At 46.7% G+C, this 144,179-nt stretch overlaps 1 long non-coding RNA gene across 1 annotated transcript; it reads right to left on the reverse strand.

Annotated features, from left to right (window-relative positions):
- Window positions 1–39,429: 39,429 nt before the first annotated feature.
- Window positions 39,430–117,345, reverse strand: LOC140910046 (uncharacterized). The gene is made up of 3 exons (XR_012158406.1): window positions 117,225–117,345; window positions 64,823–64,981; window positions 39,430–39,571 (listed from the first exon to the last, which is right to left on the reverse strand). It is a non-coding gene; the product is annotated as an uncharacterized lncRNA (long non-coding RNA).
- Between the last annotated feature and the right edge of the window lie 26,834 nt (window positions 117,346–144,179).

Below are 144,179 nucleotides of genomic sequence, written 5' to 3' on the forward strand. Positions count from 1 at the left end.
TGTTACCTGTAATTTTCCACAAACTAGAACAATGGGTTTCCCTTCACTTGGCAGAAGCTATAAAAGTCCCTGGAAACATCTTCATTTGGCCTCTTTCCTGCTCAAACCTCTGCACTATGAACTTGTACTAATGGGAGCATTCTAACCAAGGGACTGAAGACCTTGCAATGATTTGGAAGCAACCAGAGACTTAACAAGCCCAGAGTTTATTCCATCACTGCTACAACTCTGATCCAAGAACCTGGCATTTATTGTTTGTATTTGATTCCTTTAACCAATTTTAAATCTCACCTTTCTTTCTTTTTATAAATAAACCTTTAGATATTAGATACTAAAGGATTGGCAACAGCATAATTATTGGGTAAGATCTAAGTCACCTAAATTATATATTGACCTGGGTACGCGGCTGCTCCTTTGGGATCAGAAGAGTCCTTTGTTTGATGACATTGGTTTTAAATAACCACTTATCATTAAGTCTACTGCTTTTAGTGGTGATACAAGGACTGGAATCCCTAAGGAGACTGCTTTTCTGTCTTCTTGTTAGCCAGTGTGGTGAAACAGAAGTTTACTTTTGTTGCTAGTCTGGTATATCTGATGGAAGAATAACCACCAGTTTTGGGGTGTGTCTGCCCTATTTCTCAGCAGTTTGTCCTGAATTTGGTATTCTCAGTTGTGACCCATGGAGACTGCTTGTCTAATCAACCTCATCATCAGGCATAGCCAATGAAGGTATGTTTACATAAAAGGGAAGCAAAGCCATCAAGCTAACTCTGGGAGGAGGTAATGACTCAACTATCAATGTTAGAGGGAGGCTGTGCTCCCAGGAAGCTTTCCTGCTTCTTGAAACAGAGTCAAACTTTGAGAGATGCTTTTCAAAAGTGTATTGGACTATCCAGAGAGGGGCAATGAACCCCTAAATTATCTTTCACCTCAGAAGACAAGGGAAACAGGCCTCTGATAATTCTGTGGGAGGTTCTGATTGACAGACAGTCAGCCATGCTGGACTAAGAGTAATTGGTGAGGAAAAACATCTTAAAGACTGTGCCCTAATAGATTAAGTTTTAGACTTTTAGATGGGTGTTTTCCCTTTTATTTGCTTGTGTAAGGGGGTCGGCACTTGTCTCTTATGAGCACCCCCTTTCTTTGGCCAATATACCTGCAACCACAGTCTTTTTCATGGGGTGGCTCCCACTTCTTGCAGGCAGCCCCCCTGGTTGGTTGGGTGTGAGCCTGCTTTTGGTTTTAGTTCTTTCAATAGGGTGGCACTTGCCTCTCGTGAGTGCCCCGCGGATGATGGTTCTCTCGGCAGGTCTTCAGTGACTTAGCCATCCAGCCAAGCCGCATACCCTGTCCCTGCTTCTGAGGTATACAGTCTTGAGTTCATATCACGGTTCTGGTATGGGGCCGTAGCTCTTAGGCTTCTTCCCAGAGGCACTGTCTTCTTCAACCATGCAGCCAGGGCCCATCTCGATACCCACAGGTGATATCCTTTTCAACAGCCCTCCCTGGGCTCAGTCTGCAACCAGACCAGCAGGGCCCATCTTGATACCCTCATCTGGTCTGGCCAGATTCTGTGCTCAGTCCCCTGGGCTCAGCCTACATGCCCTGACCTTTTCATGGTCCTGCTGCTATTCTACCCAGCCAGCCAGGCACCTGATCTTTGGCAGCCTTCTCTGGGTTCAGTTCTGTCTGATGAGCTCTCTACAGTGAGCTGTCCGCGGTCCTGCTGCTCATCAGCCACCCAGGCACCTGATCCTCTCTGGTCGAGCTCCACACAGCAGCTGAACGGTTTCAGAGTAGCAGCCCTGTTAGTCTGTATCCGCAAAAAGAAAAGGAGGACTTGTGGCACCTTAGAGACTAACCAATTTATTTGAGCACAAGCTTTCGTGAGCTACAGCTCACTTCATCGGATGAGTCTGATGAAGTGAGCTGTAGCTCACGAAAGCTTGTGCTCAAATAAATTGGTTAGTCTCTAAGGTGCCACAAGTCCTCCTGTTCTTTTTACAGCAACTGAAGACTCTGCTCTGCTGCTTGCTTTTTATCTGGCCCTTCTGGCCCCTTATTGGTTGCTCCAGCAGCCCCTTTTGATTGGCCGCTCCTCTGCAGCCACTCTAGCCTGCCTAGAGGACATCTCGCTGCTCTCTTCTGGGGAAGGGTGACGCACTTAAAATGCTCTGCTGCTGTAGCTCCCTACCTGGATGCTCCCAGCCAGCAGACAAGTGGGCACTGAGTGACTGTGTGATACGCTGCAATGACTCCCCCTGGAAGGGGTCAGGAGATTCCCTTCCCTGCTCATGAGTCATCTGCAGTGGCGTGCGGCTCCGAGTTGGGGCCTGCTTCAAGGCGGAGTGGGACTCCCACTGGATTCTTGCAGTTCTTGAGTTCAATCTAGTCTACTCTCTTGCACTGACTGATCTGTGCCATGCATAGGTACCGACTCCGTGGGTGCTCTGGGGCTGGAGCACCTGTGGGGAAAAATTAGTGGGTGCTCTGCACCCAATGGCAGCCAAGCTCCCCTCACCCCCCACCCCACTTCTTCCTCCTCCTCCTCCCACCCCGAGCACGCCGCATCCCCAATCCTTCACCTACCTCCCAGCACTCCTCCCCGGCCACCGCCAAACATCTGTTTGGTGGCGCGCTGGGAGGGAGAGGGACGAGCAGGAACGCGGCACGATCAGGGGAAGAGGTGGGGCCAGGGTGGGGATTTGTGGAAGGAGTTGGAATAGGGGCAGGGAGGGGGCGGAGTTGGGGAAGGGACTTTGGGGAAGGGGTTGGAATGGGGGCGGGGCATGGCAGGAAGAAGCAGGGCAGGGGTGGAGTCGGGGTGGGGCTGGAGGCTGACCGGGGTTGGGGGTCGAGCACCTAGGGGAAAGCAAGGAAGTCAACGCCTATGGTGCCATGCCTTTTGAATCTCTACCTCTGGGTGGCCCCCTGTGACCACAGCTGCTCCTTAACCCCCTGCTACCCTGTGTGGGTTCACACACCCCATCCCCCAGTGCAAGACCAATGGTGGGAGAATTACTTTGAAAAGGTGGATTGTAGTTGCAGCCAAAATCTATTTTAATAAAGGGAGATAGGGCTAATCAGACAGCACGATGAAGACACAGGAAGAAGTCTGGTCCAGTGGACAGGCCATTGAACTGGAACGCAGGACACCTGGATTCTCTTCCCCTGCCCCTGCAATATGAACCTGGGCAAGACGCTCCATCTCTCTATCCCTCTCTGTTTCCCCTCCTAGCCTTTGTCTGTCTTGACTATTTAGACTAAAACTTTTTTTGGGGGGCGGGGAAGAGATGGTCTATTACTATGTATTTGTGTAGCCTCTGAAATGTGCCATGGAATTTATTTTCCCCGACCAGTTATCCCCAGTCCTACTGGAGGTTAGACTCAGGCATGACATGGTATAGTGGAGGGCAGGTCATTGGAGCCATGCTAATAAAAAGGATTGATAATACCTAGCTCTTACACAGTGCTTTTCCTCAGCAGATGTCAAAGCACTTTACAAAGGAAATTAGTATCATTATCCCCATTTTACAGAGGGGGAAACTGAGGCACAGAGCAGCATCACCACTTACTCAGGGTCACCCAGAAGGCTAGTGGCAGAGCTGGAACCAGAACCCCATATAGCCTGAGTCCCAGTCCAGAGCGCTATTCACTAGGCCACACCACCTCTCTACCACTCACTCTTGCAAAAGGCTGAGCAATCTCAACACCCAAGTGGGGGAAGCTCAGCACCTCTCCGAAGTGCTCAGCACTTTCCAGGATTGGGCCCTAAAGTGAAACCACAATTGCAACGCTATTCTCTGCCTTCCTAGGTGTGGATATTCTGTGATCTTCCCATAGCTGCCGCCTGTATCAACGACAGCAACTCGGACTATCACTGCACAACCAGAGTGGATCACTAGAGCTACGAAGGCCCCACTTTTATGCAATCGCTTTACAGAGTCACACTTGATTTTTACTGCTGTGATTCTGATAGCAGAAAAGTAGCTTTACAAGTTGGGGCAGTAGAAAGACAAAAATTGGGGATTGGTCCTGCTTCGAGCAGGGGGTTGGACTAGATGACCTCCTGAGGTCCCTTCCAACCCTGATATTCTATGAATTCCCAAGCTTTGAATCTGCTGCCATCTTATGGCCATTTCCAGTATTAAAGTTGCAATATACTTAGGATTAATTATTATTATATTTTTTGCAGTAGTACCTATAAACTCCAATTACGATCAGGGGCCCGCAAATGTGCTAGATGCTGTACAAACATCACACATACAAACACGGAGCTTATGGTTGTAATAGACAAGACAGAGTGAAGGAAAGAAAGGGTTATTACCCCATTTTACAGATGGGAAACAGAGATGCTTTGCAAAATCCCACTAGGTGCCTGTCTGCATTTTTAGGCACCTACATACCTTTAAAAATCCAGCCTGAGGGGTCCAGGGGCAACAACATCTAGTGGACTGATTGTAGGACTGGGAGATTTCTTCTTATGTGGCATCTCCATTCCTGGAGATTTGCAACCATGGTAGCCCATTCTACAGCTGTCTGCTAATCTCGCTGGGGATAAATAGTTTTTGATCCACCCAGGATACCACATCCAAGATCTTTTTCTGCCTCTTGTTCTTCTGCCTGCCAGTTTTCCCTTCCAGCATCTGTAAACATTCATCACCTGTGAACGTCTTAAAAAGTGCCCTGCAAATTGAATCTAGTGGACTGTGTGCTTCAGTTTCTCCATTTTACAGAAGGGATAACAACACCTGCCTAATTAGGATGCTGTGGGAATTAGTTTGTGGCTTCTCAAGCCTAATCCTCCTTTCAGCTACACACAAATTGCATTAACCCAGGGCTGGGTCCCAGGACCCCATGGGAGGGGAGGGTCTGAGAGTGAACCCTGTCGCTTTGCAGTGTAGACCCAGCACCACTAGATTCGTGCTCTAGGAGTCTGCCAAAAGTATTCCACAATCCCACAGGCTGGCTTTCTTTGTCCTCTGGACAGTCAGGTTCGGTGGACAGCCAAGTTTTCCCACATGGCACCACAAATAAAGAGCTAGAGCAGCCTCATTTTGGAAGGGCATTGGGAAGACTGGGATATCGGTGGTTGGACTCAGGCCTGCATTAACACAGTGTAGACACTGAAGCCCCAAGTTGGGATCTAAAGTTCAACAATTCTTAACCTGGGGTTACAAATTAGTGTAGACACTCAAGCCTAGGTTAACAAGCGCAGGATCTGCTTACTTGTGTACGATTAACCCTGGGCTTAAATTGCAATGTAGACATACCTCAGATGTCAATTTCAGGGAACAGTGACCATGCCAGCCGCTCTGAAAATGGGCTTTTAAAATGGATCCTCCCACACCCAGCCCACTACAAATGAGGTAGATACAGTCAGGTGGTACTGTGCACTTTCGGAATTGTTTAATCATGAGAAGACAGAGCACCTTACAGCAGAGGTGCCTTCAGTTAGGAAGAAGAGAGAGGTTCAACAGAGCCGATACTCATTAGTCCCCTTTGCTTGCTGGTAATCTCAGTAGAGATTCCAAGGGCTGAGGGAGCCCGGGGGACTGAACTTCCCTCAGTGGCTTATCCATCCAGGTCAGGATAAGGCAGGCTGGGACGTGGCCAGAGTTTGCCCCGTTGTTGCCTGAGATGCACTTGTCCTGTCTGGCACCTTACACCAGCGATATATTGACTTGAAGGTTTCAATTTCGGCTCACCAAAAAACAGAATTTCCATCCTGTGGGGAGGGATAGCTCAGCGGTTTGAGCATTAGCCTGCTAAACCCAGGGTTGTGAGCTCAGTCCTTGAGGGGGCCATTTAGGGATCTGGGGCAAAAATTGGGGATTGGTCCTGCTTTGAGCAGGGGGTTGAACGAGATGTTCTCCTGAGGTCCCTTCCAACCCTGATATTCTATGATCCTGAGATTTCTGAAATTTGGTTTTTGTCCCAAATCAGGACGAGAAGCCAAAATCTCAGAATTTTAGAAAGTAATCAAAATGTTTCATAACGTCAAATGGCCAACACAAAAGACAGGGTCACACTGTAGAGCACAGAAAAGATTAAGGGCAGATCATTTCACTGCAACATCTCCATCCTTGGCCATTGAGCCAAGTAAGTAAGTAAAGTCCATTTATTCATGTCTGAATTTTGGTGACATCATAGCATAGTTTTCAGAACCCTTCTCCATCCATTGCTAGCTTCAAGCATTCCTCAGCTGACCTCCCAGTGATCTGCTGCACACCATCTATCCGTCTCCTTGCTGCTTGTCTCCTGCTACAATGACCCACCACCATTTCTGCCATGTTCACTTTCTCAAGGTTATTTCCATCTCCACGCCTGATGTGACCAAAGTACATAAGTTTATGCCTGTTGATTTCCAACAGCAGGGTCTGCTTCTCCAAAAATATTTCTAACGTAGTGTCGTGGGGTGCTCCACTCACCACTGTGCTGGGGCCTCCTCCTGGTCACTTTGGGATAAAAGTTTTCAAGACTAATGCCCCCTTCCACTGTTTGCATGCTATCGCTCTGACTGTGGTCTGCAGCTCCTCTTTCTCCAGGACCCACAGCATCCTCTTTGTGACTTAGACCTCTGGCTAGGTCACTCAGTGTTTCCCCTTCCAGGGTTCAGTCCATCAACTGTCCTAGGCAGTCTGCCCATTTGCTGCCCTGGTGCTACTCCCTCAGTGTCTGGTAGGGGAACCCGGACCTGCGCTCTACTCTGGATTCTAGTCCATGGACCCTCAGCTCAGCAACTCTGGGCTTCCTCTCTCTGCCCTCACTGCTCCTTTCCTGGACTGCTTTGTACTCTCTGGTTCGTACCAGCTCCAAGAACCCTCTTCCCAAGGAGTAACTGCTGCCTGCCTTCCTGCAGCCTTTCCAAGCAGCCCCAAAACACTCCTCCCAGGGAATGACTGCCCTTTCTCAGCAACATTCCAGTCTGTAGCCCACTACCTGGCTTTATAGGCCCTGTCTGTTCCTGCAGAGGTAAGTCTCTCTCCAACCAGTTGCCTCCAGCCTAAAGCTCCTCAGTTTGCAGCCTAATTAGCTGATTGGGCCCACTTGGCCCAACTCAACTCTTGCAGGGCTAGTGTGGGGAGCTCACCCCATCACACGTAGGTATTCATCTTATTTTCCGTCAGGAGATATGCAAGAGTCCTCACCAGCACCACATCTCAAAAGCTTCCATTTTCTTATCAGCAGCATGGATTTCCCAAAGGTCGCATCCATACGTCACTGTGGAAAAATAATGAGCCTTGTACCAGTTGAACGTTTGTACATTTTGAGATGCCACAGTTTTCCCAGTCTTTCCTAAGGGAGTCTATGGCTGATCGAGCCATCCCTAGTCTTCTTCCAATTTCTGTGGAAGAGCCTCCTTGGGTGGATATGTATGATCTCAGATAATTGAATTCATCTACAACTTGCCTATTAATCATGGAGTCTGCTTGCATCCTTTCTTTGTTTTCTGTGTCAACATGCATGTGGTTCATTTTTGCCACGGTCACAGATAGTCCATTTCCTCAGTCACTATTTTTTAGTTGCATTTCATTTGCATTGCATTCGTTGCATTTCATTTGCATTGCATTTCATTGGCGGTTGTAGCAAAGGAGCATCATTGTCATCAGCGTATCTGAGGTCAGGTAAGAGGTGTCCACCAATGGAAATCCCAGCTCCTTCCCTTTTGTCAAAACCTTCCAGGTCTCTTAATCAATTCTACATACTGGTTCCCCGCTGGTAACACCATACTTACATATGGATCAGTGCTCTGAAGTGGGTCAGAGAATGCTTTGCCTTACCTACCAGGCTCATGACTCTAGCGCACATGTTTAGGGTCAAACTGATCATCAAGCATTTGCGCTGCAACCAACAGAAAAAAAAGAGTCTCACACACAGAATGCCAGCAATGCCCCTCTGCCATGTACATTCTCCGGTTTGATCAGTCTCTACGCAAAAGAATAAATGGACATAAATCTGACATCAGGAATCATAACACACAAAAACCGGTAGGAGAGCACTTCAACCTCCCTGGCCACCCAGTAACAGATTTAAAGGTGGCAATTTTGCAACGGAAAAGCTTCAAAAACAGACACCAACGAGAAACTGTTGAGCTTGAATTAATATGCAAACTAGATACCTTTAACTTGGGTGTGAATAGAGACTGGGAGTGGCTGGGTCATTACACGTATTGAATCTATTTCCCCGTGTTAAGTATCCTCACACCTTCTTGGTCAACTGTCTAAATGGGTCATCTTGGTTATCACTACAAAGGTTTTTTTTCTCCTGCTGATTATTGCTCATTTTAATTAATTAGCCTCTTACTCCACCTTTTCATGTTCTCTGTTTGTATATATATATATATATATATATATATATATATATATATATATATATATATATATATATATATCTTCTTACTATATGTTCCATTCTATGCATCCGATGAAGTGGGCTGTAGCCCAGGAAAGCTTATGCTCTAATAAATTTGTTAGTCTCTAAGATGCCACAAGTCCTCCTGTTCTTTTCACACACAGAGCAAGGCTTGGAACCTAAATCCTTCAGCTCTAAGGGTCAGCTCCTCAATCTGCGTGCGTAGATACAGCTCCATCGAGGCCAATGGCTGATTGCTATTGCACAAAAGGAAAACTATAAATGCCCCAGCCTCTCTGTAGGCTGGCCACTAGATGGCAACATCACTTACAAAAAGCCAGTACGTTAGAGCCTTACCTGAGAGGTGCAAAGAAGTCTGGAATTTGCCCATGACAAAAGCAAGCACATCTCTGGATGGGCCTTCTGCAGGGATTGAATGCGACCGTATGCTTTTCTGTGCTGCTTGTTTCTGGCTGGGATTGCAAGCAGAAATGCTGCACGAAATGTTATTTAAGAGAGATCTGCAGACACCAGAGGCTCAGATGGGTCGAGTCAGCATGCAAACTTTTGGGTGTTAGCCCGGACCAAATCGCTGATTTGCTCATTGCTCGTTTCAACCTGGGATACAATTTAACAATCCTTTGTCTCTGCAAAATCATTGCATGCAACTCAGCCTGCCAGATTAATGAGGCTCCAAACTTTCAACCTAATTGGAGCTGCCTGGCCCAAACCTAAATTACACGAGCCTTTAAAAGGCCTTCTCACCTCCTGAGCACCCTCCTTGCAGCTGAGTGTGGCTCTGCTGTGGCCTGCCTCAGTTTCCCATTCCATGAGGTCACTTTAACAGCCCAGTCAAGGAGAAGCTGAGCATTATTTTATAGCAGTATATCTGAGTGGTGCCCTCATCTTGATTAGAGCATCTCCAGTTTGCTCTCAGTCAAACTAATCTCCCCCTCTGAATAAAACAAGTTGTCATTTTCCAACCTGTCTCTGGCCCCTATTCAGAACACAAGCCAACCCAGCTCACACTCTGGGGCTGGGTGTGTGATAGAGAACGCGGTCTGACCTGAATCCAAATCATTCCACACTTCAATAAGACAGAATTCATCTGCCTTCTTTGATTTCTCTCCTAAGAGCTTTTCTGATCAGAAGATCGCCCATGGAAGAAGGAAGATCAGGGAATGCTTCACGGATGGCCAGTCGCGATGGCATCCTGATGAGAAGCTGCTGCTGAAGTGAAGTGACTTGAACAGCCACGGCTCTAAAAGCAAGTGGAGAACAGGGTGACCTATATAGGCCTGTTACTTGCACAGAGCAGGGAGATTTGCCCTTGTAAAATGCAAATTCTAAGTCAGAAGCTTGGCAGAGGTCTGGCTCCCCTGGAGAGGTGGATACAGTTGTAGCGTCCTTTGATTTTTGAGACTGAAGCTTGTTGGGGGAGCGGGTGTCGTAATTATTATTTGTACCCCAGTAGCACCTATAGGCCCCAACTGAGATCAGGGGCCTGTGCCAGGCATTGTAGGTATCCGTAGTAAGAGACAATCCCTTGTCTAGAAGCTCTGCAACCTACATAGACTAGTCTGACAGTCTCTGAAATGGGGTTAAAGGTCCCTGTGTGGGGGCAAAAGTCAATTTCAGGTGGTAGGTCATAGATTTTGCTGCCAACGTTCGATCCTGTTTTTTCTCAAGACAAATGCACATGTAACTCACTGGTGAGTGTGTGCTACAGGGACCCTCTGTGCTGCTCCACGACAGTATGAGGTTTTTACAATCCCAGGCTAAAGAGAGTTGGCTCTTCAGCTCAATCTATAGCAGTTCCTGCTTCAAGGTCCCTGGTTCAGTCCCCAGTATGTCAGCCGAGAGGGTGGCTGTCACGCCACCCAGAGAGAAGAGAAAATGCAGCTTCTGTCTGTTAGCCATCCTGGATTTAACTCACCCACTCTCTGGGAAACACCAGGCTTAAATATTCTGACTTCTTTCGGGCCCGTCTGGGAGGGATAAGTTCTTGTTTTGCAACTGAGAGCTAGCTTGTTGGAACTTGTTTTTAATTTGCCAGGCTGGACCGAGCAAAGTGCTCCAAGGTTAGATCTGCGCTGGCTGGCTAAGCTGGACTTTTAAGGCTTGTTGTCTTCGGCTACAGCGCTGTCCCGCTGTAATGCTTACAGCGAAGGTAACGACGTCTCCCAGGGGTGTGGATTTTTCGCACCCCTGAGCCAAAGTAGTTATACTGATATAGGTCTGTAGACCTGGCCTTAGAGGAAAGGGGGAGGAGGCCATTGAGACTGGAGGAAGGCAATAGCAGGTACCACAGGTTTGGGTTTCAGGGGTTACCCCAGAGGGGAGAGACAGGTGGCAATTTGGACTGGCTCTCTCTCTATCTGATCTAAGTCAGAACATCTTTCAGAATGAGGGAAAAGGTGGCCCAACAGTGTGGAGGTAAAGCCCTGGCACGAGGCTGGGGGTGACCATAGTGTATCTCCCAGACCTCCTGCCATGCCCAAAGCTTGGCCACTGCTCCTGGGAAGCGTCCAAAAGAGGTGGAAAACCTGCCTCACCATCAAAACCTCCCCTCCCGTTTATTACCCTCACTCATCACATCTCAGGGGAGATTGGCAGCTCTGGGAAGCAGGGGCCAGGTATTTCTATTTGTTTCAGTAAAATGCCTACGTAACTGACGCTTTTGGGCCAACAACAGGGCTGGAACCTGAGCACCAGCCTTTATCCTTTGAGCTAAAGGACTAAGCTTGTTGAGGGGAAGCAGTTAACAGACTCAGCCCTCTTATGCAGGCTAGCCACTAAAGTGGGAGGCAGACCCCAGCGTGGGCTATACGTTGTCCACTTTTGGGTGCTGTAAAAACAACACCCGCTGCTACTGTTTGAACAAAAAGAGAGTTTGCCTAGTGCCCTGTGCTCCTGGGTGAAGGATGCTCGAATAAACACTGTCAGTGTCAGTCAATGGCCGAGTACCCACACACACAAACGTGTCCTGTAAAGGAAACCATGACGTGAGCAGCGTTAGTTTCAGCTCAGAGCAAAGTTCTGGGTCTCAGTTCCTTAAAATCAGGGAGCCTAACACGGATCTGATGAAACAACCTTCGCTGTTGTGTAGTGATGCATTAGCAGCCATCATTAAATTGTCTAGTCCGCCCACAGGTTGACAGATTAGAGCTCATTGACTGGTGCTAGAACTTTTGCTCAGTTGTTTGCCATTATCTCTAGCTTAAGGCACATTAAAAACAAACTTTTACTGGCAGCAAAGTCAGGGCAGCAGAAATCTCAGAGATACAGGAGCAGCCCTGGCCTGACTTTGTACAGAGGAACTGCAATATTCTTGCAGATGCACAAATTGAGTCAATCAACGTGCAAACCACACAGTGAGTTAATGGCCAGGCCGGGAACAGACCCCACACCTCACAGCTCCTTTAACCATGGGGCTGTCCTGGCTCCAAAGAGAACAATATTTAATTGTAACTGTGGACCAGTTCTAATTCTTACATTTGGCTTTGCAAGCTTCTTATCCCTGTCACCTTCACCCACTCATTCTGGATACCAACCCTAGAATGTTAAACAAAGGTAACCAATATTATATTGATCATAATGAAAATCTCCTGATAGGAGATAACTGGATGCATTTGTACATTAAACACATCTCATGATCTTACACCCTTGTAATCATGGAATATCAGGGTTGGAAGGGACCTCAGGAGGTCATCTAGTCTAACCCCCTGCTCAAAGCAGGACCAATCCCCAACTAAATTATCCCAGCCAGGGCTTTGTCAAGCCTGACCTTAAAAACCTCAAAGGAAGGAGATCCCACCACCTCCCTAGGTAACGCATTCCAGTGCTTCACCACCCTCCAAGTGAAAAAGTTTTTCCTAATATCCAACCTAAACCTCCCACACTGCAATTTGAGACCATTACTTCTCGTTCTGTCATCTGCTACCACTGAGAACAGTCTAGATCCATCCTCTTTGGAACCCCCTTTCAGGTAGTTGAAAGCAGCTATCAAATCCCCCCTCAGTCTTCTCTTCCACAGACTAAACAATCCCAGTTCCCTCAGCCTCTCCTTATAAGTCACATGCTCCAGCCCCCCCATCGTTTGTGTTGCCCTCCACTGGATGCTTCTCCTCCCACAGCCCCCTTTCCTTATTTGCCCTCACTTGTCTGATTTAGCATAGATCAGACACATATTTTTTTAGCCTATAGACACCACACACACTTACCACACTGTGTAAATAGCAACAATCTCAGAGCACTTCACATATGTAATTATAGCAGCTGCCATCTTGGGCAATCCAAGGGATATTAATCCAGTGGCCTCCCGAGCTGAAAGGCTAGCTCTCTACAGACCTTTTGTAGGTCATAGAGGGTGCATGGCACACACTAAGCAGTGGGTTACATAATTACACTCCTGGATGGATCAGCTGCTGGGACTGAATGTGGGACCTAAGAGCATGAATTTTGCTTGAGCTAAAGGACCAGGCTCAGGAGTTTGGAAATCTCTCTGTGTGGTCTAGTCACTAGAGGGAAACAAATGGTTAGCCTGGGTTACCCTGCAGCTGCAGTCAGCGCTCAGCAGAGGTGCTGGAGTTAACAGAGAGGGGTGTGCTGCAAGCCTAGGCGCCGACTCTGTGGGTGCTCCGGGGCTGAAGCACCCACAGAAATAAATAGTGGGTGCTCAGCACCCATCAGCAGGCACCTGCCAATCAGCTGATTGGTGGACCCCTCCAATCAGCTCCTCCCGCTCTTCCCACCAGCTACTGATCAGCTGTTTGGTGGTGGGCAGGAGGCACTGGGGGGACAGGGAGGAGTGGGGAGCAGGAAGGCGGAGTGAGGGCAAGGCGTGCTCGGGGGCAAGGGCAGAGTGGGGGCAGGAAGAGATGGGGCGGAGCTTTGGGGGAGAGGGTGGAGTGGGGGGGGGGGAAGAGGTGGGGGTGAAGCACCCCCGGGGAAAGCTGAAAGTCGGCACCTGGGCTGCGGAGCCTTCTGTGTGAGGTGGCCCTCAGCTGTAGAACAAGCTTCTGCGCTTGGCTCAGAATGGTTCAGGACTGCTGACTTTCCCCACCTGCTGCAGGGCCATTTTCTGCCCAGGTGACTGAAGAGGGTGGGGCTCGACAGGGCAGTTATTGATGGGGAATGGGTGGTGGAAGTCCCCCCGAGCGAGTTCTGCTGGGGATTGGTTTTGCTGTGTGGCCGTTTTAAAATGATGCCCAAAGTACAAAAAGCAGCACACAGGCTCCTGTCTGTGTCGGGAACTAACATGGCCCGCAGTGCCCCTCTTGACTGCACAATACCCTGTGAGCCTGGGGCGTGCCGGCAGCCCCCAGCGAAGCACAGAGAAGCTAAGTCCCAGATCCTGAAACCCCTGGGAGTTGGGCACCTAGATACCTTTGAGGATCTGGGCTTAAGTGACTTACCCAAGGTCACCCAGGGGCAGAGAAATGAACCCACATAGTCGAAGTCCCAGGATACCATGCTAATCCAGTGTTTTGCAAACTGGGGGTCCCCAAAAGGGGATTGCAAGGGGGGGGCGTGGTATTGCCACCCTCACTTCTGCGCTGCCTTCAGAGCGGGCTGGCTGGAGAGTGATGGCTGCTGGCTGGGTGCCCAGCGCTGAAGACAGCATCACCACCAGCAGCAGCAGAGAAATAAGGGTGCCATAGAAGGGGCGGGGGAGCATCACTTTTGGGGGGGGGGTCAACACAGCCTGAAATATTTTCAAAGGGGAGGCCAGCAAAAAAGAGTTTGAGAACCCCTGCGCTAATCACCAGAGCTCTCCTTGAATGGCGCCTTCAGTGCACTCATTATCAATCCGACGCAATAATAAAGCTCGTTACTCGTGCTACCTCCGCCTTGCACCACCACTGTGGGGTGGATAAATACAACACCAATTTTACAACGGGTAAATTAAGGTTCGAGGCCAGATTCTGTTGCCTTTACTCCTGGAGAGTAACACTTTAGTCCACAAATGGCTCCCCCGAGTCGGATGGCTTTATTCACAGAGCAAGGTACTACTCAATGGCGAGTCTCCAAACCTGGCAGCACTGGGAATAGCCCGGGCAGTGCTCATGCCCAGACCCCCGCTCTGACCCCCAGAACTCCCCGCACATACAATACAGTGAGAAACGAAAAGTACAATGAATAGCAAGGTCAATATTAAGTATTAACATTTCTAACTGTATGTAACCTTAATGGCACATTCTCGAAGGCTGACTGAACAAAGTAATTCCTTTCCAGAGGGCAGCAAACCAACCAACCATCATCTCCCCCCGCCCACCCAGCCCCCTCACACACTTCAAAGACAAAGCTGCACTTTATCTCCTGCTAGGCTGGCTGATAACATATTAAAGTGAGGAGACTGGAGGGGGCTGGAACAGCAAAGCCTTTCTTACCAAAGACACAAATGGCCTCCAGACATGTTCAGACACTGAGCCTCTTGTTTTGTCTTTATGGTCCATTTAAATGTTATTGTAGCCCATAAAATAAATTGCCCACCAAACTGGCAGCAATTTCGATTGACCTTTAGGGACCAAAATAATAAAACAATAAAAAAGTTAGAGAGTTTGACTCAGACTGTAATGAGAAGATTAACATCCTTGGGAGACATTGTGGGCTGCAGGCTACTATGCCCTTTGCTACCAGAACTCATTTAAGGAGCAGTTTTCATGAGCACTTATATCTGTACGGTTCCCCTTTGTCTGGGTTTCACATGGTGGCTAGCAAAGAACAGCATCTTACTCTTATCATCGACTAAGAGCTGGGACTATTTGCGAGGGCAGTCTCCTCTCATTACTATGCACGTGGGCTCTGCTATTTAAACATGACAGGGTTTTTGAAGTAATAACCGTACTGAGCCCTTGAGATGAAGCTTTTCATCCACAGAGCTCAAAATGCTTCACAAAAGAGGGCGAGTGTCATTATCTCCATTCCACAGATGGGGAAATTGAGGTCAGTGGGAGAGCTGGGGTTAAAACCCAGGTCTGTTGGCTTCTAGAGAGGCAAATCCAACACCCAGTTCTGTGGCTGCCGACCTTTTTATAACGGGAGTGGTATGCAAGAGTCCTGCATCCCTGCATGGCACAGAACCCAGCTCCACGCGCAGAAAGCATGCAATGAACAGACGGGCATGGACGGGGAAGCCTCTGGGGAGGGTAGAAGTGGTACCAGAGGATCTACCATTGCATGGATTCCTTGTCCTGTCACCAAGACAGTTCGGATGAATAGCATGCACAGGGCTACTTCAGACTAGAGCTGGTCAAAAAATATTAATTGTTTTTCTTGGAAAATTTTGAGTGATTTTATTTAAATTCCCACTTTTTTTTTTCTCCCTAGGACAAACTGATACAAAACTGTTGGTTTTTGAAAATCAAGAAGCAAAATGTTTTGGGTTAAAAACGTCACATTCTGATTGAAAAAACAAACAAACAAAATCTTTAAGCCCCAAAGGAATGACTTTGCACCAAAGGATTAGGTTAGAAAATATGCTGTTTTCAACCAAAGTGTGTTTTCAGTGTAAAGCTTCTGTCCAGCTCAACTTCAGACCCTGAGCTGAAGTCCGAATCAAACCCCAGCTACCTCTCTTTCCTTTCACATCTCACCCAGCACCTCTACTTGGGAAGCTGCCGTGGGGTGTTTAACTGGTGGACATGATGCCGGTCCAGATTCACCTGCAAAGCCCTTCCCCCCACCATCACAGAGACGTGCTCTCTAGTTACATATAAATTGAGCTACCCTGCACCATCTAGGTTGTCCTGGAAGGTCCCTCATTCAAGCACTGGACCAAGCTATGCCCTGCTTATGCTTCTGAGTTTCTGAAAAACTTCTAACCAAGCCAAATTAGAAACAGCCACACTTACAGCAAGCACACGGATCCATTCGCTTGCATGATAGATCCCTTTCGTACGCACTTTGTGTCTGGCTTTATCTTTTTTAGGTTCTCTCTTCACTGCTTATAAAGGTGATTTTATACAGCAAGATAACAAACGCAAGGTAGTTATCTCACTATAAAATCCTGCTGGAGACACGGCCCCGGTAGTTTTTACCACAAAGTAGCTAGGCAAGGTCCATGGTATTTCTCTCCTCCTGTGGTTAACCTTGCCTAGCCTGCTTGCAGTAAAGTACCTTGTCATCACTGTTTTTTGCAGCAGGAGAGCTCACAGGCGTTTGTTAGCCCGTGGTACAAACACACAGGGCAGACAAGCCCTTAACCCTGGGCCAGGTGGGCACTGTGCTTTCCTTTGTGTTTGGAAAGTGCCTAGCACTCGGGCAGCTCCAGTAAGTTAAATAATGCCAGTAAGACCATTGATGGAGGTGGCTGCAGGCTCGGCTATGAGGATTGCACCCGTGAAATTCTTTAATTTTTTTAAATCATTTTTTGTTTTGTTTTTCAGGGATTTCTTGTTATTATCCATTAAATGTTTGTTTTATATCTTTTTAGTACATTTGCATTCATTCAATACCTCAAATATCAATAAAAACCAATGTCGAACTCCCAGTTTATCTATACTGCATCATTTTATTAGGCATTATTCCATGGTATTGAAACACTTGTTAAGTATTTCCCCTCTCCCATTGAGCCCCAGCATCCCATATCCCCAGTGTAGTGCCAGGAATCCCCCCTTTATCCATTCTTACATACCCCCCCTCCCAGTCTTGACAACTTTCATGACTTTGTCATGAGTCTCATGATAATTCTTGTTTTCCTTAAAGCCCCAGCTCCTGGAGGCAAGTGGAGATGGGATGCTTTCACCCTTCATTCTTGAAAAGAAAAAAAAAAGTTTCTAGCCCTTGTGGCTGTACAGAAAGCTTCAAAAATGTGACCCCAGTGCACCCTGAAGGCTCAAAAAGCAGAAGGCAAATAAAAAGAACCCCAAAACTATCATTTTTACATAATCTCATGAGTTTTGAACATTTGCACTTGCAATACTGCTGATCCCCAACTCCTTCCACTAACCCCCCCTCCCCTGGGGGGTGGGGGGCCCTGCGTAAGAGGATCAGGTCCTGACCCCAGGGGTGGGAGGCCCTATGGACATGGGGAAATCAGGTCCTGCTCCCAGAGGAGAGGGGAGGCTCTGAGAGGGGAGGATTGGGTCCTGCCCCTGGTAGAGGCCCGGGGAGAGATGTTGCAGAGCGAGCCTGCCCCACACTCACCCCACAGTGGCAGCTCCTGTCCCACAGGACTGGGCCTGGCTCCCTGCTCCGGGCATTGCGACCTAGCACACAGGGTCACAGTGCCTCTTGGGTCTGACCCAGCTGCCCCGCCATCTTGATGGCGGAGAGGTGTGGCTGGGGCAAATTTGAGTGAGTGGTGCTGTGACCACAACACCTGGAGTAGGGAGCCAGGCCCACCTCCGTGGGACAGGAGCTGCTGCTGTGGGGTGAGTTTTTCGTTGTATGTCGTTTTTTATCTTCTTTTGGGTTTTATTTCTAGTTACTTCACATGTGTGAGACACGCAGGGCTCTGTCTACGATATATAGGTATGAGATTTGTGTGTAGGTGTGAGATTTAGGTACAGTGAAATATAGTTGTCTTTGAAGCTATGATTGTGCAAACACTTAGGCACATGCTTCACTTTACACACACAAGAGAGCCATTGACTTCAAGAGAACTAGTCACATAAGTGAAACTTAGTGTAACCTCTGGGTGGGCTAGAGTTCACTTCACTGCCCTCCTCCAGTGCCTAAAAACCCCCAACCTCCCCTTGCTCGTAGGGCTCTTCAGCTGGAATCCAGGCAGACTCTTCCTGTGCCGAAATCACTGCCAGCCAGCTAGCGAACTGGTTAACCCACCACTCCGTTCCGTGTACCGATTTAAAGAAAACCCTGTTACAAGAAAATACAAAACCGAGACTAGCAAACTAGAAATGACTCGTTCCCCATTACTGCAGTTAAAGAAGAGTCGGTGACTCAGACTAGCTGAGACAATGTAACCAGAACAGTTTGGGTAAAATCAAAACCTCATTCAAAGCATACAATTAAATCAGAAGAAGTTATTTTCCCCTCCCGATTTCCCCTGGCTATAATTAGCATCGCCCAGGCTTCCTGGCTACAGGGTTAACAGTATCACTGCAAAATGCTTCAGCGTTAGGGACACCAGCCTGCTTCCCGCTCCTGGGCTCAGCGTCTCCCAGCCCACACAGGGCACATGGCCTTCTGCAAAGCAGCTGCCCTGACTGCTGACCCTCATGGGGTCTGACCCCAGCCACAGGGAACCTAGTGGAGCAGACCCAAAACTACCACACCCAATTCCCGAAGCTTCGGGATGTGGAGTGCTAAATCTGCCTAGCAACAGTGACCCAGACACAACTCACTCCTACCTCTCTCCACTAGGTCTCTTAAAGAGAGATCTCCCTAGTAGGCACAATGGTTACACTAGCGTCTGTCTAGGTTTTTGCAGGATCAGGACCCTAGTTTCCCAAATGTGTGTCTCTCACCTACACTGTGCTCTTTGGCTATAAATACCTCTCTCAAAGGCCCTTAAACGAGCAGTCATCTCATTCCCACCTTCCATTGTGTCAGGAGATTGAAACTAAATCCAAATCAGATTGATTTTTTTCCGGTTGGAGAAAACCATAACCTGCACTGAAAACTCTCAGGAAAGCGAGAGGGTCCATGACAGCTGCATCCAATCAAGCCTGCTTACTGGGGGCGGGGAAAGCGGGTTAGCGCCTAAAAGGTGGAGGACTCAGCGAGGCTCTCAAGGTCACGGGCAGGAATTTCAGTTTCAGAAGCACCCAGCCACGTTTCACATCTGTGGTCAAAGCAGGAAGTAGATCAAAGCCAACCAGATCATTTGTCTTTGATCTTAAAGCACGTTTCATGCCAGGGCTTTGCAGGTATTAATTAAGCCATGCAACACCTGCGAACTAGTTAAGCCTTAGCCCTTTTGAGGAAACTGAGGCACAGAGAGGCTGAGCAATTGTCTCAATGTCACACGCAAGTCAGTGTGAGGTGTGGGACAAAGGAGAGTCACGTACCTCCCAACATTTCGCTTGGCTGATGCAGGATGCAGCGCAACGTAGGTTTGGAGACGGGGGAGCAGGGCCGGACAAATCCGAGTGGCACTAAGACCCTATGCGCCAGATCACACCACCACTCAGTTTGGGGTCTCCATCGAACAGGGGACCCTGGACAAACTGCTTCCAGCTGGGTAGCCCCGAAGGAGGGAGATGGTCACTTCAGCTGGTACAGAGGGTTCTGGGGGACAGTCCAAAGCCAGACAGTCCTGGGACAGTGGGAAGGTCTGGAATCAGGCCCCAGGAGACCCGATTCCAAGTCACATGCTCTGACTCATTAGCCATGAGTAGCAGAAGCTCTGGACTAAATTCATAGGCCAGAAAGCCCCTTTGATCTTCTAGTTTGACTTCCAGTATAACCCAGGCCGTGTTTTCCATGTATCCTGCTCCAAATCCAATAGGCTCTAGTCCAACTGCAGCTGCCTTTTAGACAAACTTCAAAAGGTTCAGCTGGAGGAAAGCTAACGACATGTTTCCCCTTGGGCTCCCACAATGGTTGGAGGGAGCCAGAATCAAGACCAAAAAAAAAAAAAAATCCCTTTCCCTCCTATGATCTCACAGACACAAGTGAAAGTTGCCAAAATGATAGGTTCCTTCCCATCCTTGAATCATTGACAAAGTGGGAACAACTCTGCAGCACTGGGAAGCTGGTTGGCTCAAGCTAATGGCATTCGGTGCCTTTGGCCTCTAGGTCTCAGTCTTGAATTAAGTCCAGAGCGATCAAGGATCAGCAGCTCTCCGCGTCAGAAGCCTATTCTGTGGCTGATGTGCAGAGATGACCCGTGCCGGCCGACAGTGGGGGGAGGAGGGACTGAGTGAGGGCTGAGTGAGGGCAGAGTGTGCTCAGCCCAAACTAAGCACCAAAACTGGGGTGGGGGGGAGGGACATGTGACCCCGTATACCCCCCTGATGCATTGCCTCTGCTTATATGAAATGGGTCTTGGCCCATTTTACATCAGACTAGTGTCCATGTTGCAAAAACCACCACCCTGATTTGTATCTTTGATGGCAGTATCAGCAAAGAGGCCAAGTGGATGGGACTTCTTGAGAGGCATCGCTGCTAAGCTGAAGGCACAGTGACAAGGTGGCATGTAGCAATCTGACACCACCTCGCAACACCCGCCCCACCCCCTGTCCCATTTATCTGGTTCATCCCACGCTGGCTTCCTGCCTGACGCTAGACTGTGAGCATTCGGAGGCTTTTGTGTTTCTCATCTTATCCTTGATGAGGGTTCCTACGTTCTACCATACCGATAGGCAGAGCTGGTATCAATCCCCATAGTTAAGGGTGCCCAGTGCTTTCCCTTAGAAGACCCTGGTTTTAGTTGCTTATCAACTTTGCCAGATTTTACCTGTTTGGTCTAAAATTTTCTATGCAATCTGCCCCAGTGATTTTTTTTTTCTTTTTTTTAACTTTTAGCTAAAATGATTCAGCTTTTTCTGAGATCAAGATTAGGGGAAAATATACTGTTTTGCCCAAGGAGAAACATTTCCAACAATATTTCACGGAGAAGCTCTTACATCTCCATGATTTCATTGAGAAGCTTATGCCCCCAGTGTCAGGGAGGTGCCTTTTGGTTTTTCTGTGAAAATTCTCCCCAGTTTTGCCAAGGTGTGAGCCTCTGGGGAGGAAAAAAAAATCACAGTTCACACATGCTCAGGAGAGACTTGTCAGAGTTTAGAAGCTTAAGTCACTGAAGATTCTATCTGCACTGAGCATGCTCCATCTCAAGGCTGCAAGGAGTGGACGAGGATTTTTAATGCAATTGCTTCTCCTGGTTGCTGGGGGGCCGGTGTGGAACTGGGCATCACAACTTAGAGCAGTTCCATGTCTCTCCTGTATGCTAAGTGCTCCAGCTGCTGGTGCCCAGGCAGCATGGAGGAGGGAGGAAGTGGGGAGATGAGGACAGCCAGAGAATAGGAGCAAGGTGGGGAGAGGGGAAGTGATGCAGGCTCCAGAGGTTGGACAGGAATAGAGAACACAGGGGGCAGTGACTGGAAAGGAGGAGAATGGGATTGTCACAAGCTGGGGGGAAAGGGCCTACCACCCACGACAGCACAGTCCCTCCAGAATCTGGAAGGGACCCAAGAGAACGCCCGAGTCTCAGCATTCCCCTGCTGCCAGCAAATATCTGAGACCCCCACTGGTAAAGTGTTGTCATAAATATAAAGGGAAGGGTAAACCCCTTTGAAATCCCTCCTGGCCAGGGGAAAGCTCCTCTCACCTGTAAAGGGTTAAGAAGCTAAAGGTAACCTCGCTGGCACCTGACCAAAATGACCAGTGAGGAGACAAGATACTTTCAAAAGCTGGGAGGAGGGAGAGAAACAAAGGGTCTGTGTCTGTCTGTATGCTGGTTTCTGCCAGGGATAGACCAGGAATGGAGCCTTAGAACTTTTAGTAAGTAATCTAGCTAGGTATGTGTTAGATTATGATTTCTTTAAATGGCTGAGAAAAGAATTGTGCTGAATAGAATAACTATTTCTGTCTGTGTATCTTTTTTGTAACTTAAGGTTTTGCCTAGAGGGGTTCTCTATGTTTTGAATCTAATTACCCTGTAAGGTATCTACCATCCTGATTTTACAGGGGGGATTTCTTTATTTCTATTTACTTCTATTTTTTATTAAAAGTCTTCTTGTAAAAAACTGAATGCTTTTTCATTGTTCTCAGATCCAAGGGTTTGGGTCTGTGGTCACCTATGCAAATTGGTGAGGCTTTTTATCCAACATTTCCCAGGAAAGGGGGGGTGCAAGTGTTGGGAGGATTGTTCATTGTTCTTAAGATCCAAGGGTCTGGGTCTGTAGTCACCTAGGCAAATTGGTGAGGCTTTTTACCAAACCTTGTCCAGGAAGTGGGGTGCAGGGTTTTGGGAAGTATTTTGGGGGGAAAGACGCGTCCAAACAGCTCTTCCCCAGTAACCAGTATTAGTTTGGTGGTGGTAGCGGCCAGTCCAAGGACAATGGGGGGGAATATTTTGTACCTTGGGGAAGTTTTGACCTAAGCTGGTAAAGATAAGCTTAGGAGGTTTTTTCATGCAGGTCCCCACATCTGTACCCTAGAGTTCAGAGTGGGGGAGGAACCTTGACAAGTGTGTATCTGTTTCCCTGCTCCACGCAGATGTTAACAGCTTGCTGTTGCTACCAGTTATCCTGTTAGCTTAAGCGGCAGAGGTCTGTGCTGTGGAGCTATAGGTCTGAATCCTGGTAATGATCCATGAGGGGGGAGGAGGGGCCAATATGGTTCTACTTATTGGAATTTCAGTTTCCTGTTTTTTTAATTAGAAAATTACATTCAAAACCTGCCAAACCCTTTAAGGTTACAGAGTCAAGCATTCAAAATGCCAGAATTAAGATTGCCCTTGCAACCTGCCTTTGCCCCCCTGGCGCATATGCATTATGAGGTGTCTTTTGTTACACGATCACAGACTATGCCCCCCCCCCGACCACTCCCTCATTCCCTTTCTACCTCCAACACTCAGCCATGCGACCTTAAGCTTTCTGCTTCCGTTTCCCCCCCCCCCCCCATCTCTAAAGAAGGCGGTGGTGATATTTCCGATCTGGTAATGGGTTTTTGGAAGCCAGCTTTACTAATACATGCAAGGTGCTCAGGGGAGCTTGAATGAAAGGTATTTTATAAGTGCAAGTGGAATGCCAACAGACCCTGGTTGTCGGTGGGTGGGATCGAATCTGGGATCTGTGGATCTTAGTGCAGAAGCCTCTACCACGTGAGTTAAAAGCCAACTGGCTCTTAGCTAAGGCTAAGAGGGATTTTACCTCCCTCTCCCTCAGTGGTCTTGCTGCCACTAGATGGGCCTGAACACCACACCCAGAAGGTGTGTGGGTTACATAAAGCATTCCCATCCTCACAGTATTCTGGATAAAAGTTGCGGCATATAAATACATGATTCTATTACCGCCAAAGTATTACCCCCTGTTTGGGGGTCGTTTCATGCACCACATTGTTTTTCCTTGAAAACTCGAGATAACATAGGCAGAAGAGTACGGATTTGGGGTTGAACACCTATCAAAGTGTGGGAATGTTGCGAGTGAGGGCTGCTGGTTTGGGCCATTGCCAATATAGAGAGGAGTCTAAAGTGCAGAAGTTTGGATCAGGGCTTGGGTCCTGAGCACACAGAAGGTTATTGGCAGCACTGGGAAAGGAACGCAAGTCTCCTGAGTCCCAGTCCAAGTGTCCTGTCCACAGAGGGGCAAATCTGGCCCCCAGCTCTGTGGCTATAGGGGTCCCTCTGGCAGTAGAGGGAGGGATCTGCAGGAATCCTGCCCCCTCCTCCACAAGCCTTCCTTGGGAGGAAGCGTCATCTCAGGTGGCCCCTACGGCAAGAGTTTCTGACCTTTGAGCCCTGCAGTAAATTGAGCCCAAGTCTGACAGTCCTTGACGCTGCAGGAACCAGAGCTGACAGGCTGGACAGAGGAAAGCCTGCCACTGGGCCGAGTCCAGTCACTTCCATCAGGATTAGCAGCAGTGATGCGGGTGAGGGCTGGCAGCAGGCTGGGATGGTGGAGAGAAGAAAAAACACTTTAAGCAAAAAGCCAGCGGGTCTGACTGTCCTTGCCTGATAACTCCATCTGCAATAATCCGGTTATCGCTCGAGCCCTGTGCTACACCGACACCACTCAGCCGCACAGCTTTGGTCTCGGCACGGGACATGCGTTGTCGCGCCGGGGCCAAATTCATCTCCGCTGACGTCCATTGCGTTGCAAGAGGGGTGCCGTTGGCTCACACAGTTATAAACTAAAAATAGGCACCTGCTTGTATTGTGTGGGTGAGTTGCTGGGGGACAGGAAAGGAGGCAAGATTGGAGGCAAACTGTCTTCTTAAATGGCTTTCGCTTTCAGCAGTCAGATCTAGCCTGATGAAAGAGAAGCTCCCGCTTGTTTTATGAAAGGCCTCTGCCGGCTGCGAAAGAACTGGTCTGTTCCCTCTCGGAGCTGCAGATGAGATTAAGAAAGGCTCAGCTACATCTCACCAATCAGCGTCTCTGAACGGGGGATTCAGCCAAGAAATTGGGCTTTGCTTCCATTTCTCTTTGATAATAAATGTGAGCGAGATTTCAAAAGGAAGCCAGTGGCTGCTCGGATCTCCTTCAACAGGAAGGTTACAGGCCCAGCTCCATCGGCATCACTCCTTTGAAGTTAGTGATGCTACAGCGACTTACCTTATGTGAAAAGCCCTATCAGCCACTGCCTGGCTAGTGGTAACCCCTCAAACTGTGCTCCTGCAGCATTAACATTGTAGCGAAGGACAACAATTTTGTGCTCTTCTATATCATCTTCTGCCTATCTGCCTGCCAAAGAGATTTCCATACGTTATTTAAACCTCACAAAACCATGTGAAGTAGGTAATTATCAGTTTCCAAAATGTATATGCAACATCGACAGACCCCAGTCATCGGTGGGCCGCCTCGAACCTGGGACTTCTGAAGCTTAGTGTATGAGTCTCTACTGCATGAGCTAAAAGCCATGTGGCTCTTAGTTAAGGATGTAGCAGACTCATTAATCTCTAGCTGGTCTAGGTGCCACTAGAGGGGGACAGAGCACCACATCCAGCAGGCATGGGTTACATAGAGATGGGGAAATTGAGGCACAGAGAGATTAAAGACTCTTTAAAAAAATTGCGTGCTCCTTTCTACAAGAGATGAAGGTGCTAATCACAGAGTCCTGGCCAAATCCCCACTCTAATATTTAGATTAGACAATTACATTCACAATACATCCTAGAATACTCAAGGAGCTGACTAAGGAAATATCTGAGCCATGATTGATTATCTTTGAAAAGTCATGGAAGATGGGAGAGATCCCAGAGCACTGGAAAAGGGCAAATACAGTGCCCATCTATAAAAAGGGGAATAAGGACATCCCAGGAAATTACAGACTAGTGATCTTAATTTCAGTACCCAGAAAGATAATGGAGCAAATAATTAAGCAATCAATTTTCAAAAACCTAGAAGATAATACGGTGATAAGTAACAGTCAGCATGGATTTGTCAAGAACAAATTGTGTCAAACCAACCTAATAGCTTTCTTTGACAGGCTAACAAGCCTTGTGGATGAGGGGAGGAAGAGGTAGATGTGGTATATCTTGACTTTAGTAAGGCTTTTGATACTGTCTCACATGACCGTCTCATAAACAAACTAGGGAAATACAACCTAGATGGAGCTACTATAAGGTGGGTGCATAATTGGTTTGAAAACCATTCCCAGAGAGTAGTTATCAGTGGTTCAGTCAAGCTGAAGAACATATCAAGTGGGGTCCTGCGGGGATCAGGTCTGGATCCAGTTCCATTCAATATCTTCATCAATGATTTAGATAATGGCACAGAGAGTACACTTATAAAGTTTGTGGAGGATATCAAGCTATGAGGGGTTGCAAGTGCTCTGGAGGATAGGATTATAATTCAAAATGTTTTGGACAAATTGGAGAAATGGTCTGAAGTAAATAGAATGAAATTCAAGAAGAATAAATGCACAGTACTTCATTTAGGAAGCAACAATCAGTTGCACACATACACAATGGGAAATGACTGCCTAGGAAGGAGTACTGCGGAAAGGGATCTGGGGGTCATAGTGGATCACAAGCTAAATATGACCCAACAGTGTAACACTGTTGCAAAAAAAAAAAAAAGTGAACATCATTCTGGGATGTATTAGCAGCAGTGTTGTAAGCAAGACATGAGAAGTAATTCTTCCTCTCTACTCCCCACTGATTAGGCCTTAACTGGAGTATTGTGTCCGTTCTGGGCATCACATTTCAGGAAAGATGTGGATGAACGGGAGAGTCCAGAGAAGAGCAACAAAAATGATTAAAGGTCTAGAAAACATGACCTATGGGGGAAGTTTGAAAAAATTGGGTTTGTTTAGTCTGAAGAAGAGAAGACAGAGGGGACATAAGTTTTCAAGTACATAAAAGGTTGCTACAAGGAAGAGGGGAAAAATTGTTCTTTTTAACCTCTGAGGATAGGACAAGAACAAGGGTGGCTTAGGCTGGACATTAGGAAAAAACTTCCTAACTGTCATGGTAGTTAAGAACTGAAATAAATTACCTAGAGAGGTTGTGGAATCTCCATCATTGGAGATTTTTTAAGAGCAGGTTAGACAAATACCTGTCAGGGATGGTCTCGATAATATTTAGTCCTGCCATGAGTGCAGGGGACTAGACTAGAAGACCTCTCAAGGTCCCTTCCAATCTTATAATATTATGATTAATGTATAACTGAGGTCTTGTCTCCAACTAAAACTTACGTCAACCTAGTTATGTCACTCAGGGCTCTAAAAAATTTCATCCCCATGTGACACAGGTTGACCTAACCTAGGGTTACCATATATCACATTGCCAAGTGGAGGACACTGCCGGCGGGAGGGAGAGTTGGAGAGGGGACAGATTCTTTCTACTTTGAATATCTAATATTTATGAACAACAACTGTAATGGCCTCAAAAATAAATGTATATCAAATTTAAATGGACCTTTTAACTTGCAATCAGTCCTTTCCTACTGCGCTTCTTCCTGTTGTGCTCATGCATATTTCTCTGTAGAACGTATCTTTCTCAGCAGTGGTTGATTACAACTTCAGGCACATATTTTGCATTGTACCAGCAGGATCCGTTTCTGCAACTCAATAGTCAACACCAGGCCACCCTTACTTCTGCGCTGCTGCTGGCAGCGGCGCTGCCTTCAGAGCTGGGTGGCCAACCAGCAGCCGCCACTCTCCAGCCGCCCAGCTCTGAAGGTGACACAGACGTAGGGGTGGCAAACCAGTAAACATGCACGTCGCTATTAGGGCACGTCGGGAATTGCCGTTCTACAAAAATCAACATTGGAAAAAGGACGAGCAAGGAAAAATCAGGGACGTTTGTTCGTATTTCAAAAATCTGCCTGGATGGAGATTGAAGGACCAATGGAAACTCTATCCTAACCTGCACTGTGGAATCAGCAAGGTTGATGGAAAAACTCTTTCACCGACCTAGCTACTGCCTCTTGGAGAGGTGGGTTACCTACATCGAGAGAAAAAACCCTTCTGTCAAGGGGGGGTGGGGGTGGGGGGGAAACTTATATTATAGCACTACAGCAGCAATGCCATAATGGTGACGCTGTAACCGCTGTAGTGTAGACATGGCCTGAGTCCACACAGATTGGGCCTCATTACGTTCCTCCTGCAGTTTCAGTCATTCCTTCACTTCCTATCCTAAACAGTTGTGCAGTGTTGCTGAGAGTGGTTGAAAAGCTGCACTTTCTACCTCAGAAGTGGATTCACTATCGGTGCAGGTTAAGTAATCCGAATGTTTATCTATATTCTTTACCTATCTCAAAGAGGTATTTGTGAGGCTTAAATTGGCTGAGGGTTGTAAAAAGCTTCACAGTCCTAGTGGGAAGAATGCTAGCGAAAAACAAAAGCACTGTTATTTTTAAATTCAATAATGGGAAAATTGAATCTAGTTGAATGTCTCCGAGATAGGCCAAAAGTTTTGATTTTCGCTTCACAGACTGTCTTTTAGAGCTGAACCCAAACCTAGAGAACTGCTAATTGAAAACTAATTGTCAAAAGCAATTCAGCATGGAGCAAGTTCCAATTAAAGGCAGTTTCCTCCTCCACCCTAAGTAACATTTTTGCTCCTGGCTAATTTTTAAGTGAAGCACAAAGTGGCTGCTTGTCAATGCTTTAATGTGATCTGAGATACTGTGGGGGGAAACTTCCTTGCACTCCGAGGCCAAGGAGCTTTTAATTTATCAGTCTCTGAAAGCAGAGAAATGGCTTTTCAATATGATCTGGACGATTTGCTTTTATCTTTGGGGCGGTGTGGGCGAAGAGTGACACGTGCTGAAGGCTACGCACAGAAGAGGTTTTAAAAGTCAGAGCAGCAGAGGGGAAGAGAGCTGTTTATTTCCCAGTCAGGCCCCCTCAACTCCCTGCCCTGCTGCACCAATTCCCCCACCCCCACACTCACAGTCCCTAGCTGCGCTACCCTGCCTGCGATCTTACACAGCTAAACAGGAGCAGTCCTCGTCAACACTGGAGTAGGAGACTCCCAAGGGAAGTCAGCTGCTGCGGGCAGGCAATGCTGATGACTTAGGAGGTGGTGTGCTTCCCTCTGAATTAACCCCACCAACGGATGCTGTCTGACTGCTGGCCCACACAAATACAGGGGCAAAACCCCAAGAGGCTCCAAAGTGGGGAAGAAGAAGAGATGCTGAAAGAACAGTCAGAGAGGTAAGAGGAGAACCATGGAAGCCAAGGCAAGGCAGGATGTCAATGAGGCTCATGGAAGCCAAGGCAAGGCAGGATGTCTCACCATGACCACCCTGCCAAGGGCCTCAGTGTGTGGTGGAGAATTCAAGGCTCTTGCAACGGATACGGGTCCCAGCGAGCGTCAAAAGTGAAACTGACACGCCGAGATCTCCTGAGGTGCTTTTCAGGAAACAACATGTACCGAGGTGCCGCCGGAGACACTTGCTGGTCACACAGGAGTCCTGGACCCATGGGATGAGTCGTCTGTCCACTCCGTCCAATGATCCAGAGGAGGCATCACGTGGGGAATCACTGTACCCACACCCAAGGGAACAAGCCAAATCTGAAGAACCGTGAGGAAGAATCAGCCATCCTCTTGCAAGATACAGGGGTGAAATCCTGACCATAATGAAATTAGAGGGAACTACTGATTTCATTGGCAACAGGATTTCACCCTCTTTGTACAGCACCAAGAGGCCTCAGCCAAACTGGAGATCCAAAGTGCTACTGTATTAGATTGTAAACTCTGAGACATGGACTGTGTTTTTGTTCTGTGTCTATACAGGGGCCCTGCTCTTGCACCAGGCCCATAGGTGCTACAGACATACAAATAGTAATATTATAATGTCAAATGATGAGCAAGTCCTTTTGCTGGGATAGCTTATTTCGCTTGGGGAACTGGAATAAGCTGGTATAGCTGTACCAACAAAGCATTTCAGTTTAGAAAGGCTGAACAGACTGCTAAGGTTGTTTGTATTTTTTAAATCACATGTGTGTTTTATTTCCTTTTCCTCAGAAAGAAGGTAGCACCACTTGGTACAAAGGGACTCAGTAAGTAGGAGAACAAAGCCCCTCAGAAGATGTGCATTTGTGCTGCTGTTTGATTTGATTTGTTAATATCCAGGCTTCTTAAAGGAACCAAATTTCAGAGAGTTGTAGGACTGGAAGGGATCTCAGTAGATCTAGTCCAGTCTCCTGGTTTTACGTTTCTGGAAGGTTGCAGTGGAACACTTCTTCATTTCTTAAAATCCACACAGTTACCAAAACCAGAGTGAGACAAAGCAGGCTGCTCCCTAAGGCAAAGGGGCACAGCCCACCTCACCTTACTCAAGACTGGCTCTTCTGCTGCTAGACCCAGATTGCACACTTCCCTACAAAGCCCCTTAGCCTGTAAACAGGACCAGGAAAAATCCCAGAGAATTTAAAGTGTAGCTTACAATTTTAACATGGTTTTCTGTACATTATGCTATATAAATTCAAGGTTGGTTAATAATATAGGTGGGCAACATTCATGTTGGATTTGAGCATATATTACATGGAATACAATTCCCTTTCAGCCACCAAAAGAGAGCTAGAGCCGAGCCAATAGCACAGGGATGATTACTTCCCCTTGGTGCCCTCTGTTTGGCAGTTCTCAAGCACCTGGGACTGCATACGCTAATGCTGCTTGGAATGCTCTTGGATAGCCCTGGTGGGATTTTATACAAGTCAGTCTGGGTGGAGTTCTCTAGCCTACGTTAGGTCAGACTCAATGATCCTAATGATCCCTTTTGGCCTTAACATCTAAAAATCTTGCGGCAGAGAGCAAGCTCCATGCTAGAGAGGTGAGGTCTGAGCTCAGGATGGGAAGCCAGTAATGCCAGAGTTAATCCTGGCTGACACAGACGGTCTGTTGGGCAAGTCACCTAATCTCTCAGTGCTAATTTTCCCATCCACAAAATGGGGAGAATGATAGTAGCCTACCCTACTCGGGTGGCAAGAACATTAGTGTCCTTTTGTGCTAAGTGATGTTGTGCTGAACAACGATGCCTAGAGCTCCTAAAGCTCCTGAATGGGATACTGGTTTAGAATTTCATTCCCCGCCCCCATTGTGAATCACGTCTACACTGCAGTCAGAGGTGCAATTGCAGCAGTGTAGACATGTAGCTTTGATTATCTAGCTTGAATTACAATAGGGGTGCAGGCTGCGGCTGGGGGTGCAGGCTCTGGAGTGGGGCCAGGGATGAGAGGTTTGGGGCGTGGGAGGGGGCTCAGGGCTGGGGCTCCAGCTGGGCAGTGATTACCTCAGGCAGCTCCCGGTTGGCAGCACAGCCAGGCTAAGGCAGGCTCCCTGCCTGCCCTTGCTCTGTGCGGCTCCCGGAAGCAGACGGCCTGTCCAGCTCCTAGGCGGAGGGACCGGGGGCGCTCTTTGCGCTGCCTGCACTTGCAGGCACCACCCCTGCATCTCCCAATGTCCGTGGTTCCCGGCAAATGGGAACCGCAGAGCCGGCGCTTGGGGTGGAGTCAGCGCTTTGAGCCTCCGAGGCTGCCCCTATGCCAAGGGGCCGGACATGCCAGCTGTTTCCGGGAGCCGTGCGAAGCCAGGGCAGGCAGGGAGGCTGCCTTACCCCGCTGCGCTGCCAACTGGACTTTTAGTGGCCCAGTCAGCAGTGCCTGGCAACCCTACTTATGACTGAAGAGGTGTTAATTGCCCATTTCATTTTAAGTGGTTTCTTGCAACATGTGTTAACCCCTTATGCATAACAACCAGTCCCTCCTTGTATTGTGACCCTCTGGTTCCATTTCCCAGACCTCAAGAAGAGCTCTGTGGAGCTTGAAAGCTTGTCCCGTCCAATCAGAAGTTGGTCCAATAAAAGATATCCCTCGCCCACCTTATCTCTCATGTCCTGGGACCAACACGGCTACAGTGACGCTGCAAACAAAATTCCACAAAAGTTATTTCAGTATAACACCCCCGCCATTCCACTAAGAATTTACATGGGAAATTATTCCAGCATAGCTAATTTGGTAAATTTCGAGGTGTAGATAAGCCCTTGTCTTCACTTTATTTTTTGGATTTTTTTTTTAAAACCAAAAAAAACCCCTTGAGGTTAAACTTTAGTGATGACAAGGCAGTTTGTTGGTTTTGCACCAGTTAGCACACCAAGGTAAAACCACAGTTAGCTAACGCAAATGAAGAACACCCTTTTTTCTGTTTAGTGAAGACAAAACTTCAGTTGATCTGTGCCTCAGTTTCCCCACCTGTGAAATGGGGATAATAGCATTTCCCTCCCTCCCAGAGGTGCTGCAAGGAGAAATACATTAAAGATTGTGAGGTGATCAGATACGATGGTCTGATACAGATCATCTTCTGCTACCACAACTGTCCACCTGGCAGCTTTTACATCACACAGCATTGGTGAAAGGAGTGACTTCCCAAGCTACCATTCCAGGCTCTTATGAAGGTAGGCAGGGCTCATGACAACGCTGCACATCACCTTGTTTAAAACAGAACCTTCAAGGAGAAAGCAGACAGGAATGGGGAGTCCTCTCCTTTTAAACAGTACCTCAAAATGTCAGGGGAGATCTTTCACCCCCCCTGTATTTTGAATGCTCACAAGCCCCTTTCAATTACAATGGTGTGCCACCAAACTTTGATTGCGAATGAGTGAACAGTGATCCCTGTACTTGCCTTTCGTAGCAGTGGAGGCTTTCAGCAACACTATACTGGGTTGTTTTGACACCTGGCATGTCACCGAGTACATTATCTACCACAATATGTTTTCCTTGGAGTAGAGATTCAGAGTAAATTCGCAAAGCAGCATCTAGCAAGCCTGCCGGTGAAACACCTACAGTCTCTGAATAGGAGATACCCAGCGTCAAACTTGGAAGTTCGACTTTATTGCAGGGCCAGCTTGAATGTGAAATTTTGCACCAAGTTTGACCAGAGCTTGGCGTGAGGACCCAATTCAGTGTCCCATAACTAGAATAGAATGAGTCAGGTCTTTAGATGGCCATCATTATTGTAGTATCTGTGTGTGTGTCTTGAGTTAACATGGGTTTTACCCCAAACCCCCTTCCCATCCACACACAGTATCCTCTCACCTGTGTATGGAGGTGTTTTCAACCCAGGCTAGGTAGGGTATAGGCTGAAGCCCAGGTGGTACTGGTAACCTATACACTTTGCAGTGGGGACCCAGGGTAAACTACTCAAGTGCCGATTGTCCTTCTTGGCGCCCTGGAGAACTGACACCTTCTCCCACAATTCAGTGGGAAAGAATCACAGAGCAGCTCAGCTTACTGTCCCACAAAGACCCATGAGATGTGCCCCAGAAGCCCTAGTAACAGAGATGGGGGAGCACAGGACCAGTGAAGACCCAGTAGCCTGTGTTGTTCTTTCCAACATGGCTGCTCCCACCCGGGTGGAGCTAAGTGAAGACATACGAAGGCCTACTCATGGTAGTGCTATAGTCCCTGGTTTACAGCGGCACGGAGAGACTAAGCCAAAGTCACACAGGCAGTCTGTGGCAGAGCAGGGACTCCCAAATCCTAAGTTCATGGAGAATATGTCTGCCAATGGCTACTAGGCAAGATGGTCAGGGATGCAACCCCTTGGTCTGGGTGTCCCTGAACCTCTGACTGCCAGAAGCTGGGACTGGATGACAGGGGATGGATCATTTGAAATTGCTGTTTTCTGGTCGTTCCCCCTGAAGCACCTGGCACTGGCTGCTGTGGGAAGTCAGAAAGCTGGGCTAGATGGACCATTGGTCTGATCCAGTATGGCCATTCTTATGTTCTTCAGCTGACACCCTCAGCATAGGCCTATCCTTCCTCTCCATTATGTCCCATGTAGTCCAGGAGGGGCTCAACCACAGGGGCAGAACCGGCAGCAAAATACTGAGACAACTAAAGCTTTTATTGGGTAAGATCCTGGTCTGGTGCCCACGCTGAGCCAGCAGGAATCATGCTGAGGATGCTCACATGGGTCAGGGCTCCTCATCCCCACACTGCAAGGTAGCCGAGGTGCCCTCCAGGCTGCCGTAGCCTCTCCGACTCTAGTGCCTGTTCGAGAGTGCAGGGAGGGGAGTGCTCAGGGGGGGGATGATGTCCCAGCTTCTCCCCTGACCTATTCCCCAAGTCCCACCCTCAAGACAGGGATGCAACACAGCACAGCTCAGTGGCTGTGGACCTTCCGCCCTGGGATCCAGTACTTGGGTCACACTGATCCAATTCTGCACTCTCCCGCTGCCTCGCCCCAGTGAAATGCACTCAGGGTCTGTTGCTGTACGGAATAGCTGCCCTGAGGGGGGGGGGGGGGAGGATTTGCCCTATTGTCCAAAAGGAGATAAGAAATCAACAAAACTTCTAATACGACCTAGTGTGCTGCTCAGCCTTCGACCCCAAGATTCTCAACCCCAGACCAGGTCTCTTCTTTCCACACCCCCAGGGTAGAAGTCAAACCTTCCCCACAAACGGGAACTTCTCAGTGTCCCCAGGCATTTTGTGCTCAGACCTTTCAAGCCTTTTCATTCCTTGAGCTTGAGAGCTAGGACCCGGGCCAGCCACCACTGCCCCCAAAGCTCCTGGGATAGTTGCACATGACCAGTCGCTCACAGGCACCCCAGCACCTGGCCCTTCTACCAAAGAGCAACATGGGGCCAGCTTCGTTCATCGTTCTGTGCTCAGTAATATCCCTTTATATCACAGCACACTGCTGCGACAGCCAGGATAGCTGGACAGCTGGCGACGGAGGCCTCCAGACCTGCCACCACGACTCTGGCTCACTTGGATGGGAGACGCATTCAGATTAATTTTTAAAGCAGTTTTTAAAAACCTCTCTCCCTGTGAAGGATTTTTTGCAGCATGTTTCAATGCGGTACTTAAACCCTCACGTCACATTTCGCCAACATTTCAGCCAGGCGAGCTGTCAGGCCTGCCCCAAGCCAGGGCTGTGAGAAATGTGATGTTCACCAGCAGAGAAGAGCAATGATCTCATGTAAATATCACACACCTTGCTCCCCAAAGCGATCTGCCAAGCTATACAGACAACACTTCTCTCCCAGCCCTGCAGTGCAGCCATTTCTGGTGTGGAACAGCAACACACAGTAACAGCTGAGGACAGGCAGTGGAGCATACAGGAGGTGGTTAAACATGCAAGGGAAGATTAGGTGGACAGATTGCAAAAGTTACCTAAACTGAAATTTGCTCAGGACACCTGGAAAAACGCACCTGCTTGTGGACATAAGCCATGCCTACTTGTGTGATGCTCTGTCCCTGCCACCTAGAGACTGACAAGCCTACTACAGCCTTGGCTGAGAGACTGGGTCTTTCAGCTCAGCTAGTAGGGCTTGTGACAGGGTCCTTGGGGTGCAACCTAGAACTGGGGCACCCCTGAGCCCTCTGTCCCACCAGCCTGGGCTCCCTCTCACACTGTAACAAGCTGCAAACCTCTGGTAGGTCCTGCACTTACACAGTCATCCACAATCAGGGACACACTCAGCTGAGTTACGCGAATGCTTCTCCCAGCCACTCAGGAACTATCAATAGAGAGGCTTCAGCCAATTTCCCCCAGCTCCCCAGGCTTGCACTCCTGAACTGTACCTTCCTGCCCTGGTCAAATGCCCAACCAGCTTAAGTTTGACCCAATCCACCCCGTCCCTCACTGAGATGAAAGGGGCAGCTCACACCTCTCCAAGCAATTGTTCCAGGCTCTCTGCAAACTCAGATCAACCTTCTGCTATTGGGTACACGCTGTTCCCATTTTCAGGGTTCTTCTTGGCACCATAACAGCTACGGCCTTTTTATTTTGCTTTATAGGAAAGCTGATATTCTGAAGAACCAGTCTGCAACTTGAGAGAAGTGCCGATGCACCATCCCACTGTGCACCAGTACAATCCGAACCCTGCTCAGCTGCCTGCTTCCCTGCCATGGGGGTGCATGGCTTGACTAGTTAACCAACGTGGAGAGGGCAGGCAGCAGCTTTTGTACCTGAGGAGGGGTTTCCCCAATCACACCACACTGTTTTAGGTAAAGTATAAAACTAGATTTATTAACTACAGAAAGCTAGATTTTAAGTGATAATAAGTGGCAAGCATAAAAGATTAGAGGAAGTTACCAAAGGAAAAAAAACAAACAAACAATCTAAATCTCAAACCTTATTACATTGGGCAGTATTTAGAGCAGCACTTTCCTCACCCCAGTGGATGTTACAGTTCTTAACCCACAGGCTTCCCCTTAAACCTGGGCCAGTCACCTCAGGTGCCCTTCGTCTTCTCAGCATTCCAGTTGCTTCCAGTGTAGGTGGGGGAGGAGAAAGGCAAAGGCATGCTGCAACTGTCCCTTATTTTATACTTTCTATCCATGGGCCTGGGAGACACTTGTCCAGACGTGTCCCGCTGAACTTTGCTGAGCCACAGTGATGGAGTAAACTCCCATTGTGTGGACTTGGGCAACTGTCACTGAATTGTAAATGGCTTGATTACAACTCCGCTGCTGATTAATGGTCGTGGAGCGCCCTCCTGGGCAGGGGTCCTTTGTATGTCACTAGCAAACTTACATATTTCAGTAACAACTATACAGCAAAAATCTCATAACTTTATACACACTAATGATATCCACTGAAACCTGTTCTGTCCAAATAGGTATAAAATGACCTTTCATATGATACCTCATATGGTATGCTTTGAATGACATATCACAACCCTATATGGATGTATACGTGCGTTACATTGTACCTCAGAATGGCAACCTATGTCACAGGGCTCATGCACTAAGATCCAGAGGTCCCAGGTTCGATTCCAGTGGCTATAGACCCACTCAGGGGCATCAGCGTTACATGCATAAAGCGCATCATCTGAAGTGATCACAGGTGTGGTCTGGCAATCAGATGAATGGTTCATTCAAAAGATAGCATCACCAGTAGCCTGGTATCCCTTGACAGCAGGGTGGGAGGTTGGCTCCATTCTGACTTGGATGAAAGGTCATGAGCTCCTAAATCACCAGCATCACTTCCTGCAGAGCCTGGCTTTTGTGAAGACTCATCATCCAAATAGTAACCAGTCCTGGCCCTGTTTAGCTCATCAGTGCTGATGAGACTACATGCTGAGGGAGCTGGCTGCAGTTATTAATAATGTATAGTAATGCCTGACAAATATGAATTAATCAAGTCACACACCCCCATGGCAGGGAAGCAGGCAGCTGAGCAGGGTTCGGCTTGTACTGGTACACAGTGGGATGGTGCATCGGCACTTCTCTCAAGTTGCAGACTGGTTCTTCAGAATATCAGCTTTCATATAAAGCAAAAAAAAGTCGTAGCTGTTATGGTGCCAAGGAGAACCCTGAAAATGGGAATAGAGTGTACCCAATAGCAGAAGGCTGAGTTTGCAGAGAGCCTGGAACAATTGCTTGGAGATTACACACACACACACACACACACACACACACAGAAAGTGGAAGTTACCATACAAACTGTAAGAGGCTAATTAATTAAGATGAGCTATTATCAGCAGGAGAAAAAAAACTTTTGTAGTGATCATCAGGATGGCCCATTTAGACAGTTGACAAGAAGGTGTGAGAATACTGAACATGGGGAAATAGATTCAATACGTATAATGACCCAACCACTCCCAGTCTCTATTCAAATCCAAGTTAATGGTATCTAGTTTGCATATTAATTCAAGCTCAGCAGTTTCTCGTTGGAGTCTGTTTTTGAAGCTTTTCTGTTGCAGAATTGCCACCCTTAAGTCTTTTACTGAGTGGCCAGAGTGGTTGAAGTGTTCTCCTATCTGTTTTTGAATGTTATGATTTGTGTCCATTTATTCTTTTATGTAGAGACTGTCCGGTTTGACCAATGTACATGGCAGAGGGGCATTGCTGGCACATGATGGCATATATCACATTGGTAGATGTGCAGGTAAGTGTAGGTCCTGGTTCGTGTTTTATATTGCAACCATTTGTTTCCATCACCCTCTTTTGTTTCTAGTGGAACCTCAATCCCTTCTAAAATAAAACTTCCTTTTGTTTTATCGTAAGTGCTCACAAGTGGCATGTGAGAGACAGGAGCAGGGATTTAAGGTCAAACCAGTAAACTGGGGTACACTGCACCTATGGGTTCAGAGGATCTGGTATTTCTCTGAGTAGCCAGGGCTGGATATTGCAGGGGAACGATTCAAAGGGGCTCAGGGACTGGGGTTCACCAATTGTTAACTTGCAAGTCAAAGTCAGGGCTGGCATAGCCCAGAGGAGAGTGCCTGAAAGGCTGCTGGTAGCAAGGTACTGACACTCAGTTACCACAGATACCACTCCCTCCAGTGTGAGGGAGTCCTAACAAAGTGACTCTCAGTCCTGGCTACCCGGAGAACTATCTGGCACAAGTTAAACTGGCAGAAACACTTTTTTGCTGGTATAAGATGTGTCTCTATTAGGAGGGTTTGCTGGTATAAAGTGTGGTGTATTAAAAATTACAAGCTATCACTTTAAGTCAAGGGGGTTTCCTAGTTCTGCTTGCAGGCTAGGCAAGTATGCATGCTGTGTCTTCAACAGTCAGTCTGCAAAGAGCCAGCCCAGAGCAAGGTAGGGGGAGTTATAACTTGCTGCCTTAGGGAGCAGCCTGCTTTGTCTCTCTCTGTTTTTAGTTCTTCTGTGTTAAGATTCTGGATTCTAAGAAGTAGAGTATTTTTTACTTAACTGGTCTGAATGTACACTGTGAACAAAAAGGACCAGCAAACCTTTTCTAGCATAGACTAAGGCTATGAAAGTCTCCAGTTTAGCCTGGCATAATTCCATTCCTGTGAAGCAGACACTAAAGGTCCCAGCTCAGCTGCCAGTGAGGGGGTTGCTTGTGTGAGGAGAGAGCCCTGAAGTTCCCTTCTGAGCACTGCATCATATTTAAAGACACACACACACAGATTACAAACCAAAGAAGCCAGTGAACCATTTCTCTCTTCACCTCCAGTGGGTTGATTTAATCAACCTTCAATCTGACATTTAAATCGGTTAAGAGCTGAGAACAGCCTCAGTCTCTCTCCCCGTCACACTCACATGACAATGTTGTAGGTGGACAGCTGGGTAATGAACTCAGCAGGGGTGCCTTTATCAGCCCTGCCAGCCTCCTAGGTGGCCCCTCCTGGACAGATTGCATTTGATAAGGCAGAGGAACAGAATTAGAAACATGTTATTAAAGCTGTCTCCACTCAGACAGAGCATGGTGGCTCAAATCCATTAACCACTCAGATGAGCATTGTGATTCATCACAGTGGTGCTACCGGGCCATTAACATCATGCTTGGGAGTGGAAAGCTTCTGAGAGCATCAGATCACAGGGCACCTGCCTAGTGACAAGGAAACTGGAACACCCAACCACTAATGCACAAAAACACCTTTGCAGTGAGGCCTTAAGGGTTGCTATACACACAACATACCTGACACAAAGGCAAGGAAATGAAAAGATAATGCACCCAGCAGTACATATCCTCTGCTCCTCCATCTGCCTTCACATGACCACATACGTAACCCCACAGACCGCCCATCGCAACCTGAACCCTGCCCCCACCCCTTTACTGAAGTTGTGGGCGCTTGGCAGAGTAGTTTGTGCTGGGAGAGGGTAGTCTGGGAAAGGGTTGTGTGTGCAAGAGTGGAGAAAGAGGATGCTGGGATCTTTAGTGGGGCAAAGGATTGCCGCATATGATCTGGGGTGCATGGTAGTGGAGGGCAATGGATTGCAAAGTCTCATACAGAGAGGTGCGCGTACTGTGTGTGAAATACACTGGCGTAGTATGTGTAATCATGTTGCCCTCTAGTGGCTGGCCCCGTGATGCAACAGCCTGCTGCTTACCCATGGTTCAAGGAATTCTCCTTTAGCTCAAGGAGTGGAGGCCTGTGTTTTTGCCCCTGAAGATCCCAGGTTCTGTCCTCATTGCTAACCATGGTATCCGCACATATGGGGTCATGGTTTAGGACAGCTGGGTGTTGCGCTATCAAGAAGGAGCCATGCTCAAAGACAGGAGATCGTACTAGACTGACAGTTAATCAGTGCTGATGCCGCAATTCTTAACTTACCAGAAAACAACTGGCCAACCAAGATACTTTGTCTGTGCGCATTTCCCTGGCTTTCAGCATACCATCGTTATCCATATTGTGGCAAAGCCCGCAATGTGCTAGGTGCTGTACAGACATATCAAGGAAGACAGTCCCTGCTCCAAAGACTCTGAAAGACAAAGAACAGATGATGCAGCACAGGGAGCAGGCACGAGCAGAGAGCTTGTGAGACCATCTCCGTGGGGCTGATTTGACTAGTCATAGCCCCACAGAAACCTGTGCTCCTGCTCTCTGCCTGTTCCCTCCACTGCCTGCAGCCCCCTGCTGGCAGCCACGCAGCTGCAGCCTCTAGTGGCTGGAGCAGCTCCCCTGCACAAGGAGACCTTCAGTGGTAGTTGACAAGAACGGCTGGAAATGGCCCACCTTGATCATCACTACAAAAGGTCCACCTCCCCTCTCCCCACCCCGCTCTCCTGCTGGTAATAGCTCACCTTCCCTGATCACGCTCCTTACAGTGTGTATGGTAACACCCATTGTTTCATGATCTCTGTGTATATAAATCTCCCCACTGTATTTTCCACTGCATGCATCCAATGAAGTGAGCTGTAGCTCACGAAAGCTTATGCTCAAATAAATTGGTTAGTCTCTAAGGTGCCACAAGTCCTCCTGTTCTTTTTGCGGATACAGACGAACACGGTTGCTACTCTGAAACCTTCCTTGTGAAGAATTCCCTTTAACACGACAATTAGGCAGCCTGACAAGTCCTCTCCTTGGCACATGAGGGGATGAGCTCAGGTCCTCTGAAGGGGTCATGGCTATTTTTGCTGCAAGAGGACCGCTCTTGTAATGACATAAGCATTTCTATAATTCAGGGGTACACACTTTCATTTGTGCAAGACACAATATATCCAACATCAACAGGCTTCTGGGGTTTGTTTGTTTGCTTAACCTGTGGCCAATAAGTATTTTGGTTTCAGGTCAGCCGCTCCAGTTGTCATTCCCAGTCTGCAGGATATGATCTGCTTCATTACCTTACTGCACTCTGAAGGAGTTCAGACTAAGGGAAATGCAAACCCAGGAGGATACAAGAAAGCATTCCCTCCTATAAGCCGTAACACAAGTGTTTCAGATCTCAGGGTACCACAGTTAAAAACACACACAGAAAGCAGAATAAGGAGCTATGAAGTGACAGGTGATCTTTGTAACAACAATGTGTCCATGGGCCAGCTGCCTCCCAAACGTGGCTTCATGTCCCAAGGCTACACTGCAGCCACCCTGCCTCAGTTTTCCCCCTTTTCAGGGTTCTCTCAAAAGGGACTCCCAAAACAAACTCTTCTCTGCTTCAGCCTCCTAGGGGCTGGATTTATTAACATAACAAAAATCAACCCCCCCCCCCCCCCATTTCTCACCTCTTCAGAGAGTCCATACACCCAGTCTTTCCTTTTGAGGCCTCCCAGGCCTTTCCTGCTTGCAATCTTTTCTCTGAAGACTCAGGTTCCCTTGCTGAACTCCTAGCAGTCTCTGTGGTCATTCTAAATTCCTACCTGGTTCCTCATGGTTCCCTGCTGAAGCCTACTCACTCCCAGCACCCATTCTCTACCTTAATGCATCTCTGCTGAAGTCTCTCACTCCAACTTCCCACCACTTGTTTCTCCCTGCTGCTCTTTATAGCATAATCAGCTTCTCCACACTCAGCTGGTTCTCCTAATTAAACCCCACACCCCATCCCAGGTGTGGCAGGCAGGGTTAATCGTAGGGGGCTGGCCAGCTCCAGGCCACCAGCCCTTACACAATGACTTATACTTCCAAAGTACCTGGATCTCAAAAGCATCCAAAGCACTTTACCAATGATAGGCGTACAGAACTAACTTCACCCCTGCTGGAATGCGCCCACCTCTGGGGTGAGACACGACAATGCACAGCAAACTAGAGAACAACTGACTGTAAGAAATACAGAATGCTTTATGAAATGAAAGCGAAGGGAGAATTTTAAGTAAGCAGACTGAGATGACCTCTGACAAAGTGTGGGGAGCAGAAAGGGCTAATACGCTTGCAAAAAAATAAAAAAAGGATCTTTGATCACGAAGCGCTCGGGATCTCTGCTTTTACATCTCATACAAAAGGCAAAGCCTCCGACAGCATGGGGCTTTGCAGCACCATGCCAGGGCATTGCTTCATTATGAAATCAGAGGGAAGAGCAACCCCTACGGAGCCACCAGCACTGTTGCCTGCAGCCCCCTCTGTCTCCTTGGCAGTCTCCCATCCTGGCACCTTCCTAACCCGGCTTTGCTTGCAGCAGTTAACAGGAGGAGCTGGAGTGGCTGCAGACACTGCTCAGGGGCTCAAAAGTTTTCTTTAACTTCGGCATCAAGCTGATCCGGCAGCACCCTTGGGCAGCAACGAGCAGCGACAGGACAGCCGGCATGTTTGGGAGGGAGGCCTATCTGGGGCTAATGCGTGCGCCGTAACTGTCGGCTTTGTGATATCTGCTGATCATGTCACAAGCTTGGCTCAGCGCCGCAGGGGCTCAGGATGGCAAGGTGCCTTCTCTAACTAGAAAGCTCAGTCCCCATATCATCACCCCACATTGTGCATTTAGCATGCAAGTGTTATTGTGCAGAATGGCTCCTAGCGCTGTTAAAGCTACAGCCTCCATGCTAGGTACAAGGGGAACACGCAGCAGGATGAAATGGAGAGGTATATTATTAGGGTCAGGCTGGGGGAACAAAAGGGCTGGTACTCAGGCTCCGCCCATTATCCTAAATACCACCCGCAGTGTCATCGCAGCTGGATGCTGCTGCAAACATGCTTGGTAGTGAAGCAGTTGAAGTTGACATTGAAAAAAAAATCCATTATTAGGATCCAGAGTTAACATGATTAAGCTGAATGGAGGTAATACACAGGGCCGTCCTTACCCACATGCAAACTACGCAGCCGCGTAGGGCACCAGGAAATTTGGGGCAATAAATTTCCTGGTGCCCTACACAGCTGCATGCTGCTCCAGCGGCCAGCCCAATCCCCGCCTCTGCTCCGCCTCTTCCCCAAAGCCCCTGCCCCTGCTCCACCTCTTTCCACCCCCACTCCACGCCTTCCCCAAAGCCCCTGCCCCGGCCCCAGCCCCATCTCTTCCCACCCCTGCTCCGCTCCAGCCCTGCCCCCACATCACCCCTTCCCCTGAGCTACATCCCGGGGGACTGCAGCAGGGGTCAGGCCTGACCCTGCACTCACGGGGTGGCGGGAAGTGGAGCGACCAGGCCCCAGTCTGCTCTGCTCCGCCAGCTCCCAGCCGTGCCGCCGGTGAGTGCTGGGGGGCAGTTCCCCCTTGCCCCCCGAGTCCCAAGGCTGGGAGCCAGGGGAGCAGAGCGGAGCGGGCTGGGGCCAGGTCGCTCCACTTCCCGCCACCCCGTGAGTGCGGGGTCGGGCCCGCCCTACAATCACCGGGCAGCAGGAAGTGGAGTGACCCGGCCCCAACCTGCTCCACTCCGCTGGCTCGTGCTGGGGGGCGGTTTCCCCCCTGCCCCCCAAGCCTGCTCCTGGCCCCCTGCGGAGCCGAGGGGGGGGGCGCTGCGTAGGGCACCAAAATGTCTAGGGACAGCCCTGGTAATAATCCCTCTTTTAGGACCAAATGCTGTCCCTAGCACAATCTCTGAGTGTAGAGGCTTTCCACAAAGGCTCTAAGAGACAGTGTAGAGGGGAAAAAGAATCTTTTTCTTCCTCCAACCCAGCAACTTGCTGCAGAGCAGTTATGTACCAGCTTCACTATCATTACTATGGTCTATGGGCTGCAGTAGCAGCTGGGAACCCTGTTTGTCCCTCCATAGGGGTATGAAGCCTCAAATCTGCCCTGCCACTTCAACAAACCCCTCCTCCATGCCCAGTCCCCCGGCAAAACCGTAACAGCTCTGCTACCTGCGGGGGCTTGGTGCCTGGGCCGGGGAGGGGAAGCAGCATTTGCCCCTTAAACCAGGTGTCGGTCTGTGTAATCAGTACTGCATTGCGTCACGGCCTGACTCACCTCTTCACCAGCCTAAGGGCTAGGGATGGATTTTTAAAAGGTATTCAGGTGGTGAGGAGCTTTACGTTTCTTAATACCTTGACGTTTAGATTCTGGAGACGCTGTTGGGGCCCTGAGAGGGGTGCTGGTCTGGTGCACCTCCCCGGATTGCCTCCCTCCAACCCCTCGAATGTTATGGAGCATGTTCATCCACAAGGCACCCGGTTTTCTTTCCATACCCTCATGCATGCTTCTCTCATCATAAAGAAACTCAGAGGCCCAAGGCCTAACAAATGTGAGATCTGGACGAAGGTCTTGTAACTCTCACGAACAGTTGCGGCCAGTTCACCTATGGCGTGAACTGAAACCGATGTAGTTAAACAGGTGCAAACCCCTGCATGGATGCTCCGATTTCCGTTTCAGAGGAGGGGCTTTTTCCGGTTCAGTGTAAGTCCTTTGGGAGCAAGTTTCAGCTACATCAAAATCAGACCTTGTCTACACTCAGAAGTTGCACAGGTTTAATTTAATCAGTTCACAGAATATCAGGGTTGGAAGGGACCTCAGGAGGTCATCTAGTCCAACCCCCTGCTCAAAGCAGGGCCAATCCCCAACTAAATCAAGTTCAGTTGTAATGACTACTGTGGATGGACTGTCTGAGGGCTTGGCTACACTTGCAAGTTACAGCGCATTAAAGCAGCCCCGGGCGCCCTAACTCCTGATGTGTCCACACTGGCAAGGCACGTAGAGTGCCTGGACTCTGCAGCTGGAGTGCTCCTGGTAATCCACCTCCACGAGAAGCATAACGCTTGATGTGCCCTGGCAGAAATGCCTGGGTGTTAGTGTGAACGAGGTGTTGCATTACTGCACTGTGATTGGCCTCCGGAAACGTCCCATAGTCCCCTGAAGTCAAATGGCCACTCTTGTCATTGTTTTGAACTCGGCTGCAGGAATGCGGATATGCCCTTTCAAAGCTCCGTGTCTGACAGCTGGCATGCTTATCTGCTCTGGGACAAAGCAGCCATTAGTGCGGAATGCTGTTGTTGTGAGTGTGTGTGACAAAGGGGGGCTGGGGAGGGGGGGTCTGCTCCTGTCTGAATTTACAAGACATCATGCTGACACAGTCTCTCCCCCCACATACACACAACACATTCCCTGTCACACTCCCCCCCCCCATTTGAAAAGCACGTTGCAGCCACTTGCACACTGGCATAGCTACCACAATGCACTGCTCTTTGTGGCGTTGCAAGAGTGGCTAATGTGGCCACACCAGTGCGCTTGCAGCTGTCAGTGTAAACACACAGCAGCGTTTTCCCTGCTGCGGTCTCTGAAGGCCGGTCTATCTCCCAGCGCTCTACATTTGCAAGTGTAGCCATGCCCTTAGACTGGTTTAAAATTGGTTGTAGGAGTTTAGCTTGCACATTACACTGACGCAACCAACTTTATACTGATACCAGAGTCCACATAAAAGTTGTACCAGGTTAACTAAATTGGTATAAAATCCCAGCATTAGTTGTAGCGGTACAGGTGTGGGTCTAGACCAGACCTGAGTCACTTTGATAGCAAAACGCAGCCTGATGTTTACACAAAAGTTATGCTTCTTTAACTGAACTGATAGAATTAAAGCGGAACAAGCCTCTAGTATGGACACAATTATCCTGGAATAAAAGTTCTTACACAAGCATAGCTATTCCCATATGGGAAGGGGAATAGGCTATATTGGTATTAGACACCTTTCTAACGGTATAACCGAGTCCACACTAGAGGTTGTACCAGTATAACTGGATCGCTACAGAGGCACCGATATGGGCCTGCAGCAATGCTGCTGTAGCAGTATAGTGTAGACCAGAGGTCCCCAAACTGTGGACCGCCCCCCTCTAGGGCATCACAGAGGAATGTTTGGGGGCGGGGCCGAACACCAACAAGCATAGCAATCAATTGCTTAATTATCTTCTCTATCACTCAGGCTGATGGTGCACAGCAATTTGAAAAAAAGTCATTCACTGACTGTTATTTGTAAACTTCCTCACAGCCGTTGACACCCTCCCCCCCCCGCCCCCCGCAACCCTCTCTTTTAATTGACTTCCTGGAGTATTCAGACCTCCAACGGCCAAGACAAAGGATGAGTTTTAATTATCTACCAAATTTTTGGAGACCTAGAATGTCTTTCCTGCGTCGTGCCAAGCACATAAAGATAATTAGCTTCTAAAATCACTTTAACACATGGGGATGGGGGGGACCTTCTTTCACCTTTCTATTGTCATTCTTGAACTGATTTCACACACCTGCTCCCTGTACACTGCCATCCTTTTCTTTGTTTAGTTAACTCCTGCAGCAGTTTGACCAGTTATCTTTCATGCGATTGTTTTTATTATTATCCCTCTAATGGTTTTCTCTACACCAAGATGATACACTCTTTGGGGAAGGCGTTGTCTTTGCTATGCATCAACACAGTCTGTTCTGCAAAGCAAATAATAATTCTCTTCCAACTGCTACTTATCGTTGCTCAAGATGCACAGATGGAACGGTGCCTCTGTGCATGGGGTTCCTCTGCCCTTATCTATGGATTCACAAATCTTCTTAAACAGCAGACATTTATTATAGACACAAATAAAATAGGCTTCCACACAGAGTGGGTCCCAGCTTTGTCTCCCTTGTTTACCAGGGACCACACCCAGCGTGGAACTGTACGCAGCACCGAGAGACATCTACTGGCTGAATAATGTACCGTGGGGGTCCTAGTGGATCACACACTAAATATGAGCCAACAGTGTAACACTGTTGCAAAAAAAGCAGACATCAATCTGGGATGGGTATTAGCAGGAGTGTTGTAAGCAAGACACAAGACGTAATTCTTCCTCTGCGGAAAAGGACCTAGGGGTGACAGTGGACGAGAAGCTGGATATGAGTCAGCAGTGTGCCCTTGTTGCCAAGAAGGCCAAAGGCATTTTGGGATGTATAAGTAGGGGCATAGCGAGCAGATCGAGGGATGTGATCGTTCCCCTCTATTCGACATTGGTGAGGCCTCATCTGGAGTACTGTGTCCAGTTCTGGGCCCCACACTACAAGAAGGATGTGGATAAATTGGAGAGAGTCCAGCGAAGGGCAACAAAAATGATTAGGGGTCTAGAACACATAACTTATGAGGAGAGGCTGAGGGAACTGGGATTGTTTAGCCTGCAGAAGAGAAGAATGAGGGGGGATTTGATAGCTGCTTTCAACTACCTGAAAGGGGGTTCCAAAGAGGATGGCTCTAGACTGTTCTCAATGGTAGCAGATGACAGAACGAGGAGTAATGGTCTCAAGTTGCAGTGGGGGAGGTTTAGATTGGATATTAGGAAAAACTTTTTCACTAAGAGGGTGGTGAAACACTGGAATGCGTTACCTAGGGAGGTGGTAGAATCTCCTTCCTTAGAGGTTTTTAAGGTCAGGCTTGACAAAGCCCTGGCTGGGATGATTTAACTGGGAATTGGTCCTGCTTCGAGCAGGGGGTTGGACTAGATGACCTTCTGGGGTCCCTTCCAACCCTGATATTCTATGATTCGAGGATTCTCTCTACTCAGCACTGATAAAACCTCAGCTGGAGTGTTTTGTCCTGTTCTGGGCACCACACCTCAGGAAAGATGTGGACAAATTGGAGAAAGTCCAGAGAAGAGCAACAAAAATGATTAAAGGTCTAGAAAACATGACCTATGAGGGAAGATTGAAAAAAAATTAGGTTAGTTTACTGCAAAGAAGAGAAGTCTGAGGGGGGACACAATAACAAGTTCAAGTGCACAAAAGATTTTTATAAAAGGGAGGGTGATCAATTGGTCACCTTAACGACAAGTACAGGACAAGAAGCAATGGGTTTAAATTGCAACAAGGGAGATTTAGGTTAGACATGAGGAAGAACTTCCTAACCATGAGGGTGGTTAAACACTGGAATAAATTACTTAGGGAGATAGTGGAATCTCCGTCACTGGAGATTTTTAAAGAGCAGGATAGACAAACACCTGTCAGGGATGGTCTAAATAATACTTAGTCCTGTCTCAGTGCAGGGAACTAGTAGATGACCTATTGAGGTCCCTTCCAGTCCTAGTTTTCTATGATTCTATGTCAGAGAGACAGGCAGAGGTTTTAGTTTGGACAGGAGACAGGTCTGGAGTAGAGAGGTAGAACTGGGAGTCCCCACTGCCCTACCAGGAGAAAGAAAGTGTTCTTAGTGTTCTGAAAAGCAAGTTGCTCTCTCCCCTGATGGCATTCCAGCCCCCGCACTCAAGTGTGAAAAGCCAGAACCTCTTGCCTTTATTTTTAGTCTTTACCCATGGCAGTTTTGCCACCTAGAAGCAAACACACTGGGTTTGCTGCCGCTCACCAGACAGATGATGAACCTTCCGCTGCAAGCAAGAGGCCGTAATCTGCCTTTCCAGCCAAGCGTTTCCACAGTAAGGGAACGACCACTGGGCAAACACATTTCATGGCAAGATACGTCCTCTCCCCTATGGTTAGCTTGGTTTCCTACTCATTAACTCCAGGACAGCTGATCCTTCATCCTCAGGCCTCCCTTGCCGGCATACGAGTTCAGGATCCTATTGCAGCTTCTCTGTTATTCAGAAGAGCCCTTCAGTATCTGAATTAAACTCTGAATACCATGTCGCCCACACGCCAGTTGATAAAGTTCGCAAATAAAATGAATTTGTCCTCCTTTCTCCTTGGCTAAAAAGAAATGGGAAGCATCATTCCTTATTCTTGCGAAGTGATAGAAATTAGAAATGCAGACGATCTGTGAGTTCATCTAGGCACTCTTCCAACCAACACAGGATTGTTCCCTGTGGAAATATATCCTAGTGGTTTTTCCCAGTGTAGTTTTAAATACCCTAAGAGGCAGGGATTCCACCATTTCTTTTGGGAGGCTATTTCACATGTTTATACTCTGCTGAGCTAGGGATTAATCTGCAGCCACTTTATTAATGTGTACACTGAGTTACAGGGCAGTTAAGTGACTAGCCCAAGGTGTCACACACTTCCCAGTGGCAAAGCAAGGAAGAAAACTCAGGAATCTTAATAGATTCATACTTTCAAAGGCCAGAGGGGACCATCATAACCATCTAGTCTGACCTCCTGCTTAACTCAGGCCAGAGAATTTCATCCAGTAATTCCTGTTTTGAGTCCAATATCTTGTGGTTGAACTTGAACATCTCATTTAGAAAGGCATCTGATTTTGATTTGAAAGCTTCAAGTGGAGAATACACCATATCCCTTGATGTGTTGGTTCACTGGCCAATTACCCTCACTGTTAAAAGACCCGCATTGTATTTCAGCTTGAATGTTTCTAACTTCAATATACATTCACCGGAGCTTATTATACCTTTGTCTCCTGGATTAAAGGGCAGAACTAGGAACAGACACCAAGTTTCCAGATTCCCAGTCCAATTTTCTAGCCATTGGATTAAGCTGGCTACTATTCCAGAAACTTTACTAAGGCCTTGTCTACACTACCAAGTTTTGTCACCAAAACTGTCATTTGTCGACCCAAACAGTGAGTGCGTATACACTGCAAGGCGACTTTTGTTGGGGAAAATGCTTGGTTTTGGCGACAAAATACATCCACCCTCACGAGAGATTTACATCTTTTTCCTCTACATTTTTCTTGAGAAAGTGCAAGTGTAGACACCACGCTTCATTTCATCGCTTTAATGGCCTCCAGGAGGTATCCCACAGTGCTGTTCCTGACCGCTCTGGTCAGCAGTTTGAACTCCACTGCCCTGCAGCCAGGTAAACAACCATCTGACCCTCCCCATTAGAAGCCCCAGGAATGTTTGAAATTCCATTTCCTGCTGACTCGGCATGGAGAGGTCTCATCGCATCTTCCCAGGTGACCATGGCGGGTTATCGCAGCAAACGCTCTTCCGCTTGGACCACTGCAGAGCTGTTGGATCTTCTCAGTATATGGGGAGAGGAGGCTCTGCAGTCCCAGCTGCGCTTGAGCCGTAGGAATTGGGATACCAACGGGCAGATTTCTCGAGGCTTGTGTGAAAAGGGCTATGATCGGGACACACTGCAGTGCAGAGCAAAGATAAAGGAGCTGAGGCCGGCGTACCATAAGGCGAGGGAGGCAAACCGTCGCTCTGGCGCTTCACTTAAGACTTGCCGGTTCTACAAGGAGCTGGATGCTATCCTCGGTGGCGACCCCAGCTCCATCACGAACAGCCCTGTGGATACTTCGGAGGGCACAGAGGTGGCGGAAAGAGGACCTAGCCCAGAGGAAGAAGTTTTGGATGAAGAGGTGGAGTTAGACGACGATGTGCAGCTCCCAGCGGAGTCACCCGGTGGGTCGGGCAGGCAGCCAGGAACTGTTCCGCACTTAAGAGGTGGCTCGCCAGCCTCAGCAGTCGCTCTCCGGGGAGCAAGAAGCAGGAGATGAGAAGCCTGGTAAGTGTCTGTGACTTGCGTAGTGCTGAGATAGGTTTAGGGCATAGAAATGTGGGAGGCTGTCTGTGTTTCTGTGAGCCGGACATTTCCCTGTTTAGCTAATCAGTACGGTGGAACAGGGTGTTGATGCATGCCGAGATCTCATGGGAATCCTCCCGAGAGATCTCCAGGAAAGGTTCCTGGAGGTACTTGGTAATCCGCTGCTGAAGGTTCTGTGGCAGAGCAGCTTTGTTCCTTCCCCCATTGTAGGAAACTTTCCACGCCATTCGGCAATCACTTCTGCAGAGATCAAAGCGGCACACAGGCGAGCAGCATAGGGATCAGGGCAGAAGCCACAAGCATGGAGTCGATGTAGCCTCATTTCCCCACTTACCCTTAGTAGTGAGATGTCTGCTAGAATGACCCCCACCTGTGGAAAAGTGTGGGAGAATTTTAGAATTTGTTCCCTAGAATGCTGCACCACAACCCTTGCAAAGAGCGTGTGTTCTTTTACCCATGTGAAGCACCACCACCATCCCCTGCCAACACTCACCATGCTTTGGGTGTTCACAGAGATGCGTGCCTGGCTAGGCTCAGCAAGAAAGTGATGGCAATGTTGCAAAAGAAATGGTTCAGTGCTGTGTGTCAGTTTAACAATCCTGCTTCTGTGCATTGTCCCCTGTGCTTCACCAGATCTGGCCTTCAGGAACACCACACGTACCCTGGCCGAGCATCTCCTCCAGATAAGAAAGCGCCCAAGACGCAGCAAAGACGACAAGTTCCAGGAGGTCCTGCAGTGCTCCAATGCAGAAAAAAAAGAGAAGGAAAGGAGTGCTGAGAAGCCGAAAGGCAGGACAGAAAAGAGAATCACATGTTTGTTAAAAGGAGGACTTGGGGCACCTTAGAGGCTAACCAATTTATTTGAGCATAAGCTTTCGTGAGCTACAGCTCACTTCATCGGATGCATCCAATTAGTTTCTAAGGTGCCACAAGTACTCCTTTTCTTTTTGCGAATACAGACTAACACGGCTGTTACTCTGAAACATGTTTGTTAGGGATGCTACTGAGCGGATGCTTAAAGTAATGGAGGAGCAAACACAGATGCTAAAGTCCTTAATAATGATGCAGAATCAGCTGATCAGTGATCAACCTCCACTGCAGCACATTCAGAACCCTTTTCCCTGCTCTCCTCCCAAACTCCGTCCGCACGTTCCTTCCCACCTTCCAGGACTTCTCGGTTTCCCCTTCACTCCACCCCCTCGGACAACTTTCACAATGATAGCTGGACCTACATACAGCTGTGAGAATCTGCCCTTCCCTGGTTCCTCCTTGCTCACCAAGCAACTGTATGTTTGTTTGTGCTGTTTCTTGTGCAATAAAAGCAAACTTTCATAACGGTAAATCATCTTGATTTTTTTTCTACATGGCGAGATTACAGGCACTATCAATACGGGCAAAGGCATTTTAATCACTTTATTACAGGAATATAAGGTCCCAAATGTCACCATTGCCCCCTAGGAAAACTACATGCATGTAACATTGAAGCAATTCAGACACAGATATATGTTACTGAAGGTCACTGTCAAACTGCTGCCTCAAAGCCTCCCTGGTTCGAATAGCTCCCCTCTGGGCTCCTCTGACAATCCTGGTATCTGGCTGCTCAAAATCAGCGGCCAAGTGGTCTGCCTCAGCACTCCACCCCTGAGCAAACCTTTCACCCTTAGCTTCACAGAGATTATGCAACGTACAGCATGCAGCTATGACCATAGGAATATTATCCTCAGTGAGGTCCAACCTGCCATAAAGGCATCACCAGCGCACCTTTAATCTGCCAAACATTAAACTGTCATCCGGCACCTACTGAGCCTGTTGTTGAACCACTCCTTACTGCTGCCCAGGTGTCCCGTGTAAGGTCTCATGAGCCACGGCTAACGGGGTATACAGGGTTCCCAAGGATCACTATGGGCATTTCAACACCCCGACTGTAATCTTGTGGTTAGGAAAGAAAGTCCCTGCTTGCAACTTTCTATAGAGGCCGGTGGTCCTGAAGATGAATGCGTCATGCACCTTCCGAGACCACCCCACGTTGATGTCAGTGAAACATCCAGGATGATCCACAAGCACCTGCAACACCATGGAGAAATCCCCTTCCTACTAATGTATTCTGTTGCAAGGTGGTCTGGTGCCAAAATTGGAATGTGTGTGCCATCTATCGCCCCCTCCAGAGTTAGGGAAATCCATTTCTGCAAAGCTGTCCACTATTTCAAGCACATTTCCCAGATTCGTGGTCCTTCATAGCAGGATACGATTTATGGCCCTGCACACTTGCATTAACTCAGCCCCTATGGTTGAGTTCCCCACTCCAAATTGATTCGCGACCAACTGGTAGCAGTCTGGAGTTGCAAGCTTCCACATAGCAATTGCCACATGCTTCTCTAACCAAGGGGGCAGCTTTCATTCTGATGTCCTTGCGCTGCAAGTCTGGGGTGAGCTCCTCCCACAGTTCCAGGAAGGTGGCTTTCCGCATCCGAAAGTTCTGTAGCCACTGCTCATCATCCCACACCTGCATGACGATATGATCCCACCATTCAGTTCTTGTTTCACGAGCCCAAAACTGATGGTTTACCTTATGCAGCTGCTCCATGAAATCCAAAAACAATCTAAAGTTCCTCCTATCCATGTCATGCAGAACGTTGGGTGCCTGCATGTTGTCTTCATTTAGGAACTTCATGATTAACTGCACTGCCATCCATGATGTCTTCATGACAGTTAACAGAGCATAGGAGATCAGTGAGGGATCCATCCCTTCCCACAAAGATTCCGGGGTGCACAGCAAAGGAGAACCATTGAAAAGATGCCACAAAAGAAAGCTGGAAGCCCAGGGAGTGCTGGGACAGAAAGCAATGTATCATGGGACATTTAGCACTGTCCCAAGATGCGCCGTGATCTGCTCCGTCATCCCGCAACACCTAGCAACAGAAGGACTGTGATATAGGTACCCACAGTGCATTGCTCACACTGTTGATGATGGTGCCCCCACTGTGCATCAGATCTGCTGACAAAGGGAGCAAGCACGAACAGGAAATTGCAATTTTTATTATGTCACTTTTGTCGACACAAATTGGTATTGTGGACATGGCCTTAGTCATATTCCCCTTCTCTCCTGTCTCATGCACACACAGCCCCACAACTGCTTCATCACAGAAATGTAGGGCTGGAAGGAAGTTTGAGAGGTCATCAAGTCCAGCCTCTTGTGCTGAGGCAGGACCAAGTAAACCTAGACCATCCCTGACCGGTGTTTGTCCAACCTGTTCTTAAAAACCTCCAATGACAGGGATTCCACAACCTGCCTTGGAAGCCTGTTCCAGAGTTTAACTACGCATATAGCTAGAAAGTTTTTCCTAATATCCAAACTAAAACACCCTTGCTGCAGATGAAGCTGTTTACTTCTCCTACCTTCCATGGACACAGAGAACAATCTAAACAATCTATCCCCATCCTCTTCATAACAGTCCCTAACATACTTGAAGACTATTATCAGGTCTCCCCACATTCGTCTTGTCTCAAGACTAAATATGCCATTTTTTTAACCTTTCCTCATAGATCAGGTTTTCTCAACTTTCATTTTTGTTGTTTTTTTGCTCCCCTCTGGACTCTAGTCATTTCCCAAATGATTACAGTCCCTCATCTGATCACTACACTCTGCTCCCACGAGTGTGTTAAAGTGGTTTTCTGAGGTGGGCTTCCCTCCCCAGTAACGTAATGTACCACAGGTTCTGGGATCCTGTGAAGCTCTACAACAGAACTGAGACCGGAATTATTCTTTCTAACCATCCCCCTGACTGTAGCCTTGAGGGAATCAATCATAGAATATCAGGGTTGGAAGGGACCTCAGGGGGTCATCTAGTCCAATCCCCTGCTCAAAGCAGGACCAATCCCCAACTAAATCATCCCAGCCAGGGCTTCGTCAAGCCAGACCTTAAAAATCTCAAAGGAAGGAGATTCCACCACCTCCCTAGGTAACGCATTCCAGTGCTTCACCACCCTCCTAGTGAAAAAGTGTTTCCTAATATCCACCCTAAACCTCCCCCGCCGCAACTTGAGACCGTTACTCCTTGTGCTGTCATCTATTACCACTGAGGACGGTCTAGATCCATCCTCTTTGGAACCCCCTTTCAGGTAGTTGAAAGCAACTGTCAAATCCCCCCTCATTCTTCTCTTCCGCAGACTAAATAATCCCAATTCCCTCAGCCTCTCCTCATAAGTCATGTGCTCCAGCCCCCTAATCATTTTTGTTGCCCTCCGCTGGACTCTTTCCTATTTTTCCACATCCTTCTTGTAATGTGGGGCCCAGAACTGGACACAGTACTCCAGATGAGGCCTCACCAATGCCAAATAGAGGGGAACGATCATGTCCCTTGATCTGCTGGCAATGCTCCTACTTATACAGCCCGAAATGTCGTTAGCTTTCTTGGCAATAAAGGCACACTGTTGACTCATATCCAGCTTCTCATCCACTGTAACCCCTACGTCCTTTTCTGCAGAACTGCTGCCTAGCCATTCAGTCCCTAGTCTGTAGCAGTGCATGGGATTCTTCCGTCCTAAGTGCAGGACTCTGCACTTGTCCTTGTTGAACCTCATCAGATTTCTTTTGGCCCAATCCTCTAATTTGTCTAGGTCCCTCTGTATCCTATCCCTACCCTCCAGCGTATCTATCACTCCTCCCAGTTTAGTGTCATCTGCAAACTTGCTGAGGGTGCAATCCACACCATCTTCCAGATCATTAGTGAAAATATTGAACAAAACCAGCCCCAGGACCGACCCTTGGGGCACTCCGCTTGATACTGGCTGCCAACTAGACATGGAGCCATTTATCATAGAATCATAGAATATCAGGGTTGGAAGGGACCCCAGAAGGTCATCTAGTCCAACCCCCTGCTCGAAGCAGGACCAATTCCCAGTTAAATCATCCCAGCCAGGGCTTTGTCAAGCCTGACCTTAAAAACCTCTAAGGAAAGAGATTCTACCACCTCCCTAGGTAACGCATTCCAGTGTTTCACCACCCTCCTAGTGAAAAAGTTTTTCCTAATATCCAATCTAAATCTCCCCCACTGCAACTTGAGACCATTACTCCTCGTTCTGTCATCTGCTATCATTGAGAACAGTCTAGAGCCATCCTCTTTGGAACCCCCTTTCAGGTAGTTGAAAGCAGCTATCAAATCCCCCCTCATTCTTCTCTTCTGCAGACTAAACAATCCCAGCTCCCTCAGCCTCTCCTCATAACTCATGTGTTCCAGTCCCCTAATCATTTTTGTTGCCCTTCGCTGGACTCTCTCCAATTTATCCACATCCTTCTTGTAGTGTGGGGCCCAAAACTGGACACAGTACTCCAGATGAGGCCTCACCAATGTCGAATAGAGGGGAACGATCACGTCCCTCGATCTGCTCGCTATGCCCCTACTTATACATCCCAAAATGCCATTGGCCTTCTTGGCAACAAGGGCACACTGCTGACTCATATCCAGCTTCTCGTCCACTGTCACCCCTAGGTCCTTTTCCGCAGAACTGCTGCCTAGCCATTCGGCCCCTAGTATGTAGCGGTGCACTGGATTCTTCCGTCTTAAGTGCAGGACCCTGCACTTATCCTTCTTGAACCTCATCAGATTTCTTTTGGCCCAATCCTCCAATTTGTCTAGGTCCTTCTGTATCCTATCCCTCCCCTCCAGCGTATCTACCACTCCTCCCAGTTTAGTATCATCCGCAAATTTGCTGAGAGTGCAATCTACACCATCCTCCAGATCATTTATGAAGATATTGAACAAAACCGGCCCCAGGACCGACCCTTGGAGTACTCCACTTGACACCGGCTGCCAACTAGAGATGGAGCCATTGATCGCTACCTGTTTACAACGGAACATTGACTTAATATAGCTTTGAAACTTTAGTATGCAGAAGAAAAATGCTACTTTCCCTTTTTTTTTTGAGTAGTTTACGTTTAACACAGCACTGTACTGTATTTGCTTTTTTTTTTTTTTTTTGGTCTCTGCTGCTGCCTGATTGTGGAAGTCCACTTCCAAATGAGGTGTGTGGTTGACTGGTCAGTTCATGACTCTGGTGTTCGTAACTCTGAGGTTCCTCTGTAATCATGATTTATGTGTGAGCCCCACACCCTTTCTTTGCCAGCCACACAAGTGGCTCAGCGCACACTCTCTTCTTTGCCTTCCTCCTTGTGCTTTCCTATTTATTTATTTAGATGGCTATTGAGCTCAGGAATGATGCTTCCAAGTCTAGTTTGACTCCTTGATCAATTTGGATCAGCCTTCATCCCTATCATTAATCTACGCTTGCTTCCAGCCATTGTGTATGGCTCATCGATCATTGTTCCTTTATAATCAAATGTGTCAGTCCCCTCAAATCCCAGCCTGTGAAATAGCCAGCTGCTCATGTGACTGCTTCAGATAATCTCTGGTCTTTTTGGAAAACCAGAATGGAGATACATCATCCTTCTGCGTGGCCAACGACTGTGGCAGGTGTAAGGTAGATTGCTGCAATAGATGAACAGACATAAAGGACACAAACCCAGAGAAGTCAGTCTGCTTCGTGCTCAAGGGAAACAAACAGAATACCAAATATATTCTCCCCACAGAACTATGAATGACCAGGCTATTGCCCTGCTGTTCAGTGGGAGTAAGATTGGGCCCTAAAGTGGATCGAGCACTTGGCTGGGATTCGGGTGATCTGGGTTTTAGTCCCAGTTCTGCCACTGGCCTGTTGGGTGGCCTTGGGCAAGTCACTTCCCCTCTCCGTGCTACAGCTGGGGATAACAATACTGACCTCCTTTGCATAGTGCTTTGAGATCTGTGGCTGAACAGTGCTATGTAAGAGGTAGGTATTATCATAACTCACATTGAATAGTACCTTACTACACCCACACCTGCCACATTGATGTACATCACAACTCACCGCGAGTGAGGGCGGCACAACTGGGGGCTAGGGTTGAGATGCACTCCCATACGGGGGGAGGGGGGCTACCCAAAGACCAACACAACACCTCATTTCCATTCAGTCGCAACGTCATCTCACCTTTGCCCCATCCGTCTTCTGACTCTTTCCCTGGCCCTCTCTCCATATATGGAACCCAAGACCCTCTGAAGGGGGCTGTGCAGTTCAGGGCAAAAGGGGATGGGTGGGTCAATACTGCGAAGAATGCAGATTTCTTGTGCCTACAGGGGAGTGAGAGCTACGTGCAGGTCTAGAATGAGTCTACCCCCCGCCTGCAATTAACAGGGCTTGTACCTTTAGAGCACCTGTCCTGGGAGTAAAAAACTGGTTAAGAAACTGGAGACAAAGAGGAGAAATAAGCGACTCTACGTGGAATGGGGTTAATATTGGGGCATGCTGGGGCTTGAACTACACATCATGGTGGTTAGGGTTTCTGGCCTGGCTCCCCAGCCCAGGAAAGACTGACACTGGGCTCACACTCTGTTCAGCCCTTTCCTTCGGGGCACAGCTTATTCTTCAGACACAGTAAAACAGTTCAGTGTAAACTCCACATATAAACTTAGTCTCCCCCACCCCATTGACCTGAGGTCTTCTGCAGGAGCCCAGAGACCTGTCCCCTTGCATGTCTCTGTCCCTGCTCCAAGGCCAGGCACAGGAGCAATCTTCCTCCTGCAATTCTCCCTCACCTGAGCCACTTTCTGGCTTTTACAATCCCTTGATCCGTCTCAGCTGAGATGCAGCTGATCAGCCACCAGTGAGGCTAGGCTCCATTCTCCATAAAGGGCCAGCCACCTTGGCACACAGTGTTCAGTACCTACACTAATGAGGTAAAAGAGGATTGACTAACAAGGAAGCGACGCGGAATTGCGAGGAAGCCCAGGAGCTCCTTCAGAACACAGAAATGGTTCGCCTTGTGTTAGCCATGCCTGCTCGGTTTGGCACTCTGTCCCCCTCTAGTGGTGACTAGGCCAACCAGAGATTAATGAGCTTGCTCAGTTTGGCACTCTGTCCCCCTCTAGTGGTGACTAGACCAACCAGAGATTAATGAGCCTGCTACAGCTTTGGCTAACAGAGCAGGGTCTTTTAGCTCAGGCAGTAGAGGCTTGTGCATTCAGATCCAGAGGGTCCAGGTTTGAGCCCCGTTGCCGACAATCCACCCAGGGGCATCAGCATTATAGTTGATGATTAGTTGTCGCTTGTATTACGATAGTGCCTGGAGATCCCAAGCAAGATGGGAGACCCATTGGGGCTAAGCATGGCGACAGATTCAGCTGAACATAGGGTAACATGAACTGAAAGGAACAATTTAGGCTATTTGTACACGCTGATGATTTCTGAATTAGTCCCAACCTGTCTGGGAAAATGATCTAGCTGTCATCACAGAGAGCTCAGTGAAGACATCAGCTAAATGTGCGGGAGTTTTCAGGGAAGCGACTAACCAGCTGAGAAAGTACAGCATCCCTGGGCAAATGGATAGGGTAGCATTACCTTGAGCAATGCGTTCAGTTTGGGTCACTGCATGTCAGAAAGACCAGCCATAGCAGGCCCGGAAAGGGCTCACCCAGGACGATGATTGTTAGAGGAGCAGGGGATGGGCAGAAGGGCTCTACCAGACAATAAGATTACCAGCTTTGGCCTATCAAATTGGACATTAGGAGGAGGAGATCAGATGCAACCCTGATGTAAGTGGCTGATGCCGACGGAAGTTGCATTTGCTCAAGCCCTGTTCCAGCAAAACACTTAAGCACATGCTTAACTTTAAGCACATGGTGCAATCCTATTGACTTCATATGCTTAAGTGCTTGCTGGATTAGAATATTACGGCAGGGCTCAATTTGGCATCAGATGAGCACAGGACTGGGAGCCAGGATCCCTGGGTACTGTTGAGAGCTCTGACACAGACTCACTGTTTGTCCTTTGTCATGTCACTTTCCCTCTCTGTCCCCCAACCTCTGGAATGGGGGTAATGACACTGCACAGCTTTAATCACACAGCAGTTCCTGCAAGAGCAGGGGTCTTGGCTCTGGGGTTACAGGGTAGTTATGTTCTGCCTGTTTGCGCTGAAGCTCCAGTTAGGAATTGCATTCTTCTCATGTCCTGTCTTAAGTGTTATGTGGTAACAAGAGAGGCAGATTATTTCAGTAGTGGGTGCAATGATACCCCTTGGATGAAAGGTGCCATGCCAATACCAGCTACTATGCCAGCTATCCCCGCATTGTGTGTGTACTTATCTGTTTGTTCTTACTGTACAAGAGGGAATGACTACATGGAAATACACCAGGACGGACACCTGAGGCAGAGAGACAGAAAGATGTAAGATGCTTTGAATCTAACAAGCTTATGTAGCTCAATCATAGATTCATAGAATATCAGGGTTGGAAGGGACCTCAGGAGGTCATCTAGTCCAACCCTCTGCTGAAAGCAGTACCAATCCCCAAATAAATGTGTAAGTCAATCCCATTCCTGGACGTAAAGTCAGCAATGATCCATCCAGTGAGCTCTGCTTAGATATTGTATTAAACTGCAGCCAGTAATGCGCACATCAACACTGACCAGATCTAAGTATCTAGTAACGGGTTAATTAATCAAATCTCACTTAAAGGAGACCAGAAACAGAGTCTGGCTCTCTGTGCTTAGCTATCTAATTCATTTCAGGTGAAATGTGTTCAGAAAGTCAGAGGAGGCTAGGTGGATCATAGCTTCAAATGACTCCTTTCCATTCAATGGGAAGTTAATTCATAGTAGGAGTGATTGCCTCGCTAAAACCTACAGGGGAGTTCACTGGATTATTCATCTTAAAATATTCATTGCAAATGCATTTTTCATTTCCAGGCTTTAAAACTGAGAAGCGACAAGGCTGCTGCTAGTGCCGAAGCCCCGCACCTCGAAGCCAAAACAAAATGTAGCAGCCTTGCCCTTAATGAGAACAACAGCACGTTCAGAGAGAGACTGTGCCACAGTGATTTGCAGCAAGGGCCCCTAAAGCAGAACATGCTACAAATTAACACCCACAGCACTTGGTGGGTTGGCTTCGAGTGAACGGCCGAGAGGCTCTTACGTAACCCCCTTCATCCGTAATGCATGAGGCTCATCAAAATTCAATGGCAGCCACTGGGGTATTTCTGGTGCCTCGCCTCAAAGTTCTCCAGGGGCCTGTCTACTTCCATTTCAGCATTTCAAGTCCATTTGGAAGACACCTAGTCGCTCACTCTCTGATGCTTGCTGCTGAGTGAGTTCCGGTTCTTAGAGGTCTTCAATTGCAATCTTTTTTTTTTTTTAAACATGTGCAGGCTTCCACTGCAGTGCAGCCCCAAGTCCAAGCTTTCCCAAACTCGTGGCTAAGTGTGCATTTTCTGATCAGACTGCTATAGTATAGGTGAGACAAACAGCATCCCCTATGGTTAAGAGTGCTCAACATTTCCCATTATTTAACCTTGTTTTCAGTTGCTTGACAATATTGCCAAACTTAAAACCCATTTAGGCTGACGTTTCCCACGCCGGCTGTCTGCCTCAGGATGAATTCTTCTGAGAAGTTTCAGCTAAAACAAAGTTAGAGGAAAATATGTTTTGCCCAAGTTAAAAAAACAAAAAACCTCTTACCATTTTACTGAGAACCTCTAACATCTCCATGCTTTAGAACAGGGACTTGGAATTTGGCAGGGGGGCACCCTGGGATCCGCCTTTATTGTCCCCATGAAAATTTACATAAGTGTGGCCACATGATCAGCCTCTGAAAACAAAACAACAACAACAAAAACCCCTCTCAGTTCGCACATGCTCAGTAGAGAATTGTTGGCGTTTGGCTGCTAAATTCACTGAAGATGCCAGCTGCACTGAGCATGCTTCAGCATCTCTCAGCTCCTAGGTGTGACTAGGCGGCACCTGAGCATGCTCCAGCCCAGGGATACAGGAGATCAGTGGGAATTTCCCTGCAGTTGCTGCTCCCAGCCCTAGGGGACAACTGTGGGACCAGGCACAGGGAGACTGACTGGTGCTCTCAGTGCTCTGCAGTGGGTGCAAAGGCAGAAGGGCAGGGAAGGAGCCAGAGATGGGGGTGGGAGGGAGGCGAGGATGAAATGGGGACACTGGCAGGAGCAGGAGCACAAGTGTTCAGATGTTAGGAGATATCAGAAATTAAGCTGGCTCTGAGAAACACTCCCAGGTTGCATATAGAATCATAGAATATTAGGGTTGGAAGAGACCTCAGGAGGTCATCTAGTCCAATCCCCTGCTCAAAGCAGGACCAGCACCAACTAAATCATCCCAGCCAGGGCTTTGTCAAGCCAGGCCTTAAAAACCTCTAAGGATGGAGATTCTACCACCTCCTTAGGTAACCCATTCCAGTGCTTCACCACCCTCCTAGTGAAATAGTTTTTCCTAATATCCAACCTAGTCCTCCTTCACTGTAACTTGAGACCATTGCTCTTTGTTCTGTCATCTGCCACCACTGAGAACAGCCGAGCTCCATCCTCTTTGGAACCCCCCTTCAGGTAACTGAAGGCTGCAATCAAATCCCACCTCACTCTTCTCTTCTGCAGACTAAATAACCCCAGTTCCCTCAGCCTCTCCTGATAAATCATGTGCCCCAGCCCCCTAATCATTTTCGTTGCCCTCCGCTGGACTCTCTCCTCTTTGTCCACATCCCTTCTATAATGGGGGGACCAAAACTGGACACAATACTCCAGGTGTGGCCTCACCAGTGCCGAACAGAGCGGAACAATCACTTCCCTCCATCTGCTGGCAATGCTCCTACTAATACAGCCCAATATGCCATTGGCCTTCTTGGCTAAGTCTACACTGCAATTAGACACAGCGCTCAGCTGCGGGGCTGTTTCACTGCAGTGTAGACTTCTGGGCTTGGGCTGGATGTCAGACTGTAGGACCCTATGAGGCGAGAGTCCTAGAGCTCGGGCCACAGACAGGGAAGGGAAGTCTACACTGCAATGAAACAGCCTCGCAGCCCGGGGCAGCTAGCAGGGGGCAGCTGCAGGTTTTTATTTGCAGTGTAGACATATCCTAAGTGTGTAGCAGGTTTATACCATGGCTTGCTGCGAACTGTTTGGATAGACCAGCCCGTGTCGTCAGATGTTCAGCTGTGTGCATGTGTTCTCTCTGTGTGCTGCACTGGCTCTGACCAGATAGATTGAAGCCTGCTGTACGGGCTAACTGCCCAGCGAGCACAAGCCTTGGTTTAATAGCGAAAGTGCCCGGCCAGGTTTACTGCCGACGAAGCACAGTCCTAGCTCCCCGGATCAATGTCTACAGTTACACTAGTACACGTATGTCCATGACAATGGATGCAGCTCAGTCAGTGGCGGGAGTTTCCACTGCCCCCTAAGGCCAGACGGAGGGTTAAGGCGAGGTAGCCCAACATTTATAGACTGAGACAAACAATCTGGGATAAACAATTTATGTCTCACCTTACGCGTTTTGGGACATGTTTGATACCTCTTCCTTGGACTTTCCGCCTGATATTTCAGACAAAACATCCTTATTCACCACCTCTCTTTGTCCTTTCACTCCTGATGTTTCAGACAAAATATCACCATTCATCACTTTTGTCAAACCATTTTATCGTGTGCTAGGCTGGGGGGTTCTTATGCTGTGTTGACATATTCAGTGTGTTTTAGCAATGCAAGTGCCGCGTTCGTGTACCGGACATTGGCTTGCAGGGGAGCATCTGCTCTTGACAGGGCCTGTCTGTGCGCAGAGCGTAACTTTGGCTGACTTTGGTTCAGGCTTCAGGCCTTGCACCAGGCCCATGCTTCAGGCTCTTTCTTTCTACTACAACCCGGAGTGTCCCTGGGTGGACAAGCCCTCGGAGAGCGCTGTAATGTTTTCATTTTTAATTCCACAATTTTTCATTATACATAATTTTTAAGACCGTACATCATCCCAGGGAGGCCCTTCAGCACTGTGTTTTGGTGAGGGATGTCAGAGGCTGTCTCATTGCTGAGTCTTCTGCTTTTCATCATCTCATTATTATTATAGCAGTGCCCCAGGGGTGCATCTACACTGCAAATCCAGGTGTGATTGTGTACCCATGCTAACCTCAACCTAGCTAGTGCAGGTAACAATAGCAGTGCAGATGAGGTAGCACAGACTTCAGCATGGGTACATGCCGGTCAGGGACCCTGGGCACGTGCTCTGGTTGCTAGCCCATGCCGCAGCCCATACTGTCATGGGTTAATTGCTACTGTAACCCATGACAGCTAGATTAAAACTAGTAATGGATATGCCAACCGGTGCTACAATCGTACCTTCAGTTGCAGTGTAGACAGACCGAAGGCGCAAGGTGCTGTCCACTTACACACAGTCCCCATCTTGAAAAGCTCACGATGTATTCTGATGTGTGGTGTTGCCCGATTTCTCTAAGTGGTGACTGATTCTGTTACTGATTTCCAATTAATGACTGGGCTCTATGGGCTACGGTGGTCAGGCCAGATACCGTCACTTGTGTTAAAAGAGCGTAAGTGCGATACAATAAAACTCACTTGCCCCTCTTTGCAAGTGTTCAACCCTCACAGCACCCCCGTGAGGTCCAGTCTATAAGTACTATAGCACTTGGTTTACAGGTGGGGAAACGGGGGCACAGAGCAGTTACAGGGATCAGACGTCAAGAATTATAGCATTCAAAAACCAGTCAGAGAACACTTCAATCTCTCTGGTCACTCGATTACAGACCTAAAAGTCGCAATATTACAACAAAAAAACTTCAAAAACAGACTCCAACGAGAGACTGCTGAATTGGAATTAATTTGCAAACTGGACACCATTACATTAGGCTTGAATAAAGACTGGGAGTGGATGGGTCATTACACAGAGTAAAACTATTTCCCCATGTTTATTTTTCCCCCCTACTGTTCCTCACACGTTCTTGTCAACTGCTGGAAATGGCCCACCTTGATTATCACTACAAAAGGTTTTTTTTCTCTCCTGCTGGTAATAGCTCACCTTACCTGATCATTCTCCTTACAGGGTGTATGGTAACACCCATTGTTTCATGTTCTCTGTGTATACAAAATCCTCCTCCTGTATTTTCCACTGCATGCATCCGATGAAGTGAGCTGTAGCTCACGAACGCTTATGCTCAAATAAATTTGGTAGTCTCTAAGGTGCCATGAGTCCTCCTTTTCTTTTTGTGGACACAGACTAACACGGCTGCTACTCTGAAACCAGACAGCAGTAGAGCCAAAAATAGAACCCAGGAATCCTGTCTCTATTTTTAAGGTTGCCCATCACCAGGGTGTCTGAGTTGTTCTTAAGACCTGGAGAGCTCTTGTTTGGTTGTTATTTTTATTTCAACATTGTGTGGGACAGCAACAAAAATCTACAGTAAAAACTGCCGCCTACGACAATGTTCTGCCCCCTGCAGTCCAGAGCTAGTATCGCCAACTCCAGCTGTTGAAAAATCACGAGTCAGGGCCCCCCCAGATCATGAGAAATTTAATTTAATTTAATTTTTTCTTGCCTGGTTCTGATTTTTGAACTTTGAGGATACACTGGGTGGTCACATTTTCAACCCTTTCTTCACAATCAGGAGGGCTAGAAACGTTAACATTCTCTCAAAATAACATGCCTCCGGGAGCAGGGGCTTTAAAAAACCTGCCAGTTATCACAAGAAAAATCATAAGAGTTGGCAACCGTGACCCCACCTTCCCTCCAAAATGGCAGATGACCTTTGGTCTCTGCAGCTACACATCCTTACATAGCAGCCACCGCTCCTGCATAGCATCTGAATACCTAGGCACTAAACCATCTGGGATCACAACTTCCCTTTTTCTTGCCCAGCTGTTTGCTTTCTATAAGTGAGCTGAATAAGTGAGGCATTTACACAGAGCTCCCCAAATGTGTCTGCTAAACAAACTGGATTCATGCCTCAAATATATGCAATGTGGATTTTTAGAACACTTAGGAGTCAATCTTTAAACAGAAAGCTGGTCTAAACCTAAGTTCTAGTAGACCTATTGGTCCACCATCATAAAGAGCTTCCGGAGGCGCTGCAGATGCAGGGGGAGATCAGAACCCACCTACCTGTGAGAACTTGCACGAGTTCCCTCGGACCCGAGGGAAGACTGACTATCACATCAGAGATGCACGTGTTCGCTGAAACGTTCCTTGCTGCAAACACAAGTGGCGAGAACTGGACGTGGGTTGTCGTGGGAACAGCATTGCTAAGTATCCCCCATCAGCCTGCAAATGGAGCAGGGAAATAACATTAGCATTCTGAAGCATGCCGATTATGTTTACATGATGAGCAAGAGCAGGTCACGGTCAGCTTCTAGGCGGAGCAACTGGCAAGTCAGAAGTGCCGCTGGCATCTTGCCCTTGCTATTGCTCGCACCCTGTATTCGGGGAAACATTCTCTATAGAAGCTGTGCCTTGCTTCACTTTCTGCTCACGCTGTCTCCATCTTCTTTCCTCTGCCATAAAACCAAGGTCCTGGCTGTTTGTTATCCATAAAGATCCCTAGGCACTTCTCTCAGGAGATGGAGTATTGAAACGCAGTTTCTTGGACAACTCCCTTGAGAGGTATAGCAACTGCTATCCTGGATTGGAGTAGGAGTCCGTGAAGCCCGGCATCCCACCTCCAGCGCCAGCCGAGTCACAGGACGGTGTCAGACACCTCAAAATGGGCGGTTCTGACTTGGATAAAGCTGTTCTACCTGACTACATTTCCTGTGCCATTTCATTTGGCAACAGCAGTCTAACCCACAGCCGCATCCTACCCCAGAGGTGGCTGCTTTTCTCTGGCACAAGACATGATTCCAATGTCGAATCTGCAAAAAAGCCAGGTTTTGTCCTGCTTTATACCCTCGTTGCACATAAATCAGGATGCAAATTTGACCCAGTCTGGGAGTTTGGCTGACGTGCTTTGGGATGGCAACGGTTACATTATTATAATTTGACATCGGTGTGCACGACACCTTCCAGAGAGTGTACAATCTAATCCCTGCCCTGAGGAGTTCACCAGCCAATGTAAATAGAAAAAAAAACCCCTATGGTGAAAGATTATTATTAAAGTTGCATGGGGGAGCACTTTTCACAGGTGGTCACTAATGACATATTCCTGGCTACCAGCCTTGAGACCTTGAGGTCTGATTTGTAGAAGGGCTGAGCATTCACAGCTGCACCCAAAGTCAATGGGAGCTGCGCTTTGAAAGTCTAAAGTGCTATGGACTGCTAAGGACTGTGAAAAATCAGGTGTGAGGCATCGCACATTGGGCACCCAAAATGAGGGGGATACTTTTCACCTTAATCTCGCTGGGCCTCATTTTCCTACCCGTAAAATGGGGCAACACCAGCTAATGCCGCCAGCCCTGCCTGGAACACAGAAGGTGTCCGTGTGGCCCAGTGACTAGTCAGACAACCTGGGTTCTATTCCCAGCTCTGCTACTGCTGTGACACCTTAGGCAAATCACGGACACGCTATGTCCCCCTCCATCCTTTATCTATTTAGATCGTAAGATCTTCAGGACATAGGTGCTCTGCAAACACCTTATTAGAGACAATCTAACACAGTGGAGCTCCCAAGGTGAGTTGGGGCTTCTACATGCTATTGTAATATAGATGACAGCATATCGCAAACATGCTACTGTTTGATGATCGTGCATGAGTTCTTAGAGACATATATTATTATTTAGGTAGAGATGGCATAGTGGAGGGAGGTAGCGTTACCTAGGGGATAGAGCACTGCACTGACACTCAGGGAACAGAGGCTATATTCCCAGCTTGGGCACGAGCCTGCTGGGTGACTTTGGGGCAAATCACTTCCAGCAATCTGTGCCTCAGTTTTCCGATCTGTAAAATGGAGATGACGCTTCCCTCCTTTGTAAAGTGCTGATAAAAAGCACTATATATGACCTAGATGTTACATAGATCTCTGTCAAGTCTATTGACCTTGTGGGACTACTTAGTATCATCCCAAAGAGAAAGCGGTGACATTTCATAAAACAATTAGTGATGGAGGTGATAGCTGTAAACCCATCTTGTCATTAGTAACAAATGCCATCTCAGCCTTTTCCAGAATTTGCTGGGGAGACTCATGTTTTCATCGTTAGTTACCACATGACAATGTTGGGCAAACATCCTCTCTCATCTGCTGTATTTACATTCAGCAACAACGTAGCAGGCTACAGCCTGTCACTTGTAGTTTGTGATTAGAAGCAAACTCTGTAATTATGCTGCCTTTTATTTCTGTGGTTAAAAACGATGCTGATTAAAAAGTTAGCGTTAATATTGATGTGCGGGCCTGACAATATCCAAGCTTCAGGGAACAGCTCTCCCTATTACTCTGGAGATGTGGAAATTAACCCACCGGAGTAAGTCTTGTCCTGCTCTCTCTAAATCATTTTATGTGCTGTTTTCTATACAGTCCATATCACAACCATAGGTAAAGGGTTTATTGGAGAGGTGTTTGCTGCAGGAGACAGAGCTGAGCAGGTATGGGACAGTATTGGGAACTGGACACACATTTTGCATTTCAGTTTTGAGTATCATGTAGGATCATATAATTTATCCCAACTCGGAGCAATGGTTCATTTAATCTCTGACAGTGGTTAGGATCAGAAAATTTGTGGGGAAAAATGTGTGTGCACCTGCATCCACCCCACTTTCCTCTCACTTTCCAAAGGTTTTATGAAATTCGCCTCCTCCCTCAATGTGGAGGGAGATATGCACAACTTTTTGCCCCCCGCCCCCAGGTTAGAAATTACATAAACTGGGTTATATTATAAACAAGCAATACATTTATTAACTACAAAAGGTGAATTTTAAGTGAATATAAGAGATAACAGATAGGACAAAGCAGATTACTGACCAAATAAAACAAAGTATGCAAGCTAAACTCAATATACTTAAGAAATGGGTTAAAAATGTATTTTCTTACCCTAAATATTATTTTAGGCAGGTTGCAAAGTTTCTGTGGTTCAGAGTTCCAGTTATATATCTTTTCAGACTGGACCCTGTCTCAGTCTGGACACCTCTCTGCCTTCCCTTCCGGTGGCTTTAGAAGTCTTTTTTCTTGGGCAGACAGGCCATGGAGAGGAGGAGTCTGTTTACCTTCCTCTCCACCGTTAAATAGGATTTACATAAGGTGGGAATCTTTTCTTTCCCAAACTAGAAAATAGGGTCGGTCCTGGGGCCGGTTTTGTTCAATATCTTCATAAATGATCTGGAGGATGGTGTGGATTGCACTCTCAGCAAATTTGCGGATGATACTAAACTGGGAGGAGTGGTAGATATGCTGGAGGGGAGGGATAGGATACAGAAGGACCTAGACAAATTGGAGGATTGGGCCAAAAGAAATCTGATGAGGTTTAATAAGGATAAGTGCAGGGTCCTGCACTTAGGATGGAAGAACCCAATGCACAGCTACAGACTAGGGACCGAATGGCTAGGCAGCAGTTCTGCGGAAAAGGACCTAGGGGTGACAGTGGACGAGAAGCTGGATATGAGTCAGCAGTGTGCCCTTGTTGCCAAGAAGGCCAATGGCATTTTGGGATGTATAAGTAGGGGCATAGCGAGCAGATCGAGGGACGTGATCGTTCCCCTCTATTCGACATTGGTGAGGTCTCATCTGGAGTACTGTGTCCAGTTTTGGGCCCCACACTACAAGAAGGATGTGGATAAATTGGAGAGAGTCCAGCGAAGGGCAACAAAAATGATTAGGGGTCTAGAACACATGACTTATGAGGAGAGGCTGAGGGAGCTGGGATTGTTTAGTCTGCAGAAGAGAAGAATGAGGGGGGATTTGATAGCTGCTTTCAACTACCTGAAAGGGGGTTCCAAAGAGGATGGCTCTAGACTGTTCTCAATGATAGCAGATGACAGAACGAGGAGTAATGGTCTCAAGTTGCAGTGGGGGAGATTTAGATTGGATATTAGGAAAAAACTTTTTCACTAGGAGGGTGGTGAAACACTAGAATGCGTTACCTAGGGAGGTGGTAGAATCTCCTTCCTTAGAGGTTTTTAAGGTCAGGCTTGACAAAGCCCTGGCTGGGATGATTTAACTGGGAATTGGTCCTGCTTCGAGCAGGGGGTTGGACTAGATGACCTTCTGGGGTCCCTTCCAACCCTGATATTCTATGATTCTAGACCCTCCCTTCCCTTCCAGTGGGAAGTTACAAGAAGCCCCAGGTAATTAGGTGACAAGACCACATGACTCTGTAGTATCACAGAGTCCATAAGTCAGTGGCAGTTTGGAGCATTCACAGTCCATTGTCCTTACTGATGGGTCATCAGCCCTGTCAGGCTTTTCCATTGTTGTACCTGAAGTGTTAGCAGTGGGAGTCACCCAAAGTTGCACAGTTGAAATACAGATACATAGTCAATATCCCTAACTTCAGATACAGAAATGATACAGGCATGTAAATTGGATAATCACATTCAGTAAATTATAACCTTTCCAATGATATTTTACAAGACCCATCTCGCATAAAGTACACCTCAGCGATGTCATAATCATATCATAAGCATATTTTCATAAAGAATATAGAGTGAAATGTCACAATCACAATGATCCCTTCTGGCTTTAAAATACATGAATTCCTTAATTCTACATTGTAGTGTATAGAAATCAGGTAGAATCCTTTAAGGAGTTTGTGAGCCCTCCACTGATGCTCACTGTGTTCTGTTTCTAGAAGCCTTCAGCAACCAATCAGAGAAGCAGTATCTATGTGACTAGGCCATTTATGATTGTGTACAGTTAGTAAATACAGATGTTTGGGACCCAACTTTGCATGTGTTGTTTCTTCATACCATTTTGTTATGTAAAGAACAATAGACACAATATAGACACTACCTGGTCCCATTTGGGGCTCAGGAACTAGTGCCCTGAAGCATCCTATTGTTGTTTACGTGAGCACTTCCCTCCAGCTTCACGCTAAGAATGGAGTCCCTCCAGCTCATACTGGTGAAGGTCTAATGAAATCCAGGGAGTCTCTCCCGATTTTCAGCAGGGTAACAGAGCAGAATTTGGCTCATTTCCACTGCAGAGAGAGGATAAAGCAGAGTATCTTTAACATCTGTACATAAAGGAAAGAGAAAATGTACTGCCTAGATTAGAAAGTTCCCTCTCATTCCAGAGACTTGGGCCACAGTATTTGTTTGCATTGATGGCCAAGTAGTTGCTTTCTATTGTGGTTTGGAAATTCTTTTTGTCACTCACATTCCAAAGCACATTGCAGCAGTATCTAGCCGTTCTGATACAATCTCTGTCCAGTGTGTTTCAGTTGTGATTCAAGCGGTCTCAATGGTCAAAAGAAAAAAAAATCTTGTTGCTCTCTTTCCCTGGCTCCAAGCAGATACCCCAGCCAAAGTTCAGACTTGAAATAACTGATTTCAGTTGAAAGGAACCTACATTTATGTTGTCTGAATTTATGCCTCCACCCCACATGGGACATAATTCTTCTCTCAGCCACACTGATGTACTGCTGAAGTTAGTGAAGTGAATGGAATCATTCAGATTTACCCTGATATGACTGAGCGCAGAATCTGACCCTCTCTCTAAGACAGAAAATCTCATATTGCCTCTATATGAATCCATGGTACTCCCACATCTTGAATACTGCGTGCAGATGTGGTTGCCCCATCTCAAAAAAGATATATTGGAATTGGAAAAGGTTTCAGAAAAAGGCAACAAAAATGATTGGGGTATGGAATAGCTTCCACATAAGGAGAGAACAACAACACAGGGATTTTTCAGCTTGGAAAAGAGACAACTAAGGGGGGATATGATAGAGGTCTATAAAATTACTTTCTCCACACCAGTCATGAATAAGGAAGTGTTATTTATTCCTTCTTGTAACACAAGAACTTAGGGTCACTCAATGAAATTAAAAGGCAACGGGTATTAAAAATAAACAAAAGGAAATATTTCTTCACACAACGCACAGTCAACCTGTGGAACTCTTTGCCAGAGGATGTTGTGAAGGCCAAGACTATAACACAGTTCAAAAAAAGAACAAGATAAATTCATGGAGGATAGGTCCATCAATGGCTATTAGCCAGGATGGGCAGGGATGGTGTCCCTCGCCTCTGACTCCCTGACACTGGGAATGGGCAACAGGGGACGGATCACTTGATGATAACCTATTCTGTTCGTTTCCTCTGGGGCACCTGGCATTGGTCACTGTCAGAAGACAGGATACTGGACTAGATGGACATTTGGTCTGACCCAGTATGGCCATTCTTATGATCAATAAGATATAGGGTGGTCTCCCACAGAGAGAAAGCCTCTTTCCCTCTTGTATCCAGTGGAATGGTGCATGAACACACAGAAGGTGATTGGAGAACACTGGTGCAGTGAGTCCTTGCTAGAAATATATAGGGTACCTTCTGATTGTATTAGCATAGTCACTCCCATCACTGCAGCATGATACCTATCTACCCAGGAGTCCCTAGATCTGAGTATTCACAGGTTCATAGAGATTATGGCCAGAAAGGATCATTAGATCACCTAATGTGGCCTCCAGCATATCACGGGCCATTAAATTTCACCAAGTTACCTCTGTATTGAGCCTAATACTTGTGTTTGGTTGAAGTATAACACCCAAAAAAGGCAGACAGTCTTGAACCGAAGATATCAAGAGTTGGAGAATCTGTGGCCTGGGGGAAGGTCTTTCTCAACGAAGCACCCTCAGGTTTGGAATTTGCATTCCTGCTGCACCAACAGAATTGGAGTCAACCTTACCATTGGTGTAAAGAGGTGCACCTCCATTCGTGTTAGCACGCTGGCACCTGCTTACCCTAGCACTGAATTTGGCTGGAATACAGTCAGTCAACCAGTGGGGCACGGTATAAGGCCTCTTTTCTCTCAGACTTCTCCCTGAAGAAGCAGGAATTAGTCATTGCTCAATGACACTCAGGCACTGGTTTTAAATATAGAACATCATGGCCTATGGACCATGAGATCGGCATGTTTTGTATATTAAAAATTCAGCAGTTAAGGCTTTAAGGCCTGTGGTGATGTGCAAAATGGCATTTTGACCCCTTACCTGAACTTTCCCTGAGTTTTTTGCTGAATGTTCAAGCTGGTTTCCTCAGACCTACAGGCTAATGGCAGGGAAGCATCATAAGGTTCAGTAGCTTAGTTAAATGCTCAGAAGTTTGGATGCTTGTCTGAACTATCTAAGTTCCTTGGATCTGCCCTGTTAAGATGGAAGCCTTGCAAGAACAGGCTCTCTCCTGGGATTTCTGATACTTTCTGCTTCCCCATCAGTCCCAATCCACTGAGAACTCACGTCATCCTGGCACATCAGCTTCCAGCTGCTATTATTTCTTAAGTGCAAGGCAAAGTAGAAGATAGGACAGCTGTCCCGATGCATTTTCAATGTAACTAGACAGATGACACCAATCAGACATGATGGGAAAGCAGAGGGTGGGTCAAAGCTTCAGCATTTATTACAGTGCGTGGGAGAAGGCACTTTTTGGAAGTGGTTGGCGCTGACAGTCTACAAGGAAGAGGCAAGGTCTCAGAAGGGGTCTGAAGTAGGAAGGTAGGGCAGCCACACCAGGATGGGGAGGGCATTTCGGGAATAAGGGAGAGCATGAAAGGAAGTGGGGAGTTGAGAGTAGGACAAGGGGATGGAAGTGTAACTGGAACAGAGAAAGGGGTGGCAGCATTATGCTTATAAGAAGCACACGGGATCTTTTTCAGGGGGAAAGGCAATATGCTACGTTTACTGAAGATACAACAATTAGCATATGCATTCAATCACATCACATCACATCCACACACACAGTCCCGCCAGTCGATGTTAGAGTTACCAGTCCAGAGTCCGGATCAATCTAGTGGCCAGCTAGGTTGATCATGGGTAGGTAGGAGTCGGGTTCTGTGGGTCACGACACGATGCTCCAGGGAAGTCTTGGCAGGACAACCCAAAGTTTCATGGCAAGGCACTCTGTTTATATAGTGATTTTTTTTTTATTGGGACCAATGAGTTTTGCACCATCATGCTGTAATTACTCGTTGTTTGATGAGTGTTTGTTTTTTTAAATTCTTTTAAAATTAATTTTGGTTTTTTTAATTAAGTTTTTTAGGGAGTTACCTCATGCTCATTTTGGTTAAAGCTATTTTGTCCCCATTGATAGGTACCGGTCTCACTTTTAGAGTTGTTAATCTGCCCTCCTCTGACATTTGAACATTGAAGGTGTTGCAACCTTCTGGCACCTTTGTGTCGGTCTTCGGTTCCTTCCTAGAACATTTGGTCCGGTAATGGCCTTTAGACTTATCTTTTAACACACACATTTCTCATTTACACACAACACAGAACTGATTTACACAGAGCATTTGAACAGGAACATTAAATCGCAATGCAAGAGAAAACAATCATGGCATTCTTTTACTTATTTTAAAATACTAAACCTACAACAAAGTGGTGACCCTAAAAGGCCTGTTACTGCCTTGAAATCAGCTCAGATAAAGAATTATACAAATACAGACATAAAATCCTACTACTACAGCAGGACATGAGATCAGAGATGTAGGTGAACTTGTCCAAGACAACAGGAAGCCCGTGGAGGAAACTGAAATGAAAGCAGGTAGATTGATGGCCTCAGAGGCGATAATTTGGACACAGGGTAGCCAAATGGGAACTGACCCTGGCAGACACAGACAAGGCTACAGGCAGGAGATAGTGAGGTGCCTCCCAAATCAGGGGACCCCCAGGAAGCATCATAGTGGACAATTACCTAACTAGGTCAGAGCAATTTGAGTTTGGGGCAATGACCTGGAGGTTTTTGTTTTATCTGAACCAATATGCCAAAACAATATGTAGACTGGGGCCTAGTACAAAACAATTCAGTAAAGTAGACTGGCAAAGCTAATGAACAGCACTGTTCTAAGAGATCAAACTGCATGCTGCAGTTTGATCAGTTAACCAGTGACTAGCTAACAAGATTCCCATAGAGGGGTGCGTATTCCATTCGTACGGGTAGCAGCTGAATTCATCCTGACCAATGCTATGACACAGCAACGTATGGCAAAGGAACCCTCACCATCTGTTCCATTAGAATACCAATGGCATTTTTAATACTTAGCCATGTAGTATGAACTGCTGTCCAAATCATCATTTTGTTATCATGCCGCTGGGTTTAACCCAGTAGCTAGCTGATAAACTAGCTAACAAGCCCTGTCTGGCAGGGACTTAAGGATCAATACAGGGAGGCACTCGGAACATGTTCATTGACATTAGGAGAATGTAATCACTGGGATATCAAGCTCCTGAGGGGAATGAGGATCATGTATTTAAAATTATAAAGGCTCCGTGCTTAAGCTGTTATACCACACAACTGATCAGTAAAGTGTACAAAATACAGCATGCAGCATATCCAACCATGGTCAGCTCACAGATTGGGGTGTTACAATATTTGTTCTAATTCTACCCCACCCTCCTTTTTTCTTGGTTAGATTCAGTCTAAAATTGCATGAAACAGGCCCCATCTGGTCTCTTGTGCATGTGAGCCACTCCGTTTTCAATGGAATTGGTTTTCAAGAGTAGTTAAACAGCCAAGCAAAGGCCCTTTTCATCCCAGACAGAACCACCATTGTCTTTATTTTGACATGTGCGAGGGAAGGCGTATCCATGATTCTAACCCCCAATCCCAAATATGAGCCCTCCACACGTGGGGATAGTCCAGATTTGAGCCAAACTTTGTCTGGGGCCTATTGCATGGCATAGCAAAGGGTTAAGAGTAAAACAAGTTTGATTTTTAAAAATTTTAGATCTTGTCCAATCCCAATTCACTTACCACCTGATGGTTGAAGATCCCCGTTCACTCCCTGCTGATGACTGTGGTGTTTCCATGGAGTGGTCTTGGGTGGTTATTGAGAGATGGATCAAGGTTGGAAAAAAATCTGGATCCCCCAGATATGGGTTGTTTGGATCCAGATTCAGGAGTGATGGGATCAGGTCTTGAACCCACATCTACTAAAAATCCCAGCAGAGGGGAAAATACAGCTACTGACTATTAATTTGTTGAGTTCCGGAAGACAGCAGCTGTGGTAATTGCAGTGTCTAAGAAGTGTGAAATTGGATTGTTTTATTTAAACTTGAAATGTCATGTCCTGGTTTGGGGGAGGATGGACGCAGGGGTCTGTGACCAGAAAAGACTTATGAGAACCTAGCTGAACCAGTGAGTCCTTAAAAGGATTACCACTTTCTTTCAGAGAAATGTAAGGGGAAGAGATTCACTTTCCTTTAAATTCTTCTTGGCCGGCAGGAAGTTTGCATGGTGCATACACACCCACCTCCCCCACCCTCTTCAGATCAGAAGGCAAACACAATAACGGATTAAGCTTAAAGATACAGGGCTGCATATGATGTGATTGTTTTTCCACTAGTCTATTCAGCTGATGGGGATTAAGATTCTGAACTGGCCCCAGTCACACATGAAACAACTCACCTGGTTTCAATTTATGGTAGTCTCATAGCTCATCATGGCAAAAGTGGCTGATTATTAAGAGGACAAGGAGCAGGATTGGGAGAAGGTAAACTTTGTTCTTCGTTTGTAGAGCACCAAGCATAATAGGTTCCTGGGCCATGACTGGCACTCCCTTGTGATTCTTAATAAATATTATCAGAATGAGAAGATGAAAAATCAGGGATTGTAACCTCTGGCGGAGTCACAGACAAAAATGGATCCCTTCTTGGGTACTAAAGAGTTCAAACTGTCAGTCTTCCCCTCACCATGGCCTTTAGCCCTATCTCTGGGCCCTATAAGTCCAGCTCTTCACTTGAGTTTCTCTGATTGGCTGTTTCCACAAGGCCCCTTTATGTAGGCCTGGAAGACCCACCTCTGCTGCTCCTTTCTGGGGTAGGGTGTGGTAGTACTGTGGGGCCTCCAGCAGAGGGCCACGAAGGGCCAGGTTCACCCCATCACAGGGATACTGAGGCACAGTGAAACATTGAGGTGCAAAGCAAATTTTGCAGTCTGGCACTACAACTCGAGGTTTGCACAAATGTTTTCAGTTAAAAAGGAGAAGGAAGTTGTGTGGTAGAACCAAGCTGCAGTGATATGTGACATTCAGCCAACATCCTGGATGCCTCACAATTATGTTTCATAGAATCATAGAATACCAGGGTTGGAAGGGACCCCAGAAGGTCATCTAGTCCAACCCCCTGCTCGAAGCAGGACCAATTCCCAGTTAAATCATCCCAGCCAGGGCTTTGTCAAGCCTGACCTTAAAAACCTCTAAGGAAGGAGATTCCACCACCTCCCCAGGTAACGCATTCCAGTGTTTCACCACCCTCTTAGTGAAAAAGTTTTTCCTAATATCCAATCTAAACCTCCCCCACTGCAACTTGAGACCATTACTCCTCGTTCTGTCATCTGCTACCATTGAGAACAGTCTAGAGCCATCCTCTTTGGAACCCCCTTTCAGGTAGTTGAAAGCAGCTATCAAATCCCCCCTCATTCTTCTCTTCTGCAGGCTAAACAATCCCAGCTCCCTCAGCCTCTCCTCATAAGTCATGTGTTCTAGACCCCTAATCATTTTCAGACCAGGGCTCAGCACAGAGAAGGTTCTAGTGGCACTAAAACCAACTACCTTGTGGCCATGGATGCAGATAAGATCTCCATGCTCACACTGCTGGGCCTCTCTGCAGCCTTTGGCACAGTGGACCACACCGTATTAACCAATCCACCTACGTGACACAGCAGTAGATGGCCTAGCAGTGCAGTGGGGCCAGTCACTTCTCTCCAGTAGAACTTGGAGTGGTGCTGGGTAACATCTCCTCTGAGAGCCCTCCCGGGTCCTGCAGGGATCCATACTATCCCTGTTTCTCTACACTATCTACAGGAGACCCCTGGGAGAGTAAGTGAGAGGCCATGGGCTCTGCTGCTGACAGGATGGTGATGATACTCTGCTATGTAATTCACTCTCAGCAGATGCAGCCGCTGCCTCTGCTAACATGTCAATGCATCTACAGGAAGTGAGCTCTTGGATGAAGAGCGGCTGACTCAAACTGAATCCAGGCAAGTCCAAAGTGATGCTGAAAGGAGATACACTTCAAAGAATTTGCCAAGATGTCTCCCACCTCCCATCATAGGCATAGATTCCATTCATCAACATGGGTCAAAGGCTCCAGGTCTGGTTTGACTTCTCGCTTAGCTTGGAGAACCGGTAGCCTTTTGTCCCCCCAAAAAGACCTTCTTTCATCTCCCGCTCACTAGGAATCCTCCTCCCAACAAAGATCTGGCCCAGTAATCCAGGCATTTGTCACCTTCCGTTTGGAACACTGTAATTCACAGCATCTCAAGCCGAAAGTGAAGACGATGCACAGGCTCCAGCTGGTACAGAACGCAGCTACTCACCCTCCTCCATGGCTCAGGCCGCCATGAGTACATCAAGCCTGGCCTCAAGTCCCTCCACTGGCTCCCAGTCAGCTACAGGCCTTGGTCCTAACTTTCAAAGCAGCTAATGGATCACGCCCCAGCTACACCACAGGTGCAGTTTCAATGTATGAATCACTCCGACAGCAGCGCTGCTCTGGGTGAGTATAGATCTCAGAGCCTAGGGTGACGTATTCTCCGGCAATGTTCTGGCAGTTGTGTAGAAGGGACTTGTTGTAGGGGAGGTGCCTGCTGATCCCTCCCTGTTTCTCCTCATCCACACCTTACCAGCCACATACCCCCTCCCGATCCCCAACTTCCTAGGTCCTGTCAGTACCTCCCCCAACTTCCCAGGTCTGGTCAGTCCTTGAAGTGGTAAGTGCCAAAATACATCAGCAGAGGCTACTCAAGAGGCATTCTCCAGAAGCAGGAATCTCTGAGGAGTGGCCCCTTCTCACCAGTTTTTGGAGCATTCAAAGATGCGTTGAAACTTGTGGGTGCTCACCTGATGTACTGGACAATTGGAAGCTCCCCGGCTCCTCCTCTTGCCCCATGTGCCTGGAATACCAGGCAACACCAAAGAGGTCACCAGAGAGACACAAAATTGGAAGAACCAGCTCCATTGACTTTGCAGCTTTATTATTATTTTCAGTCCTCAGAGGGGGACTTTGTGCTGTGGCAAGCAAAATCCAGCTGACAGGTTGTGATGCTGTGGGGTTCAACTCAGACCAGTAAGGGGTTGTGTCATCACCTGCCGTGCAGCTCTGCAACCCTTACGCGCTATGTGGTCAAGGCTATGAGCTACAGCATCAACAGCCAGCTGACAAGCATCCAAGTCACACCCTGACTTCCCCCGCCCACTTACTTTTTGCTGAGTGACCCCAACACCCTCCCAGTCCCACTTTTCCCCAGAATTGTCTGCCAGTTTGACAATCTATTGGGGTTCTCAAAATTGTGAGGTAGGGTGTTATCCCTCCCAGCCCCAGGAAATGAGAGTTTTGCTACTCCTAAACGGTGTGACAACTCCCTGACACACCAGCTTGTCTGCCCTGCCAACAAACTCTTCAGGGCTCTGCCAGTCCAAACCTTGCCTTGCAGGTAACAAACAGCACACTGCAACTCCCAAGTTCCCCAGAGAAGTCTCCCTGAAGTATGCAGCCCTCTTCTGCAACACTCATAGAAGCTATTATTAATTCGTTGCTTCTTTAAAGGGACAATAAATTACAGCTAATTAATTTAACTGGGGTATGGCAAATGCTCATTTCAGTCACCACACTAAATCACAGGAGATTAGGGCTGGAAGAGACCGCATTGGAAAACATAATCCCAACTATACTTACAAAATGATGGGCTCTAAATTAGCTGTTACCACTCAAGAAAGGTTTTGGAGTCATCATGGATAGTTCTGTGAAAACATCCACTCAATGTGCAGCAGCAAAGAAGCTAGCAGAATGTTAGGAGCCAGTAGGACAGGGATAGATAATAAGACAGAAAATACCATAAAGCCACTATATAACTCCCTGGTACGCCCACACCTTGAACACTGCAGGCAGTTCTGGTCACCCCATCTCAAAAAAGATCTTTTAGAATAGGAAAAAGTACAGAGAAGGGCAACAAAAATGATTGAGGGTAGGGTACAGCTTCCATTTGAGGAGAGATCTAATAGACTGGGACTGTTCCATTTAGAAAAGAGACGACTAAGGGGGAGAAAGATATGAAAGAGAATCAAATAATGAATGGTTTGGAGAAAGTGAAAGTGTTATTTAGCCCTTCACATAATGCAAAAACCAGGGGTCAACCAACAACGTTAATAGGCAACAAGGTTTGAAATATACATAAGGAAGTACTTCTTCACACAACACACAGTGCACAGTGGAATTAGTTGATCGGGGAAGTTGTGAAGGCCAAAACTATAACTGGATTAAAAAAAAGAATTAGAGAAGTTCATGAAGGATAGACTCATCAATGGCTATTAGCCAAGATGGTCAGGGACAACCCCACGCTCTGGGTGTCCCTAAACCTCCAACTGCTAGAAGCAGGGAATGGATGGCAAGGAATGGATCACTTGCTGATTGCCCTGTTCTGTTCATTCCTTCTGAAGCATCTGGCACCAGCCACTGTCCAAAGACAGGATATTGGGCTAGATGGACCATTTTTCTAGAATCATAGAAGATTAGGGTTGGAAGAGACCTCAGGAGGTCATCTAGTCCAACCCCCTGCTCAAAGCAGCACCAACCCCAACTAAATCATCCCAGCCAGGACTTTGTCAAGCCGGGCCTTAAAAACCTCTAAGGATGGAGATTCCACCACCTCCCTAGGTAACCCATTCCAGTGCTTCACCACCCTCCTAACAAAATAGTGTTTCCTAATATCCAACCTAGACCTCCCCCACTGCAACTTGAGACCATTGCTTCTTGTTCTGTCATCTGCCACCACTGAGAACAGCCTAGCTCCATCCTCTTTGGAACCCCCCTTCAGGTAGTTGAAGGCTGCTATCAAATCCCTCCTCACTCTTCTCTTCTGCAGACTAAATAAGCCCACTTCCCTCAGCATCTCCTCATAATTCATGTGCCCCAGCCCCCTAATCATTTTCATTGCCTTCCACTGGACTCTCTCCAATTTGTCCGCATCCTTTCTGTAGTGGGGGCCCAGTATAGCCATTCTTATTATGTTCTTCAGCATCAAAAGCACAAGCTTCTACTCCTTGAGTTAAAGGAGGAAATCAATTAGTCAGTACTCAGTTATAGGCATTTATCTTTGCTCTGGCTAGCCAGGCACTAAAGAGAGACATGATCACATGTGCTCAATCAGGGTAAACTTTCCAGAACAGATATGATCTGGACAAGCTTTTCATGAATTTTAAAGGCCCAAATGTGTGATCATCTAGTCTGACCACCTACATAATACCGGCCATAGAACCTTACTCAGTACTTTCTACATCAAGCTCATAACTTCTAGGTGAGCTAGAGCAAATCTTTTAGAAAAATAGCAGTCTTGATTTAAAGACTTCAAATGACACAGACCCCATCACATCCCTGGTAAGTTGTTCCAACGATTAATTACTCTCACTGTTAAAAATGTCTGCCTTTATTTATAACCTGAATGTGTCTAGCTTCAGTTTCCAGCCACTGGATCTTGTTATGCCTCTGTTTGCTAGACTGAAGAGCCCTCTCCTTCTCTCCATAGAGGTATTTTCCCTAGGCATCTCTGTCAAATGGACAATTGCAAATATTGCCCAGAGAATGAAAACAAGGATGTAGCAGGGATCATACTATTATGCCAATGGTGCTAGGGTCTATCAGCAAGCATGGCCTTGGTCTCCAGCCTTGCTAACATGAGTGGGCATGGCATCAACCTTTATTCAAGATACATGTAAGAAGCAGTTAAGCTCCTTTTGAAGTAAAATAGCTCTGTCAAACCTGCAGCTAAGAGTCACAGAGGAGTTTGTAGTCAAGTTCCAGGCCAGGGTCAATATGAAGGACCAGAGTCCAAGACAGGTTTCAGGGTCTGGGTCAGAAGGCAAGGTCCAAATCAAGCTGAGGTCAATACCAGGAGCTCAAGAACAGGAACAGTCATGGCCACTACACCAAAAAAAAATCCACTCTCTTACCTGGACACTTCCTAGAATGCCCCTTGGTTTTATATAGAGCAGAGAGCCAATCAGGAGCAATGAGGCTGCTGCCTGTCAGACGCCTTGAGGCGGGACTTCCTGTGGGTTATGTCCTCACCAGGTTGCAGAGAGTGGAGTGCAAACTAGCTGTAGCAGCATGGAGATGTCTGCTGCCTACCATGTCTGCAGGCCACAGTTTGAGACCTGCTGGGCCTTACAGATGCCAGAGACCTGCATCTAACTCCTCTCCCATCCTTGGTATGATTTCAGCCTGTCCCTAGCCCAGGCAGTATGTTCCTTCTTTCCCAGATCTGACACTGCAATCTGAAGTAGTACAATAGAAAATCAAGCAACCATTGTCTGCTTTCTCTTTCATGGGCAGGTTAGCTATCAGATAATTATCCTTTCTTGCTTTTTTCTGTCCTCAAAACGACAGAAATGTTTCTTTTGTGGAGCTGCTGCTATCTGATAAGCAATATAAATAACTGCCCTGGGCACCTCCTTATTCTCACTTGTCTCTCTTCCCTCTGTTCTATGAAAGATGGCAGTTTTTCAAAGAGACATTATTAAGGGCACAAAAGGAAACTATCCCACTGCGTAGGAAAGATAGGAAGTATGGCAAGAGACCACCCTGGCTTATCCAGGAGGTCTTCAATGATCTGAAACAAAAAACAAAAAGAGTCCTCCAAAAAGGTGGAAACTCAGTGAAATTACAAAGGATGAATATAAACAAATAACACACATATGTAGGGACAAAATCAGAAAGGCCAAGGCACAAAACGAGATTAAATGAGCTAGAGACATAAAGGGTAACAAGAAACATTCTACAAATACATTAGAAGCAAGAGGAAGACCAAGAACAGGGTAGACCCGTTATTCAGCGTGGGAGGAAAAACAATAACAGGAAATGTGGAAATGGCACAAGTGCTAAATGACCTTTTTGTTTCAGTTTTCACCAAAAAGGTTAGTAGCGATTGGACGTCTAACATAGTGAATGCCAGTGAAAATGAGGTAGGATCAGAGGCTAAAATGCAGAAAGAACAAGTTAAAAATTACTTAGACCAGTTAGATGTCTTCAAGTCACCAGGGCCTAATGAAATACATCCTAGAATACTCAAGGATCTGACTGAGGAGATATTGGAGCCATTAGTGATTATCTTCTAAAAGTAATGGAAAATAGAAGAGATTCTAGAAACTGGAAAAGGGAAAATATAGTGCACATCTATAAAAAGGGAAATAAGGACAACCTGGGGAATTACAGACCAGTTAGTTTAACTTCAGTGCCTGGAAAGATAATGGAGCAAATAATTACGGTAAGCAATCAATGTTTTTAGGGGGGCGGGGGGGGGGAAGCAAACATCACTCTGGAATGTATTAGGAGGAGTGTTGTAAATAAGACATGAGAAGTAATTCTTCCACTCTACTCCCCGCTGATTAGGCCTCAAATGGAGTATTGGGTCCAGTTCTGGGTGCCACATTTCAGGAAAGATGTGGACAAATTGGAAAAGTCCAGAGAAGAACAACAAAAAGGATGAAAGGTCTAGAAAACATGATCTATGAGGGAAGATTGAAAAAATTGGGTTTGTTTAGTCTGGAGAAGAGAAGACAGAGGGGACATGATAACAGTTTTCAAGTACATAAAAGGTTGTTGCAAGGAGGAGGGAGAAACATTCTCCATAACCTCTGAGGATAGGACAAAAAGCAATGGGCTTAAATTGCAGCCAGGGTGGCTTAGGTTGGACATTAGGAAAAACTTCCTAACTATCAGGGTGGCTAAGCACGGGAATAAATTGGCTAGGGAGGTTGTGGAATCTGGAGTTTTTAAGAGTAGATTAGACAAACACCTATCAGGGATGGTCTAGATAATACTTAGTCCTGCCTTAAGTGTAGGAGACTGGACTAGATGACCTCGAGGTCCCTTCCAGTTCTACAATTCTATGATTCTTCTGCCAACATAGCTGTGTCTACACTTGGGGTTAAACTGACATAGCTACAGCGCTCAGGAGGGTGGATTTTTCACCCCTCTCAATGCCATAGTTACGCTGACCTAAATTTAAGTGTAGACCAGGCCTGAGTCTCATCTGTATGCAGATCTCCCCATTTCTGCATTAAAAAGGGCAGTGGCCAGCCCGTACTATGGTACATGCACCCCATACTGTTTTTTGTAAGTGTGTCCAGCCAGGCTAAAATACAGACCATTTTCCAGACAGGCCAAAATGATTCCAGGTTCCCAAGCACCCTGGGACAGTCCTGTGGTTAAATCCCCCACACCTGGCATTCTCCCTGTGTCTGCTCAGAACACTTCATTCAATGCAGCTGGGAAGGTTGCCATTAAGTGACAAGCCCATCTGAGTGCTGGGAAGGGCAGGGAGACAACCTAAAGATTAACACAATGGAGCATTTTCTGGAGGTGAAGGCTCAAGCCTAGATATTCCTGCAGACCCTGACGTTGCTGCTTAAATTGAAAGGGATGAGGGGAGGGTAATGCTGGTTCAAGAGGAGAGGTGACTAAGACAGAAGGAATTGTCTGATGGGGAATTCTAGCAGCCCTAGAGCTGCCCTTCAGCATGCTGGCCTGGACATGGCGGGCACACAGGCCTAGCCATATGTCTTAAATATAAGAGGGGAGAGGAACAACTCCTCTTTGACTGGGGCTTTCAGCGTAGCTTTTGATTGCCTACAGGGGGGAACTGCTCGGCTGAACAGCTGTGGTGAGAGATGTCCTCGATTCATGGGAGCAGCTTTAGTGTCTTCTGCACTTCTGACTTCTTCTTGAGAGCGTCAGCTGATGTGCTTCTCCCCCAGCCTCTCAACGGGTACCCATTACCTCTCTGCTGAGATGCCCAGTGACAATGTTTTGTATGATGTGGGCACTTGCTCAGTGGGAACTAGGCTAAGAATCCCTGAACTCATTGCACAAAAGCCTACACGCATTGTGCAAGTGGTAATAGTCCGCATTCAATAACTTTTTCTTTAATACAGGCTTTCAGGGTTTTTCTTTGGCTAATGAGAATAATGATTGGAAACTAGACTAGGGACCAGACAAGCCCACTCTGATAGCAATATTTACATACAGGATGTCCCACGTGCCCGTAAATAATTTTTGCTCGGAAAGGGACCCAACACTTGTTCTGCGGCTAGCACACACTGGGGTTTTATCCTATGCCTGTTGGAGGTGCTGCTTTCCAGCTGGGATTTAAAATCTAAGCCAAGATTTTCAAAAGTGACCTAGTGATTTTGGGTGCCCTACTTGGGACACCATAAAATCTCCCAACGCGCAACAAAATCACATGCTGCAAACAGACCTAATTAAGGTAGATAAATCAGATCCACACATATAACTGGGGAGTCAGCATTAGAACTGGGGTCCTTCAGCACCAAACACACAGGCTTTTATCGCTTGAGCTAAATGAATTCTTTTAAAGCAAGTAGGTTTTAGGGCTGTCCCCATAATGAATCTCTACTTTGCTACTTGCAAAGTTGTGTAGAAAAAAATAAATTTCACTAGATGCCACTATATTGCTCGCTACTTCTGACGTGGAAGAAACCAGTCTGAACTCTCACTACTCTTCTCCTAAGAAAGCTTTTACTGGGAAAGTTCCCAAACTGATCTCTCTTATCTCACAGTTCTGTACTGCTGCCCATCACCACAGGACCTGATACCTCTTTTCCAGGCCAAAGGGTTTCAGCTAGGGATCTGAACTTCTAGTCAGCCTCTTGAAATTCACCCATTGCTAGCTCCTGATCTGGCTAAGCCATGAAAATGTTATTGCTCTCTTCCTTTGGGGTGGAGGCAGATCAGCCAGCCCAGATCTTTACGCACTACTGTCAGCGGGCTTATTCCTTCACCCGCTTACTTCTCGCATGAACAGAGAGCAACAATACCTGAAGTCCAAAGGTGCAAACAATTCAATGTTTATTGGGGTGAACTTCCAGCAAGCATGATTCCAGTTTCCTTCCTTAGTGTCCCCCTTCCCAGCTCTAACACCACAGAGCCTTACCTGTGACCCTGTTCCCATTCCCCCCCTTAGCAAAACAGGATTCCATTCCCCGCCCCCCCCAAACACACTTCCTGATTGACTGCAGACTATATAGTAAAATTTGAGTTCTGCTTAGTTATACCTTAACCAGTCATTTTCCTGAAATTTAACTAACTAATCCTAACCTATTGTAACATGATTATTTAACCAATTATATCCCACCACCTTAATTAGTTTACACCCAGCAAAATTAATTATACAGCAGACAGAAACAATCACAGAACTAGACAGAGACCATGCAAATAAAGAATAGCAAAGTGGGAACTATAATAACAAAACAATACAGAAGTGAGGATTTCACAACTACATCTATAAAGACATAAGGGTTTCCCAGCTGTGTCTATTGATAAGTGACTTCTTATCGAACAGAAAACTATCAAACTAAACTTCCTTTTACATCCTCTAGGCTCTTCCCTTTCTCTGGAGGGGATAGATCAGCTCACCTTTCTAACAGCCCCAGATTGCCTTATTTCAATGTGACTAGTTAGGAATGTGAGGATGTGACCCGTAGCTTCCCAGCTTACGGCTGCCTCTGCTGCTTAGCCAGAGATCTTAGCCTAAGCACAGGGCCTCAGGCTGTCACAGTAAGAGAAGGCCCTTACACCAGCAGACGGTGATTTTGATTCTTTCTTTTATACCTCTGTAACTAGCTAAGTGATAAGAATACACCTAAATTCTTAGCGTATAGGCCTTCACAGACAGGCTGGAATATCTATATCCTAACAACTACCAATAGGCATCGGAACAGCCTTATGTTTCCAGTTAGGCACTTCAGGATAAATTGTCTATTCCTCTGTGATACTCACACAGGAGATAATGTTAAGGAAATGTGATGAGATTTATTCATACAGGCAATAAGTATTGACATTATCATTCTAACTTACTCCTTAGACCATCTCCAGATGTAACTGAGCGCAATTACTTGAGCATAATTTCCCCTCACTTGCACTCTAGGGGGGAGTTCTCAAATTCTTTAGCTGACAGCGTGATCAGCTGACGACAACTTAAGCTTCTTGGTGTGACAAAAACAGTCTCATATTTGGTGTGCTGGTGCGGCGGGGCTGTAGAATGCAAATATTCCCTGGCTGCAGAGCCGACAGTCCCCGATGCTCAGAGAAATGTGCTTCTGGAACAGGCTCTCACAGTAACAATACATACATTTACTACCCAGGTCATGTCACATCCCAAAGTGTAATGCAAATGAGTAACAATGATAATAAATCACAATTACACCAAAAGAAAGTATCGAAGCACTTTGCAGACATGAATGGGGTATTTTTCATAAACACATATATACTGCTGCATATTGACAGGTTACTTTGCAGCCACCGATCCGATATATACCCAAGAACTTAAATTGGGTAGAAGCTACTAAGCACCATCAGCTCCCACTGATCTCAGCGTAAGACTCAGCAACTCACAGGATTGGGCTCTAACAACCCCTGGCCTCACCCTGGTGAAATGAATAAGCAGCATTGATCCCATTTTATAGAGAGGGGAAACTGAGGAAACCAAAAGGTGGAGTGATTTGCCCAGCATCACACGGAGTCACTTAGGATACGTCTACACAGCAGCTGCGAGGTGAAGCCAGACACGTGCCAGGGCTGCTCGAGCTAACCCGAGAAATGGCAGCGGGATGCAGTGGCGTGAGTGCCGATGCAGGCTAGCTGCCCAAGTATGTACCCAGAGACTTGGGTGGGATTGTACTGGCACAGCTAGCCCACGCTATTGCCTGGGCCACCATGGCCACGCTGCTATTTTTAGCTGGATCAAGCAAGCACGCATCTCTCTACCCGTACTGGGAATCGCACCTCCCAGGTGCTCCGTAGATAGTCTCTTACAAGATGAGTTCCTGGCTGCCCATCCCATGCTCAGGCTTCTGGACTACAGTGTCTCTGAAACATCCATTAAATGCCCTTCTTTTTTCACATCCAGCCATCTTGCCTGCTTCCCCTTATGTTTTACGCTGCCTGCTGCCTCTGCAAAGCCAGCCCTGGTTACTGAATCCTTCAAGGAGCCCTCCAACCTGTTTCTGTATTAGCATGCAAACGTTTCCTAGGTTTCCCATCCCCAGGCTGAAGTTTGGGGAAATCACACACTGCTTGCCATGGTTCCCCTACGACAGGGGTTCTCAAACTGGGGGTCAGAACCCCTCAGGGGGTCATGAGGTTATTCCTTGGGGGGTCATGAGCTGTCAACCTCCATCCCAAACCCCGCTTTGCCTCCAGCATTTATAATGGTGTTAAATATACAAAACAGTGTTCTTAATTTATAAGGGGGGTCGCTCTGAGAGGTTTGCTATGTGAAAGGGGTCACCAGTAAAAAAAGTTTGAGAGCCACTGCCCTAAGGGATATTAGCATGGCAAGAAAGGCCCAGGAGGAGGCCAAGAGTTAGATTTACACAGTGTGTAAAACATTCAGGTCAAAAGATCTGGCGACAGATCTCTTCCCTTGGTTTTGCTATTCTATCCTGTTTAGGACAGGGCACCTACCCAAGCCCACTGCTTTGGTTCCTCAACATCTAATGAAGATTAAGAGCTAGCATCACTGACCTCTGCAAAGGGGACTCTGTATTCTTCACTTCGTGTCCCCAGCTGTCGGGCAGCGCTGCGGTGGCCAACTCAGCAACTAGCAAAGCTACCGGAAAAATTTCACTAGCCCTCAGGGAAGGCTGATATGTGGCACCATTTGAGGCCCAGGAGAATCCAAGAATTTTCTCAAGCTCTTCAACTTGACAGCCTGGGGACTGGTTTTCAGAGCATCTGCAGAGGCTGCTGAAGTCAGCAGGAGATGCTGGCATTCAGCACTTGGGATGCCTTACATGGGCCAGATTTTCACAAGCTGAGCACGCAAAAACGAGGCCACCAAAATCAGAGCCCGCTTTTGAAGATTGGGACCATTCTCCTTTGATATTACTTTTAGTCTCTCACATTATCATATTCACATGACTGATGGTGCACAAAGATACTTTATCTCCCGTGGGGCAAATGAACACACGTTTCTTATTTTCACAGTGGTGCAGCAAACACCAGGGTGTGGTCCCCTGAGAGTCTTTTCGGCCACAGTGATTGACTCCGCCACAACTCCCTGTGGTCTTAATCACCCCTGTGCTTTATTATATCCCACAGCCTGGAGTGTTATTTACATACTACTTACAGCCAGCCAGCCAGCCAGCCAGCCAGCCGCTGCTGCTTCTTCTTCCCCCCCACAGTACTTCTGGGGAAAGCAGCCAGTATACTCTCCTCCCTAGCACCTCCTTCCTGTCTGCTTATATAGTTCCAGCTGCTGGGGTTCCTTCCGTCCAATTAGCTCCTCAGCTGCAACTCTATGTAGTTAATTGGCATCCGCTGCCTGTCTTGCAAACAGGTCTCCGTTGATGGATACTGAGGGGATTTGAATGACGGGGTGCTAAACCAGCTTCTGCCCCAGCACACCCTCGTATAGATGGATTTATAAGACACCCCAGGAAAAAATAAACGCCAGACTCAAAAGGACCTAGAGAGATTTCAGGAGGGCTGCCTTGTTTTGGCTGGTACTGGCAAAGTTCCAAGGAAAAAATCTTCTCTTTGGTCAGAGCAATCACAAAAGGCAAATCCATCTTAGCTTGTGATTTCTTTGGGGGTACCCTGCTCAGTTTCGGTGCATTTGCAAGACACAAATACTACTGAAAAGAAGAAAATATGATTGATGTGTGCACCACTGATTAGCATGTACAAATTGCCATGACCTTTCTCCAAACAATCATTTGTACAAAGAGGTTTTTTTCCTCTTTCATATCTGAAAAAAACCCGAAACAATTACTAAGCAGATGATTGACTTTCCATAGGTCACTGAGTTAATCCCACTGTTCTAGCCAAACCCAAGACCATGTGCAGTCAGTAGCCATGGAATCCACCCCTTGCCTCTGAATTGTCCTCCAGGATCCAAGCTTACTTAAAAAAAAAATCTTTACTTATGGCTGTGAATAATGTTTGAAAATCTAACCCTCATGTTACTAATGCAGTGTTGTCTTCCTGAGTCTGTAAAGAGCCTGAAACAATAGCTTTTGCAAAAGAGAACTGTATTATTTATCTGAATGGTTTGATAACTCTGGAACCTAAGGATGGTAGCTCAAATGTCAACACCATTGACTATTTCACCACTGATCATTTTTACAGAAACATTTAGCCACGGTGCTTTAGTCCACAATCCCCATTTGTCTCCAATCCCTTCCTAGGAGCTGAAATCCATCCCTAATCCAGCTATTAAATCCTGTAGCTTTCACCTCCTGACAACTTCTAAGAAGCATTTATGCACCAATACAAAATTGAAACTGTGAGGATACAGTAAAATAAATTGAATTCAACAGCAAACAAGATCCAGGGCCTTCTATGCTTTGTGCATTATTCATTTTCCCCTTAAAACCCAGGCTCACACGGGGTGACTCTCAATCCTGCTCTTGCAGCTCGACCATACAGAGGTTTGTGATTGGCCTTCTGCCTGAATTTAAGAGAGGTGATGGTTTTAGCTCAGGTAGTGGAGGCTCATGCTTTTAAATCTACGGCTCTGGGATTCAATTCTTTCTGCCACCAACCCAGCCGGGGGAGTCAAACTATATATAGGTTTGTCAGAATTCAATTCTTATTTCAGTGGAGAAGATCACTGTTTATTTTTAAACGTTTTTATTTTTATCAATTTATATTTTCACAGGAAATTCTGGGGGGCAGACAATGGAGGAGGTCAGACAATTATTTTAATGACAGTAGGCAATGAGATTCGAAAAGTGAAGGCTTTATAATCGTTAAAACAAACTGTCAACATCACCTGTCAAAATACACAAAGTAAATCTCTTCAAATCAAACGAATACGCAATTTTTTCTTCCTTTCCCTACTGTAAATTTGGATTATTATTGACGGAAACATTTTTCAGTCAGGTCTGTGTGACATTTACTGCTAAAAAGCTCATCCTTTCAAACCTAGTTATATCCACGTCCTCAATGAAAACCTCAATTTTTAACAGACAGAAGCTGCTGCTTCAGAATCTTGCTGCAGAATTCAGGTGCAATCTGCCACAGAGTAGGCAGACATCCTCCTCCTGTGAGCATCAACGAATTTTTGCCCTTGCCCTCTAACTCCAATACTGTTCAGCCCCATGCTGCCCCATTCGGTACACACCGAGCGTCCCCCTGTGATGAGTTGGGTGGGTTTGGTGCTCAGCTGTCAATCTTTTGAATAAAATATTTTGTTGTTGCAAAGTATCTTTTCCTCCTGTCGTCCTCCACCCAAAACCCAGATTTTTTTTTACCATTAAAAACTCTGCTTTCTCAACTTTTTTTTTTTGCAGGGGGGAGGGGTTCCACATTTTTTTTAGATTGGAAACCATTCCCCAATTTTTTCTATGACTCAGTTTTTTGGTAGATGAAAAATCTTGGTGTAATCCCATAGCATAGACACTTCCTATGTAGATAGGTGGCTGTTGCGGTTGTTGGGGTTTTTGTTGTTTGTTTTTTGGCTCTGGTTGATATAGTTAACACACCTCTCTGAGAAACAGTAGCTAGGTGATGAAAGAATTCTCCCATCGACCTAGCCATGTCTAGGGGTTACGTTGACCTGATCATGGCGCTCGGAGGGGAAGAGGGGATTTTGCACAGCCATGAGTGACGTAGCTAGGTTGATCTTGTTTTTAAGTGTAGAACAGGTCTTAGTCTCTCTATGCCTCAGTTCTCCATCTGTAAAATGGGGATACTAATATAGGTTTCCTCCCATCTTTTTCTCTCTCCTGTCTGTGTCCATTGTTAACTCTCCCAGGCAGCGACGGTCTGTTACTATGGGCATGTACAGTGCCTAGCACAATAGGTGCTACGGCAATATAAATAATAGGGGTCATGCCATAGAGAAAAGGGCCTACAATGTGCAAATTAGAAGCCCCCACCACTGAAAGCCAGGACCTGAGGATCAGCAGCTCATTGGGACACTACAGTTTCCACAGGGACTAACTAATACCGGGGCCACTCAGGTCCAGAGGCCCGTGTGAAAGGCATGTGATGACACAGCCTGCTCCAGGCAAGCTGGCTCTGCTTAGCCGCAGCCTTTCCCCGTTGGGCTCCAATGTCTCCTAGTCCCCTGTGATGACCTATTTATAACAGATCCAGCTACTCAGCCTACAAGAGTGGCCCGTCTGCAGAGGCAAGGGCGTGGAGGGGCCTCCAGAGGGCAGGACAGGCGTTGTCTAGTTACAGGTAGCTGCTGACAATAAGAGCCCCAGACAATGTGGGGCCAGAGGTAGCTGCCCAACTGCCTTTCCCTTGGGATAGATCTGGAGCCAGGTGCATTTTGCTACAGATCCGCTAGGAAGCACTGAAGCAGGCCGGGGCTGAAATCCTGGCCCTACTGAAGCCAATGGAAGTTTTGCCAGTGATAGCCAGAATGTCACCCCAGGCATTTCACACTCATTGGTTTCGACCCCACAACCGCAGCACTTTGTAAAACATCCCACCCACGTTTCATCGGCTTCCGGAGCGGTAGCAGCAGCCTCTTAACTCAGTTTACAAATGCCAAACTGGTTTCCGGCTACAGCCTTAATGAATGCCTCTCACACTGGGATAAATACATAATTCTCTTTTAAGTCTGAGGCCCTTTTCCCTTGACAGACTCTGCCTCGCTGCGTGAAGGGGGCATGGAGCGTTTGTCTCAGAGGGGAAGCTGGCGAGGGCATGTCCCTCCATGCGGCATTAACACATTTAAACCCCAGAGCTATCCACGGCCTGGAAACTTCACGGCTGGAGTTGATTTCATAGCTTCTTAAGTGGTACTCCTCGCAGATATTTTCCCCTCCTCGTCTATTTTCTTGAGGCTAAAACAAATAACGAGTACGAGCAATCTGTTCTTTTGCCCCACATTCTGAGTAATAAAAATCTTCCATTGATCTGAGGATTATAGAGTGCTGTTCATCCAATGATCTCAAAGCACTTCTCTAAATAAATAGTAGAGCTTCCCAAGTGCTAAGAAATTCAAAAGCCATTAGCCATCTTTGGGATACACGAATAACTACTCTGTTCTGTAATTAACAGTCAGATTGCTGCTTAATTGAGTTTGTTCCAGCTTCCGCCCCATCAATTATACTCAGAGTGGAGGGAGCTGCAGCCAGCCTGAGGCTAGGTCTGCTGGCCCCCGAGAGGAGACCCCCATTTGCTACTGGAAGAGTGGTCAGTGAACCAGCTGGCATTGGTCACCAGGGAAGCTTTGGCTCCGGGACTGAAAAAAACAGAGGGATTTCCCCCATGAGGAGCCATTACGTTCTGCTGACATGGGAGGTTGCGTCAGTGAAGGGAGCACTAGCAGCTGTTACCGTGCTATGCCTGGCTCCAGCCAACGTCACTCTCCTCCTCTCCCCGCATCTACACCAAAGCCACTTCGAGAAATCCTGAGTAAAGGTTACCCCTGACGAGCAACGAACAACGTGCTGTGCTTATTCCGTTTGTCCATCGGCTCTAGCACGAACGCCGAGGGTGCTACACTGACAACTGCTTCTCTTGTCTAACGTTGGCTTTTGCGTCAGAACCACAGCCCCCAGGACTCCACTCTCTCTCTTGCCAAAACCTTTAGAGATTTTAGAGGAGAGAATCTGAAGCCAACTGTGCTCGGGGTGGAGAGCTGCATCTGAGTTTTCATTGGTCATCCTCAGCGAGCTGTGGGGTAAAACCTCACAATTGTAACTTCGGGGACATTTGGCCCCTACTTCCAAAACTAAAAAGAGGAAAATCGGAATTGAGCAGAGTGGACTGGTTGGGTGAGTAAATGGTCCTCCAATGGCACTGTACAAATGGTATAGCTACCCAGAGGCAACATCCGGAGAAAATCACCACCCACTGTAACCAGCTAGCCATTTTGAACACAATAAATGATCCATTCAGTTAAGAAATAAATGAATATTTTATATATATATATAATGTCTGGTCTGAGTCCTGCTCTCAGCTACATCTATGGAACATTTGTCATTGCCTCAAATGAGAGCAGGATCAGGCCCTTTTTGATTAGCTGGTTATAAAAAGCAGAATTTCATATTTGCTCAGTGAATAAGCCTATTTTGTCAGTGGGAAAATCCAGAAACTTATTGAAAAGGTGACCTTTAAAAATATATACAAATTGCTTTCCTCTATTATGCCTCCTACTAGTTCAATCAGAATACACCTTTATTAGCCCTGTTATCTGGTGATGAGTCCCACTTAGCAGTATGACAAGCACACTTCTGCATTGCCAACTTCATTTCAGTCTCTGTTCTGTCTCCCTTTGCTCCACTTAAATGCTTCTCTGTTCTCCAGATGTACAATTACATAGGGTAGGTAACAGAAAAAGCACAAATTTATACTATTGGATTTCCACTGGGCCACCTTCATCCCTGGTGAAATTCCATTGACTGAAGCGGAGTATGCCAGAGATTAATTTGCTTGTAGTGTTCACTGGTGGTTGCACAACAAAGGGCTCTATTACAGCAGGGCAGGAACTGGACTTTCCGTTTTGTGGGAATCATAGAATCATAGAATATCAGGGTTGGAAGGGAACTCAGGAGGTCATCTAGTCCAACCCCCTGCTCAAAGCAGGACCAATCCCCAATTAAATCATCCCAGCCAGGGCTTTGTCAAGCCTGACCTTAAAAAGTTCTAAGGAAGGAGATTCTACCACCTCCCTAGGTAATGCATTCCAGTGTTTCACCACCCTCCTAGTGAAGAAGTTTTTCCTAATATCCAACCTAAACCTCCCCCACTGCAACTTGAGACCATTACTCCTTGTCCTGTCCTCTTCTACCACTGAGAATAGTCTAGAACCATCCTCTCTGGAACCACCTCTCAGGTAGTTGAAAGCAGCTATCAAATCCCCTCTCATTCTTCTCTTCTGCAGACTAAACAATCCCAGTTCCCTCAGCCTCTCCTCATAAGTCATGTGTTCCAGACCCCTAATCATTTTTGTTGCCCTTCGCTGGACTCTCTCCAATTTATCCACATCCTTCTTGTAGTGTGGGGCCCAAAACTGGACACAGTACTCCAGATGAGGCCTCACCAATGTCCAATAGAGGGGAACGATCACGTCCCTCGATCTGCTCGCTAAGCCCCTACTTATACATCCCAAAATGCCATTGGCCTTCTTGGCAACAAGGGCACACTGCTGACTCATATCCAGCTTCTCGTCCACTGTCACCCCTAGGTCCTTTTCCACAGAACTGCTGCCTAGCCATTCGGTCCCTAGTCTGTAGCTGTGCATTGGGTTCTTCCATCCTAAGTGCAGGACGCTGCACTTATCCTTATTGAACCTCATCAGATTTCTTTTGGCCCAATCCTCCAATTTGTCTAGGTCCCTCTGTATCCTATCCCTGCCCTCCAGCGTATCAACCACTCCTTCCAGTTTAGTATCATCCGCAAATTTGCTGAGAGTGCAATCCACACCATCCTCCAGATCATTTATGAAGATATTGAACAAAACCGGCCCCAGGACCGACCCCTGGGGCACTCCACTTGACACCGGCTGCCAACTAGACATGGAGCCATTGATCACTACCCGTTGAGCCCAACAATCTAGCCAACTTTCTACCCACCTTATAGTGCATTCATCTAGCCCGTACTTCTTTAACTTGCTGACAAGAATACTGTGGGAGACAGTGTCAAAAGCTTTGCTAAAGTCAAGAAACAATACCATCCACTGCTTTCCCTTCAGCCACAGAACCAGTAATCTCATCATAGAAGGCGATTAGATTAGTCAGGCATGACCTTCCCTTGGTGAATCCATGCTGACTGTTCCTGATCACTTTCCTCTCATGCAAGTGCTTCAGGATTGATTCCTTGAGGACCTGCTCCATGATTTTTCCAGGGACTGAGGTGAGGCTGACTGGCCTGTAGTTCCCAGGATCCTCCTTCTTCCCTTTTTTAAAGATTGGCACTACATTAGCCTTTTTCCAGTCATCTGGGACTTCCCCCGTTCGCCACGGGTTTTCAAAGATAATGGCCAATGGCTCTGCAATCACAGCTGCCAATTCCTTTAGCACTCTCGGATGCAACTCGTCCGGCCCCATGGATTTGTGCACGACCAGCTTTTCTAAATAGTCCCTAACCACCTCTTTCTCCACAGAGGGCTGGCCATCTCTTCCCCATTTTGTGATGCCCAGCGCAGCAGTCTGGGAGCTGTCCTTGTTAGTGAAGACAGAGGCAAAAAAAGCATTGAGCACATTAGCTTTTTCCACATCCTCTGTCACTAGGTTGCCTCCCTCATTCAGCAAGGGGCCCACACTTTCCTTGGCTTTCTTCTTGAAATTTCACAATTGCAAAAACTTGTATGTTCAGAAAGGGAAAATCTAAAGAACAAATTTCCCATGAAACAAAGTTCTGGGGAAAAACATTTTTTCATGTTTCATTTTGATAAAATGGCAATTTTTCATGCCATTTTTTACTTAAATTTTTACATTATATACCCTATAATAGAAAATAGAAATAAAACTTGAAACAAAAGGACTCTCTGAAATGGAAAAATTAAAACATTCGGCTCTGAAAAGGCCTGTTCCCTTTCCCCCTCCAAAAAAAGTTATCAAAATGGACACGGATGTCCTCAAAACATTTTGCTTTTGACAAATCGACATGTTCTGATGGAAAATATTCTGTACAAGCATTCCTGACCAGCTCTAGTCCCTATGAAACTGCTGTCCTAGAGCCTTCCTGCCCTCCAGGAAAGTAGTTCCTTTTTGTTACAGGAATGCATTTTTCGTCTGTGGAATGCACTCTGCCAGACAGCTGGAAATTCAAGGTATCCAACGTAAGGAGAGGAAGGTTGGTCCAGAGGTCAGGGTGCAGGCTAGGACTCAGAAGACCTCCGGCAATTCACTTAATCTCTCTGTGTCTGTAAAATGGGGATAACAGCACTGCCTTAACTCACAGGGATGTTGTGGGGATAAATACATTAAAGATCATCACATGCTTAGATACTATGTGTAAGAATCAAATATTGTTCCTAGTGATGAGCCTCAAACTCAAAAATATGCGGCGGTTCAATCCAGGTGCTTGCATGAGCCTCTGTTGTGGATGAAATGACTAGGCTGCTCCTGCTGCTGCCCGGGTTCGACATACCATGAGAGTTGCGTCTCTCGCTGTGATCGGTTCCTACGGCTTCTTGGTGAACTCAGAAATGCAGAGGGGCAGGAATAAGAAAGAAAAACTTAACAAGACTCTGATTAATGCGAACAAAAGGCAGGAAGCTGCAAGTCCTACCATCAACAACTAGAATGCACGCAAGGTGGAAGTGTCTATTCCACAGTTCAGACCACGGGGAGAGGAACTCAGAACAAGGATGATTTAGGAGTGTCACTGAAGGGAACCCACTAGTAGCCTGGACCGATCAAAACAGCATGCTTCCCATGATCCCAAATGGGTGTAAAACCACCCATTATGATGTGCACACAATTTGTCACTAGTGTCAATACCAGACACTTGTCTGAAACCCCAGGAGCATCCGCTCCCCACTGCCCTCCATTGGCAGGCATCAGATCTGCTTGTGTGTTTAGGATTATGCCCCCTCTACTGGCTGGTCACCAGAAACCATACAAAAATCCGATTATTTCTGACAGCTAATGGAGACTTTCCTTTGGTTCAAGTGGTAGAGATCAGCAAACTTTTAGCAGAAGGTAATTCTGCCCGCCGGCCTGCACACTTGCAGATAAGTTGAGCACAGCAACAGCATGTATAGTTGGCCAATGATTTGTTACATCATAGCTAAGCTTGGAAGGTTTAGATTTTTCTCAGTAAGTGTCAATTTCACCATATGCATGCAAATTGACGGGAAAATATTTCCTTTGGAAATCATCAGAATTTACAGATAGGGAAAGTATGACAAATGCTGCTTGAGAAAACATATTAGAGTTTGTTTTAAAGATATTTACTTTGTTTGTTTTGACATGTGACATCAACAATTTGTGTTTTATCAGTTATAAATCTTTAACCTTTTGAATCTCAATGTCTGCTGTCATTAAAGTATAGTCTGCCCCACCCACCCAATTTCCCACGATGGTGGAAAGGTAACTTTGATGAAAATAAAAAAAAATGCTTAAAAACAAACATTGATATCTGTCAAAATTATAAAAAAATAAAAATCGAATTCTGCCAAGCCAAACAATAACTACCGTAGCGTTGAGCAGTGCTAGGCTTGCTTTGTACGAAGCCCAAAAGGACTGGCCTCATTTAAAAGCCCGCCCCAACGAGCTGCAAGCGGATACTAATCTTTCTGCAATATTTAATCCTTCTCCATGGATCTTGTGGTAAATCTGCCCAGTTGATCACGAATAATAATGTGTTGCCGGGGACACAGTCTTGACTAAATGCTTTTAATTGTTAACGAATTGAACCCTTAGGTTTAGTACAGCCTATTCCCTCTATGTTAATTAGCAACACACGGTCTCTCATTGTGTCAGAGAGATTAAAAAAGCCTGGCTACGGTGCTTGGAAAATGGCATTCGAGCTGGGTCATTTCTGTGCACTCTAAACTGGGATCCTAAATGAAGGGTGTTTCATCTGACTGACTACAATGATAGGAACGTGTGTGACATGGTGATAACCTGAGGTTATAAGCTCCTTAAGCCATTATTCTTTACAAATCGGAGATTATTGCTATAATGTGATTCCCGCTATGATTCTATGATGGCCAGGAATAATATGTTTGTAGCTGTCTGAATGATTAAGTTTTTGCATATAGTATTTTTCCCCTCTTTCCGCCCCAACGTTTCTGGGCTTTGTACTTGAATTTATTTTGTGTGCTGCTTTCCTAGGCACTCCAGCTGAAATTTAATCAAGCAAAAACAGTTTATTGCATAAACTATAAATAGTTTATCGCATCGAGCAATAGATTGCTATGATGCAGATTTGCTCTAGATCAGGAGCAGCCCCTAAATGTAGAAGGCAAGGATCACTTCCACAGGCTTGTAGATGGCTCCAAAATCTCAAAGATGTTCTCAGCAGCATGGAAATCCAGGAAGGAATCAGGATAGTTTGATGGAATTTGGCTGCCTTTCAAAGAGTATGACGTAGAGAACAGCTTGGACATCAGTCTACAATACGTAAAACAAAAACAAAAACAAAACCACCCCTCCTGACTCTGTGACTTTTTACTGACATCTCTGAGAACTCCGTCATCTGCGTTAATCGGGGACAGCCTGGCACTGCGGCATTACCAACGCTTACGATTTTGTGGCGAGTCTCATGATCGTTTGTGTTTTTCTTAAAGCCCCCCTTCTGGATTCTGCTGATAACATGAGACTATCAGCCTTGATTTAAAAAAGTATGTTTCTAGCCCTCATGGTTGCATAGAAAAAGCTTGAAAATGTGACAAGTGGGCACTAAAGGCTCAGAAAGCAGAAGACAAATAAATCTGACTGGAAATGGGGCACAGGTTTTCAACGGGGAGGGTAATTAACCACAAGAACAACTTACCAAGGGTTGTTGTGGAGTCTCCATCACCCACACTTTTTAAATCAAGACTGGATGTTTTTCTAAGAGATCTGCTCGTGTTCAAACTATGGCCAGTGTTATACAGGAAGTTACGCCTGGATAATCACAGTGGTCCTTTCTGACGCTATAATCGATGACCTGGCCTTTAATGGTCCCAGGTCAAATGGGTAAGCGGATGGGTTGGTGAGTGGGCATACACTGGCAACGAAGAGCATGTTTCATACACACGATTTGCTCCAGCCAAACATTTTCATGCACTGTCGCCGAGCCCCTGGATAACGCTTTCATATACAGTGCAAGCCCTTCAGATTTAGAATTACATGGCTCACAAAAGCACACAGCATCAAATGTCAGGGTGGTGGCCTTGAGAGAGAACTGCTGACTTGCACATCAAAAGCAACAGCAGGTGCATCCAAAATTCTCTGCGGCAAAGTTCCCAAATTCCCCGACATGCAAGAGTCCCTGGTGGGGGGATGGGAGCCTATGTAGGAAAAAGTAATATGACTGGTATTGTGTAATTCTCTCAGGGCCTGTTTTTTGTTAACACGTTTTCCCCGTGGCACAGTCTCCAGAAAATTGTTGTCTTATTTAGTACAAGGTCTTCACCAGCAAAAAAGCAGCAATGCTCTTGGGATACCACGTGAGGAGTGGTTGCCAGAAGCTATTAGGCCTGCAGGTTATTCACAGTGCCTGGGACAAACACTTTGGTAAGGGAGGGTTTCAGCAACTGGAGAAAAGCTCCCCCCCCATCCCATCACCAGTATTGCCAACCCCAAATGGTCAAACATCATGAGCCAGGCTCCCCAAAAATCATGAGATTATGTAAAAATAATAGATTTGGGATTTTTATTTGCCTTCTGCTTTTTGAGCTTTTAGGGGGTCACATGTTGAAGCTTTCTCCACAGCCACAAGGGCTAGAAACTTACTTTTTCTTTAAAAATGAAGGCTGAAAGCATCCCATCTCCACTTGACTCCAGGAGCTAGGGATTTAAGAAAAACAATAATTATCATGAGACTTATCACAAAAGCATGAGAGTCGGCAACACTGGGAACTAGGAACAGAGCTATTCCTTGGGAAATCTGAAAAAAAATAACCTCGTTCCGAATCCGAATGAAAACCCAATGTTTTTAAATTTCCTGCAGAATTAAGGGTCTGAAAAATTCCTATTTGGAATCATTGAAATAGTGTGATAATGTTGAACCATTATCACAGTATATAAAATATTAAATAGGACATATACGCTAAATTAGTAGACATGCAAATGTAATTGACTATTAACATTAATATTTTAATATAATATAAAAGTTGAAATGAAATGAATTGTATTGATAAAGTCAAAAGAACATGTTTTTTCTTATAGAAACGATCATCTAAACATTTCATTTTGACTTCTTCCCATCAAAAATGTGGTCATTGAAACATTCCTGCAAAACGTTTAGATTTCTCTGAAACTCTATTTTCTGATAAAAAACGGTTCCATCGTGCATGACATCAAAATTGTTTGTATCCAGCTCTAGCTACTAAGCATGAAAAGCCGAACATCATGCAGAACGGTATGCAAGATACTGTACGCAGGGGAATAGATACAGCAGGATCACGATACAGGGCATGTGCTGCATAATTAGAAGCAAGTGTATCTAGCGTTGAACCCAGTCCTGTGAGGTGCTGAGCAGCTTCAAGTGCCAACACAGCACAGGATGAAGCCCCTTGGCTGTCCTGATAGCAGCTGTCTGTGTTATGTGTCCCCAGATATTATGTATAGGGCACCTGGGCTACATGTCTGTCTGCCACTTTCTGTAGTGGGAACTGATCAGGAGTGTAATAAGGTATCAAATAGCCTCTCGTCTTTCTACAGATATCAGCCTGTCAGAGCAAAGATCGCAAGATTAATCAAGGCCCATCACTACCTATGTAACCCGAGTTTTATGTCTTGCAGCTAACGCAAACAAGCAGACTACCTTTTGATTCTGTGACAGGCCTGCAGCTCATGCAGGGGCGGTGATGTGCTGTTTAAAGATGAATTATTATTAAATAGGCATGTTACAAAGCTGCATGTCATTTACCTTTTGGTATTTTTTTTATTGTTTCTTTATGAAAATTAATAACAAAAAATGGGCGTGTTGCTTAGATGGAGAGGAAAACAAATGCTTTCCCCCTTGATCTGGAAGTATCACTTGCACCGTTCTTTTCCTATGAGGGTTGATAATGGGAGTTCTGGAAATATCAGTGGGAAGATCACCGTAACAACGTAAGAATGGCCATACTGGGTCAGCCCAATGATCATCTAGCCCAGTATCCGGTCTTCTGACAGTGGCCAATGGTAGGTGCTTTAGAAGGAGTAAACAGAAAAGGCAATAACTGAGTGATCCATCCCCTGTCATCCATTACCAGCTTCTAGCAAACAGAGGCTAGGGACACAGAGCATGGGGTGCATCCCTGCCCATCTTGGCTAATAGCCATGGTTGGACGTATCCTCCGTGAACTTATCTAGTTCTTTTTTGAATTCTGTTACTGTTTTGCCCTTCACAACATCCCCTGGCAATGAGTTCCACAAGTTGACTGTGCGTTGTCTGAAGAAGTACTTCCTTTTGTTTGTTTTAAACCTGCTGCCTATTAATTTCATTGGGTTCCTGTGTTATGGGAAGGGATAAGATAACACTTCCTTAATCACTTTCTCCACCCCAGTCAAGATTTTATAGGCAATGCGTGGGGCCCACGGGAATCACATGCCCCTCCAGATTTCTGCCAGGGTGGGAATTAGGCTGAGCGTGGCTGAAGGGACATGCCTGAGAAAGGCGCCAGTAGGTGCTGCCCAGAGCAGGGAAGCGACACTGGGTTGGCAGCACAGCTCTGCGCCAGAAGGGGCCCAGGGAAACCTGCTAGGTCACATGTCTACCTTGCCGACTGGCAGCCACAGCTACCTGCTCGAGTATGGGTCTTGACTAGCCTGCCTGGAGCTCGGGGAGTCAGTAGGGAAAATGGGGGGAGGCAGCAGGAGCTGGGGGTTGGGTGGGGAGCCCAGGGAAACAGCGCGGGCCAGGAGCGATGGGGGGTGGGTCAGGAGTCTGGGGAGGCAGTGGGGGGGGGGCAGGGACATTGGTTGGGGGAAGCAGTGGTGGCCAGGGAGCCAAAATACTTGAATCCCCATCCTTTGTTGAATAAACTTTTACTTGTTTTCACTATCAACATATCTAAGTGCTGTGTGTTAAGCAGAGTGGTGATCTGAGATAGAACTAGTAAGCCGAGATGTTACGGCTTCTTTAGAAGCAACAAATCTGTGAATAGGACAAGTGTCCCATGGACCAGGGGCTGGATACTCCAGGGAGATGCTTGGTGAGCTTATGGGCAGAACTGCGCCTATTGCTAACCTGTAGAGAGAGAGGGAAGCCTGTGTAGGCCTGGTGGGGAAATGTTTGTGTTGTCCAGGGTGTCAGGGAATTGAAATTGGGCAGGCACAGACAAGGCTCCCTCACACTAAGGGTAGGTGGTAGCAAGGTGCCTCCAAGCCCTGGATACCCCGGGAGCATCACAATGGCTAAATGTAAATGTACACATCTAGGCACAAAGAATACAGGCCACACTTACAGGATGGAGGACACTATCCTGGTAAGTGGTGACTCTGAAAAAGATTGGGGGGTTGTGATGGATAATCAGCTGAACATTTGCTCCCGGTGCAACACTGTAGCCAAAAGGGCTAATGTAATCCTGTGTGTATAAATTTGGGGAATTTCGAGTAGGAGTAAGGTGGTTATATTACCTCTGTATTTGACACTGGTGCGACCACTGCTGGAATCCTGTGCCCAGTTCTGATGTCCACAATTCAAGAAGGACGTTGCTAGATTGAAGACGGTTCAGAGAAGAGCCACAAGACATCATTAAGGGATTAGAAAACATGCCTTTATAGTGATAGACTCAAGGAGCTCAGTCTATTTAGCGTAACAAAGACAAGGTTCAAGGGTGACTTGATTATAGTCTATAAGTACCTACATGAGAAAAATATTTGATAATGGTCTCTTCAGTCTAGCAGAGAAAGTCTAATATGATCCAATGACTGGAAGTTGAAGCTAGATAAATTCAGATTGGAAATAGGATGTAATTTTTTAACAGCGAGGGTAATTAACCATTAGGACAACTTCCCAAGGGTTGAGGTGGATTTTTCATTACTGACCATTTTAAAATCAAGATTGGATATTTTTTCTAAAAGATCTGCTGTAGGAATTATTTGGGGAAGTTCTCCGGCTTGTGTTATGCAGGAGGTCAGACTAGATGATCACAACGGTCTCTTCTAGGCTTGGAATCTATGAACTTTTGTAGTCACTATGAACTGAAGACAACACCTGGATGGAGGATTCCCAGTGCAGTGTTTGTATAGAATACACGCGAGTCCAGTGGATCATCCCTGCTCAGTGCTCAGAAGAGAGATACAAGCTAAGGGTGAAATTCACTTCTTCCATCCAAAACCCCAGGCCAAACTTTTCAAACTTGGGGAACTACAGGTAGGAACTTAAAACACAAGTCACCTGATTTTTCAGAAGTGCTCCCATTAAAATAAGTGGAGGTAAATGTAGACAGAAATAAGTGGAATTGGAAACTGGCCTTTCCAATTTTTAAAAAATATTTGCTAGATGTTGCTTATACTGCAGCCTCAGCTAAGGAGAGCTCATAAGTGGGTTTGTGAATGCTAAGGATATGAGGGATAGCTTAAAAAAACCCTTCAAGATAAGATGAAAACCAGAATCAAATCAGAATCAAAAGAAAAAAAAATCCCCAAATGGAGAGATATCATTGCCAAATCTAGGTCAAACAAACGGATTTCAGGAAATGGTCTCACAGAAGCCAGTCTCCAAGCCAAGCTCTAAAGCAAAAGGGATCTGATCCTGCAACCCTGACTCCTGAAAGTGGTCCTTACTCATGAAAGTAGCCTCCATGATTGCAGTGGAAACATGCACATAAACAAGGGTTGCAGTTATTACTGGGTGAATAGTACATTTATCAATTCATTAGCTATTTTGAAAAGTCAAGTAAATGTATGTGCTTGTTTCATGGCAGACTGGAAACTAAAATTTTCCACATTTTTTGGCAGACCAGAAAGTTAAAAAAAAAAAAAAATTGGCTTTGGGTCAAATGAAACATTTTGTTTCAACAAATTGAAACGTTTTTAAACGTTGGATTTCAAATGGTAAACATTTATTTCTTAAAAAAACTAAAACAAAAAGCAATTTTGAACGGAAAGATAGTTTCCAACTAAAATATCAATGTTTCTTTTCGAAAATGTCAAGACAAAAGGTTTATGACTTTGATTTCTTAGGATTTTCTTTCTTCAAAAATTTGGGAGAACCAACATGAATTTACAAAACCTCCCAGTGTTACCATATCTGCATTTTGTCAACCCACCCTAGTTGCAGGATCAAGTCCAAACTGTTTTAGCACTCTGACGTGGAAACAAGCCTTCTCAGAGGCTATGTGGAGAACAGCTAGTCTCTGCCCCTCTCTGTCTACCAGGGAACTTTTTTGTAAAGTCACACTGTTTGCTCCTCACTGAGTCCCATCTCACTAGCCCGACCCTGTTCAGCCAGGAGCCCTGGCCTGTGAAACTCTAGCCCTTTGTTCAAGTGCAGATAGATCTAATTCCACTGATTCCTCCTGGTTCTAGGGTAAAGTCTCTGCCCCAAGTCTGAGTCAAGCCTGTGGCTCTGTCTTTACTGCAGAATTAAATCAGCCTCTTACTCAGATGTTGCCCCTAACCCTACTCCCATCCACACACCAAGCTTGCTCACCCAAGTCTAGTGGTACTTTAAACGTGGGCTAACTGGCTGGCTGGCTGGGCTAAAGCCTGAGTGTGGCTATGACTTGGGCTGGTAGCCTACCCACTTTGCTGTGAGGATGCAAGCTAAATCACTTGTGTGGTGATAGCCCTCCAACGCCTTCCCACAGTCCCGCCCACCTGCCCCAGAAGGACAGACAAGGTCTCCCACAATTCACTGGAAAAGAATGATAGAGCGGCTCAGCTTCCCGCAGCAAAGAATCATGGGATGTGCCCCCAGAAGTCCTCGTGCATCACATGGTAAATGGTGCAGCAGCACGTGGAGGCAGTTGAGTGGACACGCTCCAGTATGGCTGTGCAACACGGCCGCTCTCACATGAGCTGGGCCAAGCCAAGTCCTTAGACCTGGGTTCCAATCGCCCAAGTTAGCTCTGCAGTAAGGACTTTTCTTAGCAGGAGGTTCAAAAGCTGGTTCACGTGCTGAGACATAGGTTGCAAAGCACTGCAGTATTTGTAAATTGCTACTGAAGGTAGAAGAAATTTCACAACAGTGAAAGGGAGGGAAAATGTAAGCTAAGGGCTCGAGAGAAAATCTCTCTGAATATCCATATACAGTGGTGGTGTGGCCCAGTGGACAGTGCACTGGGTTCTATTCTCAGCTCTTCTATTGACTGTCTGTGTGACCTTGGGCAAGTCATATCCTCTTTGTTTCCCTCTCCCACCATTTGTCTACTTATCATGCAAGTTCTTCACATCAGGGAATGTGTCGTGCAACGAGTCTGCACAGTGCCTAGCGCAAAGGGGCCCTGATCTTGCTTAGGGCATCCAGGTTCTACTGTAAAATGTTAAATACTAATTAGTGGGAAAGGATGTTGAATTTTAAAATCACCTCTGAAAACCTCAAGCACATGAATATGCATGATGCTCATTTTCTTTGCTACCAAAAGAGGTAGGGCTGAGTCAGCCTTGCTGGGAATTTGAAACTGGTTTCAACCAAGGAGGCTAGATGTTTCAAAACTGAAGCGTAGGCCGCAGACGCTCCTGTGAACTATCTAACACTTCTGATATGATAGTGTTGGAAATCCCAAGAGAGCAGGTGTTCTGATGGTATGTCAGTGCTCTTGCTTTCAGAGCAGACAAGAATTCAGTGGTGCATGAAATGCCAGGAGGGGAGTCTGGTTTTCAGGATCCTCTAAAGATTTGGGTTGGTTTAGATTCAAGTTTTAGGTGAAAATGAAGCCTGAGTCTTATTATATCTGAACGGATTTATCCCACTGTTGCACTAAAAGGCAGAGAGAAACAACTTGCAAACGTGATCCAGTCTTTCCTATGTTAATTTATGTATTCTCCATAGAACTTCTTTAATATGATCCATTATGTTGGATCATATTAAAGAAGTTCTGTATTAAAATCACAAACGAGTTTGATTCCCCATAGTTTAAATTCCAGGGTATTACTAATTAAGAGGTCTCTTGGTTTTTGGTACTGTTTCTCTCCCTCTCTGTGTGAAACTTGCAAGCTGCTAACTGTGTTAGTACATTCTAAGAGAGAGTCTGTTCTCAAAGCAATTCTTTGTGACATCTACTCACACAGAGAGAGACTCAAAGCAATACTTTGTAACAACAGAAACAGCACCCAGAGAATCCCTGCCCTTTTGTTGTATTCATCTCGCTTTGTTAACAATTGTGATTAAAACAGAGATAGAGGATGTATGTGGATGGATGCTTGGTGTGGATAATAACTGAATGATCAGGGAGGTGCCAGCCTAAGAATCCAGTCTCCATCGGCTGAAGACATCAAGTGGAAATAACCAGAGGACCCCTGGAGAGCAGACTGGAACCCACCCAACAGCCTCAAGGATGGGAGAACCAAAGAACAAGATAACATCTGGCAGCATGGAGCCGTCAGGAATGTGCCATCTGCTGACTGATTCAGTAACAGCATGATGAAGCAATTCCCATAGACTGGCATAGGAAGAAATTCCTATAAAAATGGACTCTAGAAAGTGAGAACTTTGGGTTCTGATTCTGCAAACCAACTTCCAGGAGCATCAGATGAGCATCTGACAAGGCCCTGCTCCCTCCTCATGTCCAGGCCACCTGGCCAGTGGCTTGGCATGAGCAACTCTACGGCTGGTAACTACGATAACAACCTTGCAGAACGTACGTACGTACGTGTGTGTGTATAAATATTAAATTGAATGGAATGTTATAGCTATAACTAACTAACTGCTTACTAGGATTCTTTCTGTATTCACAATAAATGTGGCATTCTGCCTTTTCCCCTTTAATAAGATCCTGCTGGTTTTTAGTTTATTGGTATAATAGTTAGCAAAGCAGTGCTTGCAGGGACTGTCATGCTCCTTACAATGAATTTGCTGCAGTGGCTGCTTTTGAAAATAACTTCCTACAGCCAGAGTTAGAACAGGCCACTTCCAGCCAGTTCATCTTGCCTGCCAAATTCTACACAGCTGAAGTTTTGCTTTGCTCTCGTTATTTTGAGCGATCATAAAAAAATACAGAAATTAGAGATGGAGGAGACCTACTGGGTCATTTAGCCAATACCTCTGCCAATGCTGGATTGCAGTTTCAATTGTTTGGCCCAGTCTAGTTTTAGGGTCCAATCCTACAATCTTTGCATAAGTTTTAAGGCCCATTCTTGCAGAGGCCTAAATTTCTAATTACTTCAGTGGGAGTTTTTGCCCAAGGCAGGATTTTCAGGGGCTCTATTCAACCAGCAGAGGATCATAGTAAATCCTAGTAAATATGCTTGGGGAGGAGGGGAAGAATCAGACTCAGGAATGGGCCCTTTAAATGTCTATACTCGGGGTCCCCATACCTGTGGGACTGGGGGTTTTGCATGTTGTTTCTGAGGTGTGGAAGAATGGTTTGATTTTGTGAACTTTACACAAGTATGCTGAGCTCACCGTACAACTAATACACTTTGTTTATTCATGAACTTCCCACAAAGCCTGTACATCAACTCCTACTGTTGGGGCATCATCTGACTGTACACATCATTCTTAGATGTTTAATGTCGTCTCAGGAGAATGGGGTGGTCTGGGACACCCACCCAGCAAGGAAAGCCCTGCCACGGAACTGGAGTGGAGGTAAGGATTCTGGAGAGAGATCTCCCTAAGGATTGGCCTTTGTCTCCAGCTTTTCTCCTTATATCTGTGAGCTGATCTGCTGATCTCAGGAGGGGTGTGATGGGAATTTCACTTTCCTTTACAGCAAGATTTGCATGACTGCAATGAAGGGCAACTTACAGAGTCCTAGGCTTCCCTCCTACATCTTTCTTCAGAGGAGAATGGATGGTCCACTGGTTAGGCTGACAGCTTGGGACTCAGGAAACCAGGTTCAATTACCCGCTCTGGTACAGGCTTCCTGTGTGACCTTAGGCAACTCACTCTCTCTAGCTCTCACTTCCCCATCTGTAAAATGGGGATAATAGGACTGCCCTACCTAACAGGGATGCAGTGAGGCTAAACAGTAAAGATTGTCTGTCTCTGTGGCAAAGGAGGGTACATAGGACTAGGGACATGATTCTCCTGCTTGAAATAGCAGTGGGTGTAGCGGCGGTGTGGCTGAGCCATGCCCAGTACAAAGGGTCAGCCCTCGCCTCAGGCATGCGTGGCTTGAGGAGAGCTAGCATGAGTGTGTGACTCTACACGAGCAAAGGAATCACAGCCCCAGCTCGCAGTGTAGACGGGAGGAAGAGGTAACTCCAGCAGAACACATACCTAGTCTGGGTTTTGACTCCACCGTTAAAAGTGGGCTCAAAAACAGGCAAAATCATCCCCCCCATACCCCGAAGCAATGCGGCTTCCCTCACTCCCCTTGGATGGCTGTTCTGCACTCAGGTAGCTCTTACTGTCCATGTGATGCTCCTGATCCACATCCTAAATGTTCCCGGTCTGAATTCCACTCCATTTCACATTACGCCCCCTTTGGCTAGAGCTCTTTAAACAGTGCTTCTCCCTTGCATGTTATTTACACAGTCAAGCTATGTAGACAGCACCTCATACCCTCTTCCTCACTTGTTTTCCCAGACTGAACATATCCGTCCTTTTCATCTCTCCTCATGCCGTACTTCAATCCTTCCATCCCCTTAATTATTGTAATTGTTTTCCTCTGTATCCTTCTTTATATATTTTTTTTTTCCAAAGCAGCAAAAGAGCCATTTTCAGTGTCCTTGGCTTTGAAGTATCACACAAAGATCTAGGTTATTTCTTCCCTGCCTTTCATTTTTTCAGACACATTTTTTGGAAGAAGTTTGAAAAAAAAATTATTAGCTAATGACTGCTCCAGCTCCATTGATTAACAGACACAGATAAAGTTCCACAGTGCTTTAGTACATATCCGGAAATGGGGGCAGGAGAATTACTACCTGTTCTCAGCTGCAGGAGGAGATCAAAGATCAAATTCATCGCAGGAGTAACTCCCATGGGGCTCAAAGTGCAAACAAGAGAAGAAATAATGCCAACCTACATATTTATTAATATTATTACTGTAGATCAGTACCGCTAAGCACTAAGTACAAACACGTAGGAAGAGACCATCCCTTCCAATCTAAATAGAACAAACTGGGAGGAGAAACAGAGTCCCAGAGAGATGATTAAGTGATTTTACTAAGTTCATCCAGCGGGTCTGAACGGGGAATAGAACTCCTGTCTCCTGATTCCCCATCCCATGCCTTTCCCACACCAACCGATCCTGGAACTTTACATGGAGTTCTAGTCAGTGCATTTTAGGAGCAATATACAAAATACAAACAGGCCTGGTCTACTTAAAAGTTAGGTTGACTTAACTGCGGTGCTGAGGGCTGTAGTTAGGTCGTCCTAACCCTGCTGTAGACACAGCTCGGGCAATGGAGGAATTCTTCTGTCATCCTAGCTGCTGTCGCTTGGAGAGGTGGATTACCTACGTGGGCGGACAAACCCTTGGGAAGAGTCTACACTACGGCATGACAGTGGCAGTGTTGTGCCCTGGAGCAGCGTTCCCACGCCCTGCTCGTACGCCTCCTCATGCTTTCGCAGCATCTCGGTAGCTCTCTGCTCACTCGGCAATTGTCTCTCTTCTGGTAACTTGGCCCCCCTGGCCAGGTCACCGTTTAGTGCACCTTTCTGGGGTTACAAAGGCCAACAGGACACTGTCCAAATGCCTTCTCTGGACATTGTTACAGCCACCACTCTGGGCTTGGTGCCACCATACCAGGGGCTGACAGGGGAACCCGGGCTTTCCCACTACACCAGGTTCTGGCCCTGCAACCCTACAACCTGAAATCCAGCTCTTCTCTGTCCCGTTGCTGTTTCCATGGGCTCCTTCATACCCAGCCTCTCTCTCTCTTTGCCTTCCTGTTTCTGGATTTACTACAGGAGCCTGCTCTGCTCCCCATGGCTACTTCACCCCCTCTTATCCTTTTGCTAGACTCCTTACTCCAGGGCAGGATTGCAGGGCTTACTCTGCACCGGACTTTCTCCTTGTCCCTGACATCCTCTCTCCTCCCAAGGAGTGACTCCAGCCCCCTTCCCCTGCAGCCTTCTTCTGCTGTCAGCCTCCTGGCTTTATAGTGCTGGCCCTGCCCTTCCCCAGCTGGGCTTTACTCTCAGTTAACCCGGGCCCTCCCTCTCTCAGATGACTCCATGTAACCCAACTGGCCTCTCAGCCCTTGTTAATCCTATCCGGGCTGGAGTGGGATGCACACCCCATCACACACTCATAGTGTAGATGTGCCAACTAGGGCCACAGAAATGACCCAAGGATTGGAGGATATGGCACAGGAGCAAGAGAGGTAGCTCAGTCACTGGGCTGTATATGCTGGGACCGGCAGAGAGGCAGCCTCCTCCCAGGCAGGGGTGCAGCTGTAGAGCTGCCTTGTGGCCATTATAACAGAATGAGGACTGCCGTGCTCTCCACAATGCTGGAGTCCACTTAGTGCCACCCTATTTGTGTGCCAATAGCTGGCAGATCCCCTGATCCTACCTGTGATGAGTTCCGTCTCAGAGACCCCCTTGGGACAGTCACCTGATGTGCTGAATTTGCCTCTGAGCCATTTTCCCTGCCAGCTTGGGACTCCAGAACCCTGCCTTGTTGAGCCAGACATGCTAGCCTGCTTCAAACACAGACCCAGGTCTGGTCCACGACCCCCAAAGCTGCAAACTTTAACCAAAAACTGCTCAGCAGATCACCTATCTCCAGCACCCAAACACCCAGTTCCCAGTGGGATCCAAACCCCAAATAAATCCGTTTTACTCTGTATAAAGTTTATACAAGGTAAACTCATAAATTGTCCACCCTCTATAACACTGATAGAGAGATATGGACACCTGTTTGCTCCTCCAGGTATTGATCACTTACTCTAGGTTAATTAATAAACAAAAAGTATAAAAAGTAGAGTTACCAAGCAAAATAAAAAACAAAACACACAAGTCTGAGCCTAATACATTAAGAAACTGAGTACAGGTAAATCTCACCCTCAGAGATGTTCCAATAAGCTTCTTTCACAGACTAGACTCCTTCCTAGTCTGGGCCCAATCCTTTCCCCCGGTACAGCCCTTGTTAGTTTCAGCTCAGATGGTAACTTGGGGATTTCTCATGACTGGCAGCCCCCTTTGTTCTGTTCCACCCCCTTTTATATCTTTTGCACAAGGCAGGAATCCTGTGTCTTTCTCTGGGTTCCCACCCTTCCTTCTGAATGGAAAAGCACCAGGTTTAAGATGGATTCCAGTATCATGTGACATGTTCACATGTCTTGGGAGACTTCATTACCCACTCGCTGGCACACATGTGTACAGGAAGGCTTACAAGTAAACAGAGCCATCTACAACCAATTGTTCTAGTCAATGGGAGCCATCAAGATTCTAAACCACCATTAATGGCCCACAGTTTGCATAATTACAATAGGACCTCAGAATTATGCTACATATTCCTACTTTCAGATACAAGAATGATACATTCATACAAATAGGATGAACACACTAAGTAGATTATAAGCTTTGCAATGATACCTTACAAGAGATCTTTTGCTTAAAGCATATTCCAGTTACATCATATTTACACTCATTAGCATATTTCCATAAAACGTATGGAGTGCAACGTCACACTACCTTCACCCAGTCCCCTGTCAGTCTGGGTGCAAAACACACCACTGTTGCATGTGAATGCCAAGGAAACTCTGTCAGAGCTGGACTCTTCATAATCCTCGAGAAATCCTATGGCTGTGTGAAAAGGCCCCCATGCCCAGAGACGAGGCAGGACTTGGGACTGAGAGAAGTAGTCAGCAGGGGTGTGTTACCACTATAGACATTTCTCAAGGAAATAAAAGAAGGATTGCATAAGATCACAGAGAAAGAAGCAATGGTCCAAAGCTAGAGAGAGAGAATAGGTTAGAGTGGATCTTAGAAAACAGCTTTTAATATTAAGCACCACTGGAATAGAATCTCCAAGAGAAGCATTTCAGATCACTGCAGAGATTCGAGAACAGATAGAATGAGCCCTTTGAGAGGATGATCAGTGATCAAATCTGCAGAAAGGCCCCACCTTCCATGATTCTATCTAGAGATCACAACAGAGTTACTGCCCTCTTCTTTGTGCTTGATGCAATGGCCACAGTTATTAAAGAACATTTCCACAGCGTCTTGGCCCCGCAAGTCCAAGCGAAGTCTTGCCTGGTAGCATGTCGGAGAGCAAGTGATGTTTCAGAATTTAGGATTAGAGATGGCAGCTTTCTAAAACTCTGTCCATGCCACTCAGCCTGAGGAAGAGCTTTGAGGAGCTTGAAAGCTTGTCTCTTTCACCAACAGAAATTGTGCCAATGAAAGATGCTACTGCCCAGGATTTTAACAAGTGACAAGATGAGGTTAGGTCCTGTCAACGCAAAAACTTTTAGCCATGTGGCAAGCAGCTCAAGGGGCAACTGTGCTGTTAATGGGTTCCCTGATTTGACAATAGTTGTGCTGTAGCTGTGGTGTTAAAGACGAATTAAACTCCTCCAGCTACATTAGTATCCAGTTTTAAGAAATGCTATCGGCTCCGAACTTTTCAGATAGAAAACGGTCATAAATATAAAGGGAAGGGTAAACCCCTTTGAAATCCCTCCTGGCCAGGGGAAAGCTCCTCTCACCTGTAAAGGGTTAAGAAGCTAAAGGTAACCTCGCTGGCACCTGACCAAAATGACCAATGAGGAGACAAGATACTTTCAAAAGCTGGGAGGAGGGAGAGAAACAAAGGGTCTGGGTCTGTCTGTATGCTGGTTTCTGCCAGGGATAGACCAGGAATGGAGCCTTAGAACTTTTAGTAAGTAATCTAGCTAGGTATGTGTTAGATTATGATTTCTTTAAATGGCTGAGAAAAGAATTGTGCTGAATAGAATAACTATTTCTGTCTGTGTATCTTTTTTGTAACTTAAGGTTTTGCCTAGAGGGGTTCTCTATGTTTTTGAATCTAATTACCCTGTAAGATATCTACCATCCTGATTTTACAGGGGGGATTTCTTTATTTCTATTTACTTCTATTTTTTATTAAAAGTCTTCTTGTAAAAAACTGAATGCTTTTTCATTGTTCTCAGATCCAAGGGTTTGGGTCTGTGGTCACCTATGCAAATTGGTGAGGCTTTTTATCCAACATTTCCCAGGAAAGGGGGGGTGCAAGTGTTGGGAGGATTGTTCATTGTTCTTAAGATCCAAGGGTCTGGGTCTGTAGTCACCTAGGCAAATTGGTGAGGCTTTTTACCAAACCTTGTCCAGGAAGTGGGGTGCAAGGTTTTGGGAAGTATTTGGGGGGGAAGGACGCGTCCAAACAGCTCTTCCCCAGTAACCAGTATTAGTTTGGTGGTGGTAGCGGCCAGTCCAAGGACAACAGGTGGAATATTTTGTACCTTGGGAAAGTTTTGACCTAAGCTGGTAAAGATAAGCTTAGGAGGTTTTTCATGCAGGTCCCCACATCTGTACCCTAGAGTTCAGAGTGGGGGAGGAACCTTGACAAAAACCTAACCCCCTCACTTAGAAAAACAATGGCTCATGAAAGGCAGAACAATAGATCATAAGAGACAGCTTGTTGGATCCACTGTTACTTTGAGTGTGGCCTAAATTCAGGTTTTATAGATTCATAGATACTAAGGTCAGAAGGGACCATTATGATCATCTAGTCTGACCTCCTGCACAACACAGGCCACAGAATTTCACCCACCACTCCTGCAAAAAACCTCTCACCTATGTCTGTGCTATTGAAGTCCTCAAATCGTGGTTTAAAGACTTCAAGGAGCAGAGAATCCTCCAGCAAGTGACCCATGCCTCATGCTACAGAGGAAGGCGAAAAACCTCCAGGGTCTCTTCCAATCTTCTCTGGAGGAAAATTCCTTCCCGACCCCAAATATGGCAATCAGCTAAACCCTGAGCATATGGGCAAGATTCACCAGCCAGATACTACAGAAAATTCTTTCCTGGGTAACTCAGAACCCACCCCATCTAATATCCCATCACAGGCCATTGGGCCTATTTACCATGAATATTTAATTACCAAAACCATGTTATCCCATCATACCATCTCCTCCATAAACTTATCGAGTTTAATCTTAAAGCCAGATAGATCTTTTGCCCCCACTGCTTCCCTTGGAAGGCTATTCAAAACTTCACTCCTCTGATGGTCAGAAACCTTCGTCTAATTTCAAATCTAAATTTCCTGATGGCCAGTTTATATCCATTTGTTCTTGTGTCCACATTGGTACTGAGCTTAAATAATTCCTCTCCCATCTAGAGAAATTAGGGATATTGGAAGGGATTAATAAAATGAGATTCAGCTGGTAAACATATAATTCCATTCGCTGGGGGGGAAATGATCAGACCTGTTGATATTCAAAAGGGGCTGGGGAGTGCGGGACACTTAAGGACAAGTCAGATATCAGTGTCAGAATGCCCACTGACTTCAGTGGGCACTGGAATCTGGCTCTTAGAAAGCATGTAATGCTGTCCGGTGACTGCGAACACCGAGGTGGATAGGAGTTTGTAGTGTAAATACAGGAGCCAAAAAAGCCAACGCAGTTTGGGGCTGAACACACAGAGGCATTATGTCACACAGAAGAGATGCCCTCTTAATACATCTCTGGTAAGACCACATGTGATCAGTTCAGGGCACCAAAAATACTTAGACAATGGGAGGGGATTTAGAGAAGAGCAACAAAAGCAGCTTGAGAAGCTGGAGAGACTGAACTATGAAGGGGCTGGAGAGGGATAGAATACATGTGCACAGGCAGAAAGTTATATGGGCCCATGGTGCCTGTGCTCCACCAATATTCAGGAACATGGGCCTGGCTCCACCAGTGTTTGGGCTTATATTTTCAGAGCCGTCCCCTCCATAGGACAGAGGGACATGGGGTCCAGGGAGGTCTGGGAGGTTAGTGGGAGGCCTGGTGCCAACAGCAGCGAGCAACCCAGCCCCAGCCTGCCCTGCTCTGCCCCGCCCCACCTCTTCCTGCCCCTTCCCCCAAGCCCCCCCCTCGCCTCTTCCCGCCCCTGCTCTGCCCCCATCCCGCCCCACCCTTTCCCCAAGCCCCCGCCTCGCCTCTTCCCGCCCCTGCCCTGCCCCCACTCCAGCCCTTCCCCCAAGCCCCCCTCACCTCTTCCCGCCCCCGCTCCGCCCCCGCTCCAGCCCTTCCCCCAAGCCCCCCTCGCCTCTTCCCGCCCCCGCTCCAGCCCTTCCCCCCAAGTCCCCGCCCCACCTCTTCCCGCCCCTGCTCCGCCCCCACTCCAGCCCTGCCCCCAAGTCCCCGCCCCGCCTCTTCCCAACCCTGCTCCACTCCCGCCCTATCCCCACTCCACCCCTTCCCCGAGACCCCGCCTCGTCTCTTCCTGCCCCTGCTCCACCCCCCTCCCACCCCTTCCCCCAAACCCCCACCCTGCTTCTTTCCAGCTTCGACCCCCTCCCCTGAGCAATGCCAGGAGCCAGAGGGGTGGAGTGGGGTGGGCTGGAGCCAGGTCACTTGCTGCTGCTGGTGCCAGGCCCCCCACTAATCCCCCAGGCCGCCCTGGACCCCATGTCCCCCTGAAGAGCGGGGCCTCCCAAAGCGCGGGGCCTGGGGTGGTTGTTCCAGTCCGTCCTATGGGCAGGACGGCTCTGCTTGGACCCGTTCTGGGCAGCACCAACAAGTATACAAACCCGGTGCCCCTGTAAATGTGTCTTGTTTGTCTCTATATTGTCTCACCGCTTCCCTGTACTCCCCTGTTGGTCTGTCTATATCCATCTGCTGTCTCTTGTCTTATAGTTAGAGTATAAGCTCTTTGGGGCAGGGACTGTCTTTGTACAGCGCCTAGTGCAATGGAGTCCTGGTCCTTACTGGGGCTTCTACGCGCTATGATAATACACATACATACTCACAGGATGTGACCACCACGGAGAAACAGGAACTTGGGGTACTCTAGGGGGTCAGTAAATAAGAACTAAAATTGAGAGAAAAACAATTTAGATAATGTTCATGTCCTTCTACCTTCTTTTCTGGAGCATGGGATTTAAGTCACGCAACTCCCTTTTAAAACGTAGCGGAATTGTTGAGACTGACTTACCCACCGTGGGTGGGACTATTGACTCTTAAGGTCTGGTATTTCCCAAAGCAACTTTGCAACAAGAACTGATGCCATCCGCAACACTGGAAAGAGGAACCGCAGCTTCCTCGTGATAGCCAGCTATTCCTTCTCGCTCTTGTAATTTACAAGGTCTCAGTCCTCCTCATATCGTACTGATATAAGGTGTACAAAAAAAATTTAACAGTGAGGGAAATTAACTATTGGAACAATTTACCAAGGGTCATGGCGAATTCTCCATCAATGACCATTTTAAAATCCAGACTGGATGTTTTTCTAAAAGATCTGCTCTAGGAATAATTTTGGGGAAGTTCCATAGCCGGTGTATACAGGCTAAGTCAGTCTAGATGATCACAGTGGGCCTGTCTGGCCTTGGAATCTATGAACATATGATTTTCATCATGTGCCTCCTTCCTCTTTCTTCCCTTCATCCACCTGCTTTTGTATCCCCACAGACTGGTTCCAACCTGAATTCAGTGGCTGCTATTTACTGTTAGAGCTGTAACCAATGTTGAGCAGTAATGGATGTTGTATTATGTCACTGACATCTGTCATGAAGTGTTTTGTAGTCTAAATAGCTTTTATGGTTTAGTGCATCACAATATAGTCTGTTAAAGTCAGTATCTAATGAAACATCTACACTAATACCCACAGCTTTTCATCTTATACTTCGATCGGAAAGTCATTCAGGAAAGGGGCATCATTTCATTTTCTATTTGTAAAGCACCTATCGCAATGGGGATCAGGCATTTAGGTACCACCGTAATATTAATAAATAATAACTTCCAGAAGCACTCAGCATTGGTCTAACTTTGCTTCCACTGATGTCAATGGTAAAAATGCCCATTGATTTCAATGGGCAGAGTGGGACCAGCTTCTGAAATTCTCACCCAAAATATACTGTACTCCAATGCAATAATTATTGAGCAGAAAGTCAATGTGGAAACTTCTCATAGAACTTTGTTTTAGAGTAGCAGCCGTGTTAGTCTGTATCCGCAAAAAGAAAAGGAGTACTTGTGGCACCTTAGAGACTAATCAATTTATTTGAGCATAAGCTTTTGTGAGCTACAGCTCACTTCATTGGATGCAGCCGATGTTTATGCTCAAATAAATTGGTTAGTCTCTAAGGTGCCACAAGTCTTCTTATGCAAAAAGAAAAGTACTTTGACATCAATAGTCCAGAGTCATCCCCTGGTAGAATTCCATTGGCTTCAATCGATTTACACTAAGTGTTAATCTAATTTGATAACGGAATATAGATGACAATCCTCTTCAATCGCCTTTTGAAAATACCCTACCATGGAGGTCCTATTAAAATAAAAGACCCTGATTCTAACACAGATCAGAATGTTTTGTGATACATTCGTACAGGAAGGCTTTGTAGACTACAAAAGATCTTAGAAAAGATTGATCTTCTGAGTTGTCAGAAAGATTGTTGGAAACCTGGAGCAATGAAAGAGTTATTAATTTAGATTATCCTGGTACATTAAAATGACCACATTGTAGTAAGCTCAGAATGACATTATACCCTTGCATGCACCTGCTGAGAGGGCGTTATGGAAAAAACAAAGAAAGAAAAAGAGAGAAAGAAAGATAGAAATATATACACGCGAACACACAATTTTCTGCAATCAGTGACAAAAAAGAGAACTCACAATTTTTAGATCTGACTCTCCCCAGGAACAAAGGCTGCCAAAGTGAGTCTAGTTCACTTTTTAGTAGTCATGACAACACCACCTCACATTTTAGGGTAGAAGAAAAGGAAGTACTGAGATGAGAGACAAAGCAATCCATTATGGCTCATGCATATCCGTAACCATCTGGATAGCACCAAGGTAGCATATTCACATTCACTGGCATCCTGCAGGGTGAATGGCAGCATATATTATAACACACACACACACACAAAACCTGAGAAAGAAAAGATTTCTGAAAGGTACGGGCTCACCTAGTTCAGGAAATTTTACTCTCTGTATCTACGGTGGTAGAGTGGTCTAATGGTTAGAGCAGAGCACTCCAAGTCAGCACAGGGCTCCAAATGCTTGCCTTACTGTGTAACTTTGGCTAAGTCACCTTCCCTGCCCTACAGCTATAACCGTTCCCGTTATTTTCCACCAGAGACTTCAATACCATTTTGTTCCTTAATTTTAAAAGGAAGGTTTCTGGTAAAAGGTGGTGGCCTTCTTATATCCTGGGGGGGTGGAGGGGGTGAGCAGAGCCTACTCCAATGAAAGGCCCACTCCCCTCGGATAAGGGAGGGGCCACAGAGCCCAGAACTCAACTCATTATGTGGGACACCCGGAGAACTACTGTCTCTTTTTACACCCGCTCCCTCCCCGAACAAGGGCAGCAGGGCTGTGGTAGGGCAAGCTGCCTCCACACTGCCCTGCTAACATGCCTCACTTCTGACAACGAGGCAGGGCTGAGAAGGGACCCATCATCCACGGCCCCCTCAATCCTTGGCCTCCCTGCTGAGCCTGTCAGCCGTGGGGCCAACTGGTGCTGAAGTGCTGGGGGGCTTTTGGTGAGCTGTGGCTGCTTGTCTCTGCTAAGGACTGCACTGAGAGAGCCCACTCAGTCCACAGAGACCATCACATGGCTGCTAGATGATAACATTCAGTTGCCAGTGAATTGGGAACTGAGCCAGTAACACAGCAGTGAAAGGCTTTACAATCTGTGAGCAAAGCTGGAGACAGACAGAGGAAGGATGGCCCTGTGGTTAAGGCATTGAGCTAGAACTTAGTAATTTAATTCCCCTCTCTGCCACAGACTTCCTGTGTGACCCTGGGCACGTCACTTCATCTCTGTTCTCCGTCTGAAAATGGGGCCAGCGCTCCCTCCACACTTTGTCCGCCTTGTCTATTCATGTAGAAAGAGACAGCCCCTGCCCCAAAGAGCTTACGATGTGTCTGTACTGTCTTGTCTATGCCGATTGTAAGCTCTTTGGGGCAGAGGCGGTCTCTTGCAGCTTGACTGTACAGGTCCCCTTTGTGCTAGGTACTGATCTCTGTTGGGGCATCTAAGCTGGGCTGTAACTCAAATAGACACTAGTAATAATTTTCTACTTCTAGCAAACATTTGCAAACTGTAATGTCCCCCCCCCTCCCCCGGTGCCACAAATCCATTCCCGATTTCACTGCATGCTTCTTTGCCGAGCACACACCATTGAAACGTACCCTGAGCAATATGCTACAGCAGGCTGAGCGGGAGGCAGAAAATGACTCGCTTCTCAGGGTTCTGTGCACACCGCTCACGAGCAGATGGGATTTTTGACAAACTTCGTCAGCAAACGCTTCCCTTCTCAGCTCGCGCAGCCCGCCTCTCTCCGCATGGGCCGTCACACATGGGAGGAGGAGAAGAGAATGTTGCCCAAGCAGTTCCTAGGGCAACGTTCTCGCTTCTTCCCTGTCAGCTAGGTTCAAGTCGCAGGGAAAATACTTTCCAATTCTAAGGGGAGTTCTGAATCATTTGACCCTTCCAACCACATCTTCGCGATGTACAGAAAATCCCGCTGACATGGGAAGACGTCAATATTAATAAGTTTAGGAGATCTTAAAGGGACACTGCCAAGGTCGTAGGCCCTAATTTGATAGACCTTTCCTCCCCATACCACCACATTTGTTTGCAAAAGCCTACATAAAACAGGGGAATACTGAAAAGGAGCAGGGAAGTTCTAGCACTCTCTATATTAGACACTGGTGTGACTGCTATTCGGATACCACGTCCAGTTCTGATGTCCATGCTTCAAGCGGGCTGTTGATACATTGGAGATGGTTCAGAGAAGAGCCACGAGAAGGATTAAAGGATTGGAAAACCTGCCTCAAATAGTGATTGAGCTCCTGGAATCTATTTATCTTCCCAAAGTTAAGAGGGGCGGGGGGTGACTTGATTACAGTCTGTAAGTACTTGCACGGGAACAGGAACAGGCTCTTCTGTCTAGCAGAGAATGACAGAACGCGAGTCAATGGCTGGACGCTGAAGCTGGGCAAGTTCACACTGGAAATAAGGTATAAGTTTTTACCAGTGAAGGTAATTAGCCATTGGAACAATTTACCAAGGATTCTAGTGGATTTTTCATCAGTGACTATTTTAAAATCAAGACTGGGTGTTTTGCAAGGAGATCTGCTCTCGGAATTATTTGGGAGCAGTTCTGTGGCCTGTATTATGCAGGAGATCAGGCGAGATAATCCTAGTGGTCCCTAGTGGCACCTGCATACACGTTACTTGTCATGCCCTGCCCGCCAGTGGCTCCTCAAGGTTGTCTGGCTGAGATCCCTGGGCAGACGTAGGCTGCCCTCTTAGCTTTGGTCTGTGGCCCCTTCCATCATGATGGGGGGAGTGGTGTGGTGGGGCAAAAACTGAGTTGTACGGTGACCCCTGTGCAGTGCCACTCACCTGATTTTTGGTTGCAGAGCATCCCTGTCAGTGATTTGAGGCTGTTGCTTCTCTAGACACTGGAAAGCAGGATGGCCCTGAGGCTCACCAACAGGGCAGGGTAAGGAGTGGGGACCAAGGGTGAGGGGAAATGAGGGCTTCTGGGAGGGACCAGTAGAGGAGCTCCCTGGACTGAGGCTCCTGGGAGGGAGTGGGGAGAGAGGTTCATGGGCAGAGGGGCCAGGGTGGTGGGAGGTGCATACCTACATGAAAAATGTCTTGGGGGTGACCTGATGGTCCCTTCTGGCCTCCCACTCTTTGACAGTCTTACAAAGAAATAGTAATGTCTTATTCGGCAGGGTCACCTAGTGGGTAGAGCACTGGACTGGCAATCAGGTCGGGCACTGGCCTGCCGGGTAGCCTTGGGCAAGTCCCTTCACCACTCTGTGCCTCAATTTCACCAGCTGTAAAATGGAAATAATGGCACATCCCCTCCTTTGTAAAGTACTGTAAGATCTATGGATGCAAAGTGTGGTATGAGACATATTCCATTATTATTACATATATTCAGCATATCCTAAAGAATTCTGAAGTGCTTGAGAATGTATAGACCAGTGTTTACCTAGTCCTTACTCGGGAAAACTCTCACTGGGAGCCTATTAGAGAGTGGCTTGTGGGTGGAAAGTCTGAATAGTAATTTCAGGTTCTGAAGTCGTTCTCATCAGTGGGAGACCTGCGGTGGGCTGAGGGGAGCATATATTGCTAACAAGAGCTGTGCGGGGAGCCAGGATTTCTGTTTTGCAGAAATTGTGTCATTTCAAAATTTGTTTTCATTCCAAACTGGAACACAACATCATAAGAACGGCCATCCTAGGTCAGACCAATGGTCCATCTAGCCCAGTATGAGGTCTTCTGATAGTGGCCAGTGCCCGATGCTTCAAGGGGAATGAACAGAACAGGGCAATTTCAAGTGATTCATTCCCTGTTGTCCACTCCCAGCTCCTGGCAGTCAGGTGTTTAGGGACAACCCCTGAGTGGGCTGCATCCCTGACCATCTTGGCTAATAGCCATTGATGGACCAATCTTCCATGAATTTCTCTAATTCTTTTTGGAACCCAGTTATACTTTTGGCCTTCACAACATCCCCTGGCATCAAGTTCCACAGAGTGATGGTGTATGGTGTGAAGAAGTACTATGTTTCTTTTAAACCTGTTGCCTCTTAATTTCATTGGGTGATCCCTGGTTCCTATGTTATGTGAAGGGGTAAACAACACTTCCTTTTATTCACTTTATCCACACTACTTATGATTTGATAGACCTCTATCATATTCCTCCTCTGTCATCTCATTTCGAATTTCAAAATTTTTCACAAAAAATATATATGTTGGGTTAACAGAAACATTTCATCTCATAAAACAGAAATATTTTCTTTCAATTCAGACTTTTTAGAATAGAAATGTCTTTTGAAACAAAAAAAATCTAAAGTTCCATTCTGAAAACCATTTTGTTATTATCAAAACACTTTGTCTTCCCCTCCCCCCTCACCCCCCAAATGTAATTTCACTGATACTGACAGGTTCCCGTGGAAAGTTTTCATTTAGACAAAACAGCATTTCCCCATGGATCAACGTCCCATCAGAAAATGTACAATCTGCTCTTCTGCTAACTTTGTTGTACGGGCCCATGGACCATAAACAAACATTCAATTCGGTCCTTTCCACAGAAAGGATCTGATAACCCTGCTGTAGAGTTTAATTGGCTTGGTTGGGATTCCAACGTTTGGCCCTAAAGGTACAACAAATTAATATATGTGAATACAATGGAATAAAATACACTACAATAGATTTCAAGTTTCACACTTCCATGGGATTCAGCAGAGTTTACAGCAGTAAGAAAAATAGCCCTGTGAAGGATGTGGAAGATTTCTGCACTACTTTTATGAAATATTATGCATTACGCTGTTATCTATTTAATTGTGCGTGCCTTGTTACTTGATCTCAAGGCATAAACTACTTTCCAGAGACACTAGGAGTGGGAAACAGGCAGCCAATGGGTAGTGTGTGTGTCATGTGGCCTTGTCTTGCTTGGTTGAGTGGAATATCCAGACTCATTGACATTTGAATAGGTCTACCTGGGCAATACAATGGATATGCTAAAGAAGGTGGCCAAATCAAGAAATCTGGTTCTGCCCAAGTGGGCTGGTAACTGATCATGAGAGGGAAACAGACACTCTATGATTTGGAGGAGAAGCCATGTGAGGGGGGCAGATACTGCACACCTTATGGGATTCTGACCAAATCCCAAAGGACATTCAAGGGTGCTAAAGAAACTGAATCAAGCAATGGCATATCGGTCCTCTACTATTTTTAAAGTTGATCAAAGCCCTTCTAAAGAGTGGACTTAGCCAGCAATAGGGTCCTGTTTATGCTTTTTTATTTTACACTATATTGCACCAGTGTTTCGTGTACCATGTGCTGGGTAATAACGTAAGAGGACATATGGAGGTTCTGCATCTGCACCTGTCATTCCAACCATGTGCACACAGACTGACATCCCCATGCCTCCTCCAGACTCTTCCCTCCTGAAACCTGTGCCCCACCTTCCAAGTTCCATGCCGGTTGCTATAATCAGTGCAATCCCCCCAGGAAAGATGTGATACACTGGTGAAAGACACCACGTGCACAGGTAAATTGTACTAGTGCAAGCCCCATTTTGCACTGGACCAGTGTGTCTAGCATTTGCACTGATGTAACTACTTGATGTATGTTTTCCGAGCCCCAATAAGCCTTAGATCTTTTTCCAGGCAGCCTAAGAGAAGGCCCCCAATTGTGCTCTGACAAAGAAAAACCCATACAAGCATGAAAAAATTTGGTGTGAATCTAATCTAGAGATTCCTCTTAATTCTTCCAGCTAAGGGCAAGGTTCCCACCCCAAGGCTGCCTGTCCCTCTTCAAAAATCTGATTCTGAGACAGAAATGTTTCATAATTGCCTCTCCTGGATTCTATGGGAGTGTTGTGAATGTCAAGACAGAATAAAATTAGCAATTGCTCTTTCGAGCTTTTAATGTCAGTTGTGATCGGCTAAGAACACTGGAGGTCTATAAATAAAACATGAAAACTAAGCGCAGCAGTTCCAAGTGGGATCAAGGTGGTTGTTATATCTGCAGGCATGTTGGCAATTGCTTCAATAAAGGGATCCTAACATGCCCAGAAGCTGTTTGGAAGAGGACATTTGCATCAGGGGAATTCATATAAGAGGCACAATTAATAACGTCTATTGCGTATATAGCACTTCACAATCTTTAGTGTAGGTTTCAGAGTAACAGCCGTGTTAGTCTGTATTCGCAAAAAGAAAAGGAGTACTTGTGGCCTTACAACACCCTGTGAGGTAGAGAAGTGTTGTTATCCTCATTTTACAGACTGGGATCTGAGGCAGAGAGGTTAGGTGACTTGCCCAAGGTCACACAGGAAGTCCATGGCAGGGCAGGGAGTTGAGCACAGGTCTCCCCCATCCTATGCCAGAACACTAATCACTGGACTTTCCTTCCCCTTTTGCAAGCTGACAACTTCCCATCTCTGCCTCAGATTCTTACTTCTTCCCTCCTCCCATGTCAGCCTCTCACAATTTTGATTATTAACACACGTTAATGAATCATGATATGGAAAGGTAGGCTCCAGTTGTATAGGTCCAGAAGGGTGTCTAGGATGTACTTGACTAGGCCCTGCACCTCCATGATATAGGTGAGAATTACTACTACCCTGGTTTTGCAGATGGGGAAACTGAGGTATAAAGAGGGGATGTGCCCTGCCCTAAATCACACAGTGAGTCATTGGGAGAGTCCAGAACAGAACCCAGGAATTGTGACCCCCTAGTCATGTGTTTTACCCATTAGACCACATGGCATCCCCTTTCACCTGTAAGCATGGAATTTTCTCTCCCCCATCCTTGACACTTCTGTTTCTCAGAGAGAAACAAAAAAGATCTTGTTTAAACATTCCTGGCATTTCTCCTTGGCATCTGAAATTAGCAACATTATGAGCAGAAATAAGAGAACAGGCACAGCAAGGAGATAAAGGCACTTGTAAAATAAGCCAAGTGAGACATTCTCAGTTAACGGTCTATCAAGTTCCCATTGCCCCTTCATTGCAGCATTAGCAGAAGACGAACGCCACTTCATCGCTTGGAAGATATGTATTCTAAACATCAGGATGCAAGAGACTGGGGCGCCAGGAGCCACCTCTGGGCCGAGAGCAGAGAAGAAGGGAGATAAAGCCAAGCTGTGTTTGATCTTGTCTATTTCGCTTTCAGTAAACGAGCAATTAAATAGAAATAAGAGGCCACTTTGAAATCTTCCGTTTCCTGTGGGTTGTGTGAAAGCAAAAAAGATCAGACCCCACAAGCTCTTAGCACAAATATATATTTATTAAACGGTGAAGGTGCTTTTGCAAAACTAGTAATACAAAGAATAGGTGAAGTGAATGGGGATGGGTCAAAATTTTCCCATCGAAACTGTTTTTGATTGAAAATTGGGTTTTCCACTCAACAGATTTTTGGGGGGGAAAGTGTCTGCTTTCCTCAGAAATGTTCCATTTTTCATAAAAATGGCCAACGCCTGAAAACCTAAATATTTTGTTCAATTTGGATATGCTGCTTCAGTGCCTCCTGGGAGTTATAGTTTGGTTGCCTTGTGTCTCCAATCTCCTCCATGGGCTGGATTCCCCAGACAGACTACATCTCCCATGATGCACAATGGTCAGTGACTCCCAGGATGCACCACTTCCCATCTCCAAGACCAGAGATCATGGTACATCATAGGAGATATTAATTATTATCTGTATTACACTTTGCACCTAGGAGTTGTTAAGCATGGACCAAGCCACAATTTGATAGGTGCTGTACAAACTGAACGTTGCTGTCCCAAGGAGTTTGCAATCTAAGAATAAGACAAGAGACAGATAGATGGGGGAGCGCAAGGAAACAATGTGACAATATTGGTCAGCAAAACAGCCAGTGCTCTCAGCTCTTAACCGTTGTCAAGTTTTTTGCACCCATCACAGCAAGAGAGAGTTTTGTGGAGGGATTTGAAGGACGATAATGAACTAGTTTTATGGACATTTACAGGGAGCTCCTCCCAAGCGTGAGGGGCAGCATGGGAGAAAGCACAAAGGTGCTTGTTTGAAAATGTAACACGTAGGTGGTGGAGGCTGGGACTGTGGGCTGACCGGAGGTGGGAGCCGACCTTTCAGTACTGAATGAGAGCTGATAGGTGGGGAGGGAATAGGCCATAAAGGGCCTCAAAAGTGAAGACAAGAAGCTTATGTTTAATGAGATTGAGAAAGGGTAGCCAGAGGAAGGATTCAAAGGGAAGGGTGACATGGTCAAAGCCATGGAAAATGATCTTTGCAGCAGCATTCTGGATGGTTACGAGTGGGGCAAGATGGCGTTTGTCAAGGCCAGACAGAAAGATTGTTTCGATAATGAGGGGATGAGAGCATGGGCAGGCGTTTTAGCTGTGGGGATGAGCGTGGACAAGAGGGAGATGGGATGGAGTCCCTGGGGCACGTGAAGGATTTAGATGAGGAGACCAGATGAGAAATGTCTGCATCTGTGACCGAGGAGGAGAGTCGTAGGGAGGGAAGGGAAGGTCACCTTGTATTTTGTCAGTTTTCTCTTGGAAGAAATCAGTGAGATCCTGTGCGGAGATAAAAGAGGAGGCAGGAGCAGGGGAAGATTTGAGGAGAAAGTCATAGGTGGCGGACAGGCAGCTGAGAACGAAGCCCACCTGATGACGGGATTTCTGTCGGAGACATGTGGCAGTGTGAGAAGAGAGAGGAAGATTTGCTGAACCGGGGCTGGGGGAGGATTGGCAGGGTGAACCTTGCGATGAGGAAGAGGGGCAATGCAAAGAGTCACAGGTGGAGGAGAGTGAAACATGGAGAGAATCAACTGCCATCTTGAAGGAAGACAGGGAAGAGAAAAGAGGGGTGAGAGCAGATGAGAAGTCACCAGTGCTGGTGGACAGGAAGTCATGGAAAGGCTGAGCAATGAGGCATGGGGCGCTGATGGGCAATGCTAAAGAGACCAGGTGATGGCTGGAGAGGGGGAACTCCGCAACAGAGAGACCAGAAAGGCAGCAGTGTTTAGTGCAGACTATTTCGCATGAACGACCCATTTGACGAGTGGGGCAGTTGAACCAGGGCGGCATGTCGAAAGAAGAGGAGAGGGCAAGGGAACATGAGTGAAGGGGTTGGCCGGGTCATGAACGTGGAAGGTGAAGTCACCAAGGATGTTGGGGGGAGACAGTGAGAAGACAGAGGCGTAGAGTCAGACGCAGTGATGGCCAGAAGAGTTGTAGATGCTCAGGATTTCTGCCAATACATCACTTGTGCCTTAATGTGGATTTAGACGCTTCACTTTAGGTACCTGAGTTTGAACATTTTGAGCTAAGATGTCAACAGCAACATGATCTAGGCCACTCTTTTCCATCTGTAATGATTGCAGTTACAGATCAGGATGTTCAATAGCTTGCTGTCCTCTGTGATCCAAGGTTGTCCCTGGTGGTTCTAAATGGAACCAGGTACATGGAAGACAAACCCCATTTGCTAAAGTGAACCTTAATGGAATGCTTTCCCGGTAAGGACGCTGTCTGAGAAGGGTGAACTGCTCCTGGTTACCAGGTGGCATCTCCAGGCTAAGAGGCACGCAGGGATTTTATCCCACTGTGCTGCTTTCCTAGATAGCGGGAGGAAGCCTTAGAAAGAGAAATAGTACCTCTGTTAACAGGTGTAACGTCAGACTGCAAACAAATGGACTCCTAGAAAGCTAGGTTAGTCTGATGTCTGTGTTTTCGACCAATAAAGTGAGCGTACAGATCTCCCTACTAGGCCCCATTCTCTCTCATATTGAGCTTCTTCAGTGCTAGCATGTGTATAAACACCACCTGATACAACTCTATTTACAGCCCTGTTGTGAGACCTCAGAGAACTGCCAGCTGATCGAGCACACAGAATGCTGTGCAATGTCACTTAATTACAGCCTACCGTTTGACACTCTCCAAAGATTCGGGCTGACCGAAGGATCAATCCCTTCTCCTCATCCATTACCTCGAAAAGATCACTAACTAACGACAGGTTTCAGAGTAACAGCCGTGTTAGTCTATATTCGCAAAAAGAAAAGGAGTACTTGTGGCACCTTAGAGACTAACCAATTTATTAGAGCATAAGCTTTCGTGAGCTACAGCTCACTTCCTCAGATGCATCTGAGGAAGTGAGCTGTAGCTCACGAAAGCTTATGCTCTAATAAATTGGTTAGTCTCTAAGGTGCCACAAGTACTCCTTTTCTTTTCACTAACTAACGGTAATTGCTAATCTAGTTACAGGCATCTAGTAGCTTGCTTCCTTGACATCAGTACCCCACTCTGATCAACCCTATGCTGGCTGTGAGGGGCTTTTGAGGTTGCAAAATTAGTGTGCTTGGAATGTGTCTGATCAGCGAGAATTGAAGCAAGGTCTGTTCTGTATAAATATTGGAATGAACTCATGTTTGTGTGTGTGTGCACACATGCCACTGCCCTCTCCTGGATACAGTCAGAACTACACTCCATGTCACTGAAATCAATGGGAGCTGTCAGTGCTCAGCACACTCTCAGGAACTGGCTCTCCAGGACTTGGTTTTTTTCATAGGGCCTTTCCTGTGAAGAAGCCAATGTCTCATATAAACACCTGATTAAATATGGCTCTGTGAGTTGGCACTGACTCCAATTTACAGATGGGGAAACTGAGGCACCGACAGGCAAAGTGAATTTCTCAAGATCAAATGACACAGCAAGACAGAGAAAGCAGGAAAAGAAACAGGTCTCCAGGTGTTCAGTCTCATGTTCTTAAAAATATTTTATACTAACTCCTGAGGGTTTGTAAGTTTTTTTTAAAAAAACCAAAGCTTAAAGCTACTTGGCAGCATCCCTTTAACGTATTGAAGAGAGGTTCCATTCAGCTAGGTATTGAACACACACCTCGTAAGACTGGCCTGACCTGAAGAGCTGTGACTTAGCCAAGATCGCGTGTGCCAGAGCTAGAGACTGAACCCAGATTTCTCCTGAGTCCTACTCCAGAGCTTTAACCACAAGCCCTTCCTTCCTGTCTTGTGCTGGACTTGGAACATTCCCAAACAGGCTCCACAGATTGGAAGGAGAACGTTCTCCTTCCCGAGTTCTCAGCAGGCATTCCCAAACGCTCTTTGTAGAAGCAAAGACTCAAGATGAGATGTGTGGTTATAACCATGACAGCTAATCTGCTGTTAAAGCCTGGGCTTTATAAGCAAAATCCATCCATGATATGCAGTCAGGTAAAAGGCTGTAGTAGGTTTTTGACCAACAAAAAATTCCCAGCAGCAAAAACACTGCAAAGCGCAGTGTTTAAGAAAAATAACACTATCTTTAAAAAAAAAAAAAAAAGAGACTAACTTTTCAACCAACCAAGCAGCTCTTGTCGGGGATAACCAGAGAAATACAACCTGTTCCTGTCACACAATCCTTAGTGGATCAATATAGAGCAGACAAGCAGGGACTTGGAGCACTTAATTCAGTTCTAGCATAATGGAGCACAACTGCCATTGACTTCAATGGGAACACTACCCGCTCACACAAGAACTAGGTCTGTTGACTCTTGCTAAAAGTCATCTGACGATGTTAGCAAATGCAACTCCAGTGGAGTTTCTCCCACTTTTAACAGGTCTGCATTCGGCCCTTTGAGATCAAAAATAATTTCATGCCTGCAACGTTATACAATCTATTCCAGGACAGGTATAAGCAGAAAAGCACCTCTAGACAGAACACCGGAAGGTTTCCTATCTCAGTGACACCCAAAACACTCACAAGCCAAGGAGATCCTGGGCCGAATTCAGGCCTGGTGTAAGCAGGCCCAGATCTGTTGACATCGGGTCTGAACTGGGGTGTATTTTTCTAACTGCCTGCAGTGCAAAGTCAACCGCAGATTAACATTAAAAAAGAAACCAAAAAGCTATTTTGTTTTTTCTTCCAACATCATCCCCAGTTAAAAAGAAGAGAGAGAGAGGGACACACAAACTCTGCTATCAGATCATGGCTGATGAACACATATGTAGAAGTCCGGAAGACAGCTTGCTCTCTGTATTGGCTCTGTAGTGCTACAAGGAGCAAAGCAAGAGAATACAAAGACTCGTAGGGGACAGATACACCAGGTAAGGGGGAGTCATTTCCACTGCCCTTTTCCAGAACAGAACAGCAAGCACTTTTATCCACTAAGTCTCAAAACTTCTCCTAAACTAAGAATCTCTTTTCCAACGTCTGACAAGTTCCCTGACAATGGCACGTTTGCAAGTACGTAGATTTCACAGGAAGCGCCCACCTATTTGTCTACCCATGTAGACTAAAGTGTTTTAAGGCAGTGGTTCTCAACCAGGGGTACGCATACCCCTGGGGACACGCATAGGTCTTCCAGGGGGTACCTCAACTCATCTAGATATTTGCCTATTTTTATAACGAGCTACATAAAAAGCACCAGGGAAGTCAGTACAAATCAAAATGCCATACAATGACTTGTTTATACTGCACTATATACTACACATTGACATGCAAGTACAATATTTATAGTCCAGTGATTTCCTGTATATTTATATGGTAAAAATGAGACTGTCGGCCATTTTTCAGTACTAGTGTGCTGTGACACTTCTGTATTTTGAGGTCTGATTTTGTAAGCCAGTAGTTTTTCAGTGAGGTGAAACTTGGGGGTACGCAAGACAGATCAGACTCCTGAAAGGGGTAGAGTAGTCTGGAAAGGTTGAGAACCAGGCAGGGCCATCCCTAGCTATTCTGGGGCCCTACGCAGCTCCCCCCCGCCCCATGGGAGGGGTGTGTGGGGCCCCAGGCCTGCACGGGGGGGCGGGGGAGGAAGCTCCCCAGGCCTCCACCTCCGCGGGGGGGGGAGAGGCGCTGGCTTGGGGGGCGGGGGGAACCACACCCCAGCACTCACCAGCAGCGTGGAGCAGGCTGGGGCCGGGTCGCTGCACTTCCCGTCACCGGTGCGTGCAGCCCCGACCATACTGCAGAGCTGTGGGGAGTGGGGACAGAGCAAGGGCAGGAAGAGGTGGTGCCCCAAATTTCCTGGTGCCCTACGCAGCTGCATACTTTGCGTATGGGTCAGGACGGCCCTGGAACCAGGGATGCTGCAGAGTCTCTGCTTTAGTAAATCAATACCATACAGCTGAGCTGTGACTTACAGATTTTGGCTGGAAGTCTCTGACATCAGGAATGGCCAAGGAAATGCAGTACATTAGAATCCATTCATTAGTCAAATATGCTGAATGGGGCGTTTCCGTTCCTGGCAGGGTATTGTAGCCTTTTGGTTATGCTTGATGCCAGATACTTCCAATCTGGAATTACAAGCCACAGCTCAGCTATATTGAAATGACCCATTAATGGATTACAACAGGTTGCATCTGCTCGGTTAGGACGACAGATTTTGAGACAGAAAATTGAAAGCCACTACTTGACTGCAGGTTTCAGAGTAACAGCCGTGTTAGTCTGTATTCGCAAAAAGAAAAGGAGGACTTGTGGCACTTTAGAGACTAACCAATTTATTTGAGCATAAGCTTTCATGAGCTACAGCTCATTTCATCGGACTGCACTATATTGATCCATTAAGGGCTTGTGGCTTAGATTCTGCTCTCATTTACAATGGGATAAGTGGTGAGGCATTCCAGTGAAGTCAGAGTCACTTGGGATTTACACTGTGTAGCGAGCCTGAGACTCACCAGTGTGGCGCCTCCCGCTGGTCGTCCCGGGAATTAGCTCTCCAGCCTCCGGAGCGCCCTCTGCAGGCTGGTGTCCCACTTGCCTCAGGCCCCCATGTCCCTCCCAGACCCAGTGCCCCTTCCCTTGGGATTGTGTCCTCTGCGGTGGGTCTCCTCGCCCCGGGGAATCCCCTCCCTCTATCCCCACCTTGCTTCAGCGGCTACTGCCAGTCCTCATCTAGCCCCCATACACTGGGGCAGACTGCAGTCTGTACCACTCATCATCGGCAAGGAGGGTTAGGACCTGCTGCCTTTGCCTAACCTTGGTCTGCCCCTCTGCAGCCCCAGTACCTGCTTTAGGCCTTCAGCAAGGCCTGCAGGCTATGGATTTTCCAGCCTGGAGCTTCCCCAGCTCCTCTGGCCTTTCCCCAGCCCTGGTTCACTCTAAGTCACCCTGGTGAACCACCAGGCCCAACTCTCTCCATAACGAGAGAGAGACTGCCTGAGTGCCTGGTTCACAGCCTTTTATAGGGCCAGCTGTGGCCTGATTGGGGCATGACCACAGCTGCGGCTGCTTCCCCATCAGCCTAGCCCTTGGCTCACAGCCCCAGCCCTCTCTCAGGGCTGTAACCCTTTCAGGCCTGGAGTGGGCGACCACGCTGCTACACAGTGGTATAACACATGAGAATTTGACGCTGTATTATCAAGAAACATGTCTCTCTGGTTCTCTCTTGTTTGTGTATAGGCCTGTTTGTTAGCCTGAGATAGAATTTTGGGTTTGATTTTTGGTACACTTATGTCCTTACTAATATGTGTGAACAAAGACATTGTCTGTTGCTTCTGCCTAGCCACATGAGTTTGTTAGTATAATGGGAACAGAAAACAGTTAAAGTGTTACTGGACATGGTGATAATATACAAGTGCACACTTGAAGAACTGCCCCAACTCCTATCTCAAGGCAAGGTCAAACAACCAGTCGTGAGGGGCAAGGGGGGATAGAGGCGGGGAAGGTAAAAGAAACACTAAGGCCAAAGAAATGCCTCTCCCTCACCGAAATACAACCTCACTCTTTACCCCTCTCATGGAATACAAAAAAGGTGGAACAAAGCCCCCAGACTCACAATCCCCCAAAATGGAACATGACCATAAATTGTAAGGGGTGAGACCAAGCGTGTGTATTGCAGATATATTTGGGCCTGCTAAACAGGAGGAGCGGGGAATAGGAAAACGGGGACATCAGTAAAGGCTCTGCGGCGTCAGAGCTGGGAACGGGGACACGGGGTAAAGGCTCTGCGGTATCAGAGCTATGAATATGTTTGCTTGAAACTAACCCCAATAAACATGGCATTGCCTGCATTTCCAACTTCTGGTCTTCTGCTTTCTGTCTGCGTGACAAGAACCAGGGGTGGGGATGAAGGGAAAGCCCCATAACATCTCTGAGGAACATGGCTTGCTCAGTTATTCTTGCAACCCCATTGCTCCCCTCAAATATTTAGTATGTTTTGGACACACTTCATAACACAGTCAGATTTATTATCCCACTTAAAATGTTTGGGGGTTTTTGCTGCAAACTGCGTGTTTAGTGAAAATGGTGTAACAAAGCACAATTAAGTCTCTAAGATCAACTTGTTTACATGATGTATTTAGCTATAGAACGATTAGGTCTTGGCCTTCAGCATACTGTGCCTTGAAATCTTCTCTAAAGACTTTGCTCTCCACGACTGCATAGCCATGTCTACATGGTTAAGAAAAAATGTGACCTAGATTTGCAACAAGAGGCAAAGGAATGAGTAGTTCCAAAATGTATTTCCAGTGTCAAGCCTGCCTAGAGAGCCTGAACGCTGGTGGTGCTCTGAGCCGCCTTCACCCATAACCCAAGTTTGACTAAATTCCTCTTTCTCACGTCCGCATTCAGCAACTACCATTTTCCTTCTGGATCTCTGGTATACTCCAAACATTTTTTTATGTGCTGTATGAAATCCCATGAAACATCCTTGAGGCACAAACTGAGATCAGAACCCCTTTGTCCTAGGCACTATACAAACACACAGGGCTATGTTCACAAAGGGCCCTTGGTGTCTACATCCAACATTTAAGTGCTGCTGGCATTCACAAAACCCTGCTCTGTTGCCGCCTAACCTTGAAGCATCTAAGGTTCCACCCTTAAAATCCCTAAGGCCCCTACATTTCGGCAGCTGAGGATGCACACAGTCCTGACGCTGCCCAGCCCCCAACTCATGCCAGTACTTCAGAGCACTGAGGGCCAAACCCAGCCAAATATGCTGCAGGAGGAACCCTTATAACCTTTAGCCCAGTGATTAGGGCACTGCCCCAGGTTCAATTCCCCCTCTGCCTGAAGTGGAGCTGGGATTTGAACTTGGATCTCCCACCATTTGGGTGAGGACCTCAACTGATTGGCTCGGTGGTATTCTGGGGCAGGACTCCCTCACTCCCTCCTGATGAAGCTGTTCCACTTTGTATAGCTCCTTAACTCCTACTGAATGCCCAAACCACTGGGCTATGAAGTCATGCTCACTCTCTGCACCTCAATGGTGATTTAAGTTCTTATACACAGTAGAACAGCTTCACCGGGAGAGCCTGAGAAAGCTCTGACCCAAAATACCCCATCACTAAGGCTACGTTTTAGTCACGGGTATGTTAGTAAAAGGCATGGACAGGTCCTGGGCAACAAACAGTAAATCACGGCCCCATGACCTGTCCATGACTTTTACTAGAAATATCTGTGACTAAATCTTACCTGCTGGGAGGGGGGCACTCCTGAAGTCTGCTGCTGGGGGGGGCAGTGCGGGGCAACACTTCTGCTGGGGGAGTGTCAGCCCAGGGCCCTGCTGCAGCTGGGGGTGGCCCGGGGCCCCCTGCCAATGCTGGGGGGAGGGGACGGGGAGGATGGCCGGCGGCCCCACTGCCACTGGTCCGGGAAGGGGCGGCCCAGGACCCCGCCGCCGGTCCCGGACCACGGCTTCAGGGCAGCGCCGTGGACCAGCTGCCTGGGGCTGCCAGAGCAGCGGCTGATGCAGCTGGCCCCTGGGCTTCCCCAGCTGCTAGGGTGGTCCTGGGATCAGCCGCACCAGCACTGCAAAATTCACAGAGGTCATGGAAAGTCACGGAAGCCATGATCTCCGTGAATGATTCGCAGCCTTACCCATCACCCAGTGGTTACGGCACGTGGAGAGGCGGGAGGCCCAAGTTCAAATCCCTGCTCCATGTCAGGCAGAGGAGGGAACTGAACCTGGCGTTTGCATATCCCAGGTGTGTGCTAAAAAGTTATTAGCCGGGGGGGAGGGGGGAGAGGGGTACCATTATTTTTCTTGAAAAATGGCTGACCTGGCATAGGCACCTAACTCCTGGAGCGGGTTTATCATGGCTGAGACTCTCTAGTAGATGCAGGCACCTAGGCTGAGACTTCGGCCTCACCCCTCTCCTGGCATTGCCAGATAACTTGTTTAGGCAGCCCCCCCGCTCAGGATGCTGGCTTTTGTGAATCCCATTCTTAGGTGCTTAACCCTCCTCATGTAGCACACAGGGAGCTTGGGCACCCAACTCAAGTTTGCGAATGCCACTTGGCAGCAGGGTGTTAGGCTTTGCACAGCTCCGCCTACGCCCAAAGCCCCTCCTCCACATCCTGTACAGTAGGTAAGACAAACAGAAAGGAGCATTATCATCTCCATTGTATGGAGAACTGAAGCACAAAGAGACTAAGTGACTAGCCCAAGCTCACATGGGGAATTGGATCTATATCTCCTGAGTCCTGGGGCAGTACCTTACCCGCAAGGTCATCCTTCTTCTCTTAAGAGTGGCTGAGATTTGGGTTCCACAAACATGCAAGTAGTGGGGAGGGGGAGGAATATTCCAAATGAAAAATTTTGGCCTGGGCCCTTCTAGCCCTATTGACACTCCTGCACACTGAACCAAGCCACCTAAGATTTCATTGTTCTCACTGTGCTGTATACAATGTCTGCACAGCAGCAATAGAAACAGAACTAGAGCCCTCAGGGTCTACTCACAGACCCTCTACCATTGCACTAAAGGAGAATCTCTGTTAGTCACATGGGGTATGTCTATATGGCAATTAAACACCTGTGGCTGGCCCCGGGTCAGCTGACTCAGGCTTGCGGCCCTTGGGGCTGTTAAACTGCTGTGTAGACATTTGGGTTCAGGCTGGAGCTTTGGCTCTGGGACCACGTGAGGGGGAAGGGTCTCATATCCCAGGCTCCAGCCTGAGCCCAAACATCTACCCAGCAATTTTTAGCCCCACAGCCTGAGCCCCGTGGGCCGAAGTCAGCTGATCTGGGCCAGCTTCAGCCATGTTCTAGGTCTTTCATTCTAGTGTAGATGTACCCATAGGGCCCAATACACAACTGTACAGTTCTGTGTCCATCCAGTAGAGGGCAGAAACAGATGTACTTACTAGCCAGTTGATTTGAATACTCTACGATTCTTGCTTCCGAGATCTCATAGAAATCAAAGTTTGGAACGTTCAGTATATCATTTAATTCCTTCCCATCCGCAATACATCTCTATTCCCACAACCCTCGTGCTAGTTTCTACATAGTGCTTCATTAATATGCGCTTCCCTGCTGGAAATCCTTTTTCTAAATAAAGGATCAAACAAGGAAATAAGATTAGGCCCTATTAACCTAAAAACTTTATTTTAAAAGGGCCTTTGCCTTAGTCCTTTTTGGGGTTTTAATGCTGGCTCCCAAACGAGTATTCATTATTGCTGGTTTTTTCCCTTGAGTATGGCAGGAAGCCTGACGCTTAATAAGAATGATGAAATGTCAAGCACCGCAAGTTGTGCAATATAATTAGAAATCACCATGCCAGGGTGAATGGAAAGCCTTGGAAGAAAACTACTGGATAAATATAAGCCTTCAGGACTTTATCAACGAGATAGCACCTGCACTTTGAGACATGGGGGGAGATTAACTTTAATAGTTGTGGCTATTCCTCCCTACTGAGGCATAGGGAAAGCTTGGAATAGGAGGCATCCATCTGCTGACTTCTCTGTTCAATTAAATTATGAGATGGGAAAAGGAAACACATTCACATGGTGTTCATTGATCTGGAAAAGGCCTCTGACCAAATTCCAAGGGACGTCATCTGGTGAGATATGAGGGAGAAAAAACGGCACCAGAACTTAATGTGCGGTTTCATAGAATCATAGAATATCAGGGTTGGAAGAGGCCTCAGGAGGTCATCTAGCCCAACCCTCTGCTCAAAACAGGCCCAACCCCAACTAAATCAAGCCATGTATGTAGAGGTTCAAGCCATGGATGTAGATGAAGCATCAGTAGTCAGAACTTCTAGGGGTGAAACAGATGAACCACTCGTAAAGATGGGAGTGCATTGGTGATCTGCACTGACCCTTTTCTTGTTTAGCCTCGTCCTGGATTCCCTCACAAGGAACATACAGGAGGAAGCACTTTGGAGCATGTTGTTGGCAGATGATACCATTCTGTGCAGTGAGGAGAAAGCTAACCTAGAAAAGGATCTTGATAAATGGGGAGATGTGTTGGAGAGATATGGGCTCAAAATAAGCAAAGGAAAAACAAAGTATATGGTATGTAATTTCAGTAATGTGAACACTGAAGAATTATCCTTGAAACTAGATAGGCAGACATTATTGAAAATGCAGAGTTTCGGGTATCTGGGCTCCAGAATCCAGGAAAATGGGGAAACAGAGCATGAAATTGGAGCTAGGGCAATAAATGGAGTGAGATAGTATACTATGTGACAGGAAGATACCTTTAAGACTTAAAGGGAAAGTCTATAAACAGAGGTCCGTCCAGTTCAAATGTCTGGGTAACAAACAAGAAACATGAGCAAACGAAAAGCTCCCCAGAAATGCGAATGTTGAAATGGATGAATGGTGTAAGCAAGAAAGATCATGTGAGGCATGTGCATGTTAGAGACATGCTCAAAGTAACACCCATAAATAGAAAAAAATGAGGGCATGCAGGGTCAGATAGTTTGGTCAATATAAAGCACAATGCTGACAGCTATGTGGATGAGAATCCAATCGATCAAGACTGAAGGGGAAAGACAGAGAGGCTGACCCAAGAAGTAGTTGTGGTGGGAAGTCATAAAGAAAGACATGCAATACAAGATGTGGCATCGAAGAGAGCACTTTGGAGGGAGAGGACTCGGAAAGCATCCCCGGTTTGATGGAATTCATGCAAGGAAGCAGAAGCGTTGGTGCTATCATTCTAAATAAACGTAGGCGGGTTATGGCACCAATAAATATCTTGCAGGGTGGGGTGGTTGTATTTTTGTTGTGAAGGTCTTTTGCACACCGCGACTTTTCCAAACTAAGACTCCGATCCTGCAAACTCTTGCTGGTAGGCTTGTGCTTCACTTTATGTGCCTGAGAAGTCCCACTGAATTTGGTGGAGCTGCTTATGGGCTCAAGTATTTCTACAGTTGGGGCTAAATGGCATAGGCCAAGATTTTCAAAAGTAACTAGCTGTTTTGGGAAGCTTCAAGATTTTGGGTGACTCAAAAGGTGCCACCCTTGAAAGGGCCTGCTTTTCAGAGGGTGGGCACTCAGCAAATTTCTGAAAATTAGATCCTGTTAAGGATTCTCAAATTGGGCACCAAAATCACTAGGCACTTTCTGAAAGTGGGATCAGGATATATTCTCTGCAACACCAGTGTAAATCAAGAGAAACGCCATTAAAATCAATGAATTTACACCAGTATGACTGGGCTCAGAACCTTGCCCAAATTTTTGGCTGGAGTTTTCTTTTCTTTTGGGCTTGGAGGGAGTCTAAAATCCTTCGCTGAGCTCGGGGAGCAGTGGACATTTCTGGAAAAAGCTTCAGTGGAAGTCAGAAAGCAACAGACCAGCTGCACTCATTAGACCCGTAGTCCCCAAAACGTGGGGCACACCCCGCTAGTGGGGGCACAGAAGAATGTCTGGAGGGGCAGCGGGGCCCAGGCCAGCCCTAACAAGGAGGGAGCACCACCGAGCCCCATTCTGTCCCTATCTCCGCCCCGGCCCCAGCTGCAGCTGTGGTCCCTGCTCCTGGCCCCTGCTCCTGGTCGCAGCCCCCCCGCGACTTCACTCCACAGCCCGTGGGGGGACCAAACACATTCTATTACTGGTAAGGGGGGACACAAGAGGAAACGTTTGGGGACCACCACATTAGACTAAGTGATTGAGCATGTGCAAAGATTTAGGCTGAGAAAGCTTGAAACGCTGTCCTATGGCTGCCTGAACCACAGAACCTAACTATAGTTTGTAAGGCTGCATCTTTGCTTAACTATGATCTATGTTAAGATTTTAAACAGAGATTATTCTCAGACAAAGCCCTTTTAAAAGAGAGAGATAAGGTTATAAATACATACAGCACCAATTGCTCCAGGAAAAATATAATTAGAACATAGCAATTTAAAGTCAAACACAAATGTTTGAAAAACCTGGATTTTTAAATTTTTTTATAAAACCATAGCTATGAAAGTCTGCCAATTCAGAGTTAAGAGTGTACAAACAACCTTGAGGCTGATCCCATGTCCCTACCAATGTGGGGATCAGGATAAAAATATATTCTTCACAACCATCAGCGCCTTGAATCGAAAGACCTCATACTCCTCTAGTCCAGAATCACATCAATTATTGGACACACACAGTTGCGGTAACCGAATAAGAGGAATGAATTGGACAGGATGCAGCCATCAGTTTGAAATCATATAACTACCCTTTAGACAGCCCACAAGGGCTTAAATAAAACCCATGTAAATTACTAGGAGATATCTGTGAGAATGTACCATCTCCTCAACAGTAAGAAAGGGAAAACATAACAAGGACTTACCATCTGGAAGAGACGAGAGAGAGCCAACAACTGCTGCTTGCAAAATGGCCACTTTAGGGCAGCAGCTGTTTGGCACTGTCAAATTTAAAGGGACAGACCCAGCAAGGCATTCTGGGAGATTGGGGGGGAATGCTTATCTTTGTACTGGAAAGAGTACACAGGGACCTAAAACTCCCCAACAAAGATGTTTTGGGCAGGAGGTTCCTTTGCTGTTGGGCTTAGCAGCATTATAGTTATATACTGACTATGGTCCAGATCCACAAAGGGACTTAAGACACCCAAACCCCAGATTTAGACACCGCTGTGATCCATAAAACCACCACTTGGCTGATACCTAACCCTATAGGTGCCTAAACTCATTAGTGCCTAAATTTTCACTATAAAAGTCCCCTAGATGCCTAAATTTCTGCCTCTGGGTGTGCACACTTCTTTTACTAGTTCCTATCTAGCTATCAATCTGGTGCTCAACATGTGGCATGGAAGTACCCGTCAGGCAGGGATGCAGCTAAAAATCCACATAGTGCTGTATCTGAGCCAGAGGAGATGGTAAATGATGGAAGCTGAATGGGGTATATGACAGCTACTCTGTATGTTCAAGCGTGGATTGTGTAGATTGAACTGCTGGGCTCATGACGGATTATCCGGATTCTCCAACCCATGTTTCCATTTTAAACAGTGGCTGGGAACTTTAAGGATTTATGCACAAGGACTTAATGGTTAATTTATTCATGGCTGAACTGAAGAGCTTAGAGTTATTGCGGCATGAAATTGTGCCAGGCAATTAACACATCAGTCACTGCAAGCTTCAATCAAGGGAGCAGTTTTAATCACAAAACAGAGAGGTTCTCTTTCACCTAGCCCCAGACAACACATTCACTTGCATCTGGTTTGAGGGATGTAGCCTTTCTTCATTTGCTATATGACTATTATAAAATGTTTTTTCTTTCTTCTTGTTTTATTCTGTTCGGCACTGGTGAGGCCACACCAGGGGTATTGCATCCAGTTTTGGGCCCCCCACTACAGAAGGGATGTGAACAAATTGGAGAGAGTCCATTGGAGGGCAACGAAAATGATTAGGGGGCTGAGGCACATGACTTACGAGGAGCGGCTGAGGGAACTGGGCTTGTTTAGTCTGCAAAAGAGAAGAGTGAGGGGGGATTTGATAGCAGCCTTCAATTACCTGAAGGGGGGTTCCAAAGAGGATGGAGCTCGGCTGTTCTCAGTGGTGGCAGATGACAGAACAAGAATCAATAGTCTCAAGTTGCAGTGGGGGAGGTCTCAGTTGGATATTAGGAAACACTATTTCACTAGGAGGTTGGTGAAGCGTTGGAATGGGTTACCTAGGGAGGTGGTGGAATCTACATCCTTAGAGGTTTTTAAGGCCCAGCTTGACAAAGCCCTGGCTGGGATGATTTAGTTGGGGATTGGTCCTGCTTTGAGCAGGGGGTTGGACTAGCTGACCTCCTGAGTTCTCTTCCAACCCTAATATTCTATGATTCTATGATACAGCAAAGTAAACGAATGCATGCAAAAATCTGGCCATACAGAACTACATCTAGGCTGGGTGATGCTGAGCTTTGCCTTTGCGGTGTCTTGCTCTCTTAAGAGTGTATAATTTTTCTATTATTTTTTTTAACTAGTTAGCAAAACCATTAGATTATTCTGCTTACCAATTAACGTAACCCTTGTTCTTCATCTATCTTTCAGCTTGAATCTCAGCATGTCATCTGCATATAGCGATATGTTATAAAAAGTAATGATTCTGTCCCCCATGTCCCAACTATAACATAACTAATAGGCCAAAGGAGGGTACCCGGGCTGGTGATCACGAGGAATGCTTAGATGGGGGTGTGGGAAAAAGCATCCTTGAGGTAACTTTATTAGCTTTGGCTGTAACTCCATTAATGTACACAAGGGATGAATTTGGAACTTTGTGTTTTAGGGTTTTAGAAAAGCTGGACGTGCACAAGTCCATGGGGCCGGACGAGTTGCATCCGAGAGTGCTGAAGGAATTGGCGGCTGTGATTGCAGAGCCACTGGCCATTATCTTTGAAAACTCGTGGCGAACCGGGGAAGTCCCGGATGACTGGAAAAAGGCTAATGTAGTGCCAATCTTTAAAAAAGGGAAGAAGGAAGATCCTGGGAACTACAGGCCAGTCAGCCTCACCTCAGTCCCTGGAAAAATCATGGAGCAGGTCCTCAAAGAATCAATCCTGAAGCACTTGCATGAGAGGAAAGTGATCAGGAACAGCCAGCATGGATTCACCAAGGGAAGGTCATGCCTGACTAATCTAATCGCCTTTTATGATGAGATTACTGGTTCTGTGGATGAAGGGAAAGCAGTGGATGTATTGTTTCTTGACTTTAGCAAAGCTTTTGACACGGTCTCCCATAGTATTCTTGTCAGCAAGTTAAGGAAGTATGGGCTGGATGAATGCACCATAAGGTGGGTAGAAAGCTGGCTAAATTGTCGGGCTCAACGGGTAGTGATCAATGGCTCCATGTCTAGTTGGCAGCCGGTATCAAGTGGAGTGCCCCAGGGGTCGGTCCTGGGGCCGGTTTTATTCAATATCTTCATAAATGATCTGGAGGATGGTGTGGATTGCACTCTCAGCAAATTTGCGGATGATACTAAACTGGGAGGAGTGGTAGATACGCTGGAGGGGAGGGATAGGATACAGAAGGACCTAGACCAATTGGAAGATTGGGCCAAAAAGAATCTGATGAGGTTCAATAAGGATAAGTGCAGGGTCCTGCACTTAGGACGGAAGAACCCAATGCACAGCTACAGACTAGGGACCGAATGGCTAGGCAGCAGTTCTGCAGAAAAGGACCTAGGGGTGACAGTGGACGAGAAGCTGGATATGAGTCAGCAGTGTGCCCTTGTTGCCAAGAAGGCCAATGGCATTTTGGGATGTATAAGTAGGGGCATAGCGAGCAGATCGAGGGACGTGATCGTTCCCCTCTATTCGACATTGGTGAGGCCTCATCTGGAGTACTGTGTCCAGTTTTGGGCCCCACACTTCAAGAAGGATGTGGATAAATTGGAGAGAGTCCAGCGAAGGGCAACAAAAATGATTAGGGGACTGGAACACATGAGTTATGAGGAGAGGCTGAGGGAGCTGGGATTGTTTAGCCTGCAGAAGAGAAGAATGAGGGGGGATTTGATAGCTGCTTTCAACTACCTGAAAGGGGGTTCCAAAGAGGATGGCTCTAGACTGTTCTCAATGGTAGCAGATGACAGAACGAGGAGTAATGGTCTCAAGTTGCAGTGGGGGAGGTTTAGATTGGATATTAGGAAAAACTTTTTCACTAAGAGGGTGGTGAAACACTGGAATGCGTTACCTAGGGAGGTGGTAGAATCTCCTTCCTTAGAGGTTTTTAAGGTCAGGCTTGACAAAGCCCTGGCTGGGATGATTTAACTGGGAATTGGTCCTGCTTTGAGCAGGGGGTTGGACTAGATGACCTTCTGGGGTCCCTTCCAACCCTGATATTCTATGATTCTATGATTCTATGATTCTATGGGTCTGATCCTGATTCCTTTTGGTCCCCAAACTCCCATCTAATCACACATTATTTTGTCCATGTCAATAGCACCTTGGGATCCGTTGTGCAAGGCACTGTACAAGCACAGTCTCTGAACTGGAAAGCTGATAGTGTAAATAGAAAAGACAGATAAAGGGTGCAAGGGGAAACAGAGGAAGAAGGGACTGGCCCCCACCCTGTATAGTAAGTTGGTGGCAGAACCAGGACTAGAACCCAGCTGTCTTGAGTTGCGGCTCTCTGACCTAGCCACTGGCCCACACACTAGTTTGATGGCACTTTATTTAGTAACTAGGCTTATTAGTTTTAATTGTCTATTTCTCCGCTCTGTAAGAGGTGTTCTTTTCACAGCACAGATGGGAGTGAGCGCTAGAGACCCAGCATCACAGAACAGGGTGAGCTGTTCATTTGCATATCGATGAAACTCTCCCTAAAAGGTGTTAATTACATGTTAATCTTCAGTGAGGCAAAGGGTTTTAGTTGGAAATTAGGCATGTTTTCCTGCAGTTCTCCTGGTTGAAAAAACACACTAGGAAAGGAAGATGCTTTACACGGGATACTGTTTAAATGAAAAGTCTGTGAGCATCTTAAAATGAAAGGATGACCTTGCATCCAAATCTATGTACTCGAACACCAGCCTTGGGAACTAATCCAGTTGTGCCACCTTCCAATCCAAGCCAAAGTAGGTGATGACAGATGACAGCTGGTCTGGACAAAACAGGCTCCTTGAGCTCAGGAAACAGTCCTGTTTTCTACTGTGTGAGGAGGAAGCATAGTTCAGCCTTTAGGACGGTAGCTTAGGACTCGTAAAACCTAGCTTCAATTCCCCCCTCTACCCCAGGCCTTATGTATGACTAGTAGCAAATCGCTTAGGACTAGATCCACAAAGGCCTTGTCCACACTTGCAGTGGTATGTAGGGTAGGGGTAGCTACACACTGCAGTGAAAGGCAGGCTGCATCCATGGTCCCTATGGTGTGGCATTACACCCAGCAGTGAAAGGCTCTGATGGAGGGGAAAGGCTCTGGCAGCTGCCCACCACTGGAGCCTTTCACTCTCACAAGGAAAGGGACTAGCAGCTGGACACGACACTCCTAAAAATAGCAGCGTAGATATAGGAGGAACTGCTTGGGTGTATAGAGAACCACGTCGGCTATATACTCTGGGGGAGTTCAGGTGTGTAGGGCACCTTGCCTAAGCCATGCCTCACCATCTATGATGCTATTTATACCTGTGCAAGCTGAGTGTGCAATATCTGTCCTCTACAGGCTGCCCTAAGTGTTGCCCTCCCCAAAGGGAGTGAGACATTGCAAGTGTTGAACCCTCTCCGGGAGTTAGGCCCCGAAGCCAGATCAGCCCTTTCTTATAACATTATCATTAGCGGCAGCTTAGCTGTGGTGGTATGTTTTCTTGATTTATTTTTGTTTAATAGCTTTAATAAAATGTATAAAAAGCTACAGAATCACCCCTCTTCCAATAAGCAATGTGGGTCCAGATCCCCTGAGGGCCTGGGTGAATATGAGCCAGTCACCATAAAAGCCTGACCAGCGTCCCGTAATTTGGTTCTCACAATACTGAACTTCATTGTCATTTCGGGTTTACTTCCAGTCAATAACAACTAATCTGAATATGGTCTGTAGGTTCTACTTGGAAAAGGCACAGTTGGGCCCTTTCACCTAGAACATCACCCGCTGTGCCATTAAGGTAAGTGGCGAAAGTAATGGCCGAATACCTGGGTAGATATCTGTCTGTCTGTCTGTCTCTCTATGGTATTTATGAGCAATCCAGTGGTGTACTGTGACATTTTTAGTAGGTGTGCAATTCTACCCTTGCCTGGTACATGTGAGGGGACGCTGGGAGGAGGAGGCCATTTTGTAGAACCAAAGGGTGTCCTCCATGCGGCATGACCTTGCACATACAGTGACTGCGGGATCATGCTGTGGGGAGGATGCTATTTTGTTCTACAGAATAGTGTCCTCCCTATGTGATCAGGGGCTACATGCAATCTTCCCCTGGATACAGCCTGTTAGGAAGAGTGAATGTGTTGCATGCATAGATGGCACACTGCTGGAGAAATCTGTCACTTTGGCATCAA

This window comes from Lepidochelys kempii, chromosome 4 (genome assembly GCF_965140265.1).
Source record: "Lepidochelys kempii isolate rLepKem1 chromosome 4, rLepKem1.hap2, whole genome shotgun sequence".
Lineage (NCBI taxonomy): Eukaryota > Metazoa > Chordata > Testudines > Cheloniidae > Lepidochelys > Lepidochelys kempii.